A 144,179-nucleotide genomic window follows, 5' to 3' on the forward strand; every position below is an offset into this window, starting at 1 on the left:
ATTAGTATATAAAATCTCTTTCAACATCGTTTAAACACGACATTAATATTGCCAGACTTAGTCCTGGAATTCCTGTTTCCTCCTTTCTAAGAACCCAATAGCCTTGCAGGCACAGATAAAAGCTCCCAGGGATCTCTCAGGCCCAGCACTGAAGACTTCTGGGCTCATCCCTTTCTGGCTCCTCTATGTCAGCCCTCCGCCTCTGACACAGCATAACTATAGGAGCTTTTCTCCTTTTGTGTCTTCCAGGAATGAGTCATTCTCAGCTGTGTCACTGCAAAAAGAGAATTTACCAGACTCTCAACATGTACTTTTATACTTCCTTCATGTTTTCAGTAAGTGCCGAAACGTAAAGAGAAAATACGGTAACTAGGTAATCAGACCAGCTCTTAATTTTCTTTTTGAAAGGAAATTAAACCTTCTCAGGTGTCTCTTATCTTGCACAGTTTCCATTTATATGGGCTCTTCAGGGATTATGTCAACATTTGGCTGCCGAAGAAAGCAGGTTAACTATGCTTTCAGTCTGAATAAAGAAATGGAGTTGAACTTGATAATAGTGTGTTTAGCTGGTTAACCTATCACCTAATTAAGTCAATCAAGTACAGACTCCGTTGAGCTAAGCCTATGAAGGAATCAGTATGAAATGTGGGTGAAGATTGAACATGATAGATATGCATACTAACATAAGCCAAGTGATCAGCCATTTCATGGCTGACACATGACTTGTGTGAGCCTATCAGTAGCAAAGTCCTTAGAGCAATATTTTCTGTGTACTACACGGATATTTACTACTGACAGAAGACTCTAGCAGTAAACTAACATTAAATTCTATGCCCTCATCCAGCATGTCTCAACATTTTCACAGCCAATGCCAACTCCTCTTTCCTTCTTAGTTTGATAAACACCATTAATTGTTTTTGGGACTTAGGACTCAGACCCTAAGTAATATTGTTGTGGATATTATTTTAACTGGGCAAAGATGTTGTTTGTGTTTAATTGTATAAAAATGTGCTTCATTTGATTTGCCTTTCCTGTGTAATGCACCTGATTGGTCTAATGAAAAGCAGAAAGGCCAATAGATAGACAGGGAAAGGATAGACAGGTCTGGTAGGTAGAAAGAGTAAATAGGAAAAATCTAGGCTCAGTAAGAGGAAGAATTAAAGGAAAAGGAGGAGAGAACCAGGGACAAGCCTGGGCCAAGAAGGAAGTCAGAGATGAGAAGTAGGGAAAATAAGAAAGGTAATAAGCCCTTATACAAAAGGTGGATAAAGAGAAAACAGGTTAATTTAAGTCAAAAGTGCTAGTAAGAAATAAGCCTAAGCTAGGCCGAGCATTCAAAATTAATAATAAGACTCCATGTCATGATTTGGGAGCTGTTTGGAGGTTCAAAAGAAAAAACAGAGACTAGTGCCTTTAATAACTTAAATTTTATTCATGGCCAAAGTAAAATAAGCCTTGCTAAATAAGAAAGCTTCTTTATCACATTAAAATACTTTTACCTTGCTTCTTAATCCCATGAAAAGATAGTTCTTTGTGTTTCATTTAGTGTGACCCTCACTGAACAATGTCTAAAGTAAAGAAAAATAAGGGTGTGACTTTGTATAACACAATGAAATAGGAATGAGGAATTCTCAGTACTGGCTGTGTACAGAAAGCTTGGGGATTTGGGATGTGATCAGCAGTCATCCCTGACACCCTTAGGCCATTGCACTCCTTAGTTCAGAAAAGCTGAAAGGTTTTCCTGTGTAGCACAGATGTTAATCACTGTTGGCACTGAGAAGCATGCAGGAATTCTGGGCTGGACTTGTAATTCTCCAAGTCCCTCAGCCTGATGCAAGGCCACCAAGGGATAGTGACTCAAGAACATGATGAAGAGGTTGGCAGAACCGGATCACATTTAAGCCAGGGGTGAGAGGATCTAGGTGGGTGTGCCTGAAGATGAGGTAGGTGTATGCTGTGCTGAATGGGATGCAGATAGCTTGAGGGAGCAGAGCCAATGGGTCCCAGGAAACCTGAAGCATCAACCTGAGTCATGTACACACAGAAAGGAGGACAGCTAGGTCAGGAAGAATTCAACGGTGAGCCAGAGCTGCTTGGTAATAATAAGTATAAATTCATAACAGGAACGACAGCAGCATTTATCATACTTTCAGCATTTGGAAATGTTTGCTGTTAGCATGGATACTATAGCTCTGACTATGTGCATATGGCACACTAGTGTTGTTACTATAATTCCCAGAGCTCTGCCTTCTTTTTGTCATGTAATTAGAATATCCCCGGTTCTAATTTTTTAATGCTATGTAGGCCTTTACTCATAGGGACAAAATTGAAAATTGTTGCATTAAAAACTTTGTGTGCAGGGCAACACAGGTAGGAATACACAGAGAATTCTGACTTAAGAATTTAGACTCAGCAACCTGTAATATATATGTGACTAATGCCAACTGAGGGGCTAAAGTGATTTAGAGCACCTAAAAATTATTTTGGTTAGAGATGTTTAAAATTTGTAACACATCGTGTTGCTATGTAGTAAGTGAATTATCTCTAAGAAGGTCCCTTTAATTACCCTCAGTGAGCTTCTAACATGGTACAGTAGAGTTAGCATTGATCATGATGCTGTACCTCACTGGCTTTGAAGTTTGTGCATTTTAATCAAAATCTTCCTGTGTATCCCAGTTCTTTGCCTAGAGTAAAAATTATTCTTTGCTTATAAGATTGTGCCCCTTAGGGTGTGGTCCCTAGGGGGTTAACTACCTTCCAGTGGAATGCCATATATATCCAAGACACAAAACATCCAACATGTTTTGTTGTTGTTGGTTTTTTTTTTTTTTTTTTTTTTTTTTTTTTTTTGGATATACAGTGGAATGGGTAGGAATAGGGGAGTTGGTTCTGAGTTGAGTGAGTGAGTAAGTGAGGGCCAAATATGATCAAGATTCATTGTAAGAAAATTCTCAAAGAATTAATATATGAGAAAAAGTAAAATCTAAGATTCACACTGAAATACAATTTGTGATATATTCAACCTCTAGCTTATTTCACTTAACATCATGATTTCCATTTATATCCATCAAACACCGTGTTTTTCTTTATGGCTAAATAAAAATAAACTCCATTTTGACCTGTGTGTGTGTGGGGGGAATTGTACTTCTTAGTTAAATCACAGCAATTGGCTTATTCTCTTAAATCAGTATCTTTCAGGCTTATCCAGGACATTGAAAATGGTATTATGTCCTCTTGGTAAGGTCCAGAACTGTTACATTGTTATCAACCATACATGCAAAGGTATTCAAGTTATTTTTCTTGTGAGTAACATTGCAACAAACAAAAATATTGTTTATGTTTAACTCAAATTTAATTATTTTAACTGTCTAAAATATTAAATTGTATGCAATTAACCTGACTGTTCTCTCATTCAAACTATCTTGTCAACAACAGCATTTATACCCACTTAACAGGAGCCATGTGATGTTTTGATCCACATATTCATTATGTAAAATGTAAAACAGTTTAAACAGATATGACTTTTTAAAAATTAATTATTATTATGATGATGTCTCCATTTAGAACTTCTTCTTGTAACAGTGAAATATAGACTACTACTACTATTCGATAGCATGCCAAAATGTCTTGTTTGTTTTATCAACATTCCTTGTTAAAACTTTCTTTACTCCTATCCTCTTCATCCATTATTTATTCTATTCTCAGCGTCACTGTGATCAAGGTAAAAAGAAATAAAGTGGTCACATATCACTTCTATACATGTCTTATTTTACTTAGTGTAATTGTTTTGCAAATAACAGGACCTCCTCATTTGTGGTGAATAAAATTCTATTGTGAATGAGTACCATATTCCTTGTTTATCTGTCCATAGAGAATTTTTATTGTTTGTTTTCCTTAATTTTTAGAATAGTATTGGGAAGAACAGAAAGGTGCAGGTGGTAATTTCCTCTTAGGAGAAATATTTTAATTGGTTTGATCTATATACTCATTTGCTTGATTTTGTATATATATATATATATATATATATATATATATATATATGCAACTCACAAATGTACACAAATATTTTAACTATTTTTAAGGAGCTATATATAAAATAAATAGCTTAAATGAGTTTGGTTAAGAAGAGAAAAATGTAGAAGATTTTTATGCTGATTTCTATATTCTTCAGCTTTATTGAACATACTGATTAGTTCCAGTGTTTATCATGAGGTCTTTAGGCATTGACATGTGATATTGCATAATATATTAACATTAACTGGAATACTTTTACATTCTTTCTAATTTGGATGCATTCCATCTCTTACCTGATCTCTATTTTCCCCAGGGCTTACTAGAACTCTGTTGACATCTTTGCCCTTACTAGATTTTAGGAGAATATTTTCAGGCTTTTCACCCTTTGAAATTTAACAATGAAATTTCCAAACTGGCTTTTATGGGTTTGAATTTTTTTTCTCTAAATCTTTACTCAAAAAACACTGCTAAATTTTGTCAAATACAATTATGTAGGTTATCAATCTGCTAATATAGTGTATCTTGTTGACTGATTTGCTTTTGTATCCAAGGAAAATGCAAGTTGTTCATTATCTTCTGAATGTCTTAGCATTTTATTGGGAACCCTTGGTTATCATAGTTATTACTCTTGTGGTATCTCTATCTGGCTTTGGTATCGATTTTTTAGCTTCACAGAAGAGTTTGTAAAATCCTCCTTTCACTTCCTTTTACTATGTGCTATGTGTGAGGCAGAGTATGTGGTTTTATATACTATGTCCCAGTCTAAGATTTTGAAATGTTAACTTATTAAATCTCACCCCAATAGATCAGATTCCATGACTATCCACCTCTTAGAAATGAGCAAGCTGAAGACAGAATTATCAATTTTCCCAGTGTGACAAATCTAGTAAGCCATGGGTACAGGACTGGATTGAAAGCACTTTGATCAACATTTTCTGAAGTTTGCAAAAAAGATATTACATAAATGTCAATTCTAATAAGCTACACAAATCAGAACAATTTAGTGTGGCATAAGGGGCATTCATACTAACTTAATCATATAAATTACAAGGGATGTCTACAACAAAGGAGTTGAAACTTGATTGCTGAAGAGACTGAGATTTTGTAACAACCTCTAGCTAAACTCTTTTTCCCTTTTCTTGGATTACCAAAATTCTGCTATCTGCTAACAGACTGATTGTTTTGAACAAAGGTTATTGTTTGTAGTCTTTTTCATTATTTGGTTGGAACAACCTTGGCAGGCAGGCATTTGAGTCTAAATAAGCTCATCAAAAGCAGATTTGCTTCACAGGTTTAATTTGGTGATAGCTTATTTGAAGTTGTTGTAGTAATATAGTGTCTTCACAAAATCTAGCACAGGAAAAGGTATGGGTAGAATACTCTGCCAGTACAACTCTTATGGAAAAAGTTGTGCCAACTGAAGTCAGCATGATAAAAAAGAACTCAGGCAAACAAGCCTCAAAAATAATTAAAAAAAAAAAAAAAAAAAAAAACAACCAGAAAATATCTTCCTGGTAAAGGTTTTCTGAATACTGAAATGTGAAATGCCATAATAGACAGGCCAAGCTGAGGTCAGATTTTGATAATGGTGCCTAAACGTGTTGGAGACATTCTTTTTATTTATTTATTTATCTATTTATTTTCTTATTTTAGATATTGATCCAAGTGCCCTCTCCGTCCTTCCCTCCCTCTCTCCCTCAGCCCATGACCCCCACCCCCCCGACCATTGACCATGCTTCCATTCCATTCCTGCCCTCAACTCCACAGGGAGGGTGATGCCTTCCAGGAGGGGTCAACAAAATCTATCCAGTCATTTGGAGTAGGGACTAGGTCCTCCCTCCTGCCTATAGGTAAAGGAAATATCCCTTCATGTGCTCTCCAGTCCTTTTGTGCACCAGGGATACGTCCTGGTTCCACTGTCAGAGTTCCCTTAAACTGCCCAAGCCTTCTAACTGAGACCCATGTGCAGGGGGTCTGAGTCGGTCCAAAGCTGGTTTCCCAGCTATCAGTCTGGGGGACAGGTAGCTCCTCCTTGTTCAAGTCAGCAGTCTCTGGGGGTTCTATAGCCTGGACTTGTCCTCCCTCTGCATCTGGATTCCAGTTCATCTAACTGTTTAGCTGTGGGTGTCTGCTTTTGTTTCCATCAGCTATTAGATGAGGGCTCTATGATGGTGGATAAGATAGTTATCGATCTCATTATCAGGGAAGGGCATTTATGGTAGCCTTTCCACTGTTGCTCAAATTGTTAGTTGAGGTCAGACTTGTAGGCCTCTGGACATTTTTTAGAATCAGTTTTCTCTTCAAACTTATAATGGTTCTCTCTTTTTATGGAATCTATCCCTCTCTCTCTTTTTTCTCTCATCTATTCCTCCCCTGACTCAATCTTCTTAGTCCCACATGCTTTCCTCTCCTTCCCTTCTTTTTCTCTTAGTTATGTCTTCACTCACTGCCCCCCCCCCACTCCCAATATGTTCAGGAGATTCTGTTACTTTCCCCTTCTGTGAGGGACCTTGTGTGAATTTGTTAGAATTCTCCCTGTATCCTAGTTTCTCTGGCGGTGTGAATTATAGGCTAGTAATCCTTTACTCTATGTATAAAATCCATATATGAGTGAGTACACACCATGTTCTTCTTTTTGTGACTGGGTTACCTCATTCAGGATGGTTTCTTCAAGTGCAATCCATTTGCCTGTGAATTTTAAGATTCCATTTTCCCCCCCAGAGCAGTATTCCATTGTGTAAATGTGCCACATCTTCTTTATCCATTCTTCAGTTGAGGGAAATCTAGGTTGCTTCCAGGTTCTTGCTATTACAAATAATGCTGCTGTGAACATAGTTGAACAGATGTCTTTGATGCATGGATGTGGATCATTTGGGTATGTGCCTAAGAGGGGAATTGCTGGGTCCTGTGGTAGACTGATTTCCATTTTCCCAAGAAACCGCCATATTGATCTCCAAAATGGCTGTACAAGTTTGCATTCCCACCAGCAGTGTAGGAGTGTTCCCCTTTCTCCACATCCTCTCCAGCATAAGTTGTCATTAGTGTTCCTAATTTTAGCCATTCTGGCAGGAGCAAGATGTTATCTCAGAGTTGTTTTGATTTGCATTTCCCTGATAGGATGTTGAGCACTTTCTTAAGTGTCTTTCAGCCTTTTTAATTTTCTCTATTGAGAATTCTCTCTTCAGGTCTGTACCCCATTTTTTAATAAGGTTATTTGGTGTTTTGGTGCCTAGTTTCTTGAGTTCTTTGTATATTTTGAAGATCAGCCCTCTGTCAGATGCAGGGTTGGTGAAGATCGTTTCCCAGTCTTTTGGCTGCCATTTGGACTTGTCAACTTTGTCCTTTGCAATGCAGAAGCTTCTCAGTTTGAGGAGGCCCCATTTTTCAATTGTTGATCTCAGTGTCTGTGCTACTGGAGTTATGTTCAGGAAATGGTTTCCTGTATCAATTTCTTCAAGGGTACATCCCATTTTTTCTTCTAAGAAGTTCAGTGTGGCTGGATTTATGTTGAGGTCTTTGTTCCACTTGGGCTTGAGTTTTTACATGGTGATACACATGGGTCTATCTGCAATCTTCTATACACCATCATCCAATTGTGCCAGCACCATTTGTTGAAGATGCTCCTCCCCGCCCCATTGTATACTTTTAGCTGTTTTGTCAAAAATCAGGTGTTCGTAGTTGTATGGGTTAATATCAGGATTTTTGATTCCATTGGTCTACCTGTCTATTTTTGTGCCAATACCAAGCTATTTTCAGGACTATAGTTCTATAGAGCTTGAAATCAGGGATGGTGACACCTCCTGAAGTTCCTTTATTGTACAGGGTTATTTTGGCTATCCTGGGTCTTTTGTTTTTCCATATAAAACTGATTATTAACCTTTCAAAGTCAGTGAAGAAATGTGCTGGGATTTTAGTGGTGATTGCATTGAAATGTAGATTGCTTTTGGCAAGACTGCCATTTTTACTATGTTTATCTTACCTATCCAAGAGCATGGGATATTTTTCTATTTTCTGTTATCTCCTTTAATTTCTTTCTTTAAAGACACAAAGTTCTTGCTATATTTGTCTTTTACTTGTTTGATAAGTATTACCCCACGATACTTTGTGTTGTTTGTGGCTATGTAAAGGGTGATGTTTCTGTGATTTCTTTCTCAGCCCCTTTGTCCTCTGTTTATAGTAGGGCTACTGATTTTTGGAGTTTATCTTGTATCCTGCTAGTTTTCTGACGATGTTTATCAGCTGTAGGAGTTCCCTGGTAGGATTTTTTGGGCTGCTTATGTAAACTATCATATCATCTGCAAATAGTGAGTTTGACTTTTCCTTTTCTAATCTCCTTTTGTTGTCTTATTGATCTAGCTAGAACTTCAAGTACAATATTAAAGAGATATTTAGAGAGAGGGCAGCTTTGTCTTGTTACTGATTTTAGAGGAATCACTTTTAGCTTGTGGTGAAGACATTCTTGAAGCCTATATTCTTTCTATCTGGTACCAAAAGTGAAGCTCTTGCCAATATTTGGTCTGAGTGACTTCCATTCATCTAACAATAGAAAATTATTTGATTCTGGATGAGGAGAAATGCAAGGGTATTAGAACTTCATTAACATGACTGGAATGGGTGAAATAGATGAGGTAGGCTTGAATGTAGGGGTTTTCTGAAACTTGTTAAGAGGTTTTGGTACAATGTGTCCCTTGGACAGCACTGGAAGAGAGCCAGTGGAAGAGCTTAAATCCTAGGTGCCTGCCTCTAAGTTTTTGAGGGCAAGCACTTGTTAAAGGAACATTTTCCTCATATTATTTGTGTGTGTTTGAGTGCATGTGGCAAAAAAAAAAAAAAAAAAAAAAAAAAAAAAAACTTGGAGAATTTAGTTGTCTTCTTCTACCATGTTGGTTCTAGGAATTAAATTCCACCAGTCATGCTCTGGGCAAGAACATTTACCCACTGAGCCATCCTGCATGCCTGATAATTTTGATTAGTCTACATGATAAGGCTTATCCAGGGTCTGGGAAGAATGGCATGTTTTCTTTCCTATGCTTACTACTTCAATCATTGTTTGGCTACTACCTCTGCTCACTATTGTCACAGATCTTTATCGCTCTCCCATAGGGATATTAACCAAACCCTTCATATCAAGTTGTAAGATATCTAGGCACATCCTCTTATATCAAAGTTGGACAAGGCAACTTCTCAGGAGGCAAGAGTCCCAAAAGCAGGCAAAATAGCCAGAGATATCCCTGTTCCAACTGTTTGTAGTCCAACAGTAACACCACCCTACACAACCATAACATATATGCAGAGTTGATATTCCTGGGAGGCCTTCTTTTTTCTGAAGGGCAAGGGAGAAGAGTGGATCTGGGGGAGAGAAGATGTAGGGGGGAGACTGGGAAGAAGGGAGGGATGTGAATGTGTGGTGGGGATGTAATGTATGGGAGAATTATATAATACACACACACACATATGCATATATATATTGAGATATAATTACAAAAATTATGAAATAGTCTCCCATGGACAGGGTGTACCACCACCTGGCCTCCTTTGTGAAGGGGCATTTTCCCCTTGACTTCTGTGGCTATTTTATTCTAGCATTCCATTCAGTCTCAGTCAGAGTACTTCTTCTTCCAGCCCATCGTTAAAGTCTGTGCTCCTCAGATTTCTATTTAGACTACTTTATATTTTCACTGATTCTCATGCCTGGAGTAATTTCATTCAGATCTGTGGCTTTAATTACCTCTACCAAATGAGTCATGTGAACATGGTTGTTTCTCATTACTTTCCCCATCTCTACACCCTTCTCATCAAAGTTCTATATATACATTAAAAATATCAGCATTTCAAAGGACAAGCATATTCATTTCCAATCATGTTTACTTATACAATGGCTATGAAAGTGATTAACATATCAGCCTATTCATTTACACAAGGGTCTACTTTGAAATGTATCTCTATAAAGCTTAATTCAACTCCCTTGGTATTTTTTGAACAGAGTTTACCTCAATATCAGACTTCACTATAGTCGTTCAAATTGCTAGTATCTCATAACAAACTTGTTAAAACATCATTTAATTTTCTACATTAGAACATTTCTAAAATATTGTTCATGGTGTCAATCTCTTTTATAAAATGCTGTAATGGAGAAAGTGTGGTACATTTACACAATGGAGTACTACTCAGCAGAAAAAAAAAAAAACAATGGATTCTTGAAATTCGCAGGCAAATGGATGGAACTACAAGAAACCATCCTGAGTGAGGTAACCCAGTCACATAAAGACAAACATGTTATGTACTCACTCATATATGGATTATAGACATACCAAAGGATTACCAGCCTACAATTCACACTGCCAGAAAAGCTAGGAAACGAGGAAGACCCTAAGAGAGACATACATAGTCCCCTGGAGAAGGGGAAAGGGACAAGATCTCCCTGGCAAATGGGAGCATGTAGAGAGGGGAGAGAGAACTAGGAGAAAGAAACAGGGAGAAGAGGAGGGGAGAGGTAAGCATAGGGGAGCAGGAAGATTGAGTCAGGGAAAGAATAGTAGAGCAAGAAAAGAGATACCACAATAGAGAGAGACCCCTTATAGGTTTAAGGAGAAATCTAGCACTAGGGAAGTGCCCAGAGATCTACAAGGATGAACCCAACTGAAAATCTAAGCAATAGTGGAGAGGCTTTAATGCCCTTCCACAATAATGAGATTGACAATAACCTTATATGCCATCCTAGAGTCTTCATCCCGTAGCTGATGGAAGCAGATACCCACAACAAAACACTAGCTTACCTCCTGCAGAAAGGGAGAAGTGATAAGAAAAAGAGTCAAGACCATGGGGAAGAAACCCATAGAAATTGCTGACTTGAACAAGGGGGAGCTCATGTACCCCAGTCTGGTAGCTGGGAAACCAGCATAGGACAAACCCATACCCCCTGATTGTGGGTGTTAGTTAGTAGGGCTGGGCAGTCTTTGGGGCCTCTAGTAATGGATCAGTATTTATTTCTAGTATACCAATGGATTTTGGAAGCTCATCCCTCATAGAGGGATAGACACATAGGGGAGGGGCTAGGCTCTGCCCCAAATGATATGACAGACTTTGAAGAATCCCCATGGAAGGCCTCACCCTTCCTGGGGAGCAGAAAAGGGATGTGCTGGGGTTTGGTGGGGGTGATAGGGGAGAATGGGATGCTGAGGGAACTGGGATTGACATGTAAAACAACCTTGTTACAAATTTAAATTTTTAAAAAAAGGAAAAAAAGGAAAAAGAAAATCCTGTATGTCCATATTGCCCTCAGAAAGTCCAGTAGCCATTAGCTACTGCTTGAAGCCTTTGCCTTCTTACACAGTTTTCCTCTTGCCTGCCCAGCTCTGATCAGTCCCCAATTTGCCTTTAACACTACAATGCATGTGATTGGCTTGGCTGCTCTATCGCTCTTGCTCTGTCAATCTTCATATAATTTTAATTCTTCCTAGAACTGACCCTGATTTCATTTCATCCTAAACTATGCTTTCAAGGCAACTTTGTTTTTTCCTGTGTTTGCTCCCATAGGCTTCCATCCTGCCTTTGTTACAGGATGTACCAATGTATTGCTGTGTCCTCTTCCTTTGTTTCCATGCCCAGGAAATCAACAATACTTGGACTGATCTTCTTTACCACAGCGTAAGTGTAAGTGAAGGAATTGTTCACTTTCATCAAGAAAAACAAAACAAAACAAACAAACAAAAAACAAAACAAAACACAGGATTGGTAGTTGAATTAATGTGCTAAACTAATTATTTGTCCTGTCACACCTCCTAGGTATTTTCCTACTACTGCAGTTATATTAACTTCCTTTTATTTGAAAGAAAAAAAAAACTTAAATTTTTATCAAACAAAATTACTAAGTTGAGCCTCTGGGTAAAAATGGAAACAAAATAATTCTCACTCATAATTTACCTGATGGCTGGAATCAAATTTAATATAGCATTTTTTTTTCTATAGACCAGTGGAAAAAAATTAAAAGGCTAAGCTATAAAACCACCAAGGAGCAATATTATATAAATATCTTTTAAATGTAAAGTTAAAAGATTGGAATCAATAAATAAATATTTACCACAAATTCCCATAAGTTTAACAACCTGGTACTTTTGTTCATGTAAGGGAACACTTATTTGTATATACTTCTTACATTAAGAAATAAAAATAGTCTCTTTTCATTTCAGGTTGATATAGTTAATAATGACTGCTAAACCATACATGCATAGTTTTCTAAAGTATTTGTTAATGAATCATATTTAAGATATATAACACAATGTCACGGAGTCTGACAGATAGGAAGGAAGCCAGGCCTTGAATATCTTACATGGCTGCCATTTTGTTACTGGCAGGAGCAGCTAAATCTCAGAAAAAAATTCTTCATACAGCATGCACTGTAGTTCTCAGATTGCATATTATGCTCTAGATTTATCCATTTTATATGCCAATACTTTGCATTCTGTATTCCCATTTCCTCCTCTTCACACACAAGACAACCACTAGTGAAAAAAGTGGTTTAGAGCATAACATTGACAACTATTCACATGGATTATTTCCTATTTTGCTATAGACTACCATAGGTAAGGTATTTGTTGCTTCTCCAGAGTTTCTTTGGTCATATTTTTTTGAGACAGAGTTTCTTTGTGTAGTCCTGGCTGTCTTAGAACTTGCTTTGTAGACCAAGCTAGCCTTGAACTCAGAGAGATCCACATGCATCTGTCTCCTGAGTGCTAGGATTGAAGACCTGAGCTGCCACTGCCATAGCATGAAGACATTTTTTTTCTCATCCCACTTCCTAGTACTTTGCTTCCTAGAAAATATTATTATGTGTCTCTTATTTCTGCCATAGCAAATGAGATGAATTCAGACACAGTAAATACTCAATAAATATGCTTTGATTAATTGAGTACATTTGGAATCTCTCTTCTGTTTAATGTTTACAGTGTTAATCACCATCTGGGGCTCTGCTAAATTTTCTATAATTACATGCAAATCACGCATGCGTGTGAAGCCTTCAGATTAAGGGAGATGAGATTTTCTTCATGCTCTCTCCTGTCCTAGTACTCTCCTACTGACTTATACTATCATGGGGTGGTAAATAAAGGGGGCAAACTTTTATTTGATATAATAGTCTTACAACAAAGGTCCCTATGTCTTTTACCAACAACAGTGCTCTTCAGGAATTCTCTATGAGGTTTTAAAATGTTTATTCTTTCAGTATATTTTTAAAAAAGAACTTTTAAGGTATTATGCTTCAGAGATTATCTTATAGTAGGGATAAACATTTTATTAAAGGTTGGGAATGATGATACAGAAGGAATGTCTGTCTTAGATCTGTCTGGAGAAAGTGGGAAAGTGCAAGGAGACAATTAGTTTCTGCAGAAATAGCAGAAACTGGAGTCATCTAAAGTTTGGTTGTTCTATCATGTCTCAAATTATCTGCAGTATAATTCATAAAAAAAGAAAAACACATACAGCCCTTTATTATTTCTCACAACTCTTGTGTCATGACCCAAGTAACTATTTAGAGGTTGGTCAGCTACCCCTACCATGCTCCCAATTCTTATGTTGAAACCTTAAATCACAACATGATCTCACATAGAGATAAGGCTGTGGGGAAAGAATTAGAATAGTATGGAATCATAAGGACTGGAAGCTTGTCTGATGGAGTTAGTTAGTTGTTTGTGTGATTGCTTACTATCTGTCATATGAAGCCACCATGAGAAGGTAGTAGATTACTATAATTCAGGAAACAGTCCTCTCTATGTGGACAGAATGTGACAATGCTGACACCTTTGATGGGAGATGTCATTCTGTAAATATGTTTCTCTTATTGGTTAATGAATAAAGAACTGTTGGCCAATATGAAAGTAAGATAGGTGGGACTGGGAGACTAGGAGGAAAGAAGTAGTAGAGAGAGATTCAACATGGAGGACAGAGATTAGAACGCCAGGCTCTCTCTCCAGTAAGATAACACCACATGGAAATACTTAGATTAATAGAAATGGGTTAATATTTAAGACCGAGCTAGCAAATAAGAAATGCCAACAGTTTTGTATCTAATACAAAATCCCTGTGTTTAATTGGGGCTGGTGAGCCTGAGGGACCAGGCTGCTGGGAAAACTGCTCCTAACACACCTTGATCTCAGATCTCCAGCCTTTAGGACAGTGAATAAAGGCAGTTGTTTAACCATGCCTTCCAAAACATTTTATCATGTTTGCCAAGGAGTAGTGATGACTACTTTTAAAGCCTCCACAGGCACCTGTGGGGAGTCATCTGCATATGTTTGCATGGGATTAATTGGAAGAGGGGGTTAAAGAAGCTTATCTAATAAGAAAGAGGCAGAATTGCTGAATTACAGAGAGCATGAATGTTGTATTCCCTATGTCAACTGCTGCATTACCTGCGTCTGCTTGGCTCACTTCTTACCCTAGTATCAGGAAGAGTCCCTTTCAGCCATTTTGACCTTACTTTCTTGGGTTTGTGTTTGCTTCTTCTTAATGCATTGTAGATGTACACCTTCATCAGTGTACAACAAAGGCAAGATTCCCAACTTCTTTGAACTTTTGAGGAGCTCTTGTCCAATTCCTAGAAGATCAAAGTTATTGATGTATACATTCCCTGACCTCCTTCACCTTGTTCCATCAATGCAGCCAAATATGCTACCAGTCATTATAGAACTCTGTAGGTAAAAAGTCATCTGTCAAAACATTAGCACCAAGTTTTGCAGGGCCTGTAATTATCACTATTAATGTGTGGCTTTTCTTGTAAAAATTCTAGAATGGTTAGTTTTCTTATGGCTGTGACCAAATAAAGACAGAAACAATCAAAATGTAGAAAACATTTTCGGCTCATAGTTTCAGATATTTGGTCTGTAGATACTCTGGTAGAGCATCAGTGCAGTGGGCCAGTGAGCAGAAGATCTATTTTATATCTGTGTACTAGATGCATAAACAAAATGCCTAAGTTGTCTTATCTCTCCTTTCTCCATTTATATAGAGGGAGTACAACCCACCTAATCTCATCCTCTTAGGCAATACTCTCATAGACATACCCAGAGAAGTCCTTTCCTAATCACTTAGATGATTCCCAATCTAGCCAAGATCAAACATCATTGCTTGCTTCCATATTAAGTGTCCTAATGTGTACAAGATGCTAGGTGTCTAGGTGATCTTCATTTGAACTCCAGATGTCCTTGCTCTAGAGGGTAGCAACTTATAGACACAAGGTGTGCTGCTGGAGCCACCAATGTCAATTTTATATACTCAGTAGCCTGAAAATAAATTGTCTTTCAGTTTGTTTCTTCTCTGACTTTCATTTGTCTCCACTTACTAACAAAAGACAAAAGTCTTGCCTATTCTTGCAGATGATTAAAAGATACCAGGGGAACTTATTTGGTCATAGATTTCTAGGGATGTACAATGCTAATTACAATGTAAAGTGGAAGAGGTGGGGCCCTACATCTAATCATAGTATTTGGTAGCTAGAGGCAGAAAAATGGCTAGAACTTAGAGAGGCCATATTGGTCAACATAGTGAGTACCAAGTCAGGGTAATATAGTAAGATTCTGTATCAAAGGAAAAGGAGAGAGAGAGAGAGAGAGAGAGAGAGAGAGAGAGAGAGAGAGAGAGAGAGAGAGAGAGACTAGGACCCAAGTTTCATTTTATTCCTTATCCAAATAACTTCATGTTTATATATGTAGGGATGCCATGCCATCAATTGAAGGGTGTTTACAAAGTGATTTATATGAAATTCATATACATATGTTTAACTAGTGCTAGAATCTATGTATGTTGAATAAACTTGTCAAAATCAGAAGTCTGTTCATAAGAGAAAATAGCTTTTCTTTTTCTTTTTCCTTTCTCATTGCGTTAACCTTAGATTTTGTCTGCCATCTAGTGGAATGTTGGCAAATCAGATCCAATAATTAACAAAATCAAACCTTAGTGTCCCATAACTGTCTATACAGTATAGTAAGCTTTCATCTTACTTCAAACTTGTTACAGCATTTGTCTAGAAATGTATTAATTTCTTTTAGCTAACATATTTTATTAAGTACACATTTTTAAAACAGTATATAACTATCCTCTGCTCTTATCTCTACCTCTCCCCACCCAGTTCCTCCTCCTTCTTTTCCTTAGTTTAGTTCCTTGTCCATCTTACCCAATCTTTCACTTTTCTCCTCCTCATCCCCCACCTCTTCTTCCCTCTCCCGCCTCCTGCTTCTCTTTTACAGTTATTAAGTAATGTTTCCCAACTTCTCTTTGTCAATCAAGGGTCCTGCCTATGAGCAGAGTGATGACTCAAGAAAGCCAGGCTATATTAACACAAGTATTGCAAGATGGTGACTACAGTTGGCTACAGGGTCTAGAATTTAAAGAAATAATTGATTATTACAAACCATTTTGAGTTGTAAGAGAGAATTTCACAAAATTATGGCCAGAAAGTTAAGAAATATTTGGTGGTGATCTTCCAAATTGTAGCTTTGCAGTCAAGAAATGTGGCTTCTAGTATGAATGAAAACCAGGAAATCACTACTGGGAAGTTTGACAATAAGGAACCAATCAAAATTTCAGATACTAAATGCTTAATAGGGACTCATTTATATCCTAAGCATGCATCATTTAATCCTACACAAGTTAAATAACCACAATCTTTATATACATATTCTTTATTTATAATTTAGGGCATTTAAGGTAGCCTCTCCACTACTGCTTAGATTGTTAGTTGAGGTCATTCTTGTATGTCTCTGGATATTTCCCTAGTGTCAGATTTCTCGTTAAACCTATAATGGTTCTCTCTATTATGGTATCTCTTTTCTTGCTCTCCTCTATTCTTTCCCCGGACTCAATCTTCCTGCTCCTTTATGTTCTCCTCTCCCCTCCTCTTCATCATAAATCCCTCTTCCTTCACTGATCCCTCCCCTTCACCATCCCCCCACTCCCAATTAGATCAGGAGATTTTGTTCCTTTCCCCTTCTATGGGGGACCATAAATGTCTCTCTTAGTGTCCTACTTGTTTCCTAGCTTCTCTGGCAGTGTGAATTGTAGAATGGTAATCCTTTGTTTTATATCTACAATTCATATATGAGTGAGCACACACCATGTTTGTCTTTTGTGACTGGGTTACTTCACTCAGGATGGCTCTAGTTCCATCCATTTGCCAGTGAATTTAAGGATTTCATTGGGTTTTTTGTTGTTGTTGTTGTTTGTTTGTTTGTTTTTTGTTTTCCTGCTGATTTTGTACTCCATTGTGTAAATATACCACATTTTCTTTGTCCATTCTTCAGTTAAGGGACATCTAGGTTGCTTCCAGGTTCTTGCTACAAATAATGCTATGAACATAATTGAACAGACATCTTTGTTGCATTTCCAAAGTGGCTGTACAAGTCTGCACTCCCACCAGCAGTGGGGGGAGTGTACCCTTCTCTCCACATCCTCTCCAGCATAACCTGTCATTGATGTTTTTTATTTTAGCCATTTTGACAGGAGTAATTGGTATATATCAGAGTCGTTTTGATTTTAATTTCCCTATTGGCTAAGGATGTTGAGCACTTTTTAAAGCACCTTTTAGCCATTTTAAATTTCTTTATTGAGAATTCTCTATTTAGTTCTATACCCCTCTTTTTAATTGGATTATTTTGTGTTTTGGTGACTAGCTTCTTGAGTTCTTTGTTTATTTTGGAAATCAGCCCTCTGTCAGATGTGGGGTTGGTGAAGATCTTTTCCCTGTCTGTGGGCTGCCCTTTTGTCTTGTTGACTGTGCCATTTGTCTTATAAAAGCCTCTCAGTTTCAGGAGGTTCCATTTTTTAATTGTTGATCTCAGTGTCTGTGCTACTGGTGTCATGTTCAGGAAGTGGTCTCCTGTACCAGTTCATTCAAGGATACATCATACTTTCTCTTCTAAGAGTTTCAGTGTGGTTGGATTTATGTTGAGGTCTTTGACCTATTTGAGCTTAAGTTTTGTGCATGGCAGTAGATATAGATCTGTCTGCAGTCTTCTACATACCAGCAACCAGTTATGCCAGCACCATTTGTTGAAGATGCATTCTTTTATCCATTGTATAATTTTAGCTGCTTTGTCATAGGTGTTCATAGGTGTGTGGGTTAATATAGGGGTTTTCAATTCAATTCCATTGGTCTACTGTTTTGTTCACTTTCTTACCAGCCTGGTCTCATAGCTTAGTCAGTGCCAAATAATACACAGGGACAGTGTATTAATTATGAATCTGTTGGCTGGTTACCAGGGTTTCTAATTGAGTAGCTCTGTCTTAAATATTAACCCATTTCTATCAATCTAAGTATTTCCACATAGTCTTACCTTACCAGAAAGAAGATCAGTACCTGTTACTTCTCTCATGGACTACATTTCGATTTCTCTCTACTACATCTCCTCAAATCCTCCTAGTCCCACCTATCTTGCCTTTCTATTGGCCAACAGTGCTTTATTCATTAACCAATAAGAGAAACATATTTACAGAATGACATCTCCCATGAGTCTACCTGTCTGTTTTTGTGCCAATACTATGCTGTTTTCAGGAGTATAGTTCTATAGTAGAGATTAAAGTCAGGGATGGTGATACCTTGGGAAGTTCTTTTATTGTACAGGGTTGTTTTGGCTATCCTTGGTCTTTTGATTTTCTATATAAAGTTGAGTACTGTGCTTTCAAAGTCTGTTAAGAATTGTTGTGGGATTTTGATTGGGATTGTACTGAGTCTGTAGATTCCTTTTGGCAAGATTGACATTTTTACTATATTCATCCTACCTGTTCAAGAGCATGGGAGATCTTTCCATTTTCTGATATCTTCATTAATTTCTTTCTTTAAAGAAACGAAGTTCTTGCTATACAGGTCTTTCACTTGTTTGGTTAGTGTTACCTCAAAATACTTTATGTTGTTTGTGGCTATTGTAAAGGGTGATGTTTCTCTGATTTCTTTCTTCACACCTTTATCATCTGTAAATAGTATATGGTTTTTTTTTCTTTTTGGTGTATGTGTTAATCTTTTATCCTGCCACTTTGTATCAGACTCATTTTTACAGGCAGGAAGGTTATTGAACATAACTTGAGTGTTGTTGTCTCCTACTTCAAACTTTACTTCTAAGAGAAAGAGAAGGGGAGGAGAGGAAAGCATGTGGGACTAGAAAGATTGAGTCAGGGGAGGAATAGATGAGAGAGAGAGAGAGAGAGAGAGAGAGAGAGACCATAAAAGAGGGAGCCATTATAGGTTTGAAGATAAAACCGACCATGGAGAAATGTCCAGAGACCTATAAGGCTGACCCCAACTAACAATCTGAGCAACAGTGGAAAGGCTACCTTTAATGCCATTCCCTGATGAGATTGATGTGTAATTTATCTACCATCATAGAGCCCTCATCTATAATGAAACATTATAGATATCCCCGATGGAAACAGAAGCAGACACCCATAGCTAAACACTGAACTGAACTGGAATCTAGATGCAGAGAGGGAGGAGTGATAAGCAAAGAACTCAAGACCAGGCTACAGAAACACACAAAGACAGCTGGAACAAGGGGGAGCTCATGGACCCCCCCCCCCCAGACTGATAGCTGGGAAACCAGCATTGGACCGACCCAGACACCCTGAATGTGGGCCTGAGCAGTCTAATTCCCCATGGAGGGATACTCCCTTAATCTAGAGGCAGGAGGGAGGGCCTAGTCCCTACTCCAAATGACTTGACAGATTTTGTTGATCCCTCCTGGAAGGCATCACCGTCCCTGTGGAGTACGGTGTGTGTAGGATGGGAGGGTAGTCAGGGGGCATATGAGGGAGTCAAGGAGTGAGAGATGGGGGATGAAGGGAGGGTGAGGGAAGTGGGCTCGATATGTAAAATAAGAAACAAAACAAAACAAAACAAAACTTCTTCATCCCATAAGAGCACATTGGTTTCATCTTTCCACAGGCTGGGTAGTCAAAATACCTCTCAACTGAAGACCATGACCATAGAAAAATCATTGATAGTTAACATGAGATTTTAGCCCTGTTGTCTAAGATTATACAGCAAATCCCTTTTTAACTCTTTACTGAAGTTTTCAACTGGGAAGCCTACAGAAAAGCAAATGCCACACATAGTTCTGTGAACTCGGGGTGACTGGGTCTTGGCTTCATTTTTTCTATGAGTTTTCTAATGTTTGATGTTCTTTTCTTAGTACATCCAACATATTTCTGCTTTCAGAAAGCATTTTTGTTTAGTCTGCAAAATAGAGTATTTTGCTGTCCAGCTGCTGCATTTAGACTTTGCAATTCTTCTTCCAGTTATAAAGTTCACATAAAATATTTTTTTTGAATCTTGTTGTTAAGGACCTAGATGTTGATGTGTGCAGTTGATGTGTGGTTGGACACCAGTGAGGTGTGGTCAGTCTTTGTTTGTGGAGACAGGGTTTCTCTATGTTATCTTTGCTATCCTGGAACTCACTTTGTAGGTCAAGCTGGACTCAAACTCAGAGATCCATCTACCTCTGCCTCTGACTCTGGAGTTCTGGGATTATGGACTCAGGGGTGCACTGGCCACACTAGACCTTATCCTCTGAAATTGGGTTGTTTTTATTGATTTGGGCTATCCTTTTAAATTTTGTTTTATGTCTTTGGGAAGATTGAAAAGGCGGTGGGTGGAGGTAAGAGGACAGGGAGATGAGTAGGATCTGTGTGTATGATGTGAAATCTACAAAGAATCAATAAAAAATTAAGGAAACAATAACAGGTAAGACAATTTTACTAAGAGTAAAGTTTTTTACACTTTAAAAGATGTTACCTTGGAGCCACAAATCCCTGCCAAAAATACCCCAAACAAATGAAAAACAAAAACAAAAATACCCTGAAAAGCATAATCGTATATGAAAAGCATAATGACTATAACCCATTCTAAGGTCATTAGTATAGCCCATCCCACAATGTATGAATAATAACAGCAAATAAGATCAGAGGTAATTTATTCACTGAATGAGAAAATCATAATGGACAGCATTTCAGTTAAAAGAAGCAGGCCACAGAAGAATGGTATTAGTATCTCAAATACAAAGTACTTCATCCAGAAACCACAGATCTGGGCTTTGAACACTCCTAAAATGAAGTCTAGCCAGAAAGACTATGAAATAGCACTGTGATCACAAGTTCAAAGACAGGCAGCTGTTGTTCATGTGGTCATCTGAACCTAAGGAATCAGTATTTGTAGCAATGACTTTCCAGAGACAGACTGTGATTCTATTCTCCATGTACATGTGAGCAGCAATATGCAAGTAGACATTCTCAAAGGCTGCTGGTTTTCTGAGACCATTTGCAGATGGCATTGATTTTTAGACAACTTGTAAACAGCAGCTAAAGTTTATAAATAAACATATCAGATTTTGCTTACAAAGTGTTCTTGATTGAACAATAATGTTTTGTATGAAATATTATGAAAACATCATTTTGTATCAAATAAGACATAATTTGTAAACAAGCATAAATATACAAAAAGATTCTTTGAATACCACTCACTTTCACTAGGAAAAATAATTTAATATGTTCCATAAACTTTCTACCTACCAGTACAATAGACATGCATTATCAAGCATGGGATATTTAACTTTTTTGATTTAATTTATTGAGACAGTATCTCACTGTTACTACACACTGGCCTTGTACTTATGAATTTCCTACTTCTAACTACTGATTATTTAAAATACAGGGTTATTCCATTTGTTCCAAGCATATACAGATATTACAGAAAAATTCACATGTGTGTGAATATATGTGTACATGTGTATTACTGAACAGAACTATGGCTTGATTACATCTGCATTACCTTACTATGTTGTTTTTGATGGACAACTTAGAAAAATGTTAATAGAACTTGCTTTTTGACATTTAAAGGTAAGTGTACATGGTTTATTCTATGTTTGAACATTTTATATTTTATTGAAGATATATTTCACATTCAATATATCTATATTATTTCTGTTTCTTATGCTCTTCTCACTCCTTTCTCATCTACCATCCTCTCTTTGTTTCTTTTTCTTATTAGAAAAAAAAATTGGCTTCTAAGAGATGCCAACCCAACATGGCAAAATAAAATATACTAAGGTGAAGGAAAAACTATCATATCCAAGTTGTACATGGCACCCAAACAGGAAGAAAATAGTCCTGAGAGCTGCCACAGATAGGGGATGTCTTTCTGTATACATGTTTCTTATTGGTTGATGAATAAAACCCTGTTGGCCAATAAGGCAGGAAGATAGGCAGGACTAGGAGACAAGGAGAATTCTGGAAAAGGTAGGCAGAGAAAGCCTGCTAGAAGGAGTCTCCATGTAGGCCACCGAAGGAATAACAGGTTTGGGCATTTTTTCAGTAAGCCAAGACTACATGGAAATAAGTAGATTAGTAGTTATATGTTAATAATTAAGACAGAGCTAGCCAATAAGAAGCCCTAGCCACCAGGCAACAGTTTAATAATTAATATAGTGTCTCTGTGTGTTCATTTGCAACTGAAGGAACAGTACCTGGTGGGACAAGAAAATTGCCAGCAGCACTACCACAGGAGTCAGAGACCCACTCATTCTCAGTCAGGAGTCCTACAAAAACATTAAGCTAATAGCTACAATAAATTCACAGAGGACTTGGTACAGACACCTGTAGGCCTGTGCTTGCTGCTTCAGTCTCTGTGAGATCATATGTTCTCAGAGGGCCTTGTTCTCCTGGTGTCCTCTATCCCCTATGACCCTTACATTCTTTCCACATCTTCCTCAGGATTCCTTGAGCTCTGAGAGGAGGGACCTGATGGAGCCCTTTCATTTAGGGTCTCTCTCCATGTAATGTCTGGCTGTGGGTCTCTATCTATCTGTTTCCTGCAGAGAGGGTGCAGGAGGAAGTCTCTCTGCTGATGGCTGAAGAAGGCACTGATTTATGAGTACAACAGAATATCATTTGGAGTAATTTTCTTGATACTTCTTTTTTAGAATAGTAGTGTTTGATTTTACCTTAGGTCTCTGGGTTATCTAGTCTCTGGTTCTTGGGTACTCAAGCAGTGTCTGGTATGAGTTACTTCTCATGATATGGGCCTTAGTTAGGTCAAATCAGACATTGATAGACTATTTCCACAAGTTCTGTGCCACCATTGACTTAGCATATTTTGCAGGCAGGACAGATTGTAGGTGAAAGATTTTGTGGCTATGTCTGTGTCCATGTTTCTCTTTCTGTAGCCTGCAGAGTACATTCATATATCAAAGAAACTAGAAAGCAGTGGTGAGAGCACCATGTAGATACCAGGAGACTTCTCTATGTTCAAAGAGCTGTGTGGGCATTCTCAAAAATGGGGCCCACTGTCAGTTTTCAGAGAGTAAACATTTGTCTTAGAAACAACCTGGGTTGACTGCAGATTTCCATGGGACCTCCTTGGCCAAAAACTCAATTGAATATAATCTGGTGCTACCACTGGAAGTCTTGCCTGTCTACAAGGAAAAGTCAGTTGAGGCTCTGTATCTTCCATCACTAGATGTCCTCAGTAGGATAACCTTTATCAATTCTAGGAAGTTTCCACACCCCAGCTGTCCCCCAATTCCAGCCATCTCTCCTACCTTTAGTTCTTATCCTTCCCCAGTCTGTCTGTAAAAATCTACTGTATTTCAGCTTCCTCAGGAGAGTTCCTACATTTCCTCTAGATCCCTTCTCTTTAACTGAGCTTCTTGTGTCAGTGTGTTATAGCTTGGTTGTCATTAACTTGATGGCTAATAATCACTTACAAGTGAATATGTACCACTTTCTTGGTCTGGGTTATCTCACTCAGGATGATTTTCCCCCCTAGTTCTGTATATTTGCCTGTGAATTTAAAGATGTTATTATTTTTAAAAGCTAAGCAATACTCCATAGTGTAAATGTACCTCATTTTCATTATCCATTCTGCTGTTGAGGGACATCTAGGTTGTTTCCAGTTTCTGGCTTTAATGGATAAAGCTGAACATGGGGGAGCAAGTATTCTTGGGATCCACATGTAAAATAATAAATTAAATAAAAAAATGCTTTGACTCCAAAATTTAAGTTCAAGGACAAGTTACTGGGGAAAAGGATTTTTATTTTTGTTTCCACAGAAAATGAAAAGCTGTGGATTCCTTCCAGACTAATATGGTTTGATCAAGCCAGACTGCCTGAAACACAGTACCAGGTGATCCTACATTCAAAACAGCTGGAAAAGGCAGCCTTACAGACTACAGCCAGAATTTCTGTATCTTCTTAGAATCCCCCATGGCAGCGCCCCTTACCAGCAGGAAGTAGTTTGGAAAGAACAACGCCCAAATTCCCAAATATTGTCTATCATAAATGCCCTTCCAGGAGAGTGAGATCAACAACTAACTTATCCATGGAGCCCTCAACTAATGCCTGTTGGAAACAGGAGCAAACACCCATACATAAACACTGAGTCGAAGTAGAACTCAGATGCAGATGGAGAGGACAAGACCAGGCGGCAGAAACACATAGAGACAGCTTACCAGACTGACAGCTGGGAAGCCAGCATGGGACTGACTCAGGTCCCCCTGAATATGGAATACAGATTTTCAAAGTATGACCTGAAAATTGTCTGGATTTCCTCTTTGTCCATTGTTATGTTCCCCTTTTCATTTCTGATTTTGTTAATTTGCATGTTCCCTCTCTGCTTTTTCATTAATTTGGATAAAGGTTTGTCTATCTTGTTGATTTTCTCAAAAAACTAAATCTTTATTGCATTGATTTTTTGGTATTGTTTTCCTGGTGTCTATTTTGTTGATTTCAGCCCTCAAGTTGATTATTTCCTGGCGGCTACTCCTACGGGGTGAGTTCGCTTCTCTCTGTTCTAAGGCTTTCAGTTGCGCTGTTAATTCTCTTATGTGACTATCCTCTGTTTTCTTCATATGGGCACTTAGTGCAATGAACTTTTCTCCTAGCACTGCTTTCAAGGTGTTCCATAAGTTCGGGTATGTTGTGTCCTCATTCTCGTTGAATATTAGAAAGTCCTTAATTTCTTTCTTTATTTCTTCTTTGACCCAGGAGTGGTGCAATTGCACATTGTTCAGTTTCCATGAGTTTGCAGGTTTTCTGCTGTTTGTGTTGTTGTTGAATTCCAATTTTAAAGCATGGTGGTCTGATAAGATACAGGGGACTATTCCTATTCTCTTGTATCTGTTGAGGTTTGTTATGCCACCTAGTATGTGGTCGATTTTAGAGAAGGTTCCATGTGGAGAAGAGAAGAAAGTATATTCTTTTGTCTTTGGATGGAATGTTCTATAGATGTTTGTTAACCCCAGTTGAGACATAACTTCTGTTAGTTCTTTTGATTCTTTGTTGCGTTTCTGATTTGTGGTTGTGTATAGTGTTGAGAGTGGTGTATTGAAGTCTCCCACTATAAGTGTGTGAGGTTTTATATGAGCTTTGAGTTTTAGAAGTGTTTCTTTTACGAATGTGGGTGACTTTGTATTAGGGGCATAGATGTTCAGAACTGAGACTTTGTGTTGATGGATTTCTCCTGCAATGAATACGAAATGACCGTCTTCATTTCTTTTGATTAATTTTGCTTTGAAGTCTAACTTGTTAGATATTAGGATAGCCATGCCTGCTTGCTTCTTGGTTCCATTTGATTGGAAAATCTTTTCCCAACCCTTTACCCTGAGGTAATGTCTATCTTTGAAGCATATATGTGTTTCTTGTATGCAGCAGAAGGATGGATCCTGTCTCCGTATCCATTTTGTTAGCCTGTGTCTTTTTATAGGTGATTTAAGACCATTAATGTTGAGGGTGGGTATGGACCATTGATTGTTGATGGTTGTTTGATTTAGGTTTGTTGTTGGCAGTGGTGTTGTGAATATATTGGTTCTGCTTCACCCTTGGTTTCTGGTGTAGTTGGATTATTTGCTGCCTACATTTTTGTGGGCATAGTTACCTTCCTTGGGTTGGAGTTTTCCTTCCAATATTTTCTGTAGGGCTGGATTTGTAGATACGTATTGGGAAAATCTGGTTTTGTCATTAAATATCTTGTTTTCTCCATCTATAGTGATTGAGAGTTTTGCTGGATATAGTAGCCTAGGCTGGCATCCGTGTTCTCTTAATACTTGTAGAACATCTATCCAGGACCTTCTGGCCTTGAGGAGAAATCAGGTGTACTTTTGATAGGTCTGCCTTCATATGTTACCTGTCCTTTTTCCTTCGCTGCTCTTAATATTCTTTCTTTATTCTGTATGCTAGGTGTTTTGATTATTATATGTCGAGGGGTCTTTTTTCTTTGGTCCAGCTATTTGGGGTTCGGAATGCTTCTTGTACTTTCATGGGCATGTCCTTCTTCAGATTTGGAAAGTTTTCCTCGATTATTTTGTTGAATATGTTTTCAGCACCTTTGAGCTGGGCTTCCTCACCTTCCTCTATGCCTATTATTCTTAGGTTTGACCTTTTTCACGGTGTTTCACATTTCCTGGATGTTTTGTGTTAAGGATTTGTTGGATTTATGATTTTCTTTGGTCGATGAATCTATTTCTTCTAGTTTATCTTCTACGCCTGAGATTCTCTCTTCGATCTATTGGATTCTATTGGTTATGCTTGTGTCTGTAGTTGCCGATTTTTTGCCCAGTTTTTCTATTTCCAGTATTCCTTTGGTTTGTGTTGCCTTTATTTTCTCTATTTCAGTTTTCAATTCTTGAACCGTTTCCTTCACCTGCTTAATTGCTTTTTCTTGGCTTTCTGTACTTTCTTTGCTTTCCTTAAGGAATTTGTTCATTTCTTCCACTTTTTTGTTTGTTTTTTCCTCCGTTTTTTTAAGGGATTTTCTCACATCTTCTTTGAGGGCAACTATCATTTTTATGACAATAATTTTTAAGTCGTTCCCTTCTGCTTCCTCTGCTTTGTTGTTGTGTTTCGTTCTAGTTGGTGTAGATTCCCTAGATTCTGGTGGTGTCATGCTTGCCTTTCTGGTGTTAGGTGTTTTCTTGTATTGCCTTCCTCCCATAGCTTCTTCTAGTAGGTGTTGGTGGGGTTTCCCCTTCTCTCTATGGTACTTCCCCGGTGGGGGCTTATGTGGGTCAGAGATTCAATATCTGTAGCTCTGTGTGGTCCAAGCTCTCTAGGAGGTCTCTCTGCAGACAGGGACCCAAGGATGGGGTCAGGGCTGAGGACCCAGTAGAAAATGCCATTAGTAAAGGCTCTAGCCAATGGCTGGCGGAAGAGGACAAAGGCTGAGCTGGAACTTGGGAAGTTTCTGCAGGATAGTCTGATCTCACTGGGAACTGGGACTCTCCAGTGGAGGCCTCTTTCTTTAGCAGAGGCCCTGCTTTGGGGGTCAAGGATCTTGCAGGCGGGAACTCAGAGTGGACCCGCATAGATAGGCGGATCTCTGGGAGGGGCCCAGGACTCTAGCAGAGGACTGGAGATGGGATCAGAAACCAAGCAGGTGGAAATTACTAGTGGTCCTGCGTGGATAGGCAGGCCTCCTTTGTTCAGAGTTGCTCAGAGAAGTCTCCGAAGTAGGGTGGACTGTTGGCTCCACCCTCTGTCCCAGTGCTCAACCAGAGCAGTGGGACAGTGGGCAAGGTAGGGCACAGGGTGGGGGGGGCAGGCTTGTGGTTGGGATGGGTGGGGGTGTATCAGACTTCCAAGGGTGCTCTCGATGGGGACAGGACACAGGAGCAGTGGGATCAGGTGCCAACCCAGGGAGTTCGGGGAGGAGGGGAGAGGTTGTAGGGGAGAGGCTGCCCCAATTGGGCCCAGACTCACCTCTAGCCAATGGCTGGCAGAAGATGACAAAGGCTGAGCTGCCAGTGTATCTAGTTTTATGTTGAGGTTTTTGGTCCACTTGGATTTGTGCCAGGTGATGAGTATGAATTATTTGCATTATTTAAATGCAACCATTCAGTCACAGCAGCACCATTTTTTGAAAATGTCTTCTTTTCTAAGTGTACTTCTGGCTTCTTTATCAAAGACCAGGTCTCCATATGTGTGTGGATGTATTTCTGGGTCTTAAAGTGGGTTCCATTGATCAGTCTGTTTTATGCCCCTACATGCTGTTTTTATTACTACAGCTTTATACTGCAGTTTGAAATCTAATAAGTTTGAGGATGTTGTTATTCATTTTCAATTACTTTAGAAAGTATTTTATTCCTTTTTTAATTTTTTATTGTCACAAAATAGAAATTTTTCATTCAGAAGTGAATTTTTCAATTTCCTTGAGTATGGAAATTTTCTGTTGTATCTGTTGTTGATATCCAGCTTGCGTTTGAGGTGCTCTGATAGGATGCAGGTCTTTATTTCAATTTTCTTGTATCTTGTGAGACTTGCTTTGTGTCTGTGTATGTGGCCAATTTTGGAAAAGGTTTTTATGAGATCCTGGGAGCAATGTATATTCTTTTGTGTTTGGGTGTAATGTTCTGTAAATATCTGTTAGGCCCATTTGCTTCATAATAACAGGTCCAGCATTTCTCTGCTATGTTTTTGTCTGGATGGCCTTTCTATCTTCGACCATGGTATAATCTTCCACTACCAAATATATGATAGTAGTGATCAATATATAATGTAACCTATAGTAGTGTTCTTTTATAAACTTGAGAGCCCTAGTCCTGTGCATAGATGTTAAAAAGTGTGATGAGATGATCATTTCCTTTGATGAGAATGTAGTGTACCTTTTCATGTACCTTTTCATTAGTTTTGGTTTGAAGTCTACTGTGTCAGAGATTAAAATAGCTGCACAAAATTCTTCTTGGGTTTATTTACTTGAAATATCTTTTCCATCCTTGACCCTGAGTTGATGTCTATACTAGACGTTAAGGTGTGTTTTTCAGATGCAGCAAAAGGATGGGTCCTGTTTTTGTATACATTCTGTTAGTCTTTATTTTTTAATTGGGGAATTGAGGCTATGTATTTTGAGTGTCTGTCTGTGTGTGTGTGTGTGTGTGTGTGTGTGTGTGTGTGTGTGTGTGTGTGTTTTCCTTCCTTTGATTTGTTGGTCTGGAACTTTTTACTCCATATGTTCATTTACTTTGGTCTGATTAATCTCCCCATTTCTCTTTGTTGTTGTTTGAACATTTTTTAAATTAAATTTTTCATTTATTTTACCTCTGACAGAAGTACCTCCCCTCTTCTCCTCCCTCCAGCCTCCCAAATAGTCTCTCACCCACTCCTTCTCTGTGTTTATTCACGAAGAAACAGTTCTCCAATGGAACTCAACAAAGTATGGAGCATCAAGTTTAGTCAAGATCAAGCACCTCCTCCTGTATCAAGGCTGAGCTTCGCAACCCAGCATGGAGAATAGGTTACCAAAAGCCAGCTCAAGTGCCAGGGACAAGTCCTGGTCCCACTGCTAGGAGTCACACAAACAGACTAGGCAACACAATTGTTGGTTGATAGGATCCATGCTGGCTACCTAGCTGTTGGTCCAGAGTCCATAAGCTCCCAAAAGCTCACATGAGCTGTCTCTGTGACTCTGACCCCCCCGGGCTCATACAATTCCTCTCTTCAACAGGGTTCCAGAACCTCAGGCCAGTACTTGGCTGTGTACTAAATCTGCTTCCATCAGTTACTGGATGAAGGTTCTTTGATGACAATTAGAGTAGCCACCAATCTGATTACAGTAGATGGCCAAATCAGGCACTCTCTTCACCCAGAATCTAATCTGGGTTCATCCTTGCAGATTCCTGGGAGAGTCCATGGAACAAGGTTTATCCCTAACCCCAAAATGTCCCCCTATAAAGAAATTTCTTTCATTACTCTCCCCCTACCCATGTCCTTCCCCAAATTGGCCCAACCAAATCCCTATAGTTCCCATTCCCCCAAATCCTCCATCCCTTGCTCCTGTTTACTTAGGGGGTCTCTTCTATTTCCCCTCCTAGAGAAATCCATGTTTCCCTCTTTGGGCTGTCCTTGTTAACCTAGCTTCTCTGGGGATGTGGATTGTAGCACAGTTATCTTTTGCTCTTGGAGGGGTCTGTGTTCCTAGATCCAGTGTATCCTGATCTTCTGACTGGTATTTTCTGATGTGTCCTTCCAAATGGTGTGGGTTGTGCATGTGCCTATGGAATCTGCTACAATTTCAGAGATGGCTGGATAGGGGTAGGATAATTAATTGGATGGTGTTGGGCTATGAAATGGGTCTTAATGGAACAGAATCTGGCAGGTGGTGGCAGTGAGGTGCAGCCTGGAAGCAGGTCTCTCATCTCCTGGCCAGCTGTTGGGGACTGCATTAGAACAGCAGAGTTCCACAAGATTTTGAGGCTGTGGTTAACTATTTACGTTGGAGTTTTCCTTGTAGCAACTTCTCTAGGTCTAGATGTGTAGGTAACTGTTTGAATTTTGGATTTATCATGGAATGTTTTAATTTCGCATCTATTATAATAAAAAGTTTTGCTGAATATACTAGTCTGTTTTGGCATCTGTATTCTGAGTGTATAGAACATCTGTGCCCTTTTGGCTTTCAGAATCTTCACTGAGAAGTTATATGTTAGTCTAATAAGTTTGCCTTCATGTGCTACTTGATCCTTTTCCCTTGCTGCTTTTAATTTTCTTTGTTGTGTGCTGTGAGGAACTTCTTTTAAGGTCCAGTATTTTGGGTGTTCTTTATGCTTTTTTATGCCTTAAATAGACAAGTCCTTCTTTAGTATTAGATAAATTTTTCTCTACCATTTTGTTGAAAATATTTTTTGTGTCTTTTACTTTAGATTTTCTACCTTCTTTCATTCCTATTGTTCTTAATTTTGGTCTTTTTATAGTTTTCTAGACTTCTCTTCTTGGATGTTTTTTGCTAGGTGTTTATTAATTTAACTTTTTTTCTATTTTATCTTCAATTCCTGATCTCTTGCGCTCTCTCTCTCTCTCTCGCTCTCTCTCTCTCTCTCTCTCTCTCTCTCTCTGTGTGTGTGTGTGTGTGTGTGTGTGTGTGTGTGAGAGAGAGAGTGTGTGTGTGACTTGGCTTTGAAGTTCCTGTTTGAGTTTCTAAAATTTTCATTTGCATATTTTTCTCAGTTTGGGTTTCCCTTATTGATTCTATTTCTGCTTTCAGATCTTGAACTGTCCCCTTCAATTCCTTCCACTATTTACTTGGTTTTCACAGAGTTCTCTAAGGGATTAATTCACTTCTCATTAAAGACCTCTATTATATTCGTAAAGGCTAGTTTAAGGATTTTTTTGTGCCTCAGCTACGTTGCTATACTTAGGACCTTTTGTGGTAGGGTTGTTGGACTCCAGTGGAGAAATATTATCCTGGTTGTTACTGATTATGTTTTTGCATGATATCTAGGCATCTTGGCTTGGGGAGATTGTAATTCTAGGTGCAGCTATTTTGTCTTGTTCTTGTTGGATGCGTGCTTTATTTCTTGGTTTATGTTGCTCTCTCTGATTCTTAGAAAAACTTGATGGCTGTATATTGGTTGGTAGAAAATTTTTCTGGGATCCTGATGGGGCGATCTCTGGGGAGTCCATGTAAAATGTGTTTCTAGGTATTGGTAGCTGACACTTAGGATGGGGAATGACTACGAGGTTTGGCTTTGAGGGTGGCCACAAGTTGGAGCAAAACAGGGTGTCTAGTGCTCTCAGAATGAGGGCAGAAAGAGTTAACTAGAAGGCCTGTTACAGACTGAGGGATGGGACTGGGGATTGGACTTGAAGGAGTAAAGAAGAGGTGAAGATCTAAGGCTAGCCTGCCTGCTTCCCAGGCTTAAGGAGTTTAAAATGTATTATGGCACTCTTTCTTTCTTTCTTCCTTTCTTTTTTATTTATTTTACATATTGATCCCAGTTTCCTCTCCCTCTCTCCCTCCTCTCCGTCCCTCCCATGCCCCCCACCACCACCCTCCCTTCCCACCCCACTTCCCACCACTCCACAGGGTGTGTGATGCAGTCCTGAGAGGGATCAACAAAATCTGTCAGGTCATTTGGAGTAGGTACTAGGCCCTCTCTCCTGCCTCTAGGTTAAGGGAGTATCCCTCCATGGGGAATGTGCTCCCAAAGTCCTTTTGTGCACCAGGGATACATTCTGGCACCACTGTCAGAGGTCCTTTAGACTGCCTAGGACTTCTAACCCATGTTCAGGGGGTCTGAGTCAGTACAATTCTGGTTTCCTAGCTATCAGTCTGGGGGGTCCATGAGCTCCCCCTTGCTCAGGTAAGCTGTCTTTGTGGGTTTCTGTAGCCTGGTCTTGTCCTCCCTCTCTGTGTCTGGATTCCAGTTCAGCTCAGTGTTTAGCTGTGGGTGTCTGCTTCTGTTTGCATCAGCTACTAGATGAGAGCTCCATGATGGTGGTTAAGTTAGTCATTGATCTCATTATCAGAGAAGGGCATTTATGGTAACCTTTCCATGGTTGTTCAAATTGCTAGTTCGGGTCAGTCTTGTAGGTCTCTGGACATTTCTCTAGAGTCAGTTTTCTCTTCAAACCTATAATGGTTCCCTCTTTTATTCTCTCTCTCTTTCTCTTGTCTATTCCTCCCCTGACTCAGTCTTCCTAGTCCCACATGTTTTCCTCTTTCTTTAAGCAAGTGTACCATCCCTTTAATTCTCTCTCTCTTTTTAAAATTTAACTTAAACATCTATTTTGTTTTACCTTAAATAACTGCATTTCCTTTATGCCTTTTCATTATTATTGCTTTGATAATCAGATTATACAGTTTTTCACATATAAGTTTATAGATTCTGAGACTTTCCTCTGATACAAAATTTGTAGATGATCAAATCCCTTATATAAAATTGCATATCATCTGCCCATAACCTAGTAATCTCTTTTCATAGATTGTAAGGTACTTTCAGATTATTTATTATATAAGATATTGATATAATCAATAAGATATTGATTATATAAGATATTATATAAGATATATATAAGATATTGTATTGTTTAGGGTATAACAATAAAAATCTGCATAATTTCAATAGAAATACTAGGTTTCCTGTCATATTTTTGATTCACGGAAGTATAACCCTTTGGTGTATGAGTTTTATATTTTCTAATAACTTGTCACTGAAATTTTACAATTTTTTTAAGCCTTAGCACATCTCATCTTGATTTATTTTACTGAAAATTTTAATATTTTCTTTCTATTTTTCACCTCCAAGAATTTTACAATGTTGTTGTCATTTCAATCTCTAACAAATTTTGTCTATTCACATAGTTTTTTTTTGTACTGACTTCAATTGTTTCTCTACATTTTTTAATTATTACAACAGCTATAGGTCAGTTATTTTTAATTTTTAACAAGCCACTGTCCCCATCTTTCCACACTTGGCAATATTATGATTCCTACTAGTTTCAAGGTTATGGCCATACATAAATGTCTATATAGCCAAGGAAGCACTTTTTCTGTTATTTATAGACTACTTTTTATTAAAATGTTATTAAATGCTATCTCAAGAATCAGTGCCAGGTTGACTACCTATATTTGAGCTTCTTTGCCCAATTCAATGTTTTTAGATGGCCCAGGTCCATAAAACTGCAGAGAGGACCTTTGTGACCACTGATGAGTGCACACTGAAACATATCTAAATTTCACAGCTATGGAAATAACCCAATTCCTCAGTCTCTCCTGAAGCTAAAGCTATTGTAGTTTTATAGAATTGATACTGGCTGTAGATGAGTTCACCCTGATGGATTTAGGTGCCCGACTGGCCACTGATTATTCTTGGAGACTGTATCAGCTCAAGAACCCAGGAGTCAGGCAGGATTGTCCCAATGTTAGGATGTACAGAAAAGTCTAAAGCTTATGTTCTCTTATCCCCCAGACTAAAATTCTGCCTGTCCAGGCTGTAATCACTGAGTTTGAAGATAAAGCAATGTGGGTCCTATGAATTCTTCTTCCTTTTCTTTTCGATGCATCTTTTTTCTTTTTTTTTAATAAATCATTAACTTTTTACATCCTGTTTGTAGTTTCCTCTCCTTCCTAAACATCTCACCTCTTCCCACCCACCCCTGGTCCACTCCTCCTCCATTTCTGACACTCCATGAATCTCAACAAGGCATGGGATATCAAATTAAAGCAGGACTAAACACCTCCCCAAGTATTGAGGCTGGGGGAGGTGACCCAGTATGAGGAGTATGGGCCCAAAAACCAGTAAAAGAGTTGGACATAGACCCTGTTCCCATTGTTAAGAGTCCCATAAAAAGAGCAAGCTACACAACTGTAAAATATATACAGAATGCCTAGGTGAGTCCCATTCAGGTTCCCGAGTTTTCAGTTCAGTCTTTTTGAGCCCTATCAGCCCAGGTCGATTCTGTGAGTTTTCTTGTGGTGTCCTTGATACCCCTGGTTCCCACAATCCTTCCTCTCTCTTCTGTGTGATTCCTGGAGCATACCCTAATGTTTGACTATGGGTCTGCATGTTTCTGTCATTTGCAGGATGAAGCCTTTCTGAAGACAATTGGTCTAGCCACAAATCTGGTCACAGGAGATGGTCAGTTCAGGCTATGTATCTGCTTTTGCTAGGTGTCTTTGCTGGGTTCATCTTTGTAGATTCATGGGACAGTCCCTTGTACCAGGTTTTTAACTTGACCCTGGAATGATCCCATCTTTCCAGTATTCTTTTTCAGTACTCCCCCTCTCTGCTCCTCCCCCAATCTGATTGTTCATGTTCCCACCCCCATCTTCTCTCAGTCCACTCACAAAATCTCTTCTATTTCCCTTCCCAGAGAAATATGGGCATCACCCCATTAACCCTGCAGTTATGTGGCGTGATGTCGCATCTTGTTTCTGTACTCTCATGAAGGCCCTTCTGTCAATATCTTAAGATTGATTATTGTCATCCCAGATTAAAAAAAAAAGAGACACTAGACTTTGTGCTTTGAGTATCCTCAGATATCTGAAATACCCATCCTAGGTGGTGCTAACTTAACTTGAGGGTTTTGATAGAATTTTAAAAATTAAAATGAAATTTGCATCTAGATGTTTTATTTTAAAAACATCTTTATATTTTACCATTTATTTAAATTGTTTCTTTTATTTTTGATTTTATAGTATAATTACATCATTTCTCCATTTTTCCTTTCTCCCTTAAAATCCTCTCATGGCTCTTTTTCAAATCCATGTGTATGTGTATGCCTGAGTGTATATATGTTCACTATGTGCATGCAGGAGTTTGCAGAGGAGAGAAGAGAGCACTGCATCCACTGTAACAGGAGCTCTTTAAAGTTGTTAACAGACATGTGGGTGCTGGGAATTGAACCCAGGTCTTCTGGGGGAACATACTGTGCTTCTTAAGCACTGATGCAACACTGCTTCCCCAAGCTGTAGTGTTACTCTTGGTTATTTTTATATCTAGACAGAAAAGTTGCCTCTGTTCCTTTTATCTTTCAATACATAAAACAAACTGGATGTTTCTATTTTCTCTTCTATTTAGAGTTTGCTGGCACTAATTTTTTTTTTTTTACAACAGGCCATTATGCTAAAGAAAGCAGAATAACCTATTGATGTGTCTCCGACTGGAAAGGAATTAGCCTCTAATTTCTACCTTATATGCCACCCTAGAGCCCTCATCCAGTAGCTAATGGAAATAGAAGCAGACACCCATAGCTAAACACTGAGCTGAACTGGAATTCAGATGCAGAGAGTGATAAGAGTGATAAGCAAAGGAGTCAATACCAGGCTACAGAAACCCACAAAGAAGCTGGAACAAGGGGGAAATTCATGAACCCTAAGACTGATAGCTTGGAAACCAGCATTGGACCCACCCAGACACCCTGCATGTGGGTCTCAGTTAGAAGTCCTGGGCAGTCTAAGGGACATCTGACCGTGGAAACAGGATGTATTCCTGGTGCACGAAAGGACTTTGGGAGCACATTCCCCATGGAGGGATACTTCCCTAACCTAGAGGCAGGAGGGAGGGCCTAGGCCCTACCCCAAATTACATGACAGATTTTTTTGATGATCCCTCTTGGGAGGACTTACCTTCCCTGGGGAGTTGGTAGGGAATGGGATGGGAGGAATGTTGTGGGGGAGCATGGAAGAATGGGAGGGAGAGGGAACTGGGATCAATATGTAAAATAATAATAATAATTATTATAATAAAGAAATTATCCTCTAGTCTCACAGTATTGCTATAAAAACAAAACCAAAGTGTCTTTTCTAAGACATAGCAGAGTGGTAAAAAAATTCAGAAAGTTATATGGCTTCAGATAGAATACTTCCACAGAAAAATGACATTTTGTGATGATATAGGAACTATAAAGAACATTTATATATAAAGAGCAACATCTTTTAATATTAGAAACCAGTCATTTCTTTTGTAACTATGAAAGCAGAAGATATTACCACAAATACATTGTAGGTACATTCTAGTTTTTATAATATTCCTTAAAGTAATTCCTTTATTATCATTTACATCTCCATACTATAACAACTCTCTAAGGTTGCATTAGTTTAGCAGAGCAGAAAGAGGAAAACCTACTCAGTTTTTGAAAGAGCTATGCAGGACCTAATACGATAACTTTATTTAAGAAGAGCAAAAGTGTGCAAAAAAAGTGTACATTTTATGGCAAGAGACAAAATGTATGAGCTCAGTGTTAGGAAGTAAAAAAAAAAATCACTGTGATATCTGACCTAGTTGCACCAAGGACTCTAGCATGAAAGAGAAAAACAATATATTGTTAATGACTCATATGCCTGTTGTTCATTTTCCATTCTTAAATATCTTTCCAAATATTTCATGCTTATGATATATTTTATGTTGACAGTCCCAAGGTACATTTGCTGTATATGAAGGTGACACCCTCACCTCAAAAAAGGAAAAGAAAAATTGCTTAGAATGTACACTTTTGAAATTTGCCATCATGGAGTGCAACAATAAATCAGAACCAAACAAAAAATTGGTTTTATAGAAACTGAAGTCCACTCAGGGTTATAAATCATGGACTTTACAAAGTACTGGATTTTATGAAAAATATAGGCTATAGTGTCACATTAATCCTTTTGAAATATGCTTTGGCTTAGTGAATATATATATATATATATATATATACACTCATATAAATATATATATATAGGAAGAGAAGGAGCGAGAGAGAGAGCACGCACCATCATTTCTTTAACTAAAGATAGGTGTCTTTTGTAAAATCAAAGCATATATTAAGTATTCATTTGTAGATTGTCTTTTATCAAAAATCTTTATGTATCCGGTGCTTAAATGTAGTCTCATTTATTACCTGTAAACAAGAAGAAACATTACCAATCAGAAAGCATTGGGATAATGAATAGCTTTAATATTCTTCTCCTACATTTCCAAGATATGATGCTTTCAATTATACAAACCAAATCTCAAGCTAAAGAGAGAAACCCTCCAAGAGTTTCATCATTAAGGAGACACATATTCCCATTGAAGAATGATACATTGAAAGCTGAATTCTAACTCCCAGGAGCTGAGCATAATAAGACCAGGGAGGGCAGCTAATTAAATCAGCTGCTAAACATTGCAATATACTCAAGGCTGTCTTCCATAAACAGGTGCATATGTCACTACAATCAAACTGAGCTTGGTGCATTTACCTCATGATGTATGCAGTAAACCACATTCTGTTTAAAACTATACCCATTTCTATTTATACAACTGCCTCCGTTTAGGATTGTCTACAGATTTTGCCAGGCACATACTTTACAGAATGTTCCAAAATGATGATACCAGCAAATCTGGCCCTCACAATTCTATGCTTAGCACAGTCAAGTCACTGCAAAGGAAAGTCTTTTTTTTGTGGGGGGGAAATGCTTTCTTTATAACAGTGGAAAGTATTATTAATAAAACAGACACTTAGTGATGAAGACATTAAGAACTCTTAATTCTTTTTAAAATTAGTCATATATGAATCTAAGGAAACTTATATTCCAGGATCAGTAAGCAATGATGAAGTTATTTATGTAATTAAGGAAAATGATAACTGTATAGGTATGCTTTTGTACTTGAGCAGGGATTTGATCAATTTTAGTGGATAGTCTTTTTAAACTGTCATAGACATATGAATATACATCATGACTTGCTGTTGGGCTAATGGGAAATATTAAGGTATTTTGACTTCTAGTGGGGAGTATTTATTTTTCTCATGTTTTTTTTTTTGTTGAAAATAATGTTTTCAATAGATTAAGCTGCTTTTATTTCATGATTTCAATGAGTATTTTTCCTTCTTGTATATCTGTTCATTACCCCATGCAATGATTTTAGAGGCCAGGAGAGGGCAGTCACCTCCTGGAACTGGAGTTGCAGCCACCTTCTGGGACCTCTGGAAGAGCAATGATGTTCTTAAGTGCCCTGACACCTTCCTGCTCCTAATTTAACTATTACAATGTGGACATGTCAGGTTAGCATTTTAAATGCATGTTTTCAAATAAAATTTAGAAGGACTGGCAGAAATGATCCAGAACACAGTATTGAGTTGCTTTCTCCAATAAAAATACTTAATTTCCCATAAAATAAATATTGGTAACTAAGCTCCACATTAACTTTGAAAACACTAATATAGTTAACCTAAACTTCAACGTAGACAATTTGACCTTTTTAATAATATTTTAGAATGTCACCAGAAGATATATCACAGCGTTTAATGCAAGTTTTTGGAAACAAACACACACACACACACACACACACACAAATCAATTAGGAATAATGTGTTAATTCATGTTAAATGTCTAACATGATTATTATTTGTTCAATATCAGTTATTGAGATCAAAATCAGAATTTTTCTACATATGACAATTTACAGTCAATCTTTAGCTTAAGTAGAATAAAGTGATTTATTTGGAATTTCTGATCTTTAAAACCAAGCATTTTCTACTCATGTTACGTTTGGGAGGGGAGTGGTGGGCAGAGATTGGGAACTTTTCCTTCCGTCTTAGTTTACCTTTGGGCCAGGCTAATTTACTTGCACTTTCATTTTTATGTAGAAAACTTGGGCAATAAATTACATATCACAGTGCATTGAACACTATAATTTTGCCAAACTCTTTAAGTATCATCTACAATAACCTACTTTTTCTTTTAACTGGATTAATCAATTAACTGATTTTCTTGTAATTTTATATTTTAATTCTCACACAATAATTTTTATTATCAGGATGTCACGCTGTTAACCCATGAGTGGGAAAAGATATGGCTAATATGTATAGGCAGCCATCCAAGTTTTATGAAGCTATTTTGTTTACCTCTGTTTCATCAAAATCTATATATTCTTGTATCTTCATTTTTTATCTTGCTCTTACGAATTTCAATGTGTTAAAATTTTGTAATTGTAATTTTTAAAAATTAGTTATAATTTTCATAAAAATTGACACAAAGAAATTGGTATGTCTAAATTTAGAGAAAAGCTACATTTGCTCTTACTTTATAATGATCATGATTTAAATCATTATTTATTTAATTTACTAACATCAAAATTATGATATATATTAAGATATTGTAGTTGTCTAAAAATGTCTAGAAATATTTTTGCCCTAATTTACAACCATTTTCGGTAAGGTGAAAATAGTAAAAGAATATATACTTTGCTAGTGTACTTACTTATTTTCTATTCTTGGATCTGCAAGCACAGTATGAAATCATAAAAGCAACAAACATCACCACTCCAAGCCCAAGCAAGACCATTTCTACTAGACCAAGCATCTTTATTTTTCCAGTCACTTGATTTCTGAACATTTCTGCTTTCTCATCACCAATAGTTCCAGTCTGTAATCAAGTTAACAATTAATATTATTTGATTAAATTAATGAAACAAAATAACTTTGTTTAAACATATGCATAAGTATCAGCTACATCAGCTACTTTGGTTATGTGTATAGAACTCAGACGTGTACCAACATTCAGTAGATCTTTGGAATTCTTTGATATTTCACAATTTTCCAAATGTTCCCTGGTATCAGGGAGAAATTGCAAAGGTCAACAGTTGTACTTGCTTTGAGGGTTTATGCAATATTCTTTAATTCTGTAGTTAATCAGTTTACCAGTTTACATTAAAATAGTTTATCAGTCTATAGATTGCCAGTATATTCTAATATGTCCTGTTTAGGAATAATTGGCTTTTTAATACAACTGCTATATTCAATGAGTCTTGAACTCTGTGATGTTACATGTATACATGTCTCTTAGTTTAGTACTGTGACAAATAAAATCATTTGTATTGAAAACAAACAATAAAACTTAAATATTCCTATGTAATTTAGCTTTGTTTCTAGTAGAGATGTCAAAGTGTAAGATCATATTTATATCAAATATTAAAAAACATGTCATTTAAAAATACCAAAATCTTTAACATAAACTGTTAATAATGAATAATAAAATACTAACCTCATTAAGCCAAAGTATAGGTACAATATAATTTCTCTTCAGATTCTTTAATGCTCTATAATATACATAAAAATTAATTATTGGTATATTTCTACATATGTAAAAGACATTTAGAATAAACAAAATTTCAGAATTCAATTAATCTTGTGTATGGCTCAAGTTCTTTAATTTTGTTTTATTCAATGAATTAATTTTAACACATTTGTTTTTCAGATTCTCCATTCATATATCTAATGTATATTTCTAATTATATAATTGGTTTATAAGTATAAATTGAAATCTAGGAAAATATATGATATAGAAGTTATTGTAGTACTAATAATTTCATGAAATGCACATAAGAGGTGTCCCCAGCAACATTCAACTAACATTGTTAAAATATCTAAAAGCCATTTCAATAAGTACCATATCTGACTCTTTAAGTAAAAAGGTGTTATAAGCATTCAATAATTCTGTAATGACATAATGATGAAAAAACCATAATATATTCTTTCCGTTTTCACTAATCTACCCACATTATTTTAAGAAAATGTTACTACTGCATGAAAACAACAATGGTAAGGAGACTCACTCGATTTTTCTGGCTGGCTTGACCAGTATGTTGACCTGCAGTCGTTTTGCAAATTGTAGAGTGAATCCAGTTATCTAAAAAGAGCAAAGTTAAACAATTGTAAGTTTCTAAAACATTCTGTTGTAATAGTCAGGGTTTACCATTTGTGACACAAAGAGAGTTCTTTTGAATTTAAAAGGGAAGAATTCCTAAGGCTGGGAAATTAGAGTCTATTAACTTTGTGCATAAGTACATGTAATCAATCAGGTTCAACATGTATTTGTATACACACACTGATCTACATGCATAATATATATGTATGTATGTATGTATGTATGTATATATGTATGTATGGAATGACAGAATTTTCTTGTCCTAGCTAACATTGAAGTTTTCTTTAAATTGTGAAATCCCCATAATTTGGCTTAGAAGAAATCAACAACATTAGTAAAACAATATAAGAAAGGCAAATTCAGATAGTTAATTTAGTTCCTGAACTATTCGTCCAAATATTTATTTAATTACAGTTCACATATCAATAAAATGCTATGTTACTCTGACTTCCATTATTTTAGCAGAAATATGTCCCTCACAGTTCTTAGAAGATAAGAGGTAGTCTCAGAGCATGCACGTCAGGCCAATGTAAGACCACTGAGCTGCAACCAGTCTCCCTTCAAGGTTTCAAAAAGAACACCAAGATAATTTAAATGTTAATAGTAGTACTATAGCAACATTTGTCTTGTTATAGATTTTGAATGAAACTTATAATGTTTTGATCCATGAAAGCATAACAATGCCAGTTAAGTGTGATAATGATGATGATATGTATAAAATTGTAAGGTGATTACACTAACTTTTATCATTAGAATTCCTGGATCCATAGGCCAGTAAAAGCCTTATAAGATCTCATGTGTTGAAACCAAACTTGAATCTCATGCCATTTATACATTAGAAAAGGAAGAAATAAGTGCTAGCCTCATTGGCAGTTTTAGTGATATTAAGGATGTGATCCAAAATTATGATAAAATTGTTTTCATAAATTGTAGAAGAATATTAACCAAATCAGATCAATAAAACAATGGCTTACAGGCTCCACATCCAAGTACGTCCTGTGCTCTTCTTCATTTGGATTTAAGCCTTCAATAGGTTCTGAAATATCAGGACTTGCATGTAGGAAATGTGGAAGGGAAATGTACACAGGTTTTCCTGAAGACACATATTAAGAGACGATCAGAAATTAATTATTTACATTTCATATAATCATTTAAAATATTTGCTAGAGGATAAAGCTTTTGTAGATTAAAGTATAGATGTTTTTGAAATTGTAAGGCAAGAGCATTACATCTGCTTATTATTATACAGCCAGCTATACCATTTCTTCATATGCTAATTTCCACATTTCAAATATTTACCATTAAACACACATATTCTCAACATACATGTTCTCAAACTTTAAGTGTTGCTATGACAGCACTAAACGGCTCAGTAATTAGCATTTTCTTTGTTCTCACTGTACTATAAAGACTGTAAACAAGACAAGAATGAATTTAAGTTCTTTACTTTTCACTTCTTACTTTAGGGACATAATGAAAGCTTATTTAATTTTGTTCTCTGTTTTCTAAGGGCAAAAACTACAACCATGACAGATGGTTAGGAAACTCATTGTATCCTGGGAATTTTCTCTTTTCCCTGACCATCAAAAAACATGGCATACTACCAATGTGATTTTCCCAATAAGTCAATTTTGAAATACTGAACTACTCAAAAATAAATAAATAAAAACCCCATAAAACACCAAGGATTCACTGCCACCAAAGGTTACCTTCTATTACCATTGCTTTCTTTAAATTTTGAATGTTACTAGCCACCCTCATGTAAGCTTTCTTGTCACATGAATTCCATTACTATCTCTTTCCCACCTCATTCTTCCCTATTATGGTCCCCATTACAGTTTCAAAACTGCACACAAAGGAGAGGAGGAGATTGAACTCTACATCCTGAATATACGGGAAAGTTTGTGATATCTGTCCTTCTGAATATACTATATTTTTCAGAATACAATTTTTGCTAGCCCTATCTAAATCTATGTTACAAGTTAATTAAAAAAAACTCCTAAGTAGTATTAAATAAAAATATACATGAACTTTGGTAACAAGGATATCTACATACCCTCTTTGCATTTGCTGATGTCTAGCACACCATATGAAGTACAGTTATTCGAGATGACCTTTTCAGTGCAGAAACACTCATTCTCTGGATTCTGGAGTGGTGATGCAAAGGCCTTGGCTGGAAGAATAAATCTGTACACTGGGATTCCTTTAAGGTCAATATCAGATTCAAACACAGCGTAGATGGACCTACATGGATATTTGAAGAAAGAGCTTAACACTAGGAGCCTGAATCCTGCTCTGGAGATCCTCTTCATTTATTTAAATCTAGTTGTATTCCTGATTTAACTTAGAAAACAGCCAAATATTCCTGATAGAATTTTAAATTCTTAGGAAAAACCATTGATATTGTTGTTTTTTACAATTTACAGCATATCATGAATAAAAACATGAGTATGAAATATGAATTCTTTAGTTCTTACAATTCTTTTGAGGTCAAGTTTACATGTGTACTGTCATGTGAAATAAAAGTCACAGATGATTCTCATAGTTAAATTCTTCTGTACAAAAAATATTTATATAACTTATTCAAATTGTTTTTTTGTGCTCCATTTAAGTGAAATTTCTGTCTTTCAAAAAGGGCTTAAAGAAAGAGTCACTCTTCAGGTGGGGTGTGTGCATGGACCAGATCTTTACCATTTATCCCATGCCTTCCATGCCCAGTTCACTGTGTCACAGTTTTTTTTAATATTTTCTGTATATCTTGCTAATTCTACGTGACACAGTATTGTTAGCAGAAGTTTTATACATACGGCAATTATTCTGAGGTGTTTAAAGATTGCCTAGTCTCATTGCCTTCAGTGATAGGACTGAGGTTATGGAGTATCTGGTAGAGTTTGATACTCACAGGTATATTATAAAACCAACCAACTTAAATATTTGCCATGCAAATTCTAAGAAGGGCCCTTTCTGAAAGATGAGGAAGGGGAGATTAATACAATAAAGTTCTGCTCCCACATAAAAAAATAGTAAATGTAACTTAATAGCTTAGTAAATGGGAAAGGGGGAATCTATAAACTATAATACGTTATTTTATTTTTGTAAATTTTTAAGAAAAAAATAAATATCATGCTATGTCAAGCAGCAAAAAATAATAAAAAATTAAAAAATAAAAACAATTCTGTGTGAATCATTAGCACAGCTTTTTAACATATGTGTCTTCCTTTTAGACATCTTCAGAAAGATCAGGCATACTTTTGATTGCTGAATTTTGAAAGTTTAACAGCAGACATGATGAATAGTATTCAAAAAATGATTACAAAACTGGCTTGCACTAAAAATGTTCAGTTTCATAGGCTACTTTGGAAAAATAAAAAATGTTATTTCTATATTGCCACATTAATTTTTAAGAAAGCAAGAGAAATATTTGTCTAATTTTTGATAAGTTTTATTTAAATTTGAAACAAGCTTGTTTTACATATCATTCCCAGTTCTCTCACCCTCCCTCCACCTCTGTTCTTAACTCCTTTCTCTCTCTGCTCCACAGAGAGGGTGAGGCCTTCCATGGGGAGTCTTCAAAGTCTGTCATATCATTTGGAGCAGGGCCTAGGCCCTCCCCAATGTGTCTAGGCTGAGGGAATATCTCTCTATGTGGAATGGGTTCCTCATCTCCATTCATATACTAAGGGTAAATACTGATCCATTACCAGAGGCCTCATGGACTACCACATTTAAGGGTTCTGGGTCAGTTTTATGCTGGTTTCCCATCTATCAGACTGAGGTCCATGAGCTCCCCCTTGTTCAAGTCAGCTGTTTCTGTGGGTTTCTCCAGCCTGGTCTTGACTACTTTCCTCATCACTCCTCCCTCTCTGCAACTGGATTCCAGGAGTTTAGCTCAGTGTTTAGCTGTGAGTGTCTGTTTCTGCTTCTATCAGCTACTGAATAAAAGCTCTAGGATGGCATATAAGGCAGTCATCAATCTCATTATCAGGGAAGATCATTTAAGGTAGCCTTTCCATTATTGCTTAGATTGTTAGGATCATCCTTGTAGCTCTCTAGACATTTCCATAGTGCTAGATTTCTCTTAAAGCCTATAATGGCTCCCTCTATTATGGTATCTATTTTCTTGCTCTCCTCAATTCTTTCCCTGACTCAATTTTCCTGCTCCCTCATGCCAAAATATTGTAAATAATTAGGCTTTCTAATCTTTGTTTTAAGACATGAATGGAAAAAGGTCTAATGTTTACATTCCAGAAACTTACCTGCAAATATCAGAGGAAAAAAACCGCAATGTCCTAGACTTCTCAACAAAAGGTGGGAAAGAGGCTGCATCTGTTAAAGTTCAAGCCAGTGACAATGGTTATTGTGTAATGTAAACATGAGAAAAAAAATCTAGTAATCTATCTTTCCAGTGTAGTCAGTAAATAAAACATGAATTGTGTATATTATTTTAAATTTACCAGTAAAATAGTCACTTTTGGAAAATAAAAAAGTGGTATATTTCATGTATTCAAGTATATACAAGTTATTGTTTTCAACATATAATCAAATACTGTTCATTGTAAAATAAAGCATATTTCAATCATGATAGTTACCCTAGCTATCTTTATCAATTTGATGTAGCCTTGAATGACTTGAGAGGTAAATTTCATTGAAGAGTTGCCTAGATCTTATTGGCCCATGAGCATTTCAGTAGGGACTGTGATGTTTTGAGTAAGAATGGCCCCATACCTGGGTAATCATGGAACATGCCTTATATCCCAGCATTCACAGGCAGATCACGGTGAGTTCAAGGCTAGTCTGGTTTAAAGAGTGAGTTCTAGGACAGGCAAGGCTACACAGAAAAACCCTATTTCAAGCCAGCCAACAAGCAAGCAAACAAACAAACAAAAAAATAATAAAACAAACAAAGAAACAAAAAGGCCCCATTATGCTCACATTTGAATATCTAGTCATCAGGGAGTGGCTCTACTTAGGAGACAGGGCCTTGTTGGAGTAGTTGTGGCCTCATTGGATGAAGTATGTCACTGAGGGTAGGTTTTCAGGTTTCAAGAACACAAACCAGACCCCGGGTCTTATTCTTCCTGCTCCCTGTAGTTTAGGATGTATAATTCATATTTTTTCAGCACTGTGTATGCCAGCATGCACTCATGCTCCCCTTCCTGATAACACTGGACTAAACCTGTGAAACGTTTGGCCAGCCCTATCTAAATGTAAGACTTGCTATGGTCCTGGTTCTATTCACAGAAATAGAACAAACACTAAGACAGAAGTGGGTGTCAGGAAGTTGGTATTTCTTTGACACACCTGATGCTGCTGCTTTTTGGTGGAATGTGGACTTTGGGACTTTGGCCTAGAAAAGCAGTTGTATGCTTTAAGCAGGGCTTAACAGGTTAAGCAAGGAAGACCATGCAAAGGATGATTTGAACTGTAGAGCCTTCCTTGCTCAAGAGATTTTAGCAGAAAAGAATATTAGTAAGTGGCTTAGAGAAAACATAGGAAACATTTTTGTGATATTTTGGCAGAGGTCCATCTTCATTTTTGAACCACGGTGTCTCTTACTTGGCCCTGAAACTTACTGAATAGGCTGGGTAGGCCAGCCAATGAGTTCTAGGGATCTACCCATGTCAGCCTACATAGCTATAGAATTACAAATACACTTCACCATTGCCAGTGTTTTTGTTTGTTTGTTTGTTTCATCAAGGTTTCTGAGGATCTAACTCAGGTTCTTATATTTGGGTATCAAACTGTCTACTAAGCAAAGGATAATCCCATTTCTGCATTTACTTTGCTGGACAAAAGCATTCTCATGTGTATCCATCCTTTCAGCAGATGTGTTTCAAACTGCATGAAGATGCACCTTTAGATTATAATAGTCACATGCTGGCACCTTTGTTTCAGTGGCCATTTTCTCCATTCTGGTCACAGGAATATTTTCATATCTACTAACATCTACTTCTACTTATTTTTACTTCTTTAGTCTGCCTCTACATTCTCTGCTTCGTGGCTGATGTTCCTGTCATTGTCACTAATAAATTCCCAAAGCTGTGCCTTCTTTAGTTAAACCAAGTTTAACTTCAAACAGAATTCTTAATGATTTTTTCCTTATACACAAGGCATTCCTCACTGTTTAGAAACAGCATAGAACATTTCTCTTTGTCTAAGGATTACTAGGCTTATGTAACTATGAAAATGTTGAAATACTTGAAAATTTATTTGAAGACACACCCTTGGAAGACATTAATACCTTTGCTTGAGCTTTTCCACCCTATGAGACAGAAGAAAATTAAATAAACCTGCAAATCTTAATCATGCCTTTGAGAGGGTAAACAGCGCCCATGTGCTTCCCTTTCTATTTAACTTTCATTATCTTCATTATGTGCTTTCCGTATTGAGTATTTCCTCATCTACTTTGTAAACATTATACATATGCTTCTCAGTAATTTAAAGCTTATCTTTGACTTAAATTACTTCATGATGTTTGATTTCCATTGTGTTGTACAATCATAGTTTTTACACAGATGGGCAGTGTGCACTGTGATTTTCTTTGAGGATGATAACAGTCTCAAAGTAACCATGTCTTAAATCAAAGACTCCAGCTGTTTCTTTGCATCTCAGGACTAATTTAGAGAACATATTTAAGCATATATTTTTCACTGGTAGTAAACGTCTAATCTTATTTTATTTTTTGCTTTTCACCCATTCTGACCAACTTGTCCAAAATAAGTTGCTTCTGTTCTATAATCTCGCTGCCTCCATTTCTGCTCTTCATCTCACTTGGGGATAAGTTTTCCTATTTGAAACTATATCTTTTCACATCTAAGTTATCAATTTAATATTGAGAAAACATTGGCTGTTGGATATTTTCACAAAGCAGAACTTTTCTGTCAACAAAACAAGTCTGATCTTCTGTGGGTAATCTAAAAAGCCCTGCCACCTTAAGGTCCTACCTGGTCCTACCTGAAAATAAATATGCGCAATTATACCAACTGGTAAGCACAGCTCTTCAAACTTCAGAATCCCTTTTGCTAAGAAGTAGCTTGACTTGTGGGAAAAGGTGAGATTTTTCTCATTGTGGTTATTACAACAAATATTCTTACCTGTGCCATTAATCATGTCACAATAACTTGGCCAATAGGACAAATTCCTTAAGAATAAAAGAAATAAGATGAAACAAATACTCTTGTTTCAAGAACACCATATTCACATCATACTTTCTACTCAGAAACACTACTTTTATCAACATAATGAAGAATAGAGCTGATGACAGGTAGGATTTAATAAACAATCCACATCATCCAATCCATGGTTGTTTGATCCTCTAATCTTACTGCAATAAAGGAAGTACTGGGAACCTTAACAGGACAGATCATAAAACACAAGACACTAAATGCCAAGTTCATTAGAACCACTAGGATAGACACAGTTCTGGAAGAAAACGAGAGGAATGTAATTCTCTACTCAGGAATTTATTTCCTTGGCAGAAATGCATTGTGTGGTAGTTTGTTCAGTGTGCACACTGATAGAATGGAAATATTGAAGGAATTCCCGACATAATCTCACTCTGAGAGAAAAAAGGAAGAAAACAGAATAGCAGTGTTTGGATAGTTCAAAATATGTAAATATTTAATATTTACCTTTTCCCCATCGCACTTTTTGTAGGTTTTACATTTTCCCCATTTTAGCATTATCAGGTACTGGTATTAGAATGTGACAACTTACTTATCTTTTACTAACTAATCCTATTGATATATTTTTATATATAGACATGATAAATAATAGAATTAAATCATCATGTATCATCATCACCAGTTTTGAGTGAGAAAAAAACTAGTGTTTTCTACTGCTGAAGTACAGCTAGCATAGTCTGTCTCTCTCTTTCTCTCTTTCTCTTACACACACACACACACACACACACACACACACACACACACACAAACACACACAAGCACACATAACAAAAAACACGTAGTTACTTACTTTTTTCCTTTATAGGAATCAATTATGGCAACTTTGCTAATGTTATCCTTTCCATTGAAAACTTTATAAACTCCATCTACAGTATCATTGTACTGGAAAATATAAACAAAAAGTTACTCATATATCAAACCGTGTACTGTGTTATAACATGCAACTAACTTACTTTCACACTATTCAAATAGGGGCCATTCACAATCATTTTATATCATTCAGTATTTTAATGGTGTAAAAATTTGCTTGGAAATAGCTGCTAGCTGCTAAGACAAAACGTAAGAAAATCACTAACAGAGCATGGTGGCCACACCTTGAGCATGCTATGCATTAACCGGAGGCAATGTTCTTCACTGTTCCTATTGTGTTTAGGTGAGGACACACTGGTTTAAACTTATGAGGATAATAACAGATTTCTAAAGGTATTCTACATTTTCAAATTGTTAATAGCACTTACTAAAATAAAAGATATACAAACAAAACTAAAAATTCCTTTAGCCAAATAAAGAGTTATGATAATTTGGTTCAGATAAAGCTAACTATAATTCCTTCAGGCTTCCCAATTGTATATAACTATACAATCTGAAACACTAACAATATAGAGATGGAAAACATAAGTAATATTCCTATACAGGGTCCAATGTTATAAAAGTCAAAGCAGAGATTTGGTTTGGCCATTTCATCCCATCTGTAATTAAAATGTAGAGCTGTAACTATGTACAGCAGGAGTTCTACACCTTATTAATCACCAAACAGCTATTCTGTGAAATCAAATCACAACCCTCAGTAAGTGAAGCCTGCTGAGTATCTCAAGTAGAAATTCATGGTAGCTTTTTCATTCATACTTTAAAAATTTAATGGTCTAGAAAATGAGGATGGAGATGATCAGTATGTTTGATTTAAAAATATAACATTAAATTTGATTCTTTAAAATTAAAATTAAATACAATGTGCAAAGGACTTACAGATTTATAAATGAATTTTCAATTATCTATGAGAATCAAAATTTGATGAACTTTTAAATTAAGATGAGCTTAGTCAAATTCATTAAGTAATTTTTTTATTATCAAAATTTAGGGCATGTAAGATTCAGAATTTAAACATAATGAATTATATGTCCTTAGATTAACTAATAAGACTAATATGTAAAACTACAAATTTTTCCCAATGACATTTTATTTGCATAATTAAAATATAAAAATGTAGTAATTTATATTTGGTACTTACAGGGTAAAAGACACCAACTGTGGTAGAAATAGGGTATGGAACCAAACTCAAGAATGGATCCTTGTAACCCCACAACAGCTCTCTCAAGGTTCTTGTTTGGAACATTGAAGATTTGGACTTTTTGATAAGTGAATTGAGCACAACTTGAACAAAGGAGTTTGTGTATATATGTGGTGCAGCCTACAAAAAAAAAAAATTGCTATCTGAGAAAACAATGGATTAAAGATAACATTTGACTTTAATTAAAATCAAACTAAACCTTCAAATTCTGCCAAATACTGTCTTAATAAAATTGTAATTTGTGTCTTTTTTTCTAATCTCTTCCTGATTACATTTTTTTTTAGAATCATTTGTAGCTACAGGAAGACATTAAAATTAAGAGCTATGTATAGTGATGCTTGGGTCAATTGATTATCATGATTGTGTCATGTTTCTAGATGCCAAAGTAACATAAACACATCCTTTTCATAGGTGGTGAAGTAATTGAAGCCAAATGATGGGGGTAATTATGAGCTTAATTGTGAGAGGTTCTGAACTGTTCCACACAGAAGCTGTTATCTACTCACTGCCACAGCCAGATTGAGAACTGTGAAGGTGTCATTCTCCGTTCCAACAGACAGTGAAGGCTCAAAGATTGCTCCATTGGGCTGTACAAAAGAGACAGTGCTGTCCTCCACATCCTGAGTTATATTCTCCTTGGCTAGATAACGAACTCTGAAATAAAATGATGTCAACAAAATGAGGGGAAAATCAATGTCTTATATAACCATTAGATATCAAATGTCTCCATTCATTCAACAAACACTATTTCAACCCAGGGACATTCACAATTTACACTGACTTACAGAATTGCAATGGTAAATAACTAGCTATTGCTACATCTCTTACAGTCTAGTGAGAAATGGTCTCAGACCTGGGAATACAAAAGTGGAATAGGACTAAGAGAGTTAGGACAGATGCTGGGCTTGGATGTCAAAGTGGAACAGATTGAAGAATGATTTCAGTAGCAAGTCTACATGATGGTTCAAGTTAATAGAAATGTATTGAAGAAGGACCAAAAGTAGCAATTACATAATACTGAAGATAATGATGATGTGGTTTGAAAAATTCACATTTGTGTGTTGTTTAATTATAAAGGAAAACAGTTGATAGGAATAAAAGGCACAAAGTGAGATTTTTAAACATAAAAGGGCTGTATAATTACATAATGATCTTTATCTTTCAGTATGGAAGGTGAGAAAGTGTATTTTACCTGTTAGAAAGGCATCTCATAGTGTTTTGTCTATCTAGCATTCCTGATGTATGTTCATTAATAAAACCTATATTAAGCCACAGAGACTAATTTCCTATTTAAAGAGGTCCAGAGCTAACTCTATTCCTTCATTTTATCTCTTGAGTTCGTATTTTTAATCTTTTGGCTCAACACTTACAATACTTTTCATGAATCTGTTAAAAAATGATTGTTTTATTGGAAAACATTTTGTTGGTACAAGTTATTCATTGAAATGAAATAAGGTAAACGCCACTCATCACACTCTTCTATACCTGAATGACAAATATGACAAATATATGAGCTCAATTATAACTATTGTGCAGACCGAAAAAATCATGAGCCTACAAGTTTGATATGAAACATGAATCCCTGTGGAATACAGATTATTGATCCCTGTGCACATGATGAGTGTGTGGTATTTTCAGTATTTTCTTACTATTTTCATGTTTTAGTTCAGACTGGATTTGAATTATGTAGGCCACATTGGTCACAAACTTGCTATGTGCCAACCTCCCAAGTACTGTAATTACAAAGGTCGAGAACCACACCTGACTCTCACTTCTCCATGAATAAGCAAGTTAATGGTTATACTATTTCAAAACATGCTTTAAATAAAAACAGGAGCAAAATATTAATAGATGCTGCACAAAACTTTATTGTTTATTCCTGTTAAGTGAGATGATATCTAAGTAACCTAAGAAAATTTCAAACAATCTAAGACACTAAATTCCTAGTAATGCCTTTCTCATAAAGTATTTTAAAATTAAGGTACCTATTAATAGTTATGCAAGAAGGCTACAGCAATATCCAAAACTATGATGCAGTTATGAAGTGAAGCAAAAGCTAAATAATACAGATACATTTGTCCTTTAAATGGCACATACAACCTCAAACCAGTAGATGGCACCGAGTAAAAGAAATATCAATAAAACATGGTCTAGAAAATTGAAAGAAAGTAATCAATCACTATTTTTTTTCTTAAAGGAAGTTTGGAATGCATTGGTTAATAAGATCAAGGAAAATAAGTTACCATAGATGTCTACTTAATGCATTCATTAGTATTGTTGCCAAAGTAAAGGTAAAATTTAAATTTCTAGACAGACTATAGTAATTAGATTCATTGTTGGTTGGGATATAGTTATGATCTTAAATCAGGTAATTTTATTCTTTGATCATGTCTTATATTGTCAATCAATACTTCATCAACATCATTATAGCAGCCATTAACCAAATCAACCAGTGGTTCTGTTTTAGGAGGCATAATTTTCTACAGCCTCAATTTAAAATGGAATCAGAGAGTCAGCAATGGCCGGGCATGCTTTCACCTAACATAGAGAAAATCATCAAAATAGTAACCTTTAAAAAGGCAGTTGATTTTTCTCCATTTATTTAAAGATCCTAGGCAAACTAAAGAAATTTTAGTTTGGAATTTCAATAGACAAGATGACCCACACTTCATAAAGGCCAGTTTGAAATTGCCATACAAAGGATAAGTTGCTGTTTATAAATTTTACCTATAAATGCTGCTTCTTCCCAGCTTTCTCTGTTGCCTTGATAAGCAAAAGAGGACGTATCTAATTGATCTCCTTTAAGTTCTATATCTATATGGGCTATAGGTTGTAGGAATGAAATCTATAGGATACACACACACACACACACACAGTCTATAGGAGAGTGTAACTAGACTTAATTTCTAGGTTTATATTTCTTTGTAAACCCACAAATCCTTAAAGCTGAAAATCATTATTACTAAACAAACAAAAATAAAAATAAAATACCACCCCCAACAGAATCATTATTCTCAAACAACAAAGCAACAAAGACAAGAGAGTTTCTTAAATTCTTATAATTATTTCCTTTTCACACTTAGTCATCCTATTTAAGTTATACCTTTTAGGCATATATTTTCAACTTTATTTCTTGGGTCTGATAATGGATTACAGATTTCATAGATATAGACTATACTATCACATTTTTAAGGAATAAGATATTTAAAGAATATTTTGCTAATAGGTACTACAATATGAAAAATTATCATCCTTGAAGTTATAAAAGCTGTCTTCTTTGGCAAGATCCTGAATTGTTCTTGATATTTTCACTAAAGGGAAGACTATTAAAACATCATAGCTCCTAAATTGTTTGTTGGCATAGTATGCGTCACTTTTACAACAACTAGTGCTATTTCTTTATAATTTGGAATGTAAATGTTAATTCAGAAATTTGCTTTAAAGAGGATAAAAAAGTGAACAATCTTATGATATTCAAAACTCTAAGGAACTTCAATTATGGATTATAAAGATAATAAGGAATATAATAATGTGTGATATAAATTAATCATATTGCATAAGTAGTTGTGTTTCGCCTTGAAAACACAACACCCATAAGTTATTGAATAGGTTGAGTTATTTGATAGCTTTAAGTTAAAAATAAGTTATATACTTCTTTTCCATAAAATATCTGGTAACATTTGAATACCATGTATGTATAGCAACATGAAGAGTTATTAAATCTATAGATTCAGAGTCTCTACCAGTAAGCTGATGGCAACAAAAAAATGCATTTCAATACAATGAAATTCCTTGGGAGAAAACTCAAAAATTAGGAGAGGACACCACTCATTCTTAAGAACGTGCTCACCTGTATGTATAAGGACCCCTCTGTTTTACTTTGATTTTGCTACTGTTCTTCGCCACTTCATCTGGATTTTGCACATCAAAGATCCAAAACTGTCTGTACACAGTGGTACCTGTTTTAACCCAGTTTTTGAAAGCAATTGTTCCTTCTTCAAGGACTACTTCCTGTGAAAACAAAACAAGTTTGGGTTGTTTATTTTACAATGAACATGAACACATCTAAGACCTTGCTATATTTAGTGATAATAAAAGAAACAACTTGTGAGAACTTGTATAACTTTTCACACACTTGAAGCAGAAATGTTGTCCTCACAGAAGCACCAACTCTTGGATAAAGTTTCTGAAGAGAACCAGATCCTTTTTGCTTTTTAAATGAAGCTTTCAAATGAACCTTTCTTAGTTGACAAAACAGTAAGTCAGCTAATTCTAAAAGTTATCACACAAAAGATGTTTTTGCCCACTGTAATTGTCTCACTCTGAGAAGTTTTGTTGGTAAGGCAAAAGAAATAAGCTGAGAGAAAACTTAAGTTTCTTTAGGAGCTTGAAACAGCAGCAACAACAAAACCTTCATCTTCCAAAGTTAGGCAAGTCAAGGGATTGTGACTAACCTTTAGTAAATGAAGAATTTTCCTACTTGGAATCCCATTATAAAAGGACCTCTATATATCACAGGATGTTTTCTTGAATGCCTGATTCTATGTTTCCAAAAATAAACTGCTTAACTTGTCATCATACTACTAATTTTCAATGAAAAGAGCAAAATTAAGAAAGGTATGGTGTGTGTGTGTGTGTGTGTGTGTGTGTATTTGGTCTGTCAGTGTCCTGAGTGGTGTTAGAGATCATGTGTAACAATTGTGGTGAAAATACACAAGAAGGAAAATTTAATGCAACAGAACTGAAACACCTTCTATGAAGGACTACCTCCTGCTCCTGTTTGGAGTTTTGGAACCAAATAGAAAGCCACAAAACCCCTTAGGGTCCATTTCATAGATACCTGCCCAGCTGCTTTCCAGTACTTTCACTCTCTGAACAGGAAATCTGTGAAGTCATAGTAATCAGTAGAAACAAAGAGAGGTTGTACCTTGTAGAACTTCCAATTAAGTAATTTGGGAAGAATGCCCAGTGCCAACAGTGTTTAAGGAGAAGAGAAGGAATAACATAGCCCACTTTTCTTCACCTGGAAATACCAATTCACTGAATGATAGGGTCAGGAAAGGGCAAGAAGCAGTAGCCTGATTTTTTAGGTTGAGCACAGAGTCTCTAAGAAAGCCGTTGGCTGTTGTAAGTGCAGCCCAAGCAAGCAGTAGCATTGTAGTTAATGAAATCTGTTTCGTTGACCCTTACACTACTAGTCCTCTGTTGCTTCATATTGTTACTGAATTTCTTGTCTCACATACACCCTAGTCACCCTAAGTTCTTAGTTGGTAAATGTGAAATGAAGTTTCATGTTTTTGGGAATTGTATTGCTTAATGCAGAGGATGATGGAAGTCCTTGGTGAAGGGGGCAGCAGGCTAGGATGTGTTTGAAAATTCTCTAGTGGTGTAACCCACGTGCACCGGAACAAAAGCTGCTCATGTAACATTCAGATTTCTATCGCTTTTCTCTGAAGTATCCTTGAAAAAAGATATGCTGCCAGAATGTTTACTTCCATACTAGCCCAGTATTAGGGCAAAGTTCCAAAGCTAAGAAAATCCACTTTTCTTAAGATAAAGGTGTTTGTGAATGTTAAAGCTGAAATCTGTATTGACTTAACTGTGTCACAAGACTAAGAAAGAAGAACAACCCTCCCCACCCCAAACATGGACACACACACACAAGCATCTATGGGTCATAAAAATTTTAAGGCCCAAGACAATAGGCATTATTTATCTTGTATCACTCAAAGTAAAAATTTCAGTCCTTAGTGAAGATAAGTCAGTATACTCCTGGGGAATTAGAAATAGTTTCTGACCATACACATTGCTCTGTTCTTTGAACTGAGAAGCCTTTAGATGGTTGAGGTTGGGATGGAAAAGGAGCTATCATTCAAAGACAGAGATGTATACACTAACTTTCACAGTTATGCAGGTGAATGTTCTCTTTTAATGTAATGGCAAATCCAAGAGTGAACATGTCTCATTCACATAACTGTCAAAGCTAGTAATAATTAAGGCACACTTGTATTTTTTGTATTGGAGTAGGGGGAGCAAAAAAAAATTTTAAAAATTGCCTTATTCACCAAAGACCACATGAAAACCTAGAGTCAAGTATAGAATATTCAGTATACAGTGAAACTACATACTATAAATGCATGATTTGGACATATTATTTAATTTATTTATTTCTTAGTTTCCATGTAATGTAAAGATTAGATATTTTGGGCCATATCAATTTAGAACATTCAGAGGCAAAACATATTGATGACATTTTAATATTGTTTGTCTTTACCTCATGCATTATAGCAACTAAAAATATGAGTTCAAACAGTGTGAACACACAGAAACCACTCAGCAAGTGCTCACTGTTAGTATTTAGAATCAGACTCTTTATGTTGAGTAAAAACTCTACCATGATTTTCTTCCCACACTGCTTTGTTCAGGTATTAGCTGTCAACTACAGTCATATTATGGGAACTTACAATATTACATGACATTTCTTTTTCTGTTACTTAATCAGTTGTTATTTTTCTTTCTTCTGCATTAAGCACTTCCTTAAAAGGTAGACTTGTATCTTCCTCACCACACTTACAATTGAGCCTGTAATGGTTTAAGTAGGACAGTATGTGTGTTCAGAAGTACTATGACTACAGTTGGAATGGCCAGCCTCTTTCTACATAGACTTAAATCTTCACTCAACAGGAGGGAATTCTTTTTTGTTACAGGAAATATGGTCAAATGCCCATGGCTGTAGAAGTCTTAGGCACTAACACCTATATTTGTTTTGAGAATGGACTTGTGTCCTTCTAAATGCCTTCTTCATATTGACCTCCATGCCCATAAGCAAATTTCACATGGCTTTGTTCAGAGAATTTAATAAGTTATTGGTGGTAGTTTTGGTAAGTACAAATAGTTTAAAAACTATACTTTCAGGATTTATGTAGGAACCTAAAATGAGAGATTTTCATCTCAGTTGAGAAGTCAAGTACATGAAAAGACAGTCACATGGGTTAAACTCTGTTTCTAAATCATTGATTTATGAGGTATTTGTTATATACCTATTTGGAAATATGGAAGTATATGGGGTATGCATGTTGTTATTTTAACTTAGTTATATGATTGTTCCTTAATCTCATGTCATTATAGAGAAAAATTAATTGTACATATTTAGTGGATAAAGATACTTTTATTGTGCTTTTAAGTACTATGAAAAATTATGAATTATTTTAGGATTTCCAGAAATACTACAACAATGTATTCTCCAAATATAGACTCTTGTCCAAAGTTTGTCATTTTTAACAAATAATGGTTTCACCTGTTAAATATGACATCATTTTTGAAGGTACATAAGGAACATTTTTTTTTCTGAGAATGCTTAAAATTAACAATACCATGACTGAACTGTATAATCACTGGATATTAATCTTTTAATATGGCAAAATAAACTTTAATTCTATCTTTGTATATCATAAAGTAATGATTATTTATAGTAACCTATACTATAAAAGCTACCAAACATTTTGTCAGGGGCCACTAACAATTATAAATATCAAATGATCACTTGTAAATAGAATAGAGCTTTGACTCTGTGCAGCTATTTGACCAACAGCACATTCCTGGCAGCTCCTGATATTCTATGCTATCTGGCAAGCAAGTCTGAACATGTTGGTCTCATATAGACCTATGAAGACTATAGTTTTATCTACAAAAGAAATGTGGTCTCTAGAAAATATACCTTGGAAATAAGAATCAAAAATATATCTATGTTTATTTGGACTGCTTTAAACCATTGCAAATGAGAGTGGCATGCTGCCATCTTTTAGACCGAGTGTCATAATCCATAACTCTACGCTTTATAAATGAGAAATATTTTGAATCTTCAACATAATACTTCCCTATCTAAGCAATAGATTTCTGACTTTTCTATTATTAAATGAATTTCAACAATAAAAAAAGAGATCAGTATTCAAATTCCTATGATTGAAAAATATAATCACTTTGAATGTTCCTGGGTGAAAGGCAAGATACATAACAGAGATTGTAATTTTGTGGTGCAGTAAAAATAGTCATCTGAATCTTTTAAAAATTATGTTTATTTAGGCTAAGGTTCATGTGTGTGTCTGTGTTTCTATGTGTGCATGCGGGGGGGCCGCGCGCGGGTGTGTGTGTGTGTGTGTGTGTGTGTGTGTGTGTGTGTGTGTTGGTGTGCCGGTGGTGTTAGTGGATAACTTGGAAATGCCAGATCTCCTTATCCTTCATGGGCACTGAATTTAGGACTTCAGGTTTGCTGACATTTGCCTTAACACACTGAGCTACCTCACAGCCCCATCAGTATAATTTTGTAAATAGTGTCATAAACTAAAAGAAAAAATCTTTTAGAAATGTTCATTTTGTTCTTGGGCTCACGACTTATCTCTGGTATTATCCATGATAGCCATTCTGCTCACTGGTTTTACCCATGCTAACCATTGTCCTCATAGCCCAGCAGCTTCTACAAATGACTAAAATTGGCATAATATGACATAAGTCAAGTTTCACCTTATATGCCATTCAGATTCTGGTGTGAGATGTTTAGTCTCCACATGCACAGACAAAGTAGTGTGAAGTGTAAACTGTTATTTCACCTTCTGGTGGAACCCATCCATTCTCTCCTCCATTTTATGCTTCCTCCTTCTTGACCCTGGTTCTATATTGCCCCATTTCATTTTGTAAAAAACTACACATTTATCATTCATTTCAGAACAGTATACCCTTGTGTGTGGTATCCTGACATCAATCTCAATTATTATTCTTCAGGGTTCCCCCACTTCACAGTCCTATTTTACATAAGATTACTCATTGACATGGACCTCAGGGAAGGCTGGCTGGCCAAAAGTTCTCAGACATCTGTCTCTGTGTTTCCATTGTTGAGATTACAAGTACAAGCTATCATGGCAGACATTTTACAGAGTTCTGGGCATTGAGCTCATGTCTTCACATCTGCTTGGTTAAAATATCACTACCTGAGCGGTCTTTACAATCACAAACCACTGCTTATTTAATATTCATCAGCCAGGAAACAACTCATTTCATCTTCCCTTTATATCTGTTTTCCTCCTAACTTCTAAGAAGTTGTACTCTCCCTTCCAGTTTCTTCACAAAAACCTATATTATTTTTTCCTTTCCTGTTTATCCTTGCCTCTGACTATGCACAAATCTGTAGGAAGCAACCCTACTAGTCTGGATATTTAACCCCCAGCAGGAAGCTTGTTTGTTTAGCTTTATCTTTGGTCTCCCAGCAATCATCAAATCTATCTGAACTCTGACCTTTGAATACAGACTGATGTTAACATCAAGCCACTCACAAAACTTCTGTGTCTTTCACTTCTTTGGGTATATCAGCAAGCTAGCCAGATATCTTATGGTATGTCTCATTTAGTCCTCTCTCCCATATTTTAGTCTCTCTCTATATATACACTAATTCATCCAGGAATCCATCAGTTTTTCTAAAGCTCTGTCGTTTTTTCCTTTTGCTATATAATGGCCCTGTAAACAAAGATGTCCTACAAACATAATTATAACCTTTCTTCTATAAAGGTGCTATCCCACAATGCTAATTCTTTTGCAGATTTCCTGTCGTTAGTTCCCAACTCATCCATTTTAGGATCATAGTATTCAAGGTTATACCATTTAGTCTCAAATTTTTCCTATTGGTGGAATGTTGACTGTATATTTTTACATTACACAATGGATCAAATATTATTACATGTTTATTTATAAACATGTTTAATTACAATTTTTATGTGGGAAGCTCTGAATATTACCACTTTGAATGTGTGTTCCTTATATCTTATTGAAAACAATATAGCAACCCTTTTTAAATCAGCAATTACTTAGTCTTCTTCATAGTGTTTAAAACTCCTATCTAAGTACTCATTGCTTTATACCCATCTTTCTTATTATCCTAATAATCTTGTCAAGTTCTCTCTATTTTAATATTATATAATTAATTTGGATCATTTTCCTTTCCCCCATACAACTCGTCCCAAATCCTACCTTCCTATCCACCACCCTATCCACCCAACTTTATTCTCTATCTCTATTCTTTCTCTCTCTCTGTCTCTCTTTCTCTGTGTGTGTGTGTGTGTGTGTGTGTGTGTGTGTGTGTGTGTGTGTGTGAAAATTAAAACAAAGAAACAAAATAAAATCACTAAATCAAACAAAACAAAACAAAACAAAAAAACTAAACCAAATCAAACCAAAGAAAAAGTGCACAGTGAAACATGAAGTTCATTTTGTGTTGCCCAGCTCCTTGTCATGAGACCTATCCTGATGTGTAGTTTAAATACTCATTAACCTCCATTGGAGGAAAGTAGTCTTTATTTTCTTCCCTAACAGACATCAATTATAAGTAGCCTTTTTCATTAGGGGTGGGACTTTGTGTCTACTTCTCTTGTCTGAAGGTTTCCTGGGCTGAAGGTTTTGTGAAGTTTGAACTCTTGAGGGTCTTCTTGTGTTGTCATAGTCTTTGTGAATTCATATGTGCCTTTGCCCTGTTGTGTCTGAAGATGCTATTTCCTTGGAATCATCTACTACCTGATTTTACAATCTTTCTATCATTTCTTTCTTTCTTGAGCCTTTCCTTCCTCACTACATTTAGTTGCTTGCATCCTGTAGCCTTTCCCTTGCTGTCAGTTAGTTCTTTATGGTCTTCTCAAATTATATACTTCTTCAAAACAAACAAAATTTTACCGTGTCTTCCTGAATTTTCATGAATAATCTATTTTTCTTCCTACATAACATTTATTTTTCACATTATAGAACATTCAATCCTATGTTCTAACAAGTTTGACCATTTTATTCTACAAGATACACATATTTTCTGATATCTTACACTTATTGAGAAAATAATTTTCCTCCCAATTATTCATTTTACAAATTAGATAAAACTCTTATGAGTTCTCATTATGACTTCAGTGAAATATATTCAAATTTAATATAAAATGATATTAGCATTCACAAACCCCTCAGGAAAATTTAGATGAACAAATGTTGTTACATAAAAAAAAGGTAAACTGAGAAGCCCTCTGCATTTTTCATGTTAGTCTATAAAGCTGTATCCTGGAAGAGTGTGACTATTTGTTCAGAAGACAATATTAACAAAGATAATGCTCTGTGATGATCCAGGTGGAAACCACAAGTGACAAAACAAAAAGTGCTGGAACAATGGCTGTTACTTCTTCCACTGTTAAGCAAGCCTCCCCTTCCCCATCCACAACCTTCTCTGTAATTCTATATCAATAATGCTAAGAAGGGAAATTGGAAAACCCATTGAAGGGGCTATGCATCAATGAAAAGATTACATGTAATGTGTAAATAGCATGCATATTTTGATAGTTATATTGTACAATACAACATAGTTTTTCATTAACTGTAAAGGGTTGGAGAAATGTAATGTAAAAGATGATTATGTATTTATCAAACAACATAGTATGTTTGTATGTATGCATAGGAATTCTTACCTTTAATACATAGTAAAATAGCAGTAAAATAGCTCAGTGAGAAAGTATCTTTCCACTTAAAGAAGATTTAACATTTGTAATGAAAGAAATCAAAATCACAAAGTAATAATTTCTACTTCTGAATAACTATATTTGAAGTTAATGTTTATATTAATCCCATTAAGGCAATGTTTTAGTAAATGCAAATGGCATTTGCATATATCTCACAGAATGCCACATTGCCAAAAATTAAAGAATGGATGAGAGTCTGATGTCCTTGTCAATAATGGAAATTCGAGTACAAATTAATATGCCTAATCCATTTCTCTGGCTCTCCTCATTGCAGTACAGTTACTGTCTGTCTAGGTAGCTAGAATCAAAACCCATCTGGGAGCTGAGGCCAGTAGTCCTGTCTATAGCACTTGGCAACCATTAGTTGATAATTTCTTAACTGAACATGGGTGCCTCTGGTCAGGGCAGGAACTGTATCGTTCACAACAGTCCTTTCCTCAGCCTGCACATTATTCTGGACTGCTTTATTTCATTTGTGACCTCCATTTCCAAACTGTTGAAACCACTTGAATTTCCCAGCTATCCCAGAGGGCAACAGTAGACAGGCTTTTCCACAATGTATCTTCAATTCATTAAAATTTCTTTGAATGTGAAGCTAATTAAAATGAACTAGGGTGAGAGATGATTGTGAGCATATCCACTATCGTAAATCACTCCAATTTGTGTTAAAGCTCCAATTTATTGATATGTGCCAAGATGTGTCCTATATTACATTTTCCCCTAAATTTAGAGAGAGGCAAATCCTAAGCTGAGAGAACACTGACTATGTATTAGTGATGACTATTACACCTATTTCGAAGAGGCATTTTCCAGAGGTGCTCATTCAATAATAACACTTTTTCACATGTACACCCACATAGATATATGCTATTTTCTCATTGTTAATGTGAATGAAATTCCTTTTATAAAAAATCTCATAAAATACAATATTACTATTCAAAAGCATGTCAGTGTACTTTCCAAACTTTAAGATAATTAGTATAATTAGTTTTACTCAACTACATAACTATAATCTGAATTTTTATAAAATTTGATCTATTTAAGATTCATGTCTAGTTTATATTACACTCCTAAGAGTATCTGTGGGTTCATTTTGCATTAGACTGTGTTGCTTCACCCAGGCTCACATCACCATATGGGGCTGCAGTAATTCACAGTCCCTTCGAAGCACAAAGTTACCAGGTAACAGAAAGCAAGCATCTAGAGCAACAACCACAAGAGACATGATGGAATAAATAAATGCACAGTAGGTTTTCTCTGTTGCCTTACCTTTTTGATTGTCTTCTCAATAAGCATGTCTCCAACTGGCATGAGAATACCCCCAAACAGAGCCAGGACTGCACCAATTACAGCTCCAGCAATGAGCCCACAGTTCCGATCACAGCCCATTTTCTTTGTGCAGGAGAAGAATCAACCTGTAGCACTTGTCTCTTACCACGTTCCAGGTATGATTACAGTGTTTCTTTATGTGGCTTGTTTCTGCCATTAGAAAGAAGTCATAAAACAGAAGCTTAATATCACTACAAAAGATCAAAGTACAAAGAAAACATGCCACTGAAACAGATGATATTTCCCAGCTAATAATAAAGAAATGTTTTTTGTTTGGCTCATCAAGCTAGTTCTCTATGTCTTTCTCCCTCAAGTTGTTTCTACAAACCAGCCAGAAGCAGAAAATACCAGAAAGACAACTTTTTCCTCTTTTAATTCTTCTGTTTTGAATTTTCCTCCCTGAGCGACTAGCATATTATAATCTTATCTAAGTAGAACCATATATATGCTTTCTTATTCTTAACTCATTATCAAAGTGTGGGGTGCTCCTTTACTCTCTTGCTCCCTATCTGTCTTCTCCACCTAAACAGAACTATAAATGCTTTGTCAGGAATTTTCCTGCAAACCAAATGTGGCTGGGCTAATGTTCCCTTTCTTCTAAACTATAGCAATGGCCACATACCTTATTCATGAACAAATGGCAATCAGTTTTGCAAGCAATAGTCTGGTGAGGCTCAGAAAGAATCAATACTTCAAATCATTTGTAATCCACCTGTCAAAACAAGAAAACATAGGAACAAAAAATTAATTAATACAAGTATTTTTATTTAATGTAATTGTAAGTATTAAAAATAAATCTTTTTCTTTTCTAGTGTTTAAGTTTGTGAAAATATTCAATAAAGTTTTAAAAGTGTATATGGTTAATTATTTTGTCACTAATGATATTTGATAGAATATATGCTAAGGAATTTGAGGATTACACAAATATATATTTTATAAGTATATAGATTTGCAATTAGGCTTTCTGTTTCCTATTCTTTAAGACTCTTTTACAAAACCAACTGTAGTACCATTTCTTTTTTCTTATGTAGGGATTCATATAAATTCTTTTAAAGAAGGTATTATTGCTAATATGTACATCACACAATCAATTTAATTTGTGATACCATATATATGTGGTTATTATGTAACACTGGAAGAAAATAATTTACAGAATCACTGGATCCAGCTGGAACAAAATTAATAGTGTGTCGCTTTTTACTCAATATCCAAAGTGGAAGCTGTGTTTCAGTGACAGTTTTATGATGATCTTTCACCTTTCTTAGTGTGCTGTCTCCTGTGGTTTGTACCTCATAACAGTTTTGTTTCACATCAAAATGCCCATGGCCAAAAGAAACAGATGTCAATAGAGCTGAGAAAAGATGAGGCCCAGAGAGGACATTTTGACAACACTCTATATACAGCCATATTTCAGAAAGATGAAGGAGTACAAATTGCACAGAATCTTTCTTGGCAACTTTACTCCCTCTGTAACCCCTGGGGCTTCCCCTTACACTTAGCCCCACTCCCTTCATATAATGTCAAAGTCTGAGGCTTTTTTTGAAACATTGTCTTTCAAACAACCAAAGAACTTGTAAGGAGACTATATCATGCTGGAGCACCTGCTGTTAAACCAAGAATCCTATCTGTGAGGCAGCAGCCACAGCAGAGGGACCCAGCTGGTTCAGCAGAGGCAAGAATCTAGAGATTAAATAAATGTGATCTTTTACTCTCCTTCCAGGTAACAATGAAGAAAAGATTCTGCTCTCTATATCTTGACTATTCTAATATTTCAAATAAGATCTGAGTGAAAGCAGCAGTCCTATATAAGTAGCAGAAGTGATCCTTCACCCATTTTTGTTCGTTTTCCAGTTGTCTTCTGGGAGACTAAAAGGTACAGAGACTATGATTACATAGCAGTGTGATAAACCAGAGACCTTTGCTCCTGACACACTCCGTATCTGCCTACAATTCTTAGAAATGTTTAAGAGGGTTTCTTTACGAAAGTGTGCTTCTACTGGTGCGACCCATAATCATAGCACTGGGACAGGTAATCCTGTGTGCTAAAGAAGTTTGTGTGCTAAATAATATGTATATATATTATATCTAAGTAAAACATATAGAGAGTTATTGTTTTTAGAATGTTATTTAATGTCCCAAATGAACATCATTAAATTATTCATTAGGGGCAGTGAGATGGCTCAGTGTGTAAGCATGCTAGTTGCCAAATTTATAATCTAATCCTTGGCACCTACAAAGTACAGAGAATGGACCCTTGCAAATTTTACACACACATACACACACACACACACACACACACACAGAGGCTTTAGTAAATGAATGATAGAAATTATTCAGTAAAATCATTTCCAATTCTGACAAGTAGAATGTTAAATGACATTAAAATTATGATATTACTGCTTATGAGCTAAAGGTATACATAATAACCCCCTATTTAAATACATTTCTGAATATTTATTTTCAGAATCAGTCTTCCTTATTGAGTATCATAATGCAAGACAGGAAAGAGATGGAAAACTATACAGAATCTACCACAGCGTCCAAGAAACAATGCCTAGTCTACAATGCATAGGAATCAATTTTGGACATCTACTTCAGTATATTAGGTAATAGACAGATGTGGGTGTATGGTTTACTGTTCTGTCTGCTTCAAACTGAAGTGAGAAAGTGCTCTCATCTCACTGATGTACAGTCAGAATTCTTAGAAAACAGATATATCTTGTTGGATGATAGTTAAATCTTAATGTAGTTATTTATCTAACATGCCTTCAAACATGTGCTGATATATTTCACAAAGTGGAAGAGATTAGCGTGGGCACCAGTTCATGTTTTTAATGAGTGATTTATTATCATTTCACTATGTGATAATAAAGTTTCTGCATTTGCCCTAAAATAAGAAAGGTACATGTTACTTGGGTTCACTAATTACCACTTAGTGTTATTATGTTTTGAGTAATGAGGAATTCATAATGCAATCATACAGTTTTCTTATAGTACATGAAATAAAACAGAATGTGTTTCATGAATGCTCAGGCAAGCACATGGCAGCCAGCAGCTTGACCATCCATATTTATCTTCAGAGAAAAGCATAGTCTTTGTGTAACAACTTTTTGCCAACTTACCTATTAAAGTATACAAAATTTGGGTCTGATGAATTTACATTTTTTTCAAAATCATAGCTGCTCATATTTTACAATATGAGCATTCATTTCATTTTCAATCTTGGATGAATTTTACTAAAATTCATTCTTTTTTCTTTAAATGAAAAACAATCTTTTATATCAATCCTAGTTCCCTCTCCCTCCCGTTATCCCATAACCCCCCACTGACTCCCATTCCATCCCTCTTCTGCTCCATAGAATGGGCGAGGCCTTCTATGGGGGATCATCAATGCCTGACACATCATTAGAGAAGATATTATTTGCAATACATTATAGCTTAATGTACTGAAATTCAGAAGGCAAAGAATAACCCAGAACAGATAAGCCTTTAGACTAATCTAAAGGATGATGGGCAATAGGATACAGGCTTTAAAATGTTACTAGTTACATACCTGTCTTGATGCTAGCATGAATCAGCTGCTATCTCATATATGGTGTATAAAATATATACAGGATTATTTTCCTGGATGCGTGAGTGGATTCTAGAGTTTTCAATGTCTTTAAAAGAAACGAGGAAATGGTCTTTTTTTCCTCTTCCTGTTGTCAGATTGACAAAATGCTTCTGTCATGAACTTTGAAGCATAAGACCATTCCACTATATGGGCAAGCTAGTAGAAACTGAGAGACTGAGCAAAGCCTGAGGTAGGGTGAGCTATAAGCAGCATCCCTGGCAAATAGACCAAACAGTAGAGCAAATTCCCTTTAGAATCTGTAATTATTCCCATGTGTGATTCAAGCTGTGTTCTCTCGGAAACTCCACCCACAAAAGGCATGACCCAGAGGTAACACTTTCTGAGATGTGGACAGTGAAATGTGAAAATGTTTCAGAGTCAGACTGGGACAAAGGATTTTATCATTTTCATCATCTATTAACATAAAAATTTCCATTCCATGTACTGCTCCTTCCAGTTTTTTAATATAAGAAACTATGCCACACAACTTTACAAAATCTTCCCAACCCAAGAAAAGAACAGCACCTATCCATGAAAACCTAATGTAAAAATACCACAAGGGGTGATTTATTTAATAACAGGTTGAATATGAGTACAGGAGTTTTCAAATTTTTTTATATCCTTTTCACACATACACCCTCTGTCATGTCTACTGGAATATGCTAAGCCATGATTCTGTAAACCCAGCATATATACTCAAATCCAAACTAATACAAAATGCTTCAGTTATCTGGTAATACTTAATCGCGCTGAAACAGAAGACCTAAGGCTAGTCTTTATAAACTTACATGTAGAAATAGAACTCTCCAGTTAAACTGTACATGTGTTTTGCTATTAAACAAAAGCTTAGAGAAGAACTAAATAGTAGAAGAATGGTAAAACTATGGCCATGCATTCAGGCATGCCTCTAAGGAGGTCTAATCCATGACTGCAGAACTCAAGGGTTTTGCAGACAATTTATAAATATCTTGATAAGATGATCTTCAATATCTTGTCTCACTGAAGTCACCAGAATCTTTTGTCTTTCTCCTATGCTCTTATATCCTAGTAGACTATACACAGGCAAACATTTCAGCAAACAAATAAACAAACAGGAATTTATAATGTTAATGAATCAATTCTTTTAAACTCATCAGATTACAATAAAAACTTGTCTTAAGAAAATAATAAAGAGATTTCACTATACACATGATAGCCCAAATCTTGCAAGAAGTAAGCCTGTCTTTTAGAGGCATAACCAGGGAGTACTACAGGCTTCAAGTGATTACTTTAGACACATTGGCTTAACATTAATAACAGAAAGATTTCTTCAATGAGTAACAAATTCCAAGAATGTGCAGTGGAGGATCCAGGAGTATTACCTGGTTTCTTAAGCCTGGAAAACTCTTTATGACTTCTGTAACCAGAGTCCCTAAATTGTTAACAATAGATAGACCTAACAGTGCCCTGTACTCTGCTTTAACATGGAAATGAAATGAGACTGTGAATAGAAGCCATTGGTAAAAAGAGTTTTAATAATGTAACAGTAGGTAAGAATGTTAATCTTGTTTCTTTCTCTACCCCAAATTCTACTATAATTAGAATATTAATACAAGGCATTCAGGGTTTAAAATTTGAAATATGGAAATACTTATTCAGTTCTGGACCTTCATAAATTAGTTTGTGACTCTGTTTTCTCTGAGTTTGTAATAGATTAAGCATGATTGCAAGTGTTCAATAAAATCCACCATAATAATTCCACCATAAGAAGTTAAGTTTTATACATATTAAGTTTGGAGTGTTATGCAATATTATTTTAAGGAACTATAATATAGCAATAGCTGTTATTTCATGCTGCCTAATTACATGATTTAGAAAATTCCTCTAGAGTCAGTGGAGTTGGAGGTGGGATGGGAGGGGGGGTCGGGAGCATGGGAGGGAGGGAGAGAGAACTGGTATCAATATATAAAATAAGAAAAAAGTATATATATATGTACATATATATATACATATATACATATATATGTGTGTGTGTGTATAAAAAAGGAAATTCTACTAAATGTGATTATATAAAATGGCATAAATATTTTCAAACTTCAAAATGCATATGTAGACTAGTCACTCCCTCAGAAAGTTTTAGCAAGTTAACTGTAAAATCTTGAATTATATCACAAAATAGTAACATAATTGGTTTCTCCAGGAAATCAAGAGCAAAATGAGTAAAAAATTACATATTTATTCAAATTGATTGAAAATAAATAACCACATTTCATTAAGGGTAAGAGTAACAACTATTACTTTCAAAATGAATTCCAATGTTTCCAGTACACACTGTACAAATACCACGCCCATTGTTAACTTTAACATTTTTTCCCATGCCACCCTTTTATCTGATAATCTATATTTGGTTGATTGTTCTGTTTTAATAATGATTTTAGTAGAAAGTGTTTTTACATTATTGTTCATTTATAGACTCTAAAAGATCCCTGGAAAATCAGCTAGTAAAATATGTTGAAATTGTATTCTTACTTATTCCTAATACAACATATACAGCAATTATTTTTGCATTTTAAAGTACATTACCAAGTTAAAATAATTTAAGAAAGGACTGAAAAGTCTTAGGATCCTTACATTTTCAAAAAAGTTCAAATTTATTATAAAGAATTTATGCCATTTATAGTTATTTATAAGATTAATTTAATTAGATAGTTAACTTATCTAGAATCTGTTATCTATTCTTTAAACTCAGAATTATGACTTAGGGAAATAACATGTTAATATTTGAAACAATTTTTTTGAATCTTCAAAGGCATTAATATTTTTAGTTTTACATTAATAACTTGCTAATATTTGAAACAATTATTTTGAATTTTCAAAGGTATTAATTATACTTTTTAGTTTTACATTTAACACTAAGTTATATACTAATATACACTCATTAAACTTTAAGTCATTGTTTGAAGTAACCCAGTCCTACTAGCAAATAAAATATCTTTGTTCACTAAAGAAAAGTACTTGGTAAATATATATTTAGTACATGTACTGTTCCTAATCATGTAGAGAAAAACCAAGTTCACCAAAAAATTGTTCACTGAAAATTAAACAACAAGTAGTTACACTGAAAAGTAACAAATAGTTAACAAACTGCATACAAGACACGTTGTTGGTATAAGATATACAAGTCATTTATAGAAATCAATCTCACTGTATTGGTGCACATTAAAAATGTTCTTCATCATAATTTAAAGGAAATATATTTTAAAGAATTTTGAATAAAACTCAAATTGGATTATTAATAATCATATCACACGATATCAAGAATCATAAATTAAAATGTCATTGCCCACTAAACACAATTTTACTACTGTTAAGGAAAGCATGTAGGAAGATTGGTATACACCACAATCACTTTGAAAGAAAGCCTAGAAATTTCTAAGGTAGCACTGACTTTACTTAGCCCTTTTTACTTTTTTGGTATAAAAGTTGCTTTTAAATACTATCATTTCCTATTACTTAAAAGGCAGAAAACTTTTTATCTTTTTTTTTTTATTTCAAGAAAACAAATCCATCTGACTTACCTTTGGAAGGTGAAGGAACCATGCACCAATTGCTCCAGTCATTTCTGAAAGCAGCTGGAAAGAAGTGAAGGTCTTCAGCAGATGAGCCCTAGCCCCAACTCCTCCTTGCTTATGTGTGTGAGAGTTGAAATGAGTTTTAGAACAACTCAATGTCAGATCCCAGTTTGTTGTTTGTTGCCAGTGGAATTGAAAAAAAAAAAAATTACACAGCTAGTGAAGCTCATATGGGTCTATTTTTGGTGAAGACCCATCACCTATATCTTTCTTTTTTTTCTTTTTTTGGCCATGTTCCCATTCAAGTAAGTCAGAGGCCAGAGAACCAAAAGGAACTGATTAAGACAGAGAACCACTCCCTCTTTACTTTGTTTTCAAATGTAATCATTATTCCAGATGCTGGACTGAAACAGAATAGAAAGTAAATTAGGGAACTCACTGGCCTGCCACAACTAAGCTAGCAAATCTCAGCTCATAAAATGCAAAGAAGAGTACTTATCTATACTACAAAACAGGAACTTGAAGTCTGTTCAAACTAATAATTTAAAAAACAATTGGAAACTGTCAATCAACACGTATGACAAACAGACTTGTAAAAAGGAAATAGCCCATTGTTCTATCTGGAAGTTCATAACTATCATTTTTTTTGTTGTTAATTTTGCTGAAATTCTTGCGGACAATGAAATGAGTCTCAAAAAAAAAAAAAACCCAAAAAAACAAACAAAAAAAACAAGCAAACAAACAAATAAAAACCCCAAATATCTTTATCCAAAATAGAACTGGCAAGAAGCAAGAAACACACAGATCCAATTACTACCGAGCATGGTGTCTCAGTTCAAAAAGTACATGTACCTCAGTCACCTTCAGTGGACCTTATCATATTTGTGCATAACCAAATGGAAGACCTTGCACTTTAGAAAAATCAAGACCCTCAAAATAAAGATGACTATCATGAGATCCCAGGATTAGACAGGGAACACCTTCAGAAGGTTACTCTGGTGTTGAGCTGGGAAGTTTGCTAGAAAACCATCTCCAAGTCACTCCTGAAGTTAAGCTACACAAGAAGCACTGTCACGGATATATTTAGCTCACAGGCTAGTGTCTAAGCCAGTCCTTGGCCTTAGATTCTGCCCTCTGTCTCCTGTGGGTGTGCCACACTTACTGGAGTGAAATATCACTGGAGTAAAACCTCAAATTCTTTCTTCACATTAAGCTTTGCTAAGTTTTCCAGGGTGACTGTATCGATACACTGGTATACTTATTTAACTATTAATTTTATGTATTAACTTCATTGATTGGTAGAGATTATTGAATAAGTAAGATCATTTTGCAAAGAAACACTGCTTTCCAGAAGTGACTACAGCTTTGCTGTCTTTTTATTCACCTGGAGAATTCTAAGTGCCGGTTATCCTCCAGTCCTAGGGATTCAACATCTTTGAATTCAAAATTCAATCAACCTTAAGTGGAAAATATTTTTAAGGACACATGATATATATATCTGATGTATTTATTTTAAAAAAAGAGGCCATTGAAAGACCTCATGTTTGTTGGGATTTTCACTTTGACTTCAGACCACTTACTTGGGGAGAAAGCTGAAATTGTCTTGTGTAATGTCAGTATAAATTAATTGTCTTTTTCATTTTCAAAGAGTTACTTAGAGATTCCAGGAAAAGAAACTGTAGGCAGTCCTCTTATAACTGTGACCATTTATCTCCATTTCATGATATGAAAAGAGGGGATTAAAAAAAGCTCAATATTTAAATATTTTGATTGAGACTACATATTTTTGAAATATAGACTTCATTTTTTTTGATATGAACACTTTTTCCCTCAAATTTAATTCTCTTGGATATAAATACCAACATGACAGTTTAGAAGTAGCTTTTCAATATAAAGGCAGATAATGTCAGCCTTAAAGAGAATACTGAACAGTAAAAGAATATCAACAGTAACAAAATAAGGTACTTCTTGAAAATCAATGCTTAACTGAACACTGCATTCACTTGGATTGTTTCTAAATTACCAGTTTAATATCATCCACATCTTCTGGTTGTCTCTGGAGAGCAAATTGTCACAATTCCATTCAACATGCTAAAGAATCAAATTTATACCCTGAAGAGGCCACTGGTGAATGCTCAGCCCCATAGCCAACAGCTCTCAAGGAACTTGCTATTTAATACTCAAAAAACATACAATGAATTCAAAATCACAACATGAATGTCAAGAAAATACAACTAGAGCAATAAGTCACTTAAAAGTATGTATAAGGAGATGGGAGATGGAGAGTGGTCAGAATTGTGATGGAGAATCCCACAGAGATAACTAACATTAGCTTGAAGAAGCTCATGGACTCTGGACTAATAGCTAGGGAGCCACAATGGGGCTGACCCAGGCCCTCTGCATCTGGATGACAATTGTGTGGCTTAATCTTTTGTGAGGCCCCTAGCAGTGGGACCAGGACCTGTCTCTGATGCATAAATTGGTTCTTTGGAATCTATTCTCTATTATGGAATGCCTTGTTCAGTCTTGATGTAGAAGGGAAGAACTTGGTCCTGCCTCAGCTTGATGTGCCATGCTTTGTTGATTCCCATGCTAAATGGAGCTGGAGACTGAGTGGACGGGGGTATGGTAAGGGGGAGTGGGAGAAGAGGAGGGAGAGCAAACTGTGGCTGTTATGTAAAATAAATAAAAATGATTGATGAAAACAACCCAAAACAGTGTGTATGTTAATTTAAAAGTGAAGACTTTGGTTGTTTTTATGGGTCTGTATATTTATAGAAAAGAGGATATGTACATACATGGGTGTTTATATATGCAAATGATCATAGCTATACAGTTATATGTTCATATATATGCAAATGTATGCAGAGGTTGGAGGATAACCCAGGGTATTATTCCTCCTTAGGTGCTGTTTATTTATGTTTTTGTTTGCTTGTTTGATTCTTTTATTTTTTCTTTTTCTTCTTTTAATAAATATGTGCTGTTTTAAAATGAGAAGAGTATATACTGTATCTTTAAGTAATGCATTTTACTCTCTGGGTTTTCTTTCCATTTCTCCTTATTTAAAGTGCATTAATTAAGAAATAATGAACCACTTCTTTATCATTATTATTCAAATAATTACAATGAAAAACACTGAACCGCTACCATTAGTACTGCAGTTTAGCAGATTAACTCAACATCCTGCTCTATTTAATACTGTTCAGCGGAAGAAAATAACTCATTTCAATTTCAAACAAACTCATGAAGACAGAAAAGGAAAAAGAACAATGTCACCATGGGCTTTTGACAAAGGAGGCTCATGGTTTGCATCTGAGTGTGTGGGAGGAACATGGGTTTGGGAATCCAGGAGGTTAGGGCTGGGAGCTGAAGGCAGACCTGCCTGGAAGGAGGGGCAAGAGGCACTCCTCCTCCCAAGTCTGTCAGAAGCAGTGGCCCTGGGGATAGGGTGGGGAGGGGAGATTCTGGCAGGATCTGTTCCAAATCAAAGCACAAGTAGGAATCCAATCCCAGCATGAGGGGGAGTCCTTGAAGGAAGAAGCCCACTAGGCTTCTCTCTGGAGAGTCCACTCTGAAATGTCAATCATTTAATCAAAACCCCAAACTCAGAGGATGGTAGCAAAGTCCATTCTGTTGATTCTGACCCCCTGAGGCACTGCCCCTTGGGAAGACAGTGTTGGTTTCTTGTTTGATTCTTAAGACAAGGTCATTCATTGGCATTAGGGGACTCCATGACTATGCTTGATGACTGGACATAAATCCCCAAGTACCTGTCTGCCTGCCTCTATTCCCCCAGCATTGGGAATAGAAATATGCCTGGCTTTTTGTTTGTTTGTTTTTTGAGACAGTGTTTCTCTGTATTGCTTTGGAGTCTGTCCTGGAACTAACTCTGTAGACCAGGTGGGTCTTGAACTCACAGAGATCCACCTGCCTCTGCCACCTGAGTACTGAGATTAAAGGCATGTGCCAGAAACGCCCAGCCAAGGCCTGGCTTCTTCCTTGGATTCTGGGAATGGGACTGAGATCCTCAAGCACTTTACTAGCTGAGCTATCTCATCAGGCCTAGGATTTCTTTATTAAAGATCACTTAAAAATATTTGTAGCTAATGTATTCTCTATGAAATACACTTAGCCTTATAGATATCCACTACAGCAATAAATAAACAGATATGACTGGCAGAATAGAAACATCAATGGATGCAAGTGATCAGACAGAGGCTCAATTCCTTGAGAAGTCTTATTGTTAAGAGAACCCAGTCAGACATGTTTGCATCTTGTTCTTGCTGGATAAGAATTAACTTGAGTGTGCATCAAGCATTAAATAACGATCACTATGTTCCATTTCTGTTTGTTCTATGCTGCAGTTTTGTCAAGTTATACATGAAAACCAAAATCTATATATAGTAGGGAAGCAGAAAATCTTTTGACACTTGAGATTAACTGAAAAGGTTAACCTCTAAAGATATTTCTTCAAACTATAGAATTTAGTGTTTTATTCATTAACTTCCTATCATTTTCTCTTAAAGGTTGTCATAGCTGCAATGCTTCTCTCTCTTTGCCTTAAGATTATGAAAGGAATATGCTTTCCTGGCAGTCTATGATTTTTTAAACCTCTTTCATGGCAGGGCTGATAGGTGATTCATGCACTTCAACTCTTGTGAGAAGAGGAAGTGCACCAAGTTGAGTAGCACAAATATTAGGACATATGTGAGAGGCAGATGACAGAGGCATTACAAGAATTCTAAAAGAGGGGTCACATGACTCACGCCTGAGTCCCACTTCACTCACATTAGGATCTGAAACCAAACAGGACACATTCATTGTATCACTGAATGTGAAAGAGGAAGCTCATACAACCTACACCCTCAAGCTGAATGAAAATCATATAGTGGATATAATCTTTAAAATATATGTTTCTATAAAAATTGAGGTTGTTGGCAATTCACAACAGTTGACAAGTCTTTAGGGAATCTGAGTTGTTTTCTCGGACACTTCGGCAAGTGGAAGGTGGCATTTCTGTATAAATTGGATTATAATTTTACATTGTAAAAGTAGCAAAATTTTTTAATATTAAGATAGTTATACACTGATAGTGTTAACACACTTGGCATTTACTATCTCCTAGACTTTGGTGACCTTACTTGTATTCCTTCAGTTGTCCACATTGCTATCTTACTAGATTATTCAGAAAAAATCTAAGGTCTCCAGGGTAATGTTTTCAAAACTAGGATTAAATTTGTTTTCAGGGGAAGAAATGATGAATGGTCCAGCTAAATGGCATATGGATAAAAACACATACAATGATATGGGAGTTTAAATCCCCGAAAATCATGGTGGAAGTTGGAAACAAACAGCCCCAAATCACTATCTGACCTTCAAATGTGAGCCATTACACACATGTGCTTCATTCCTGTCATACACAATGATAATGCATTGAATAAAATAAATGATAAATGTTATTAATATCTGTCTTTATATATTCTATTCAAATTACATGTTTAGAAATAGAATAAAATCAAAATGATCTGATATTATATTAGTAGGAAAATTATTTATGCACATTATAAACAATGAACAGGTATTAAGAATCAAGTAACATAATTTAGATTGTTATTATTACTTGCAAAAGGAAAATTCCATGGATTCCTCTCAAATATAAAATGCAGAATACTAAAGAAAGCTGTAGACTTACATCATATGATCCACATGTATCAAAAGAGAGTATTACAGAACATCCCACATCAAAAATACAAAATAACCTTACTTACATGCCTAAGAGAAGCCACAGTAGGAGCTGTGCATAAACAAGAAAGAATGAACAAATAACACCTCTGCATTTGGAGAAACTTCTCATGTGGGCATGGCTAGGCCAATATGCAAATTTCATGAAGCAATGGAGAGTATTGGCAGACCCGGTTCTTACGTGAACAGTTTGCTAATATGACTTAACTCTCTAAGGAGAGAAAAATGAAAGGCAATGTTTAAGTTACGGGGAAAAAAATCTAACAAAATGTTAATTTCAGCATAATTTGTCAGGATGCCATATTTGTTCACATGCTACATGGTAGATCAAAAGGAGAAAAGGAAAAAAATATCCAGGTAAAACAACTGTTTCAAAGCACAGTGTTTTAAAATAGCAGGACTCAGCACCAATTAATAGCTAAAGTATTGAGTATGTAATGAATCAAAAACAAGAAAAATTTCACTCAATTAGATAACTTGAAGGTTTACATGGTAGAAAGTCAAGATACTTATTCTAATTGAGGACAAACAAATTTACATGCTGAGGAATTTTGTAGCAGACCCAGGCTACTGAGTTCCTAGTTTGGTGTGTTAAGAAGGAAGTTAAAAAAAATGCATTAGAAAAAAAATTAACAGTTTCCTCTCCACTGGCCCTTGTGCTATACAAAACAACATGCTTTTTGGTTCCAAAATAACATCACAATTTTTATGCTGTTTAAATAGTAATAGACTTGAATCATGTGATAAATGCATTCAAACGGAAAGATCTGTAGTTTTGAGTAAACATCATACTTGGTGACTTTTTTTCCATTTGTTAAGTATCCTTAATGAGACTTACCAGTCTGTGTTAAAAAAGAAAACAAAAATCCATAAATGACATAGATACTTGTGTCTTATATTTAATGACTCAGGAACAGCATTTGGTTTCTGAAAGAGTTAAATACATATACAGGCACACAAACGGAATCACTAACTGTTCCCAAGGCCATGGATGGAAACTTAATTAGATTTCCTTGTAAAACCAAGGGAGATGTATTCCAAGAAGTATCTGACATAACAATAGTTTAATTCACATTTTTTTCACAACATAGAAAATAACATGTCTTTGAGGCTTTTTGTTGTTGAATAATATGTGTGATCCTCCTGCCCTGACATTCAAAGAACACTGCCTCTAAGTGACACAGCAGCTTTGGGTAGTTTAAGTGTGTGTGTGTGTGTGTGTGTGTGTGTGTGTGTGTGTGTGTGTGTGTGTGTGTGTGTGTATGACAGTGTAATAAAGCCTCACTTTCCCAGGTTGACTCTTGAAAATCTATTCTTGGAAAAACCAGTTTCTTACATCTTTCAGGAAACTGCTACTTTTCAAATCAACCCCAGAGATCTTAAAATATTATGCTTAGGGGACTAAGGAGTTGATTCAACAGTTGAGAACACTTATCATTCTTGCATAGGATCCAGGTTTTACCATCCAAACTTCTAGTTTCAAGAGATCTGATACCTTCTTCTAACTTCTGTGTGCACCAGGCACACGTGTGGTGCAATACATATATGCAAGCAAAACAGTCAAACACACAATAAATCTTAGGAATCCTAAATAAATCTTAGGAAAAATGTGTTTAGGAGTTTTAACCATGCATCACATTAAAAGTAGGAACATCTTATACTCCAAGGATTTTCTCAGTACCAACAAAGTATAATCATATACTTTGCAACTTTATAGACATTTATATTATGTTGATGTAATATTGTTGTGCAAACATATAAAACCCATAGAATGCTTATCATATATGTCATAAATCACCAGCAGAAGGAAATGTTTTTCTTGGATTGCTATAAATAATTTAGATATCTTTATTTTATATTTTTATAAATACACCCTAGAAAACACTAGATACTAGAAGACTCATAAGTGGCAGGCTACCAATATGATAGTGATTTGGGCATTTCACCTTGTGGGCTACAGAGAATCATCTTTCTGTCTGTTCGGGGTAGTCATTCTGAACCCTGACTTTACACCAGTGTCTGTCAGTCTCATTCTGATTCTTCCCTCCATACTCCTACATGTAACTTTTCTCTTGTTTTTTTCATGGCTATAACTTAAGTAAACAGTACTAGGCTGTGGAACTGTGGCTGTGAGATGTCACCTTCAAATGACTCTTCTAGTGAGCAAATTCTGTCACTTTTGTACTACTTGAGGAGAACAAAGTTCATGTTAGACATTCAGGACACAGCTCTGTTTTCTGGCTCTGGAATCCTGCAATCTGTTAGTTGGAGTTAGCATACCACCCTAATAACTATTGTATTCTCGAATCCCTCCAGCCTGTGGGTGAAAGTAAAAGTTAAGTTGCTCATAGAATCAGAATATATGTTAGTGCTCTATGATATTGTCTTTCTTAGCAATATAGTGCTTTTCTGTTCAAAATGGATATGTTAAGATGTGAAATGTGTTCCCAAGCCCTATGTATGAGGGTTGCAGCACTATCCTCCATGTGTTCTAAGAACTAAAAATATTTTCTGGATGAGATCCAAGATCACTGCTAGGCCTGTTTTTCCTCTCATTTTCAATAACTCCTTGGGGGAAATTTGATAATAACATTAGTTGGAGGGAAAAGGATGAGAGTAAGTGAAAATTTCAAGTGAAATAAATCAGTAAAAACATTATAATCACATTTTATGCAAATCTATTAAAAGCCTTGCAGAAGAGCATCCCAGAAGACAGATTCCCCAGACAGTTCCCAGAAGGGCCCTAGCTCCTTCTTGTCTTTCTCCCCTTAGCTGCCTTACATTCACTGTGTTCCTGTTTATTTCTGTCTATTTGCTATCTTGTTTTGCATTGAATTTTTTTTAAATGACATCTGCTCTTAAGTATGTGAACTTGTGGTTGAATCCAAAACAATATATTATAGTTCCACACACGAGCACAGTTCTTAAGTGAGAGGAAACTGTAAGTTCCTGTAGTCCTTGACTCCTATTATAGACATTCTCATGTTATTCACTTAACAGATGTTTCTGTTTTACTGGTTCCAGCTTCCAGTGGCAGACCATCACATCTAAACAGTGTGAAACATGTCTTATCCAAAACTGAAGCTTATTTTTGTTATGCTCTCTCTTGAGCTCATACATGTCCCTCTATTCTAAAAAAGCATGGAATTATTCAAATGACCAAAATTAAATATTGAATATGGAATTAAATTTGTATTATTTGCTGATCATTCTCTGGCTTGTCTGCTATGTCCTTTGGGTGAAGGGAAACCACTGTGGCAATATTTTTTAGGTGTATATTGGTGCAAATTAATGAATAGAAAAACTTTTCTTTCTGTTTATAAAACGAGTGTCCATGACTAGATTACATATTCCACTTTCATCTAACCCTATGTAAATATAGTTAAAATGAAATAATGGCATATTATCTACTTTAGAAAATCTAGTACATGAATGTATTCTGGATAATTTGCTTTAATATATAAAGATGAAGTTTAATCAATACATTTCACCAAGTTAATCCATCATAATTCACCAAGTCATGACCTTCAATATTTTATGATTTTTCTAGATAAAAGATAACATTTTTCCAGATTACTATCCTCAGATCTTTCATAAATTAGTGTGAACTTTGTGTTCTGGAAGTCATCTTGCAGAGATGACCTTTGACACTGTGTGGAGAAGCAATGTGAAAAGTTTATTGTCTTCTGGAGTGGTACGTGCCTTTAACGTTTACTCAGGAGGCAGAGGCAGGCAGATTTCTGTATGTTCAAGGCCAGTATGATCTACAAAGCTAGTTCCAGGTCAGCTAGTGCTACACAGCGAATTGCTGTCTCAGAAAACCAACAAAACAAAACACATTGCTTTTCAAAAAGTATGCACTTGTATATGTGCATGTGTGCATGCAAGCTCCCCGTCATGTGATAGTAAGCCAGAGGCTAACGTTGCATCCTCATCTATTGACCTTCACATCATCTTTTGGGGGAAAGGCTCTCATTGAACCTGGAACTCTTGGATTTTGCTAGTCTGGCTGCAGAACACTGAAAGGCTCTGCCTATCTCTTATCCTCTAATGTTGGAATTGTAAATGTGAACTATTGCTCTGGCTTTTGCATGGATGCTGGGAATCTGAACTGCAGTCCTCATGCTTGCACAGAGAACTTTCTTAGCTTGATCAATTGTACTTAAACAACAGCAACACCTAAAAATACTCTATTTTAAATAATCATTTAATTCCCCTAGTTTGGCCAAGAATCCTGTTTGGAATAATGGCTTTCTTTTATAGGAACAGAAAAAAAAAAAAGAAAATATTTATATATAAAATAAATTATGTAATATATACAATCTATAGGCACCAGTATACAGTAAGATAACTATATTTCAAAATTTTGTATATTTTCAGAATACTTTAGTGACCCTGTCACAGAAATTTACATCCCCATGTTAAATTTATGAGTATCAAGGTAGAAGGCCACACAAGTTCCTTCAACATATTCACTGGTAATCACTTTTCTAATTTTATTATATATCCCAGTGATTCAAACAGTAATCAGGACATAATTTTGCCCAAGCATATACACTGAATGGATGCTAAATAGCCTAAGAATCGAGTATGAATTTTAAAAAGGCATGATTATGATAAATACTTACCTTTATAGGTAACTGATATAAAATTTTTTTAAAAAATGGTATTTTAGTAAATATAAAGTTTTTAGTTTAATGGACATTAAGTATGAAATGTGACCAATAAAATGTATACTTTGTATTAAACAAAAACTGAATGTGTTAAATATATATCATATAATTACTCCATGTTAGGAAAAATTTATATGCATAGCTTAAATTATTTCATTAAATAAGATTTTTTTTAAATAATTACAATGCACAAGTGATGACATACTCCTGTAAAATATGCTTTCCCTAAATACTTGAAATTATCCTGTGTGAAAATTCTGTTTATGTATCAATCATCATATCTTGACTAAGATTATTTTCTAAAATTTGTTAAAGTAATTAAATGTGGAACCTTAAATAAGTAAGCTGTTGTATGTGTTGCTTTATTTTGGCCTATTGTAAGTTCTTTGTTTCCTAAATGGCCTGATTCTACAAGTTAATCTCCTGTCTCCATATAGACTGGCATACACATGTGTGACCTGATTATGATTTTGTGAGAAACAATGAGACATTAGCTACCAAACAATTCTCTACAAAGGGAAGGCATCAACACAGCCTGTTCTTTAAGAAAAAAATGTTGATTCTTGTATTTGTTATAGACAGTTTGTACATTCAGTACACTCCCCAAAAACTAGTATATGAAAGAAGGCTTCAAAATGACGGGAGTGAAAATGAGTCACAAGATGTCAAGCAGAAACAAACATGGCCATCACATAGTCTTCTGAAATCTTTGTTTGCAAGCCAAAGGTGGCAGATGTATCAGCTCTTTGAACTTACTGTAAAATGTTAACCATCTAACTATCTAAACATAAACTGCCAAAGGAATGGGAGGGAAGTTTGAAGAGTATGGTAAAGGAAAATTATAATCAGGATACATCATATGAGTTGTAACAAAAAAGGAATCTTTTATTTTATTTGGTTATTTTCTTGTGATTTTCAAGACAGGAATTTTCTCTCTAGCCCTTGCTGTCCTGGAACTTACTCAGTGGTTTACCTGCCTCTGCCTCCCAAGTGCTGGAATTAAATGTGTGACCCACCACTGCCCAGCTATGAAATTATTTTAATAAAAGGAAAAAAAATATTTATGTAATGCATGATCTACATAATGAATGGTCATTGGAATTTTTAAGAGTCCTGGGTAAGGTTTTCAAAGGACACTTAACTCCAGGAAAACATCCCAAAGTTCTATGTTTACACTTGTCTTCATCTGTGAGTTGAGGCTTATTAACATCTTCAGAGACACCTTCTACCTGAGGTAACACCCTAAGCGATTCACAGATGTTGGCCATTTGAGGAGTCAGGAATACAGAAAAAGTACAAAAAATAGCAAATGTATTAATTCTGGCATTTTCTGTGAAAACCTGACTCAAACTGCTGTTTCTTCTCTCAAGAGAAATATTAACACGAGGAAATCTTAAATATCAAAACAAAATGCATAAATGATAATGCCCAGGAGAAAAGAACAGTAAATAGAGCCTTGTGGTGTCTTGTCTCAGGAGAGACTCTGCCTCTGCCTATGCTATTGATAGTGATAAACACAAATTTGGAATTAATCCAGAGATAAGAGAAGCACCGCACTCACATGAGGAGAGGTTAAGAGAGAGCATAGCTTCTGTATGGTATAAATGAGGAGAACAGGAAAGCTACTGCTAAAATCTAACAGCAGAGATGGCCACAGAAATACACGTCAGGAGCTACACAAACTAAAACGTACTGCCTTGAGGAAACACACATAGTAAAAGTGGAAGTCTCCCTAGTGCCTTTGCAATGACCTCCAAAATGTGCACTTCAAATTAATTTGATTTCTAGTAAAGCATATTATATAGTTATTTAACTAAAATCTTAAGGAGAAATTATATAGCAATATACATATGTATGGTCTTCAAATGAGTTCATAATATAAAATAAAAATAACAGTAAGTAATACTATATTTGTAGAATATTTAAGTAGAATTATTAATATTCAAATTTATAAAACTCTAGATATAGCATCTAAATTATATATTGTCCCTACTTTGCTTTCTCACAGTTTTAGTGCATCATACCCATAGCTATGTTATCATCTTCCTTCTATCTACATCTATCTATGCTTATTATCTCTCTCTTTATCTATGTATGGAGAGAGAAGACAGAAATTTGAAATAAAACACAGGATTAAAAGTCAAAATCAATTCCATGTAGGCATAATCTATTATAAACAGTTATTTTCATATTTGAGAATCAAAATATCATTTATTCTGCTCGCATAAATAATGAAAATACTGAGATTACATAAGGAGTATCTGAATGTTCTTACCTGCAGATATGGGGACATAACAGAATGCTAGCTAAGTTTGCATTCACTGATAACTTGAGTTGCCATAGCAAGCCCATAGTCACTGAGTTTCTAAGCAACCTAAGGCTCTGCAGACTGCATATACTTGGAACTCCACTATGCTTTCATCATCCTTATAGAACAAATACCAAGGTTATGCTCCCAAATTCAGTAGATTCCTTGACTATCCAGCAGAGCAGTGACCCTGGATAGCCTGGAAGTTTATGGAACAGTATTTGCCCTGAGAATTCTTTGAATATCTACAGCGTTAGTTGCACAAAATTAAGTATAGTATGTACCGGGCAGGCAAGTAGTAATAATCCAACAAACAAGATGAAACACAGCATCAAGCTCTTCAGAGACACTCATTTGCATAATGCTGGGATTAATGATTTATAGTCATTTAATAAAAGTTTGTTTTGTAGCATTACTATACATTATCACATTTCAATTTGTATTCAATAATTATAGCTTTAGATAAGCTGGATCATATAAAGTACAAATTATCTGAGATTGTGCACTCTTTAAGTATAGCTTGTCTACAATATGTAAGTAAAGCATGAGTTGCCCAAGAGAAAAGCTATGCTTAACACTGGAAATACTCAAAGACTTAGATGCAATCCAAGGTAAGATTTTTGGAAGGTGATAGTGTTTTTTCTCTTCCAGTTTACAAACATATTCAGCCTTACATTCCCACAGTGCCCACTGAGGCTAATTATTCCTGCTGCCCTGTATTCTAATTCCCTAGGCCACATTGCCAACCATTTAATATAACCACAGTAAAGCTGTGCAAATATTATGATAGAGCATTGCATCACAATGTAAGTCATAACATAAAGCATTGTTGGTGAAATGATTATATGTGATCAATAATGCAAGTGTGCCTACAATTTTGCCTAATTCCAAAACTTGATTTGATTTAGTATTTTTCTACTATCAGCAAATTATTACCATGAAAACACATTAGTAGTGATTTGCATATAGAAAAATACTTTTTAATTTAAGCTTAATATTTTAGTGTTACTTATGTACTCTGTTTACCATTTCATTCATGTTTCAACTGCTTATTTTAGATGAATTGTGATGAAACATCTAACTTGAGAAGATAACAAAGTTGCAAAATCACTTCTCAAATAGTTCATAGAGATGACCTGTTGACTTGTACCATGGCAGGAAAGCCAGCAGTGGAGAGACTGCCTGTGACCTCTGTTTATTATTATCAGCCACCAGAAACAGAGAAGAACATATTTTTCTTTATGAAAGACCCCAAAGCTAATCACTCTTCTGTGAAACCTTAATAGGCAAAAGCCTCAGTTATTACATTTATTATGATTCTAACTTTACAAAGAAAAGAACCATCTGAAATTTATCTTCTTAGGATAGATGAGTGGATAGGAGATAGATAGACAGACAGATAGATAAATAGATGATTGAGAGGTGTACAAAAATTTGCCACTTTAACTCCATTATGATATCCCTCTAATGAAGCATATATGTATACATATATATTAAAGGGCATGAATAATGTTAAATATTTTAAATAATTTTAAATCATCTTTTCTCTTTAAGTAACAGACATCTGGCAAGATTACTGTAAAAACAGAACTGACCAAGAATCTACTGTCTTTCTTAAAGAAAAGTATAAGCAGGATGCTTGGATTAATATAATACTACCCATTATTTCCTTCTCTTTTAGTAGAGAAAACACAATTATACTCTAGACTGTATAAGAACAAAGAAAACAATCCAATCAAAGCAAGAGATTTTAGTTTTGCAGGCAAAAGTTCTGACCATGAAATCTTTAGGCTAGGAAATTTTCAGTCATAACACAAAAGTAATTACCAGTTAGAAGTCTGATGATAAGAGTACAAGGCCACAAGTAGGACTGTCAAAATCAAGTTGCAAGGTTACAGTGTCACAAGGATAACTCCGGTCCTGTTTGCACAAGTGCCTGGTCAAATCACTGCTGCTTGCCATATAGCCCCACCTCCAAGAATCCAAGAATGGCTGGAGAATTTTGATTGACACTTAGTGAGGCAGTGAAGCTTATAAACCAAAGAAAGCATGACATCCAGAGTTTGTTAACCTCTCCAGCTTGAAAATGAGCTTCTCTTTAAAATGCATTAAAGGAAGGAAGAAAGGAAAAAAGGAAAGAAAGAGAGAGAAAGAAAAAAAAAGAAGAAAGGAAAGTTACTCTATGATGTTTTAAAGAGCAGAATAGCAGGTCCCTCTGCAGGAAAAACCACACTTACAACCTCACAGCAATTCCCTCGATAGCATGCTGTGTCTTAGCCATCTTTATCTTAAAAAATGACATGTGCACTTATCTTTGAGATGAAGAACACTGTATTCATGGGTAGTATTGGTTGTGAGGACAGCATTAGAGAAAGCCCTGAAAAGTGACCAAGCTCAGATGAAAATAATTTTGATCCTCTTCTGTCAATATGACACTGAAGGTGGTTTTATTTGGTGAGTTTTATCTGCATGCATATATATGTATCAAATAGCATATTTGATATATATCAAATAAATATGAAAAATAAAGATACTCTAAAACATGAGATCATTATGGTATATGCTGTATAAGACCAAGTATTTGTGAATTCTTCCCCTAAGTATTTAAGGCTCTGAATCTCCAAGGATCAATGTTGATGATATTCTTATTGGGTTAATTTGTTATGCTAGTCCTTGTTTCTCATAATACTACCACAAAGGGGAAGAAAGCAGATACCTACTTCAAGCTTCTCTGTAATAACTGTCACTACACTTCTCCCCAAACAATAAGAGGATCCAGTCTGACCACACGACATTCACATTGTCTTTTGCTTAGTTCAGGCAGTCTGGAACTAGTTAACCAGAATTTAACACATCACAGCTTAGTTATCTTCATCTCTTCACAAGATTGATATTATATAGAGCATGAAAATTTCACTGAAGAAAGGATTTCAAATTTTTATTAATTGAATAGAAATAGTAATCATTCGCACCCTCACTTAACGGGATTGTCAAAAGCCAGGCCAGGGTTCTGCTTGCTATCAGTTGTTGATTTTATGGCAGTTATGGCTGCCTGTGATCAGAAGATCAGACATCCATTGTTAGCACATTAAGCACATGTCTTGGATAAACTTCCTTTTTTTGAATCTGCTAACACAGCCAAACCAATGTATTAATAGTTTCTGTGAAAACTTGCTGTGCTTAGAAAGTTCAGTGGTTCACTTTCTACGATGACTCTTATGCTTATAAGACCTTGTTCCTAAAGATTTGATGAATATGGGGCCAGTGGATGAGGCTCAGTAGGTTGACACATAGCTTGACACATAGCATGACATAAAATGGGCATGGTGGTGCATGTCTGTAGATGAAGTACAGTGGAAATGGAGGAAGGAAAGGTGATCAGAATCAGAAGCTCGAGGTAATTCGTGGCCATATAGTGAAGTTAGTGACAGTATGGTTATGGACAATCCTGTCTTTTTTTTTATTTAATTTTATATAACAAAGTCCAATTAAATGAAAACAAACGTTTTATACACAATATTTGGGAATTTGGGCGTCGTTCTTTCCAAACTACTTCCTGCTGGTAAGGGCGCTGTCTTGGAGGATTCAAAGAAGATTCAGATATCCTAGCTGTAGTCTGTAGGGCTGTTTGGACAATCCTGTCTTAAAACAAATGAAAAACCTTTGGCAAAATGAAGAACATGAAGTATTAAAGAATATGAGGTGTCTTGATTGTCAAGAAATCCACATTTCCACAGACATGAATACTTATTATTCTATTTCCCAGCCTTTCTCATAGACTCTACCTGTGATGCATTTCTTCTTTTCCCATTCTCATTCCACTATCTTCGTATTACAGGAGGTGATAAAGGTGGGGGAACACATTGTCTACTCCTGAGCATTTATCAAAGCAGTCTTCAGAGGTCCAAGGATTAAGAAACACTTTGAAGTCACCTATGGATGCTGAAATCCCACAAGCAGAGTTGTTGCCATGTTCCTATGGTGCCTTGTTTTCTTCTTGTTCTCTGTCATCAACTTGTATTCAAGTTTCTGCCCCAACCTTTAATAAAGCATTGTTCTCATTTTCTGTGCATGCTACTATTTCACTTTGGTGACGAAAAGTCACTTGTTTTGTATCTGCAGGGTAATTTACCTCTCTTTGGGATTTCTATGCATTGCCAGTGTATTCTCTGTTGCTAGCGGGGCATTACTTTGCTTAAACTTTCTCATTTCAGTGTTTTTTTATATTTTAATTTTGAAATTAATCTGCTTCACTTGATATATCTTGTTTCATTCCACTTATATGAGACAACTGGAATACTAGAACACTTAGGAAAGACAGCACACAGTGCAGAGCAGGGTGCTTGCTTCCTTTCATAAAAAAAAGCTGGGGTCAGCTAGTTGTCATCTGCCAGTGTAGAGGGATAGAGGAAGACAGCATTTCACCATCTCTAGAGGGATTTAGAAATTGCTTGCAGAAGTTCAGAAGTTCCTAAGAAGGAAAACATTTTTTTTTTTTTTTGGACTTCAAAAAACTGAGAGGCTGGTTATTCTAAGTTATCTGAGCACCCAATACATATGCTACTAGATATTTCACCTTAGAATTTAAAAGAAAGTAATATTGAACTGCTAAAGATTCTAACTTCCTACAAAAATACTTGTCTCAAAATTCAAAATAAAGGATAGAGAACCCACTTAATGCATTTACAAGCCTTTTGATATTTGGTTTCTTGAGAAACTAAAGAAAATCTACTTGAATTTAGAAAGTGAGGGGAAATATGTCATATTGCACCTTTTTAGGCAACACAATATTTATAAAGATCTTAGCATATTTCTATACACCTCACTGTAGATAAAATGATATCATCTCACAGCAAAGGCAAAGGAATGGAAAACCAAATTCATGACTAGGCCTATGGAAACAAACAAACAAAACAACAAAGATAAATGAAAACAAATAAAACAGATGATAATTATTATATTAATATTGAAAAAAATTGAATGCCTTAGAAGACTTTTTGGAAATACTTGAAATCTCAGAAGGAAAATATTATTAAAAAAAAGTTATTATTCTCCTGTTTTTCTCTGACTCCACTCCTAATTTGAGGGTAGCCTATGTACTAGATCTGTGCAATGTTAGTTTTCTAGAAAAGTTCTAACATATTCTCCTAGTTTCTTTCCTCCTTTCCTTTCAACACCTTTTTGGTCCCCACAGTTTCCTCATTTCTAAATTACCCAGACACACCAAATGAACAGAAGCTCTTTTGGTATCAGACATTCATATGATCAAGTGACCTTCCCAGGAGTCAGGCTAGTATGGGGCAGTGTGAGGACAGAATATTTTCTCATGTGGAAACCACTTCCTGGCCTTTGTCCGAAGTTTGTCCTGGAGTCTCTCCTGCTATTGCCCAACTCAGTTGGGCAATAGGAAACAGCAGGTGGCTCACCCAGTCATAAAAGGGATGCTGATCATTCCTGCACAAGGACCGGGCTCCTTTACCCTGAGCTTAATTGAGTTGTATCTATGCCAATTGTCAAATATTTAGATATCTGAGTACAATTTCAGAATAAGACAGCTAGGCAAATAACATTGTAAATAAAACAGTAAATTATACCTAAACATTGTGTTGTAGCCTTCCTTTCCAGTGTCTCAGGAAAATTAAAGCTATTGTCATGAGTGTTTTAAAAGTCTCTGTGCACAGGAACAGAGAGAATCTCACTGGAAAGTGTGTGGCATTCTCGTGTGCATTGACTGACATGTCAGATAATTACAGCAGTCTTATCCCTCCATGCCTAACTAACTTGCAAAATATTACTAATCCTTTCAGATGCACCTTTATTAAGAGACCTGAGTTGTGTCATGTTATAGTAATAGTTAGCCAAGAGAGAGCTTTTCCCACATTAGAGAGTATTCCAGAAAGAAATGTGTCACATAAATAATCTTGCTGTCAGTTCTGGGAGGTAGTACTATTATCCCAATAATACAAGTGGCAAAAGTGATACTCTGAGGTTGAGAAACTTATTAAAGTCTCCGAAGAGTTGAATGACAAGTTGAATGCCTGGTGTTTGGTTCAGACTGTCTCCCTACATCACAGTTACCTAATACTGTCAACCTGAACCTGAAACAACACAGAAAAACAAAGGAAATCAGTCTTTCACTTTGTATGTCTCCTTACAGAATTCATGGAAAGGTGCTATGCATGATAAAAAAAATATCATTCTTATTTGCAATAGGAAAATAAAATGCTGTCTAAGTTGAGGTCATTTTTGTATGATTTAATACATTTCCAAGCCTTTGCATTTGTGTTCTCCAAGACATAATGTTGCTCTGAAGAAAATAATTGTGATAAAATTTTGAAATGAAATGAAAATTCAAAAAAGGAATTAATTCCATGTTCCTCTTACATAGAGAAACAGACTAGTCCTCCTGAGCAGTAGAATGTGGAACAGCAAGTTACTTTTAGGACCAAAGGAGAGCTCTAGTGGATGCAGAAAATGCCCTTATTGTTTGTGGCAGGAAAGAATTGTCAAAGACATTTGTGATGTCTCTATGACATTTAAACAGAAAGAAGCTTCAGAGTAATAAGTTCACATCTACAATAAGATGAACTTATATTCTTCTGCATTTCATTTTTAATCCACACCTCAACTCTGTTTAATGCAGGGAATTTTCTTTTATCAGTGATAAGAAATTTGAAAATATTGAAAGTTTTAGTCATTTTACCTTTAAAACTCAAGCTCTATTGTGCTCAATAAGTATTACATTGAAAAAGATCAGGAGACAGAGTATACCTTTTCTAAATCTTGTGTTATTGTATTTCTTTGTCTTCATGACAGGTACTTTGTAAATGATTGACATTTTTCCTTGGCTTAATTACACCTTTCTAGGATATTGAACACATTTTGAGATCCAGAAGTTCTTTGATTTAGCATCTAGAATAGATGCAAGCATTCTTTAACAAGCCAAGGACACTGCAATGTTTGGCACTCTCTGAGAAATACTTCTGCTTTGAGATCCCCACAGCTATTCACTGTATGTGCATGGTAAGGGCATGGGGAATTAGTCTTTAGGTAGGATTATACTAGTTTTCACTTTTTAAAATTGAACAGTCGCATAAGGTCAGTTCCTTGCCTCTCCTCCCACATCCTTTCCTCAATTTTGAGATTCATATGTATGTAGTCCAAAAAGGGAATGAAGAGTAGGAGAAACCAATTTTTCAATTAATACCACACAATAGCACATTTGAAATTTCAGGAAGTAGGCATGTGATTTAGAAGTTAGCTAAGAGATCAACAAAAACTATAATCTGATTAATACGTTCAAGAATTATTAAAGCCTTAGTCTCTCCTAGAAGATTAGTTGGACCCAAGGATAAGTAAATAAAATTCTGAGTAAATAAAGGTAAGTGCTTAAATAAGACCTTATGTGATTATATTAGCATAGCAGTTGATGGGATAGGAAAAAACAGGTGAACTTCTGAAACCTTGCTTAACTTAAAAGCCCATTCCACATAGAGAGATACTCTCTCAGCCTAGACACATGGGGGGAGGGCCTGGGCCCTGCTCCAAATGATATGACAGACTTTTAATACTCCCTGTGGAAGGCCTTACCCTCCCTAGGGAGCAGAAAGGGATTGGTGGGGAGAACAGGGGAGGACAGGAAGGTGAAGGAACTTGGATTGATATGTAAAACAAGCTTGTTTCAAATATATATATATATATATATATATATATATATATATATATATATCATATCTATTTGTACTGAGAAACATACTGAGATCAATTCACACATATGGGTATAGGAAAATGGGGGGGGGAAATCACAGCATAAACAAATGTACTGCATCTTAAATTCATATTCCACTCAACATTCCTCACCTAGAGATGATGACTCACATGTCATTCCTCTATTCGCTCTGGGAAGTTAACTTATGAGTGAATCAGTTCTGTCTTTTTCTAAAGACATCTTTCTACTCAAGGCCTTACTGAGAGGTAGCTCTTGCAATCTTTTTCTTCCTTATTCTTTTAAATGTTCCCTAAGCTTTGGGGAATTAAGGTGTGATACATATATCTCATTTGTGGCTCAGCATTCTTCAAGTTGATGCTATTTTTATTTTTAGTGGAGGTATGACAGAAGAAAAGGCAGGAGAAATGACTGGTACCTCATCAGATAATATTACATTACAGAGTACTATCCAAGGGGATAAATACAAACCTGTTTGTACTTGGAACATCCAATAGCTACATTAGAAATTAAAAATAAACAGTTCATATTAATAATAATATGTGACTTAAGCAAATATAAAGATTATATCACTTCAATATATATTCAATATAAAATTAATCAATAGATAATTAAAGTTTTTGATGCAATATTTTGGAAAAGCAGTGCTTACTTTTATAACATTTCAAAGATCAGTTTATTAGCATTTTGAATTCTGTGCTGTCATGTGTGTATAATGACTACTGTATTGGTCTTCACATTACGAAACAAAGTAAAGACCCATACTTGTTTCCTACAAAATTAAATATATAAAGACAAAAGCATCAGTAACCTGACAAAAATGTGTTATATGTAAGATACAGTTTAAAAGCAAATAACAAATAAGGCTTAAAATAAGGATATTTTAAACAACAAAATATTTGATGTTGTATGCCTTCAGAAAAATAAATAACAGCAACAAAAAAAGAACCAAAACCACACATTATAGTCATAGAATTGGTGAAACATAAAGCTATGACACCATAAAATATACAAATAAATTTAGTGATTGTGAAATTAATAAAGCAGAGATCAACTGAAATCTTGGGATAGCAGTAGGGTAGCAGAGGAAAACCATGTTTACAGGATAGGATTTTATTGGCAAGGTGCAGAAGGGGATTTCAGACTGTGCAGACCATGAAGGCAGACAGCACTGGGGTTTTTATAAAGTTAGCCAGAAACTTAGACTCTGATTCCTGTGATTCCCCAAGTGTTTGGTTTATCATGCTGTCTAGGATTCTCTGATTGTTTGTCTGTTTTGCTGTTGTTGTTTTTGTTTGTTGTTGCTAGTTATTGGTTTTCTGCTCCTGGATGGGATTTTTTGAGCCTGACACTTTTGGATCTATTGAACTGTCCACATTATCTCATCTATTTTCTAAATTATCTGTATCTTTAAATCTAATGTGTCTTTATGTTTTGTATATTCTACAGAGAAATTAGCATATAATCCAATGATGTGTTCTAAAATTAAGAAATAGAAAAGGACAAATTGCAAGAAGCCCTCAGTTACTGCTCTACATATTGCAAGGCTTCTTACATGATCAAACTACCCATCTTTAGAACATTCAAGATGATTAAGAATAACCAAAAGCCATGCATGAAGACATATAATTCTCTTACTGAGGAGGGGCTGAGGCAAGAAAATCAGAGTTACACATCATCCTATAGAGGGATACTATATCCTAAGTTAAATGACTAAAAAGTATATCTTAAAAGCTTCCAGTAGATTAAAAGCAAAATTATGTGTGACTCAGAAAGAATATACCACATATAGCAATAATGGGCCTCTAGGAGTAAAATGAACAAAGTCCCAATTGTTATTCACTGTGCAAGCTATACATTAAGACTACAAGAAAATAAATTCAAAATCCTAGGATATAAACTACTTCAACCCAAGACTTTTATATCCAAATACATCAGAGAAAATAACAAGTGATAGCAAGAAGATAAAAGGAAATTTCAAAGTGAGAATTATATAAAAAGCCAAGAAGCAAAATTTTCTGAGGATATAAGAATCCCATTATTGCCATAAGGAAAAAAGAAAACGCAGCATTATACAAAAACAGAAGGAATTATTACACTTCTGGGCTCTGCTAGAAAAGTATTATAGCAGCAATATAACAGTAGCAAAACAAACAAACAAAAAGTAATCATCATCAACAACAGATGCTTTTAAGTTATTTAGTTAAAAAAGAAATTTATTTATGAAGAGGTGGTGAGGATCTGACATATCATTGACTGTGATGATGTAAGCAAAAACATCTCAATAATTGAATTTTAGATGAATACTTAAAGCAAAACAAGAGAACTCAATATATGTATGTCCAACAGGAGTTCAAAGTAATTCCTCTCAGAGACAAGAATAGTTAAGGTTTGGGAGAAATAGGGTAGTTGTCTGTTTTTATTTTAAAATACTAACAGATTTATTATTATATTTTCATTTTTTAAAACAATTTTCATATTCTAATGTATTTTAATCATATTCTTTTCCTCTCCCAAAGTCCCGCCAGATTCTCTCCCTCTCCCTACTGGCCCAACTTTAAGTTTTCTCAAAAAAGAAACAAGAATTCAATATATCACCCTGAAAAACCAGGAAAACAAAACAATCATATAGCCGAAAGAAAAAGAGAGAAACAAGAAAGAAAACTAACAGTAACCAAATAAAGCACACACACACACACACACACACACACCAACAACAACAACAAAAACAAAAACAAAAAACCCAGAGTCCTTTTAGTCCTTTTAATGTTGATCGATTGACTACATCTGAACATGAAATCTGTCCTGGATGGATTGTTTGATATACCCAGTGTCATTCCATTTGATAAAACTGGTTTTTCCTCTCTCAGCAGGTATAAGTGACAGTTGAGTTGTTAACTTTTAAACTAGTGGCTAGGTTTTCATTCATTCATTCATTCATTCATTCACTCATTCCATATTTAAAGTATACAACAAGATAAAACATAGTAAAAGAGAAGCTATCATATCAAAGTTGGGTAAGACAAGCTTACAGAAGAAGAGCCCAAGAGCAGACCTGTGCTCATCCTATGCATGCTGTTTGGTATTTGTGAGTTCATATGGACTTCCTTATGATGATTTGGAGGGCCTTGTTCTCCTGGTGTTCTCCATCCCCCTTTCTTTCTCCACTTCTATAGAGTACCCTGATGCCTGATGGGCTGAGTGTTCCAAGGTCTTTCACTCTCTGAGTAATTTTTGACTGTAGGCCTCCATATTTGTTCTCTTCTGTTACTGGAGAAAGCTTCTCTGATGATGGCTGACCAAGACTATGATCAAAGTATAGCAGAATGTCATTACAAGTCATTTTATCACTATAGTTTTCAGACCAGTATTATTTGATTTACCCTAGATCGCTGGGTTATCAAGTCTCAGGTTTTTGGTTGTCCAAGCAGCATTGGGTATGGGTTCCATTTCATGAAGTGTGCCTTAAGTCAAATCAAGTATTAATTGTTTACTCCCAGAAGCTTGTGGCACCTTTGTCCTAGCATATCTTGCAGGCAGTACAACATTGTGTATCAAGGTTTTGTACCTGGCTTTGTGTTTATGTTTCTCTTTTGAGAGGTACAGAGTGATTCCTGTACTGAAGAGGCTGGAACACAGTGTGAAGGCTCTATATATAGGCAACTTCATGGCATATCATTTTTTAAAAAGAGTTGTGTAGGTATTGTCTTCAACAATGGGGACTTGTCAGCCTGTGGAGAGCTATTTATTATTTTTTGAGAATGTAATTTTCACTCCACTCTCCTCTACTCCAATTCCGTCCATAGATGCCCCCATGCTCAACTTGATGACATCTCTAATTATGATTGTTTTACACACACATACACTCACACATACGTATATATATATATATATATATATATATATATGTATGTGTGTATATGTGTGTGTCTATGTATATATATGTGTGTGTCACTACACCCTACTGAATTAATTTAATCTTGCTACTATGCACATGACTTTTTCAATAAAAACCTTCCTTTGATGAACACATTTTTACATAAGATTGTGTTTGAATTGAGCAACAGATGACAGCACTTGAGCAGTCTTTCAGTTACCCCCTATTTGTAATCCTTACCACCACTCTAGTGATTCTTTCTTGACTTCTCCATTTCTGAAGGATTCCTCTGAAAGACAACTTTGCCATGATACATCTTTATTTTCTATTTTAGCAAAAAGTGTGAGTTGATTTTGTATTGGTTATTAACATCTCGACAGCAATCTTCCAGCCACTCAGTTCCCTGCTTCTTCTTAAGACATGACTGAAAACAAAGATACATCTTTTCCCAAGTTCAACTTCTTCCACTGAGATTCTGGGCACTGTGATGGCTTTTGTCCAGGCTTTTTCTTGAGTCTACCCTCCAATGATTTTAGCTATTCATGGTCATATTTTATTATGATGAATTTTGATGAATATTTGCAGTGTATAGAATGCATTTCTATGCCTCATCAGTTTATGAAATGTAAATGAAGATATAAACTGGCTTCTACTTTGACAGAAAACATAGAGTACAAGTATGCAGTAGCTGGGGAAACTTCCTGGCAGCCACAAAAGAGGCTATACTGCATGTGTATATTCCATCAATAGTTCACCTTTAGTAACTTCCTGTAAGGACAAAATTGAGTAAATTTGCCACATAGTATTAAAGTTAAATTGTTCTACAATGTCACAATATAAGATTACCCAGAAATATATTTTAGAAAACTAATTTTCTAAACCTTAGCAGATAAATTGTCTGATAAAATGTTTGCCAAGTAATACATATTACATGGATAGAAGTTTCCCACACAAGCATTGCTTTCTCTGTAACAAAGATTATAAACTATTGATCTTGATAATGACTATGATGTCAATGATATTATCTGATAATATTCTCTTAAGGAGACTGTGTACAAATTCCCTTTTATACCCTGTTTGAAACTCAACTCTTTTCCTCTAGCAACATATTTCAGTATAATTTTTACACATTAGAGAATAAAATCTTCTTAGTCACAAAAAGAGTATGAAATAATGACGCTCTTAACAGATAAAAGTTTTAACATTAGAAAGTTTAACCATTAGAAAACTAAAAGTTGAAGAAGAGGAAGTATGAGATTTATTGTTTTCAGATGAGTATCAATACATAAACAGCTTTATGCTGTATTAATTCTAAGACACAAGAATGGCAGAGACATGTGTCTCCTTGTACTGGCAACATTTCTACAATATTGTAAGACTGAACAAGGTTCTAGATAATCAGGAGGAAGAAATAATATGCCCTGTGGCTTTGGAATTCCTAACTATGTGTTTTTAAAATTAATGTACAAGATAACTTTTGTCTTGAGTTTAGTGGTTACAAATATCTTATATATTATTCTTCTGTATTTCTAATGGTCATTAGAAAATAAATATGATTAAAAGCTCTATATTAGTATTATATTATCAATAAAAATTCACTGAAGTCTTTACATATAATTTCTATATTATTCTATATAAATAAAATAAATAAAAATTATTTTTGTTTTGTATATTTTTCAATATTTCATAATTTTCAACTTTATAAGCTGAGGCAATTTTCTCCTCTTAAAATTATATTTGTCAATATCAATAAAAACAAAATTAGTGCTGATATATTGTTGCCTCACAGTGCTTAGAGAACACCACAGAAGACGATGTAAAATGAATTGAAGAGCTCAATTAAAAGGAGGGCTGTGAATGTGACAGAACCTTCATATACATAAACTCACAGTAGCAGTGGTTATTTGCACAATATTAAGGCAATTAAAAAAATCTAGCATGTGGCAATGGCTGGCTTCAGCAGACCAATTCCTAGTTAAAGAACTACTGACTGTTGATGACTTTTCTTTTCCTAATTACTCTAGATTGTTTCAAGGTGACATATAGCTGACAAAAATGAATTTCCTTACATGGTAGCCATTGGTAGGTTTTGTGTGCTCAAGTAGATGATACCACTTTCATGTAAAAAACAGTGGATCTAATTGGAATAACTGTATTGTATTATTAATTAAACCAAAAAGGGGACATGAAGTTATAAGAGAGATGTTTTAGAATTTTGCAAATTCTATTTTGGCTTGGATTCCTCTGCTTCAATCAGTGTGTTTTTATGTTTTATTTTTTGTATGGGTGCTCATATAAAACCTCACACACTCATAGTGGGAGACATCAACACCCCACTCTTACCACTAGACAGGACCATAAAAAACTAACAGAAGCTATGTATCAATTGGGTTTAACAGACATCTATAGAACATTCTATCCAAACACAAAAGAATCTACCTTCTTCTCTGCTCCACATGGAACCTTCTCTAAAATCATCCACATACTAGGCGAAATAACAAACCTCACCAGATATTACAAAGATTGGAATAGTCCCCTGTACATTATCAGACCACCATGCTTTAAAGTTGGAATTCAACAACAAGCAAATTGCAGAAACCCCACAAACTCATCAAAACTGAACAATGCACAATTCACCACACCTGGGTCAAAGAAGAAATAAAGAAAAAATTAAGGACTTCCTAGAATTCAATGAGAAAGAGGACATAATATACCTGGGTTTATGGGACACCTTGAAAGCAGTGCTACGAGGGAAGTTCATTGCACTAAATGCCCATATGAAGAAAACGGAGGATAGTCACATTAGAGAATTAACAGCATAACTGAAAGCCTTAGAACAAAAAGAAGCAAACTCACTCCAGAGGAGTAGATGCCGGGAATTAATCAATTTTGGGGCTAAAATCAATAAAGTAGAAACCAGGAAAAAAATACACACACACACAAACTAATGAAACAAAGAGTTGTTTTTTTTGTTTTTGTTTTTGTTTTTTTTTTTTTTTGAGAAAATCAACAAAGATAGACAAACCTTTATTCAAACTAATGAAAAAGCAGAGAGAGAGAGAGAGAGGAAGAGAGAGAGAGAGAGAGAGAGAGAGAGAGAGAGAGAGAGCATGCAAATTAACAAAATCAGTAACAAAGAGGGGGCCATAACAACGGACACAGAGGAAATTCAGACAATTTTCAAGTCCTACTCTGTAAACCTGTTCTCCACAAAATTAGAAATTTCAAAGGAAATGAACAAATTTCTGGGTAACTATCACTTAGCAAAATTAAATCAAGAACAGATAAACAACTTAAATCCATCTATAAACTCTAGTGAAATACAAGCAGTCATCAAAAAGCCTCCCCAACCAAAAAAGGCCCAGGGCCAAATTGTTTCAGTGCAGGATTCTACCAGACATTCAAGGAAGGGCTAATACCAATACTCCTCAAATTGTTCCACATAACACATAATAGAAGCAGAAGGTTCATTACCAAACTGTTTTACGAGGCCACAATCACTTTGATACCCAAGCCACACAAAGATACAACTAAGAAAGTAAACGACAGACCAATATCCCTCATGAACATTGGTGAAAAAATATGTAATAAAATACTGACAAATCTAATCCAAGAATACATCAGAGAAATCATCCACCATGACAAAGTAGGCTTCATCCCTGGGTTGCAAGGATGGTTCAACATATGAAAATCTATCAACATGATCCACCATATAAATACTCTGAACAAGAAAATCCACATGATCATCTCACTAGATGCTGGAAAAGGCTTTGACAAAATTTAACACCCTTTCATGATAAAGGCCTTGGAGAGGTCAGGGATAAGAGGAACATACCTAAGCATAATAAAAGCAATATACAATAAACCAAAAGCCAATATCAAACTGAATGGAAAGAAGCTAATGTGATACCTCTAAAATCAAGAACAAGACAAGGCTGCCATCTCTCTCCATATTTCTTCAATATTGTACTTGAAGTTCTAGCTAAAGTAATAAGACAACAAAAGGAGATCAAGGGGATACAAATTGGAAAGGAAGATGTCAAACTTTCACTATTTGCAAAGGATATGATAGTTTACATAAGCGACCCAAAAAACTCTATCAGGGAACCTGTACAACTGATAAACACCTCTAGCAAACTAGTAGCATACAAGATAAACACAAAAAAAATCAATACCCCTACAATATACAGACAACAAAGGGCCTGAGAAAGGAATCAGTGAAATATCACCCTTTACAATAGCCACAAACAACTTAAGTATCTTGGGGTAATGTTTACCAAACAAGTGAAAGACCTATATAATAAGAACTTTGTGTCTTTAAAGAAAGAAATTAAAGAAGATACCAGGAATTGGAAAGATCTCCCATACTCTTTGATAGGTAGGATAAGCATAGTAAAAATGGAAATCTTGCCAAAAGCAATCTACAGATTCAATGCAATCCCCATTGAAATCTTTGCACAATTCATCATTGTCCTTGGAAGAATAATAATCAACTTTATATGGAAAAAAAATACTCAGGATAGTGAAAACAACCCTGTACAATAAAGGAAGTTCAGGAGGCATCACCATTTCCGTTTAAGCTCTACTACAGAGCTATAGTCCTGAAAACAGCCTGGTATTGGCACAATACATAGGAGATGAATGGAATTGAATCGAAAATCCTGACATTAACCCACACACCTACAAACACCTGATTTTTGACAAAACAGCTAAAAGTATACAAGTGGAGTAGGAAAGCATCTTCAACAAATGGTTCTGACACAATTGGAAATGGTGGGTAGAAGACTGCAGATAGACCCATGTCTATCTGCTTACACAAAACTCAAGTCCAAATGGATCAAAGACCTCAATATAAATCCAGCTACATTGAAACTATTAGAAGAGAAAGTGGGAGGTACCCTTGAACAACTTGGTACAGGAGACCACTTTCTGAATGTAAATCTAATAGCACAGACACTGAGATCGACAATTAATAAATGGGGCCTCCTCAAACTGAGAAGGTCTTGTAAGGCAAGGACACAGTTAACAAGCTCAAACAGCAGCCCATAAACTGGGAAAAGATCTTTACCAATCCTACATCAGACAGAGGGCTGATCTCCAAAATAAACAAAGAACTCAAGAAGCTAGTCACCAAAACACCAAATAACCCTATTAAAAATGGGGTACAGCCCTCATCTAATACCTGTTGGAAACAGGAGCAAACACCCATACATAAACACTGAGTCGAACTAGAACCCAGATGAAGATGGAAAGGACAAGACCAAGCGGCAGAAACACATAGAGACAGCTTAACTGAACAAGGAGGAACTAACAGGCCACCAGACTGGTAGCTGGGAAGCCAGCATGGGACTGACTCAGGCCCCCCTGAATACAGGTCTCAGCCAAAAACACTGAGCAGTCTAAGGGACCTTAGACAGTGGAGCCAGGATGTATCCCTGGTGCACAAAAGGACCTTGCGAACACATCCCCATGGAGGGATAACTGCCTTAACCTAGAGACAGGAGAGAAACCCCAATCCCTATTTCACATGACCTGTCAGATCTACATGACCCCAACTGGATAGCATTGCCCTTCATATGGAATTGGGGTGGGGGGATGGGAGGGGAGGGTGGTTAGAGTGCATATGAGAGGGCAGAGAAGGTAAAAGGGAGGTAGGGAGGAAGGGAGAGGGAACTGGGATCAACATGTAAAATAATAAATTAAATAAAAAAATGCTTTGACTCCAAATTTTAAGTTGAAGGACAAATTACTGCGGAAAAGGATCTCTATTTTTGTTTCCACAGAAAATGAAAAGCTGTGGTTTCCTTCCAGACTATTGTGCTCTGATCAAGCCAGACCCCCTGAAACAGAGTAACAGGTGATCCTACATTCAAAACAGCTGGACAAAGCAGCCTTGCAGCCAGGATTTCTGCATCTTCTTGGAATCCCCCATGACAGTACTCCTTACCAGCAGGAAGTAATTTGGATTGAACAACACCCAAATTCCCAAATATTGTCTATAAATGTTTGTTTTCATTTAAATGGTCTTGGTTATATAAAATAAATAAATAATAAATAAATAAATAAATTATTACCCCCCCCCAAAAATGGGGCACAGAACTGAATAGAGAATTCTCAATAGAGGAAATCATAAAGGCTGAAAGATGCTTAAGAGAGTGCTTAACATCCTTAGCTATCAGGAAAATGCAAATCAAAACAAGTTTGAGATACCATCTTACTCCTGCCAGATTGGCTAAAATTAAAAACACCAATGACAACATATGCTGGAGAGGATGAGGAGAAAGGTGGACACTCCTCCAGTGCCAGTGGGAGTGCAAACTTGTACTGCCATTGTGGAGATCAGCATGGCATTTCCTCAGGAAAATGGGAATCAGTCTACCACAGGATCCAGCAATCACACTCATTTGGCATACACCCAAATGATACACATCAATGCAACAAAGACATGTGTTCAACTATGTTCGTAGTAGCATTACTAGTGATATCAAGATCCTGGAAGCAACTTAGATGCCCATCAACTAAAGAATGGATAAAGAAGATGTGGCACATTTACACAATAGAATACTACTCTGCGTAAAACACACACACACACACACACAATAAAATCTTGAAATTCTTAGGCAAATGGATGGAACTTGAAGAAACCAGGCTGAATGAGGTAATGCAGTCACAAAAAGAGGAACATGGTATGTACTCACACATTTATGGATTTTAGACATAGAGCAAAGGATCTCCAGACTATAATTCACATCACCAGAGGAACTAGGATACAAGGAGGATTCTAAGAGATTCCTATTAGGTCTCACGGAAGGGGAAAGGGACAAGATCTCCTGAGCATATTAGGAGTGGGGGGGCAGTGAGTAGAGAGGGAGCTAGGAGAAAGGGAAGGGGAGGAGAAAAAGCACATGGGACTATGAAGATTGAGTCGGGGGGAGGAATGGATGAGAGAGAGTGAGAGAGTGTGTGTGAGAGAGAGAGAGATCATAAAAGTGGGAGCCAAAGGTTTGAAGAGAAAACTGAGCCTATAGAAATGTCGAGAGACCTACAAGACTGCCCCAACTAACAATTTGAAAATCAGTGAAAGGCTACCATAAATACTCTTCCCTGATAATGAGACTGATGACTAACTTATCCTCACAGAGCCCTCATCTAGTAGCTGATGGAAACTGAAGCAGACACCTACAGCTAAACACTGAGCCAAACTGGAATCCAGATGCAGAGAGGGAGGACAAGACCATGCTACAGAAACACATAGAGACAGCTGACCTGAACAAGGAGGAGCTAATGCCCCCCCCAGACTGATAGCTGGGAATCCAGCATAGGACTGATTTAGATCCCCTGAACACGGGTCTCAGTTAGAAGGCCTGGGCAGTAAAGGGACTTCTGACAGTGGAACCAGGAGGTATCCTTTGTGCACAAAAGGACTTTGGGAGCACATTTTCCATGGAGGTATACTCCATTAACCCAGAGGCAGAGAAGGCCTAGTTCCTATTCCAAATGACTTGACAGATTTAGATGACCCCTCCTGGAAGGCATCATCCTATATGTGGAGTGGGGCAGGAGATTGGAGGGGAGGGTGGTTGGGGGATTGGGAGGGTGGGAGAGAGGGAAAAAGGGAGAGAGGGAGAGGGAACTGGGATCGATGTGTAAAATAAAAATAAATTATAGGACACAAGGGAAAACAAAAGGAAAAGAAAAGAGTAACATGTCTGTTCATGGGTGTTTCCAATGTCACTGACTGAAGACAGTGGCAATTATATGGAACCTAAGAATTCTTGATCCCAAGTATACTGATACAAATGGAAGTATAAGCTCTGTGAACTTTCAAACATTCTAAGTGGACTTTTAAAGAAGGAGAATGACAAGGAAAAACACGGAGCAAAGAAAAAATGCAGAGTCAGAAGTCCTAAGAAGAGAGCTTACCCTGGGGCCATGCAGCTCCATGGAGCTTTGCCATGGTTATGTTACCAAAGAAAGGTCCACACCCACAAGTCCATATCAGCAGGACATCATCAAGGAGACAAAGCCTAGCCACAATGTTAAAATTATTCTTTCATTGTTATACAAGAATACATCAGAGAAGTATAATGAGATTTTAAAACTAAGGATCATTCAAGCTAAAAACTAGTAAAATCATAATGGATGAATTTTGAATACCATTTTAGGAAGAAACCGACAGATTCTATTTAGAAGAAATTAAAATGTTAAATAACAAGTCATAGTAAATACAGGCATATATTTATGTTTAAAAAATAAGAACAATAATTCACAAGGATATGGATGGAACTGAAGTAAACCATCCTGAGTGAGAACCATAATCCAGCAGGTGATGGAAGCAGAAGCAGACACCCACAGCTAAACACTGAGCTGAATTCCTGGAATCCAGTTGCAGAGAAGGAGGAGTGATGAGCAAATGTGCCAAGACCAGGCTGGAGAAACTCAGAAACTGCTGACCTGAAAAAGAGGGTGCTCATGGACCCCATCTGATAGCTGAGAAACCAGCATAGTACCAACCCAGACCCCCTGAATGTGGGTCTCAATTAGAAGGCCTTGGCAGTCTACAGGACCTGTAGTATTGGATCTGTATTTATCCCTAGTATACAAATGGACTTTGTGGACCCATTCCACAATGAGTGATACTCTCTCAGCCTAGACACATGTGGGAATGGCCTAGGTCCTGCTCCAAATGATGTGACAGACTTTGAAGATTCCCCCATAGAAGGCCTCACCCTTCCTAGGGAGCAGAAAGGGGATGAGATAACAGATTGGGGGGTCAAGGGGGAGGGGAGGGACAGGGAACTCAGATTGACATGTAAAACAAGCTTGTTTCAAATTGAAATTTAAAAAAGGGAAAATAAGAACAATACTTATTACAATATTAATATAATATTTTTAAGTGGGCATCAGAATACCAAGTTCTACCCTCAAATGTTAACTGATTTCTGACAAGTACTATACCAAGCCTAGCCTGGTTTAATCCACTGTTAAACCAAGCTGTGTACTCTCACTGCCTAGTTTCTTATGCTTGGTTTCCAATATTTCATTTTTTGGAGCATGTTAATTCAGACTCTGAGCATAGCTCTCCCTGTGGGGTTCATGTCCTTCCCTAATCTTATCTTGCCCTCAACCCTTTGCCTACATAGCAAGCACCTGCTGGCCATGCCTGCAACCCAAACCAAATTCCGATATGTGTCCCTTCTGTTAATCTCCCTAGAAGATTAACACAAAGCACACAGGCAAATTCCATTTCAAACTTTTTAATCTTATTTTTATTTTCTGATTCTGAGGCTTTTATATTCTATTCCAATTATTTCTTGTTTATTATATTGGCAAAATACATGTGAATTTACTCTCCTACCATATACTTCACTTTTTATATTTTTAATATTATCTATTTATTTAGTATTTTATGTGAATGAGGGTTTTGCCCATATGTATGACAGTGCACTATGTGTGTGCATGGTGCCACACAGATGAGAAGAGTACATTGGGATTGGAGTAACAGATACTTGTGAACCACCATGGAGATGCTGGCAAAGCAACAAGTCCTCTCCAACCTTTTTAAAAAAGATATAGTCTCATTCTGTAGTTTACACTCAAACTACATAACAATCTGCCTATCGAAACCTTCCTAGTGCTGGGATTACATATGTGTGAGAATGTTCAGGTGACTTTGACTTTTAAATTGGATACAAGTTACCACAACACTGGTATCTGCCTCAAGTAGATCACAGGTAATTAGGAGGGCAATGTCTTAAACCACTACTTGTACTACAATGTGACAGCAACTCTCAGGTGTTGAGATTGATTGTCAGAAAGGAAGGAGATGTTGGTGGAAGAAGCCAAATGTACTTGAGGACTATAGAAAGCAAGTCCAGGTATAGGTTGCTGCAGATTTGGGAAGGAGGCAAAGATGATTTTCAGAAAGGTGCATAAAAAATATATTGTGAGACTATATAGCAGGAAAAACAGGTTTTTGTGTGGTACATGAGTTTGAGAAGAGTAAATCACTAAGAAAGTGGGAATAAAAGTTATCTTAAGCCTTACAATAGCATACAATACAGCAAATCCCTTCAATTAACAGGTATTCATTCTCTAGTATTTAAGTTAAAGGAACAGAACAGCCATTCGGGGGAAGCAGTTGGAGGTAAGGCAAGAGGAAACTACTAAAGAATGTAAGAAGGAAAAGCATAGCTGACTTAGCCAGTGGGCAAGGGAAGAAGACAGTGAGAAAGATTTCAAAAATCTGGACAAGTCATTGGACACCAAGACTTAAATAGACAGCTGTGCCATGGCAGGTCATTAGCTATCTGGGGGAACTACCAAGAATGAGCCCCAGATTTAGGACTGAGTAAAAAAAAATGAATGCAGGTACCACTGACATAGAAAGGAAAAACTGGGAGAGAGCTTGAGTTAGTACCAAGGTTAAGATGAACACTGCAAACTACTGGGTCAGTCTCTCAATCTCTCTGTTTAGTCATTTAAAATAGCAGTAGTACATAGTACTTTTAAATCAGTTTGAAAATGTATACTTAGGCTATTAAAATAACTTACTACATGAAAGTCATATGCATAAGCATATTACATATATTAATTAACTTACAAATTTTCTAGAACTACCCTATGAAACATGTACATGTATTGCCTAAATTTTACTGTAGAGAAGAATAGACAAGAAGGGTTTTACTAACTCACCTACAATCACAGACTTGGGACTCTGGAAGATCTCAGCTTAAATATGTATATTGATTAAGGGTACCTTAATCAATAACTCATAATGATTTCTATTCAGTAATAAATGTTTGAAAAATTGTTATCAAGGTCCTATGTGATTATCCAGTGTGGGAAAATAAACATGTTTTACCTGTTTATTTATAATAAAAGAATTTAAAGAATACAATTTATATGTAGATATTTTACTGACACCTAGGACAGATTTAAGCAAAATAAGGCACACATACACATATTGGGGGGGTGGTCCTCTTGTGGTTTTTAGTGGTAGAATGGTCTCTATGAAATAGCAGAGTGGCAAGCATATATGCTTTTAAGTTTTAAGTCAATGTGTAGCATGTTAGCATGTGTAACTAGAACACTAGACACAGAGACACGAGTCAACATAAGATTAGAGCTACCAGATATAGATCAAACAATGAGCTTGGATAAGGTTCCTTAGTTGATGGGTTGGTATGGAGGTGTGTAGACCCAGATAAACTGAATATTGGAAAGAGAATGGTACTCTCGCCTCAAAAAGTCTATAAAATAATTTTAAATGTCTATTAGTCTCAGTCCTTTGCAAAAGTCAGTAGACCTTGATTTAAAATTCTTTGAAGAACCATTCTCATTCTAATTTTTGATGGTTTTTCAGGAAAATAAAATGTGAACATTAGGGGAATAGCCAAAAATAGTTTTCTATCAGTAAATATCAGAAAATAAGCTCAGATTCATTGCTGTGCCATGGAAAATAACCACTAAGCACACTTCTCTTTTAATGAAAGGCCATTCAAATTGATTCAATTGCTTTTGTTTACTCTACAGAACTTCTCCTCAGAAATGTTCTCCCCCCCATTCCCCGTTACTATGTACAGAAGCTGTACATGGCAGAATTGAGAAGGCAAGGTGACATCCTGGATGCTCAAGAGGAATATTAATGGGTTGGAGAAGATAATGGGATAATTATGGTCAACCATTTCTTGTTTTCCTCCAAAGATTTTCTTTTCCCTTACTTATGCTTTTCTTTCCTGGTGTTTTTGTTAAAACAGAAATTTTTTTATTACATTGTCATAAGCTACAGGGCATAGAAGACCGTAGAGGTAAAGTTTCTGTTCTCTTTCAAAAGAGTGACAAGGAAACCAAGAAAGGAAATAATAAATAGGTGATGACTGGAGCTCTTTAATTAGCCAGCCATACCCACTATACTCAGAAAAGTGTGAAGAAAATATGGCAAAGCCAGAGAGAATTTACTGTACGATGTGGTCACTCAAAATAAAAGCAAGAAAAATTACAACCAGGTAGGAGGATTGTTGATAAATCCAAGAAGATCTTTTGACTAACAGTGGGAAATACTGTGCTCAGTGTTTCCATTGATTTTATCCAGAGCAAAGTACGTATAGCAAAAGGACTGTAGGAAACTGAACATGGAAGACCTCCAATGTCTTAGCACAGGTAGAAAAAAAAGGGTCAGACATCATTACTGGGCAAAATGAATAAGGTTCGTGGACTGAGTCACTGGAGCAACTTCAGTAACTGAGTTTCTAAAAAGAATCACAGAACAATGTAGAACATTCTTCTAGTATATCTTTAATTTTGTGAGTAGCAAAATTGAAAGCAAATTAATAAACAACAACAAAAGAAACCACCAAATTAGAAAAACAAAAACAAAAATCTGTGGCTAATGGTACTGACTTAAGTTGTAATAGTCTTTAATAACATCTAACCCCATATTTTATTAAAAATATTTCACAGATCTTTCTCTGTGTTTTATAGATGACATGCATGAATATTTTTCAAATGGTTGTGAAGCATGAGATGAAAGAACCTAATTCTTAAATTATTCAAACAATCACTTTATGAACATAGTCCTTAGTGAACATTTAAGATTAGAAAATTTTTTGTTATAATATTTTTAAATAGTTATGAATCTTTTTAGTGAGTGCTTGCTATTGAAACATTGTTGTTTCTTACAAGTGAGGATGTAGAGGACATTGTCTTTACTGTCTTTTTATCTCAGCTACAAGCCCTACTCTGAGCAATACTCCACATCTTTGTATGTGGGTGCATGCATTTCTCAAGCACAAAGAAGTGACCAGGGCCCAGTGGATACATTCTTAGTCTATGTTGTCTTTCTTTCCATGCTCCCCAAAGTTGACTTTCATAATAAGGCTTATTATGTACATCTGAACAAGCAGGGAGGCAAATGACTTTGTCTCCGCCCCCTCCTTTTGTTACTCTCCGAACCTAGTGACTGTCCCTAGTACCTGTTTTGATCCATTTTTTCCTTCAGCAAACTGCTCCACCCTCTATAGGAGCCATAGAAAAGAAATCCTTCCAAATTCTTCCTATGTTTTTATTATTAATGCTTTTTGTTTATTAATCACATTAGAAGGTTTTGTTCTAATTTAACATAACTGAGAACTTCTAAAAAGATACCTCTTCCTTATAAGGGGTCAACAAAGTCTAGCAGACTTCCCTGCTGTCTAGAACAGACACTTAGTAAATACTCAGTTAATGACTAGGTCAATCTAGAAGGCAACGAGATTCCACCATGTATTGCTGTTTTGTGCTTCACTGTGAAGTCATGTCTTACCAAGGCTGTTTTACTCACTTAATGCTTGGAGTTTATGCCATGTAACTACTGTACCAAATAAGCTGATTTTATTAGTCATTTCACAACTTCCCTGGATGAGATGAAGCAAGTGTTCTTTATGATGGCATCCACTGTGTTCCCCAGGGTTGTACTAACTTTCCAGAAGACATAATTAAATCACATCTTAAACATGAAAAGATGATTGTTTTGTGATGGTGGTAACTTTTTCTCGTTCAGACACTTTCACTGGGTATCCTAGAATACTCCTGCCCCACCCTCCTGATGGGAGTGTAAAGAACAACTTGTCCACTATGCCCCAATATCTTTTTGAATTTGCTACAAAAATTTAACAGGAGCATAAAATTTACATTTGGCATATTTGAAGAAAAGACATCCCAAGAATAGAAATAATAATAGTTAAAGCTTGTCCTTACTCCATTTTTAAACTTTAGAAGCACTGAAGGGCAAAGCAGTCTTTTCCTAGTAGATCATACTCTGCTCTTTGGTGAATGTAGCCAAGTTGTCTCATATGTCCCTTCCTTCATCTTGGCCAATTTCCTGTCATTTCTTCTTTCAGATGCCAGCACTTCTATGTCAAGGTCTCTGGGCACATCACACAACATCTTTCACTATTTAGGAGAGAATTACAAAGGATCTAACTAAAAAAATGCTACCTATTTTTTCACGTGTTCCATCCTATAAAAAACAAAAAAAAAAAATAATTTACCCTATTCTCTTTTTTTTAAAAGAAATTATTGGATCTGAGGCTCCCTTGGTAGAGTGATTACTTAGCATTCATCCAAGAAGCTCTTGTTTTGATTACCAGCATCACATAAAAGGGCTTGGAAGCACATACATGTAGTTCCAACAGTGGGGAGACAGAGAAGGAGGACCATAAGTTCAAGGACATCCTACCCTATATACATAATGTTTTTTAAGCCAGCCTTGGATATTTGAGACACTGTCTTAAAACAAACAGATGACTGAAATCTGTAGCAGACTGCTAACCCCCCTTACATGCTCTCAGTGTCTCAACTGCTTTCTGTAATCTGTCCAAAACAAATGAAAAAGTAGAACTATTTACTGAGTTTTAATTCCTTCTGCATTCCCTGTACACTTAGAGTTTTAATCTGTTTCCTGTTTTCTCTAACTGCTTCTTGTAAGAGAAAGCATTTCAAGGATTAAACAGTGTTTAGGCTACCTGGGTATAAAGAGTAATGCACATTACAACTTCCTTCCAAACAATGCTCCTCATGAAAAACACAGAAACCAACAACACATTTTTCTATTTCCACTTACTGAAATTCTTTTTTCTTAAAATTTTTCCTGTTACAAAATATATTTTTTCTTCACATTTCCCACTTATATTCTTCCCTATTTCTTCTTACTTCTCCCCCTCATCAAGATCCATCCCTTACTGTTGTTCACTAGAAAATAAACAGAATTCTAAGGAATTTTATTTAAAATATCATATACTTTCTAAATTATAACAAAAGGATAAAACAAAAAGTAACGCACGATAATTGGACAAAACCAACAGAAGGAGAGGAGTCAAGGAGAAGTTACAAGAAACAGAGATCACCTATGAAGGTCCTCAATTTTCATGAATTCTTAATTTTTAATTTTTGTAACCTTTTCTGGCAAACAGATATAACTATGAAGGTAAACTTACTAATGGTAGGAATCTGATTATATTTCTAATCATTGTTTTTGTAAAGAATTGGTTACAGAGGCACAGTACCACGGTTACATCATCAACCCTGTGATAGTAGTTGTTTTGCTGTCACTCCTGGAATGACCTTTAACACTGATTCTCAGCACCTAGAATACTGTTCCCTCTGACAACCATCTTCTGAGTCCTAGAGCCTGTCATTCTGTTTCGCCCAGGTGTGATTGTTCCACTCTCCTCAGGTACTTGATTTCTTTCCTAAACTCTCAGATCACTCCATTGTAAAGCTGTCCTTGTCTTTGTGAGTGGATTCAGTTCCACATAATTAGTGCTTATGTAGTACATCATTTGGAAATATATCTCTTTCCTCTTGTCAGGCTCACAGAGGACTCACTGATCCACAAATCCACTTTTATTATTTAGGTACACCTGAGAAGAAGGCAGGTGGTCAGTTTATATTCATTTGATCCAGATTCCTTCCTAGTTTTGAGTTCTTTGTCTCAAAGAGGGACAAAGAAGTCTACACCTTTGTAAGAATCAGCCAGAATTCCTTAGACAGAAATAAGCCTCATCCCAAACAGCCATTTCCAGAGACAAGTCAGTAATATTTCTCAGTAAAGACACTCACCTAATTCAGTCTTAAGCTTTTCAAAATAGACCAGAAAGTCAGAATTACCATTTCCGTATTAGCAGTTACTTTAATCAGTAAGAACATTGTTAAGTTTACTTTGTGAAAAGTTGCTACTCTATAAGTATTTGCATCACTATATATGAATCACACCTTTAGAAAAATATCTGCTATGTGATAAACCTTCCACTGATCCACAAAGAATGTATATGAGGGACACTGGTCCATCTAAGATTTGTGATCACTTTAGTGTGTAGAGAAACATATTTCCTATTCTCCTGGGAGTTAACCACCTGAGACTGTGGGTCTTTCCCATTATGTTTTGTGCCTTAAGTCAATAGTGCCTGGAAGCCAGAAAACATTTTCAGAGCCTGTCCATGAAGTTCATTCAGCCTCCATTCTGAGTTTTAAAATGTATTTTTGTAATCTTGAAGCAAAAAACTCTAATTCATGGTTTTATAGTGATGTCACCAAAAGACTAATTTTCTAAACTACCTAAAATATAAACAATAAGGTATGGAATAAGATTTAGGCACAAATTATAAAAATTTAAAATATACAGAAACAATAATTTCAACTAAAATTTGGTGAGACCTTTATTCCCTCGTATAACCAAAAAACAAAAATGAAATACAAAATTCAGAATGGGAAGTCTGATAGAATGAATTGGGAGATTAGACAATCTAATATTTAAGGCTTCAAAATAAAATATGCTTATCTTCTTAACTGCAAGCAAATAAACTTCTTAGCAGAAGAATTACATGTTGAATTATTATACCAGATAACACAAGTCTTCTCAGAGTTCACATAATAGATTCATAGATAACAGCAATCATCTAAAAGACACAGACAATTTTACTCATAAATAAAAATATTTCTGCTCACCAACTTCTAGAAGAGCTTGCTTGCCCAGTCACAAGATTTTAAGATTGGTTTCAGGGAGACCGTTGGCAGAGACACAGAAAGTAAACATACCAATTCCACAGTCCAGCAGCTGAGAACTCTGGGAGGAGACACAGGGTCTCAGACATTCATTTATCTTCTAGGCTGCCCTGACATCTGACAGCCCTTGACATCCTGAGCATTCCAGCACTTCAGACCCATGCCTAAGAGGAGATAAATATAGACTCTGACACCTGAGCCAAATGAAATGGAAGCTAATGTGAAAAATCACCCTCATTTTTGCCTCAGTTGAGGTAAATAAAACCCTTAATCCTCTTCCAGCTGAAACCTTGTTATGTTCCTTAAGAAATAGTTGCTGTGTTTATGAAACACAGAAATTTAAAATACTCCATGATTACTTGTCAATTCGCTTCTCGTTATTATCATTTACTCTTGTAGAGATGATCTTGGGTTGCTTTCACTACAATTTAATCAACAAACAGGGTAAAGGTCCAACCCATTTTTGAAGCTATTCCTTATCAGTCCCCAAAATGTGAATGTCTACGTGGTAAGCTTTCTCAGTATGTTTCCCCTTGTTTTTAGTTATACTTTGGTCATTCTTGTTTAATTTAATTAATGAATCATCATGTACCACACATGACTGTAGAGTTCAGGTTTAAATTACTGTAATTTAAAATCTTTAGAAGGTTTGTTTTTGGTGGATGGTTTAGAGTGAATTTTGCTTAACAATACTTGTAGGTACATGAATAAAGTATGACTCTCAATCTGAATAAATCCTGTGATTAAAATTAAACTCTGATAATATAGTAGCCTGCTTTTTATCAACACATCACTAGTTTAATAAATAATCCACGTGTATTAAGAATTTCTTGCTAGTTAAACAGAGAGGCCAAGAAAGACCAACAAAGTCAGGCAATATACTGCTGCTTCCTTTTTTGATGATATTTTCATTTAATTACTTTATTCTAGAAAAGTAGTAAGGGGAAAGACGGGATAGAATCCCATGTTTTATGTGAAACTCTTCTGTAACTAATAGTATCTACCTTTAACTTTGTCAAAGAATCAATATCAGTATACTCCATAATATTTTACTTACAGATCTCATGCACCTGGCACTTGGCTCTGTGTGGATATAATTATTTTGGTTCCTTATCCAAAAATGAGTTTTTCCAATTGTTAGAAAAAAATATAAACTTAAAAAATATGTAAATATTGACAGGACTAAAAAGGGGTCCATCTGAGTTCCTAATATATGCAGTTTTGACTATATCATAGTTACAGGTTAACCATTAATTTCATCTGCCCTTCACTTGTATCAAATTAGCCATCCTAGAGTAATACCAAGGTTTAAATATTTGTATTTGTTTATCTAATTATCTACTTGTTTATGTTTAGGCTAAGTTAGGGAAAGTATAAACTTGTCCCCCAGGGAGAATTGCTCAGCTTCCAGAAATCTCCACAAGCATTGTGTCTGAACACACACAAAAAAGGCAGACTGTAATCCCCACCTGTAGTGGGTCTCTGTCATTCTTCATTTGTCTGTCATTCCTCCTCACAGCTTGTATAGGACTCTGACGTAGGACCTAGAGTAGCAGTTCTGGGTACAGCACACCAAGTACAATCTGAACTCTGATAGGGGAGAGATGGGGAAGGGTTAACCAAGTGGTGATGATTGTAGGGGCTCACTTTCTTACTCAATAGCAGGAAGAAACTTCTGTGTGAACTTTGAAACATATATTCCCAAATAATGCAATATGGCTCTTTTATTGCTGTAGTAAACATGATTTGGGATGTAACATGCTTACCATTTAGATTTAAAACTACTCCACTCTTTTTTTTTTAATTGAAGAAGATAGTTGGGAATAATCTAAAGAGACTAGCAGCAATTCATAATAGCAGCTAGGCTTCAAGCTTAAAGTTGAATGAATGACCACCGTGCTAATAGCAGCTGTTGAGAAAACACACCTCATGAGACATCATTATGTAGTTTTCATTCCTGCCTGAAAATCATACTCCTAAGAAGCATCACAATTCATATCATCTCTAAATATCACTCCAACTTTGAAATTGCAGTAGCATTTATGTCTTCTTCCCTACTCCCAAGTGACTTCCTTTTATTTAGATGGATTCTTTTTCCACTAGGCCAGCATCTTTAATGAAATTCACTTGTTCAGTAATCCGTATATCAGACTAGATGTTTATAACATATAAGCGAATAACACAATCATTTTCAAAATCATTTCATATATACCAAATTTTAAAATTATCAGAATCCTTCTTTGTATTTCCTTGTCCACCATTGTTTGAGAGTTCATAAAGAACAGTTCAAATCCTTGGATCACTAATGTACCAGAGAAGGAACAGCTTCAGGCCTTCTAGAGAAAAATTGGCATAAACTTCTTGACCCACTTGAAAACAATGAGTAATTGTCAGTGAACCAGTTAAACATTAACCTTGCTAACTTACGTTTCTGGAAAACATTTTTGAGAAACATCATTGCACAACTATAAGCTTGACCATAGGGTCAGAAAGACATTTGATGGCTAATTTATAACTAAGTAAATCAGCAAATTCTTACTGGGATTTTCAGTAATTTTATTTTCCATGTTAAAATGAAATAAATGTTGTTATTCAAATCCATCCTTCTTAAGGAACACTATCTTTTTTTTTTTTTTTTTAAATCAAGTGAACATTTAATAAAATAAAGGCATTTCAATGTCAGGCCTGGGAAATATTGTTCCAACTATGGAGAGTATAACATTGCTCTAGGTTCATATGTAGTCCTGATGTGTCAACATCACGCAGAAGAGACTTATAGGGTTCACAGTACTGACTCTCCATGGGAAAGGCTCCTACACAAAGCTAAGATCTGCTGATCTGTGGTGGTCACAATGAGGCAGCAGCAAGAGTTCGCCCATCTTTTCTACAGAGATACTAGCCACACACAGGCTTTTCAGGAACCCTACCTTAGAGGAAAATCATTATAAATATTTTTGCATTGCATTACTCTGCTTAACTTGTTATGAAATTAAAGAAAATGCTTTGTCATGACTCTTTCCAAACTTAATTCTTTCTTGGTAGTGGAGCATTACAATTTGGGAATAGTATCTCACATTATAACTCACATTGGCCCAAAATTCTCTAGGTACATTTCATTATTCTTGACAACAATGGGCTGTAAGGATCACATGGGATATTAGTATCATGGACATTTAAAGATTATAGTAATATGTTGCTGAACCATTGGATTTAGAGGAAATCCATACTATTAAAATAAATTTCTATTGAGTTCTCCTAAATATTTCCCCAAAGCTTAAAAGTGTCAATAACCTTCCTATCCCATTTATCCTCCCTTCCTTTATCCTCTTCACTAACTACAAGACCTCATCAACAATTAGAATATCATACCAAATCCCAAAGAAAAAATTTTCCTGTTTTAAGTAAGTGGCTATTTATTCATTGTCTCAGTCGCAAACTATTTTAAGATTCTGTACTCCTGAACTTATTATTTTATGTGATAAATCAGGTGCCAAAGTTTGTGCATCTGTTTATTATTTAGTGAATGTACATCTATATATGGAAATTTGTATTTGTGTACACAGGAATTAAATGAACTGAAGTATAAAAATAAATAGGTATAAATGAGCAAATAATTTGGAAAATATTTAAATGCAGGGGCAGTGCTAGCTACAGTGAACCATGGAGGGAAGCAAGTATGACTGATGTGAACAACGACAAGCAGAAAGGAAAATTAGGATGTGAGAGAACAGAAAGAAGTAAGAAGAGAAGGCCCAGGGATCTGTAGGGGTTATTCCTACACTATTAGAAGAATAAGCCTTTGAAAGTAATTTAGACATTTGAAGTACTCTGATACATGCATAAGGAAATCTTAGTTGCATTGATAATATCTGTAAATGGTTGGAAATAAGCCATAAGAGCAGCTGTTGATGAATGGAAGGGTAACTTGGCCAAAAGTATGTTCAAGAACAACAGGAAACACATATGGATTTTTTTTTTAAAAAAAAATCTATTTTGAAGGTAAAATAGGTTTTTTATTGTGCATTGGTTTGAGGAAAAGTTTGAGGTTAATTTAAAAGGTCTTATATGGAATTGTATATGTTCCTTCCTTTGGGTAACCATGAACATATATTCAGCTATGGTGGCTGTCACAGACAAGTTTTGAAACACTATTTTATGGGAAAAATGAGAATAAATGAACAAGCAAGTAAGATGAATTGAGTCTTATGGGGACACAAGTGAACAGTGATGTTCATGATGTTTCCTATTTTCCAATTGTTGACTGAATCAACACCACCTAAAAAACATTGACATAAAAATTGAATCTGTATTGGAAATATAAAGATATTTTCTAGTCATTATGTTTAAGTAATGCAGGAGCTTATATCTTATTTATATTAGAGTAAATATTATAAGTAATCTAAAGATAATCTAAGGTGTATGAAAGGATGCTTGTAGCCTCTAAGCAAATATTATAAGCACAGGTTCTCAGTTATTGAATACTTAGTCATCGTGTGTGTGTGTGTGTGTGTGTGTGTGTGTGTGTGACTGTGGAACCCTTTACCTTGGTTCTCATAGGAAGCCTTCACAATATACAACAAGCTAAAGGACACCTTTAAAGACAGCTCCAAGCAGATAATTCTTACAGACCAAGAACCACAGGGAAGTCAAGAAACACCGTACTTGAAAAACATCAAGAATGATTTAAAGAAATGTTGCAAGAGTTTCACACTCATTTGGCTATGTGTATGGAGCTTGTTATCTAACGGAAACTTAGGTCCCCCTGGACCAAGAGCAAATAATATCCACAGGACATAAGGTCCCTCTTTTAGCAGAACAAAACAATGGGCTAGAAGCCAATTATGGTAGCAGCTAAGCAGATGTCCCACTGGTTTTTTAAATCAAACACAGAGTCCAGGTTTTTAAGATGATTGCTTTTATTCTGTAAGCATTTTATGTTTATAAAATTGTCTTTCTGTGTTCAGGTAATTTATCAGCAACAATAACAATCATCCACATCTGATATATTTATTTGGTGAGAAATAATACAATACACCACCCCCTTCTCTTGGAGAAACACAGGGGAAGTGAAGGCTTAAGGCCCACAGCAAATTTATAGAATTGAGATGTCCAGCTGTTACAGTATATTTCATATATTGTTCTTCTGCTTCCTGTAAAGTTTATTCCTATTTGTTGCCTGTCCTTTCTCGGTTCCCCTGTTAATTGGGGTTTGCTCTATGTGCATTCTAAATGTAGAAGTCTACTACTTTCTAGGCTTACATTTTCATTTTTCTTCCTATATGTACTCTTCTTTAATAGTCTCTCTTTTTTTCTCTCTCTCTCAGATTGTTTCTGTTTCTGAGTTGATCAAAAATTTATTTCTTGGTCTACAAATTCTATTCAGATGTGGGGTTGGTGAAGATTTTTCCCCACTCTGTGGGCTGCCTTTTTGTCTTGTTGACTGTGTCCTTTGCCTTAAAGAAGCCTCTCATTTCAGGAGGTCCCATTTATTAATTGTTCATCTCAGTGTCTGTGCTACTGGTGTTATGTTCAGAAAGCAGTCTCCTGTAGTAATTTGTTCAAGGGTACCTCCCAGTTTCTCTTCTAAGAGTTTCAGTGTGGCTGGATTTATGTTGAGGTCTTTGATCCATTTGGACTTAAGTTTTGTGCATGGTGATAGACATGGATCCATCTGCAGTCTTCTACACACCAGCATCCAGTTATCCCAGCACCATTTGTTGAAGATGCTTTTCTCTATCCATTGTATAATTTTAGCTGTTGTGTTAAAAATCAGGTTTTCGTAGGTGTGTGGATTAATATCGGGATTTTCAATTCGATTCCATTGGTCTACCTGTCTATTTTTGTGCCAATAGCAAACTGATTTCAGGACAAAAGCTCTATAGTTGAGTTTGACATCAGGGATAATGATGCCTTGTGAAATTCCTTTATTATACAGGGTTGTTTTGGCTATCCTGGGTCTTTTGTTGTTCCATGTAAAGTTAAGTATTGTTCTTTCAAGGTCTGTGAAGAATTGTGCTGGGATTTTGTTGGAGATTGCATTGACTCTGTAGCGGATGGAAACAGAAGCAAACACCCACAGCTAAACTCTGAGCTGAATTCCTGGAATCCAGTTGAAGAGAGGGAGAAGTGATAAGCAAAGGGGTCAAGCCCAGACTGCACAAACCCACAGAGAGAGCTGGCCAGAACAACGAGGAGCTCATGGATGCCAGACTGATACCTGGGAAATCAGCATAGCACCAAGCCAGATGCCCTGAATGTGGATGTTGGTTAGAAGACCTGGGCAGTCTATCAGCTTTCCGACAGTGTAACCAGGATGTATTCCTGGTGCACAAAGGACTTCGGGAGCACATTCCTCATCAAGAGATTCTCCCCTAGACTAGAGATATGAGGGAGGGCCTAGGCCCTACCCCAAATGACTTAACAGATTTTGATGATCCCTCCTGGAAGGCCTCACCCTCCCTGGGGAGTGAATGGGGAATGTGATCGGAAGTGGGTTGGGGTGATGGGAGGATAGGAGGGATAAATATGTAAAATAAGAAAAAAAATAATAAAAGAAATGTGTCATAATTATTTTCTACTATATACATGTATGCAATATACATGTAGTTATATATTAAATATGACTGTTATCCTGTTGTTTCGTGTAGTAGGGATCAAGTCATTAATGTTTACCCCCACACTTACTAGGTCCTCTGCATATGTGTTACAGTTGTTAGCTTGCCGTTCTTGGTTCCTAATGGTTTTGACAATGTCGGTGACTCTTTTGCCTGCTCTTGGAACTCTTTTCCTCCTGCTGGGTTGCTATTCCCAGTCCTAATATGAGGATTTGTATATTTTTGTTGTTGTTGTTGTTTTGTTTTATTTTGTTTTCGAGACAGGGTTTCTCTGTATTGCTTTGGTGCCTGTCCTGGAACTTGCTTTGTATATTAGGCTGGCCTGGAACTCAGAGAAATCTGCCTGCTTCTGCTTCCTAAGTGCTGAGATTAAAGGCGTGTGCCACCAATGTCTAGCTGTACTTAGTCTGATGGTACCTTGTTATATTGTGTTCAGTTGATATTCCTGGGAGGCCTGCTTTTTTTTAGGGAAATGGAGGAGGAGTGGATCTTGGGGGGGGGAGGGAGTGGAACTGAGGGGAGTAGAGGAAGGGAAACTGTGGTCAGGATGTATTGCATGAGAGAAGAATACAAAAGAAAAAGATTCAGTAAAAGCACCCCTCTCTGTTGTCTTCCAAAATCCAGCAAAAATTACTTTGGGAATAATTTTGCAATAATTAAAACATGGTCTATGTTTTTCTACAATTCTACATCCTTCTTTTGTAAAATTTAGCATATATCTTTAATATCACTAGAAGAGTGAAGAGTGAACATTTATTCGTATTAATTTACTCTACAGTCAGAGTCTATTAAATGATTGTTTACTTGATTTGGAGACATGGTTTCTCTATTTGTCCTTGGTTGTTCTGGAATTCTCTCAATAGTTCAGAATGTCCTGGAGATCAGTTCCATGTCTTGAGTGCAGACATTAAGTATGTGTGCAACTTTTTAAGTGCATACTTAAAAATTTTCTTAAATATTACGCTTAATATAAGTAACCATTAAAAATGGATCCTATTATATTAGATGCGGTAGTTTTGACCTTTTTTTATTATATCTATATCAGAATGCACTTAAACGATTGTATAGAACACAAAAATAACTGGGAATTAAACAAATGGCACAGAAAATGAATGAGAACTAAAGGAATAGGTATCTTCAATTACTTAGCTAAGGTCTGTTGATTCACTTGAGGCCTTCCTTGCATCCTGGAAGCCAGAACCACAAGGGAGCTGCTATTGTTTAAAACTTTTGTCAGATTAAAGGATAGGAACAGTCATGGAGATTGTAAGCCTCTAGTCACTAACACATAGAGAATCAATCTGATTCTTCTTCATCAGAGACATACCTTAAAGGTAAAATGAGTTCAGTACAACAAAAGTAGATCTTCAACTGCTCAGAGTGGATGGCCCCTGCCTTGTTCTGCCTCTACAGAGGCTCACACCATGTTTCATGGTTTTCTAGCTTCCTGGAGAATGCTAGGCTACATTCTGTCCCTGGCCTCTTCTGGCAATTCTCACCTCTGAGAACTTCCTCATATGCTTACTTCCTAGTTTTACTCCACATCTTATTCAGAATCTCAGATAAAACATCATATCTCCAGGAACCACTGTATACTATGGCAATCTCACAGCACTCTGTCCTCTTGATTCCTATAACCACATAACAGCATGATGTTACATAGCTGTAATCCTTGAGCTTTGGAAGTATAAGGAGGATCAGAAACTAAAGTTCATCCTCGGTTAAGTGAGTTAGAGGCTAGTCTCGGACCCCAAGGTCTTGTCTCAAAACAATAGCAAACAAACAAACAAAAAAACATGTGTGTGTGTGTGTGTGTGTGTGTGTTTGTATACATTCATAAAATGGATGACTAACTCTTTACTAGAGAAAAGTAATGACAAATATCAAATGATACTTGTAAATGGAGCAATTAATCCTGGACAAATGAAAAATATATACAGTGACACTGAAAGATAAACCTACTTCCCGGATGTTAGTGTGAATTCTTCTCTTTGAAAATAGATCTTCCTCTCCAAAACTTTTCAACACAGATTGTAGGTACATGTGTATCACATGCAGGTTAAAGTTGCACTAAACAGAGCATGACAGAATATATGAAGTCACTAGCACACAGCTAAGCTTGTTAGAAATATTATTGCATTTATATTACAACAAATATGATCTAGCACTAAGCATTTGTGTGCCTAATGATTATTTGATTAAAAGGTTTTATTTCTACACATCTAACAACTTGTAGATTTTGGAATTAGTATTCAAACTGTTTTTGCTTTGCCATTAATTCTCCAACAAATCTGTTTTGCCAATCAGCTCTCTTACTTCATATATTTATAGATCCACTTTTAATTTATTTATGCTTCTGTGTCCATGTGAGTGTTTTCCCCACATGGCGGATTTCACATGAAGGCCAGAAGAAAGCTTGCATTCACCTGCAGCTGGAGTTTTGGGAAGTTGTAAGCTACTTGGTGTGAATTTTGGGAACTTAACTCAGGGCATCAGCAAGACCAGTAGGTACTCTAAATTGCTGAGCCATCTCTCCAGCTTCCTACCTCATGTATTTTAGATCTGTTTATTTATAAAAATACATATAGACTGTAGAGTTCTGAGTGACTGAAAAGCATTCATTAAATTGGTTGTTTTTATGTATCAACTAACATTTTTCTCAACATTTTTATTTGTTTTTCATTTCTTAAAGTTACACGTATACCCTCTAGTGTTTAAAAGAGTATTGAGGGCATGGGAAGGTCGATCCATTGATAAGAGCACTTGTTGTGCAAGCATGAGGACCTGAGTTCACATCTCCATTATACATATAAAAGCTTGCTGAAACCTTGCATACTTATAACCCAGGGCAGAAGTGGATGGAGACAGGAGGGTGACTGGAAATTGCTGGCTAGCCAGCCTAGTTGACAAATAACCTGTGTCCAGGGAACACGATGGAGAATACTGGATGTCTGATTTCCTTCTCTAGTCTCTACAGCCATGCACATGAGGGCAGCACATGAATCCATGTGTACATGACACACATATATACTCATTCAAAGATCCCCAACACCAAATAAACAAATAATGCAAACAAAAATGGTATTCTTCTTGAATATTATGAAATGTGTTTAATTAATTAATAATTATACATATAATAGTCTAAATTTGTTTTTTATCCAAAAGGAATTTACTTTTAAATAATTAGACAATAAAATGGTAAAATATTTTTGTTAGAGTATATACTAAAATTTTAGTCATCATATAACTAAATGTATACTAAAAATAAACAGAAATTGAGCATTTGATGTTAGCTACAAGCAAATATCCTTAATTGCTATTTACCTTTTGTTTCATACTTAAAATGTATTATATCATTTTTGTGTTCATATTTTTATTGTGAATTAAGAAAACATATTGAAGTCCATGAAATATAAAATGCATTATTTGTTCCAATTAGCTATGGTTGTTTGCGCCAATAAATGCAAGTTCCACCAGAGTTAATAGTACATTTTGATTACTGGGTTGGAATGGCTAATGATGACTCTTTATACTGTATTGGGAAGCTGATAAGCTGAAGCCAGAGTTCAAATCAGACAACTATTATACTGTTGCCAGTCTATAAGTGCCAGTCAATACATGGATACCTGATGGAAGTGTTCTGTCTTCCCATGTATTCTTCAACAGGCTTTTACTCCAGTGTTTTAAATCTATGGTGCATGAGAACATTTTTAGAACAGAATGATGAGCATATAAAATCAAGTCACATTGAAAGCTCTTCTGACTGAGTAGTGATCATTTGGGAGACACTGAGATCAGGAAGTTATGCTTTTGTTCAGTGTGAAGCAGATTCATTTAGAACTATAACATTGTTAAACCATGGACATTAGAGACCAGTACTGATAAATGTTCCTTCCCAATAGTTTATATATGATCAGATACATAAAGTTGCAATTATAGTACTCTAAGGTATGTTTATATAGTCTGATCAGAAATGTCTGGGAAAAATTAGTTAATGCTCAAGAGAGATATATAATTGGTTAGCAATGCTGCTAAAGGCATAGGGAATAGGAGACAAAATAGATCATTATTTGGACACACATCAAAAGTCTGGAAAATGGGTGCAAACACCATAGGCAACTAAATATGCACAAAACATTTTGCTATCTCACTAGTTAGTGTCTTAATTCTGTGACTATACAGAAAGCTTTTCTTTGGCTAGTCATGTATAATATATATATATATATATATATATATATATATATATGTTATACATATTTGGCCAATGACTTAGGCTTATTACTGGCTAGCTCTCTGTTTTATAAATTAACACATTTCTACAAATCTGTCCTCCTTCTCTCTGTCTCTTTGTTTGGATTTCCTGCGTAGCTATATGCTGCCTGTCCATTGGCCAAAACAGTTTTCATTCATCAACCAATAAATGCAGAATGTGGCTGCAGCAATCAGAAGGGCATCCCACATCATCTGACTGTTCAGTCAAGAGTGTACTTGACATCCACATTGCATTTAGTGGTAACATGGTTAGTGTACATCAATATGGCCATTGGTAGTAAGTACAGTGTGCTGCCACCTACGACTGTGTTGATTTCCATGAACCAGGCTGCCATGAGCAAGAATATTGGTGTCTATGGCCCTTGTTGCTCCAGAAAATTTGCTGACATCTTGGTCTGTGCTTCTAATAAGGGTTAAGATGCTCAATCACTCATGCTTCACCAGAGGGCCTTGTTGATGTCCCTGGTATCTCTAAACACTAGAGACCATGGTGAGGTCTGTGGCATGTGCTGACCCCAGTTAGCATGTGGATGTCCACAGTGCATGCTACTGCTGATATCCCTACAGACTCACAGTTGAGAAAGAGAAACATAGAAGACTTCTGTGAAAACCTGTATCCCCATTTCCATCTCACAAAAAGTAATAACCTAGACAGAAAGCCATAGAAGAGATCTCTGAAAAAAATTTTGATAAGGATGCTGAAGTCTCCACAGTTAATGACTTTTTGTGTAGGTATGGGTAGGGAAGGATATATTTTTCTCTAAGGGCTGGCCTCTGGTTGTTTCCAGTGAGTATATGGGTAACACAAATTAAAATTCTTCTTCTTCTTCTTCTTCTTCTTCTTCTTCTTCTTCTTCTTCTTCTTCTTCTTCTTCTTCTTCTTCTTCTTCGTCTTCTACTCCTCCTCCATATCTTCCCCTTTCTCCTCTCCTTCTTGGTCTTCTTTTTAAAGAAGTCACAGGATGGGAGGCATACCTGGGAGACTGAAGGATGAAGTGAGTGTGGTTGGTGTGAATGATGTATAATTCCCAAATAATCAATAAAAATATTATGTTGGAAGATGTTCATTGACATGGGTCAATAGTAAGGGTTTAACTCCAACTTCCTCACATTACTTTTTGGTTCTCATTTGATTCTGAGATATAATTTGGTTTTGGAAAATTAACATTTCTCTAATCGTGTCAACATCTGTCAATAATGAAAATAAGTGATAGGTGACGTCCTAATATATATTTTTCGGTGGTGTATGATGTCTTTAGTGTATTGTTATTAATCCACCAGCAAGCAGACACTAAGAAATTATTGAATATGCAGTTGCATAATATCTTCCTTTTGGTTATAGCTCAAATACTATATATAGTGTCTGTGTGTTGCAGAATTAAGTTGAAGGGTCAGAGACCAAAACTGAAAGCATTTGCTGTTTTTTATTTCAACAGGAAGGAAAGGGAACATTTCTAAATCACTTTATCTAATTAGACAGAGATTTCATTTAAAAATATGATAGAGTCAGTCTGTATCTGCTGGCTTCTGAACTCTATCTCTTGGATAAAACAGCTTAGAAACAGACTGCTTGCTCATTTCTAATCTATGTTCCACACATTTCTGACTGTGTATGTGCTTGTGGCACAGTTTCCTAAACAAGGTCATGAATTTGAAAGACAGGGAGGAGTGGTATATGGGAGGGTCTAGAGTAAGGAAAGAGAAGACAGAGAAGAAGTGATCACATTGTATTCACAAAACTAAAAATAATATCTAAAAATAAAATGAATAATAATGTTTTTAATGATTTTGTTTTTCCCTTCAAGTGTAAATGATGAAAATGCTAATGCTGTCTAATGATATTAAGCCTTAGATAAAATCAGTAATAGTTTAAAGATAATTTTATTTTTTTTATTTAAATATTCAAATAAGTCATGGTAATAATTTCATCTAAAATTGAAACATTTTTCCATGGATTATTTTCGATTGTGATTACTTTCAAGAGTTCTTTCTATTTTTTTCCTTAGCCTCATCTGGCATAGTCATACATTGTGCTTCATTTTTTCCCCTTTCTTGTCCACACTTAGAGCTTCCTTCCTTCTTGCGATAAGGAAGTCCCAAGTCTCTAGCTCAAGGTTTAGATGCAATAATGTCCCTCAAAGAAGACATTGTTTGATATGAACCAGGAGAGGACAAAATGGATGTGCACAAGAAACTGTCACTTATTCTAAAGGAAACATCTGGTTTCTCACATAAGTGATATGAAATTTAAGCTAATAATGGCTACAATATACAAATGATAGAATGGGCAGTAAAGATTTCAAGGTCCTGCCTCAATTAAGGTTTATCTGACGTTGCTTCTTTCAGGAAACTCGTAACTCACCGGATTTTCTCTTTCATACAAACACTGAAAATGCATTCAGAATTCATGCATGTGTTTAAAGGGGTAGAGGAAGCAGTTAGGTTTGTTCAGTCCTCCAGAGAACATATTTTTCTTCCTGTAAAGTTAAAGCCAATGTTATCTGTAGTTTTTTGTTTAAAAAAATCAGTTAAAGGACAATGGCTTTTTATCTAGTATCAAACAACATTTTTTTTTTAAAGTCTGGAGCTTACATCATCAGTATTTATCAGCATTTTTCCATGGGCACATCAAGTCACTTTTAGATTACTACAAAAGACCTTCAAGAGTAAGGGAACATGAGTTTCACAGAAAGCAATCAGCAGATATGTGAAAACACAAGCTGGGAACTTAATCAGAGATTATATTGTAATTGCAATGAATAAGGTGGAGAGACACTGAGAAAAATTCCTTGTATTGAATGTGTTTCTTGCAGGCGTCCCAATTCATCACCTAGAAGCCCGGAGGTATAGTGTTAAAGTATTCAGGAGATCATGTTTGAAATCACTGAGTTCAAAAACAAGTCTGTAACAGCAGCTCAAATTTATTTATTGCTTCTGAAATGTTGACTTCGAATTTGCTGATCACTTTTCAGTTAGTTTGATAAACCCTTGTTTGTAACAAATATCAAAGTATTTTAAGTCTCCGTTTGGATGAATTATTTCAGTAGTCAGCAAGAATGACAATCAAGAGACAGGTTTGTTACAAATGGGGCATAGAGTCATCCAGTATAATAATGCTCTGATGACTTCATCTCCTTTTGTCTTTTCAAATAACAAGTCATGTTACTACCTGCCTAGATACTGACCCCTTTATTAAAGTTTCCTTATCTCTTTCTCCACAATGAACAACCCTTAGATACATACAGCCTTGAAGAAAATCCCATTTCCAAGACTGAGAACATGATCATGCAAAATGGCCCCCAAAAAAATGTTTCCCACCTGAGTGATCTAGTGAGAATGAAATATTTTTTCCTCTCTAGAGAAATCCTGCTTGAAAAACAAAATGAGGTCATATCCTACATTCTTCATCATTCAGATGTCTTTTATACATGTCACTCCTAGTGTTTGTTTTCATTACTGACACTGTGTGAAAAGCTGATTATGCTGAAGTTTAAGGAAACAGAATTCAAACAAGAAGATTAAAAATATTGCTAATCTTGGTGCTCTTTTATAAGAAACAATTAGCTACTGGTACCTATGTTTGCCTTTCTATCCTCAGCTCTTTGATTGTATATAAAAATAAAGTATACTGATCACTCATTCTTTTTCAAAAATATGCAAAGAAACTTGATTAGTCTTGAAGATAATCAACACCATAAAGTCTAAACTCAAAATATAAATAATAGCAGGCAAACCATCTTTTTATAATAAAATTTAAAAATAAGTGATATATCATGTTGCATGAAATACAATTTTAAGACTATTATCAATTCTCTGCAGTTATTCTGAAGAAAACCTGGAATAAATATTAAATAACACACAACACACACAACAATAGGATCTAAACCAAAGGCCTCAATGCAATTCTATACATCCCAGATCCTGTAGTACATCCTCAGTTCATATGCTACTTGTTCTGGGATGTGACGAACACACTCTCTTCAATGTGAATTAAGTGATCTAAACATTTCACACAATCTCTAAGAGTATTCTTTTCTTATAAATAACTTATAAATAAAGTCTTTATATCCCTATAATTGTTCAAAAGCTACCGATGTCTTCTGTTTCTGGCTTAACATGCCTTTCTCCTTTTCCCCTTCACTCTGTCCTATTCCTTTGGATTCTTCTGCTTCCTTTGTTCCTTGCCAAAGTATATTCTAACATAATGGGGACACTTACAAAATCTGCTGGCATACTTCCTGCTTTGATAACATCTTGCTTTAGGGCAGGAATTGTCATAGGACTCTCACAGGGACAAACTGCAAGAGAGTTTTAGGAACTAAGGGAAAGAACAGAAAAATGGAGAATGATACAGTGGTTGCCTCCGTGAAGAAGAAATGTGTTCAAAGGTAAAGAACATGTTGTGTTAATACTGTGTTTCTAATGTGTACATTGCAGTTATAGTCAACAAGGCACAGCGAAGGAATGTAGATGTTTGTTTTCCTCCTGGGAAATAAAAGGGGTCTCTTTGCTTCTCTTGCCAACAGATGGAGAGCAGAGGGGAGCAGATAGGAGTTTTGTTGTAAAAAAAAAATCAGTGAACTACTTTGTTATATTTCCATATCTTCATATATCAGTGAAGTTAAATACAGTAGTTTATGTGTTTATTATTCTATCCATGAATTTTCAAGAATCTCTAGATCCAAGTTTTTGTGCTGATTTTTTTTCATATATTTTGAACATGACTTTTCATCTTCCCCAAATCCTTACAGATTTTGACCTCCTACCTACCAAGCTTTGTGTTCTCTCTCTCTCTCTCTTTCAAGAAAACACCCAGAAATGAAAAATAAGAAGAAACAATTAGATAAATTTGTACAAATATTTAATAATAAGAATGTACAAAGTTCCTCTTATATCTGCTTAAAAAATAGATCTTCTAGGCTGATTTCTCTATGACTGAAATTTTCACTCTATAACGAACACCCCACCATCTACGTTCAAGTCCTGGTAACAACACAGGAAATCGTGCAGCATTTGTCTGTCTTTGCTTGGATAATTTTGCTTACATAATATCCTCACTCATGGTATTACAAATGAAAATATTTTCTTCATATTTCAGTTGCTAGGAAGTGCCAGAAAGTCCCAAGACCAATCTTTCTGAGCCTTAGGTTTTCTTTCTTTTTTTAAAAATTTTAATGTTTTTAATTTAAATAGAATTGTATTAACTTCTTTTCTCCCTTAACCCTCTAGCCCTTTTCTCCCTCTAGCCCCTCTCAGCTGCTCTTCTTTGAATTCCTCCCAAGCTCTTTACCTCAAGTGATATGTGTGTAATAAATAATAATCAAAATTCAAATGATATTCTGTCTTTATATGGAAATATAAATGTTCATCCACTGATTTTTATAATAGAGGCATTTGCTACAGCCAGTTATTCATTCTCATGGAATTCCTCTTAGAATCACTTTTCTCATTGTGAAAAGCTCATTACTTTACCTTCTTTTTGACAATCTATAATTTTGCTGTTCACTTAATTATCATAGGTAAAAATGATTCAGAATTGCTAAGACTATTTTAAGGCTTGATTGAATCAGAGAAAACTTCATTTTTGTTTAATTATTAAAACTCTGTTTAAAATGAGTACAGAGTTGTCAATCAAAACAAAACAAGGACTAAGAGGGCCCCATGGAGAGAGATGGGACAGTGACCTCTGAGGCAGAGCTGGACGTATAGACAGGGGAGCTGGCTATGCAGAAGACAAAATGTCACCCAGATTCTGCAACTAAGCCTTCTTAGGTTCCTTAATGTGCAAAGCCTGAGGCTGTCCAGTGGTAAACTCGGTACACCACTTTTGTAAAGTTCTATATTAGCAAGGGCCAAAGGACAACTTAAAATTATGTGTTTGCCTCAGTTTCCATGAGGACATAAAAATGTGCTGTATGAAGGGTCTAAAATATCTGTTCCTAGTTAAAATTTGACTCAGTTTATTTTCTGCCAATCATCAGATTTATACTTCATTTAAGAATTACATGTGCCTCCTGTGAAATAAAATCCTTGCGCTCCCAAGATCCATGAATTTCGGGATGCTTTACTTTTAATGGGCCCTGGTTGCTTTAAGATGTCAGGTGCTTTTCCTGGGCTATTGGATAATTTTTCCACATATTTTACAGAAATTGAAAGCTATTCTTTTATATATGGATTTGTTTACCTAAAGTTAACAAAAATTTCTTTAATTGAAATTACTTGGTGAGGCTTTTACAGTCTTTAAAATAGTAAGTAAATAAGTAGTATTTAAGTTGGAATTTTAAAGGTGGTTAAGTGAGGGTTGTGAATGCAACTACTAATTATAACACATTCTATGTACTTAAACTGTATATAACATCATTCAATAGTCACGATGCATCTTCTGCAAGTCTATGGGACTCTACATACAATACTGCCTTAAAATTAGGAAACAACAATATGAGGCTCTATAGAGTCTTAAAACTTTTGCAACTGCATAAAATAAAAGCTTTCCTCCTGGCCAAGAATCATAGACAATTATTTGGTAAAATGATCAATATAATCACATACCAGAGTAATAATCGCTTTTTTTTTCATATTCCCTAATTGTCATGGGGGAATGATAGAATTTCAGTCTGTTACTAAAACTTGCCATAAAGAGATAATATTATTTATCTAAACTAGCATAGTAGGTAAGAGACAGATCCATAATTTTGGAGAAATGAGGATATAAATATAGTTTCCAGGAATACAGGAGACCAGCTTTTAGGAAGTAACAGTTGAGTTGTGCTACAAATTATATGTAGCACAAGGCTAAGGAACAAAACACTTCTATACACATTGAAGTATTGTTTACATGGGGAAAAAATTAGCAAACGTATTTCCACTCTGACTTGCAACATTTATGCTGTTAACCTCGGCTCTCATTATACAATAAATATTCATTGATACTATGTCCACTGAACCATTTTAGAGGATATCTACAACATCCTAAACTATAGCTGTTAAAACATAAACAATTTTTGGAAAGATGAAAACGTGGGATAAGTCAATCAAATATTAAAACTTAGCCATAAGTATCTGAAGCACATACTTCTTAAATGTTCAGGATATTTGAAACAAGAACATATCAGAAAATCAATGAAATGTGTGTGTCTTCAAAGCAGCTTAAATTTAAACTCTGATGTTTTCTTTGTTTCCATAAATTACAGAATTGTGAATCAATCAGTTCCATCTATGCTATTTGTGTTATTGATACCTGTATGTGTTATATGTCACCAAATGAACTTTTTTTCTGGCTTCAAGAATAGCAGTTTTTGACTGCTGTAGAGTGTTTATATTCTGTTTTGCTAATACAAATTTTTCATCATTCAAAGTTTATACATACTCCATATTTTGTAATAAGCTAATTCAAATTGCAGATTACTTCTCTGTACTGCCATTCATATGAAAAAGGACTGAACCTAGTCCTCTACAATGCCACAAAAAATGTATATGCTAAAATTAGTTTTTGTAAATACTATATATTTATCAGCAATAACAATTATTATAAAAGGGCTAGCCTAAGTGTAGTGACATGAATCAAGGCTGTCCATAGGTATACAGTTATATGAAACTTCCAAAATCTAATATTTTGATGAAGGAAAGTCCCTGAGTTGCCTGTTCTGATTGGTAAAGAAAACATTTCATGGAAATTGTTATCAGAAGTGTAGTTTCTATTAATTACACATGTACTTCCCTTTTCTGTCATGTGCTTCTCATTAAATGAAAAGAAAAAAAAAAACATATTCTCCTGAAATCCAGATGCGTTTTCTTGTAAGCTAAATCAATCCTTCAACTAGAATAAAAACATTCATAGCTTCCAAGTGATTTTCTCCAATGACTATATTGTTCCCTGGGATCCTGAACAACATGATTGGGAGATATTTTTAGGGAAACTCTTAACTCATTAGGTGTTAAATCACTTGCTTGACACTGACTTAGCCAAGGTTGTACATCTGTCTTAGGGAGCCTGGACTTTGAAGATCAGGTAGAAATAACCTACTTAATATCAGGAATTTAAGTAATTAGATCCATAATTGTATCACAAATCCCTGAAAGAACACAAATACTCACTTGGAATAAACTAAAGTCCTTGGCTTTATTTTGTTCAACCTGTATCCTGAGTGACAGCTGTGTATATTCCTGTGCACATTTACACATCTTATCGGGTATGTGCAAACCATGCTGGTGATTGCATGGATTACTCCTTTATAACATAAATTCAATATAATTAATATTATTCCCCACATGTATTTTTACTGACAGTTGTTGACAGGGAAATTATTACATGTACATAAAAGGATCAATGTAGAAACTGATTCTTACCAGTAAGCTCTAGACTGAGACTCCCAAATCCATTATTACTTAGAGAAATAATGTGTGACAAAATTTGGATTCTGAACATCACTCAATGGTTACCATAAAGCACAAAGGAGAGGTGCATAAACCAAAAGAAGGGACACATGAGTGCCAGTGAAGAGGAATAGAACTTTATGTCATGTCTAGAAGTCCCCCTTCTGGATCTTCCTCATGGTAGGATTTTGAACTTCTGTAACACTGTGTCATAAACTTTTAAGAAGCCAGCCAGGACTAAGACCACACAAGAAACAACAACAACAAAATAGACACTCATCCTTGGATGCAACAGAAGCCTTCCTGGGCAGCAGTTTAGATTCATAAGAAGACTAAATAGATCATATAACAAAAATATAATAAATGCATAAACCATAAACTTAATTGGATGGGGGACACACATCAGATTACAGGTTAATCCATTGTATTTCTGAAAAACAGTGAGACTTGAAGTGTTAAGGGAACATGACTAGAAAGGGAGGGAGATTATTCTGGTTTAGAATATATATAGAAATAATTGAATGAAAGGCTTTCTGTCTGATTATAAACTATACTTAATCAATACCAGTATTATAAATTATTCAAAAATCATCATAGTAGTACATTTTTAATTTAAATTTTCTTTCAGTGACTTTTAAGTTGGGAAGTATTAAGTACAGCTAATAGCCCACACATTGCTAAAATACCATTTTAAAGTATATTTGCAGACCTCAATTTTATTTTATTTTAAAAGTCTTTTTTTCTATTTTACATATCAATTACAGTTCCCCCCCCCCCCGCTCCTCCTGATCCCCCACCTTCCCCCACCCCACCCCCATCCACTTTTCAGAGAGGGTTAGGCCTCCTATGGGGAATCAACAAAGTCTGTCATATCACTTTGAAGCAGGACCAAGGTCTTTTCCCCCCAAATCTAGGCTAAGCAAGGTATCCCTTCATAGGGAATAGGCTCAAAAAAGCCTGTTCATGTACTAGGGATAAATTTTGGTGGCCCTGCCTATGGCCCCACAAACTGCCCAAGCAACACAACTGCCACCCACATTCAGAGGGTCTACTTAGGTCCTACACAAGTACCCTAGCTGTCAGTCCAGAGTCAGTAAGCTCCTGCTTGCTCACATCAGCTGTGCTTGTGGGTTTCCCCATCATGGTTTTGACCCCTTTGTTTTTATTATCGCTCCTCCCTTTCAATGACTGGACTCCAGGAATTTAGCCCAGTGCTTGGCCACAGCATCTGCTTTCATCAATTACAGGATGTTGGTTCTATGATGACAATTAGGATAGTCACCAATCTGATTACAGAGGATGGGCAGCTCAGGAACCCTCTCCACTATTGCAGACCTCATTTTTAAAGTGTCTATCCTCATCTTTTATATTTTAGGTGTGGAAATGGGAGATGCACTAGATCACTTTGTGGTAGGCAAACTGATAAATGGTGAATACAGGATTTGATCTAGCACTTTACTGCTCTCAGATTGCATTTTAACTACCCCATTATTCCAGTTCATGAAAGTGATTATTTGATATTCGTATCTAGAAAGAGCTACAAAAGATTATGTGACAGGGATTGCAGTAGACTAAAGAGTCTACTTTTTTTTTTTTTTTTTCCTTAGGGGCTTCACATTTTCTTTTAAAATTTTTTTACACTTCTTTTTTTTTTTTTATTTAATTTATCAATTTACATGTCGGTCTCAGTTCCCTCCTCCTTCCCTCCCTCCCTCACTTTTACCTTCTCTGCCCTCTCACATGCACCCTAACCACCCTCCCCTCCCATCCCCCCACCCCAATTTCATATGTAGGGGAATGCCATCCAGTTGGGATCACAGAGATCTGACAGGTCATTTGAAGTAGGGACTAGGGCTTCTCTCCTGTCTCTAGGTTAAGGCAGTTATCCCTCCATGAGGGATGTGTTCACAAGGTCTTTTGTGCACCAGGGATGCATCCTGGTTCCACTGTTGGAGGTCTCTTAGACTGCTCAGTCCTTCTGGCTGAGACCCATATTCAGGGGGGCCTGAGTCAGTCCCATGCTGGCTTCCCAGCTATCAGTCTGCGGCCCGTTAGCTCCTGTTTGTTCAGGTAAGCTGTCTATATGTGTTTCTGCAGACTGGTCTTGTCCTCTCCATCTGCATCTGTGTTCTAGTTCGACTCAGTGTTTATGTATGGGTGTTAACTCCTGTTTCCAACAGGTATTAGATGAGGGCTCCATGGATAAGTTAGTTGTTGATCTCACTATCCAGGAAGGGCATTTATGGTAGCCTTTCTACAGATGCTCAAATTGTTAGTTGGCTGCAGTCTTGTAGTTCTCTAGACCTTTCTTTGTGTTCAATTTTATCTTCAAACCAATATTGGCTCCTTCGTTTTATGTCTCTCTCTCTCTCTCTCTCTCTCTCTCTCTCTCTCTCTCTCTCTCTCTCTCTCTCTCTCCTGTTCCTAACCGGGCTCAGTCTTCCTGGTCGCACGCGTTTTTTCTCCTACTTCTCTCTCCATTCACTGCCCTGCCCCCACATATCTGTAGCTCTGGGTGGTCCAAGCACTGTAGGAGGTCTTTCAGCAAACAGGGACCCAGGGATGCCGTCAGGGATGAGGATCCAGTAGAAGATGCCTGCAGAAACTCAGAGTGGTCCCACAGAGATAGGCGGGTCTCTGGGTGGGGCCCGGGACTCCAGCAGAGGACTGGAGGTGGGAGGTCAGAGATGAAGCAGGTGGGAATTACAGGTGGTCCCACAGCATGGATAGGCAGGTCTCCTGTGTTCAGATTCTCTCAGCGAAGTTCCTGAAGTAGTGTGGACTCTAGCCAATGGCTCTAGCCAATGGCTGGCAAAAGAGGACAATGGCTGGGATGAGACTAGGGAAGTTTCTACACAGATAGTCAGAGGATCTCACTGGGAACTGGCACTCTCCAGCTGAGGCCTCTTTCTTTAGCAGAGGCCCTGCTTTGGGGGTCAAGGATCTTGCCTGTGGGAACTCAGAGTGGACCTGCAGAGATAGGCGGATCTCTGGGTGGGGCCTGGGACTCCAGCAGAGGATTGAGGTGGGGGTCAGAGACCAAGCAGGTGGAAATTACAGGTGGTTCCGCATGGATAGGCAGGTCTCCTTTGTTCAGAGTTGCTCCCAGAAGTCCCTGAAATAGGGTGGACTGTTGGCTCCACCCTCTGTCCCAGTGCTCAACCAGAACTGCGGGGCAGTGGGCAGGGTAGGGTCTTTTAAATTTTTTTAATTTAGTTTTTGTAATCTAATTTTTAAACAATTAAAACATCACCTAAATTTAAGCATGCACTTAAAATTTAACAAAAGACTTAAAACCAAGAAATAAAAATTGTTAAATAATAGCAGTAAATGGATTTTTTTTTTCAGGTTTTACTAGCACAGAGCATATTGGAGTGTTTGTTTCTTCAGCATTGCTGTTATAAGACCATGAAGGTTAACTATTTAACTTTACTTTTTAAAATGTAGAATTTATTCTCCATATGTTAATAGACATGATTTAACAGATATGATTTGAAACATTAAAGTTTCTATGCCAATGCCATTAATCACAAGTATGTCAAGGATGAAAACTTCAGTCCTAAATAAATGAAGCAAAAATTACAGAATTGACACAATTCAAACTAATATAATATTTCTATATATTTTTTTCCTGTCTTTACTTTGATTCTAAGAACATAACCGAAGAGAATCGTCCATTATGTAACATAGTTAACACTAGGGATAAATAGTCTTACTGTATAGAAGACTTAGAGCTTCAGGAAAAGAGAATGAGATTACATAATAGGAAAGATAATTATCTATATTTAAACAAGTATTACACATTTAGGACCCATTCCATCCTCACATTATGTGTTTTATTAGAGTTAGTAAAGAGTGGTAAATACAATCAAAATTGAACATTAAAAGTTATTGATTACAAAAGATAAAATTAACTCTAACATCTTGAAGAAAGCAATCAAAGCTCAGGTGTGATATTTAATATATATAAATAAACACAAATAATGAAAACTTCTCAATAGATTAAATTTAATACTGAGCTAGCCGATGAATTGTCCATGTTCATCTGAACAGGGAAATCACAGTGTGTGAGGATTGAAACAAGGAAAAAAATGCCAACAACAAAAAAAATGGGAAATCAGGCTCAGGAATTTACTTTCTTTTTTATTATTATTTTTATTATTTCTAGGGGAATACAGGACTAATGGAAAAGACACATTACAAAATTTACTTGAAATATTTCATGAAACAAAAATCTGTTTAACAGTCCTTCAACAATCAGACATAGTGATTTGGAACCTGTTTCCAGTTTTCTATACTCTTGTCTTCATGTGTATGTGAATGAATGTATGTGATGGAGGTGCATGTTATGCAGGTGTGTATATGGGGTGGTACATATTGCTCAGTTATGTATGTAGGGACAGTACATGTTGTTCAGGAGTATATGTGGAAGTGGTGCATGTTGTTCACTTGTGAGTACATTTGTAGACAAGGAAGATTTTGGGTGTTTAAATTTGTAACTCTTAATCTTATTCCTTTGAGGAAGGATATCTCACTGAACTTGAAGCCTGGCAAAGATCCTGCAAGACACAGAAATTCTCATCTTGTCTCCATCCTGAAAATCACTGGAGTTACAGGTAGAGGTCATGGCTGGGCTTTTATGTATATGCTGGGGTCAAACTCAGGGCCTCATGTTTCTAGATGTACACTGAGCCATCTTCCCAACTTTAAAAAGGTGGGTTTTAATTTCCATATTCCTAATTATAGGGGCCCAATCTGCTTATCTGAGTATTAGAAGTAACTATATAAGAAGAAGCCCTGAACTGAACAGTGTGTGTGTACTGTACTTGTGTGTATGTGTTCGTGTGTGTGAACCATTTCCCCAAAAAAGTCGTATATTCATTTATTTACCAAAAACTGCAAAAAGAGAAACATAGTCACATCTTCCCAAACATGCAAGATGAAAAGTTAGCACAATCAGAGAAGATGTAAATTCAAACATGGGTCTCTAACTACAGTGTGGGTTACCCTAGACCAACAATAAAAGGATCATGGAGTTCTACTCTACATCCCAATTCTATGGTAGTTTCTTTGATCACAAAATAAGAAATCGGGATGTTATAGCTAGTGCAACCTTGATATTTGTTCCTTGATCGGTGTACTATGAACCATTATGATATAATATTAAAACAAGTGAGTTATTTTATTTTAATTTAAATACATCACCACACATCTGTCACTTCATATATATCTATCTATTAATCTATATGATACAATTTTCAACCTCTGTTAATAAAGTCATCCTAAAACCCAGTCTGAATATAAATAGGAACTGCAATAATTATTAGCTTTTTGCATTTGTTACAACACAGTTCACAGGGTATTTGGCTATCATCACATTCTGATTAATGTCTTCTAGTTTAAGAGCAAAAGAAAATATAACATTATGCAAATTAGATTAGAGGAGTTACAAAGCCTAAGAGTTCTAATACACAGACACTGTGACATGACTTGTAGTAAGTAAATATTGGATCTTTGGTAATACCACTTGTACGGCAGTCCTACAATTATTTGAATTTCTTATTTATTTTAGTTTTTGAAAATATAGTTTTTCTTAGGATATATTCCTGTTTCTTATTCTCTCCTGTATTATACATCCCAACCATAGTTTCTCCTCATTCCTTTCATCCAAGCTCCACCCCTATCCATTCCTCCTCTTCTGTCTCCCTTGGTGAATAGAGCAGATCTCCCAGTGACATTAACTAAACATGGCATATCAAGTTGCAATAAGACTAGGTACCTCCCATCATATTATGGCTGTGGGCAACCCAATATGAGAAATACGGTCCCCTGAACTGGCAAAAGTGTCAGAGACAGCCCTTCCCCACACAATTTGGGTTCCTCAAGAATATCAAGGTATACAACCATAAAATATATGTAGAAGGCCTAGACCAAACCCATGTAGCCTTCCTGATTGTTGGTTCTGTCTCTATAAGGCCTTATGAACCAAGTTAGTTGGTCCTGTAGGTTTTCTTTTGGTTTCCTTGGCTCCTACAACACTTCTTCCCCTTCTGCAGAATTCACAGAGCCCTTCTTGAAGCATGTAGGGACAGGAACAAGAGGAATTGGATGACAGGGGAGGAGGGTGGTGGAGGAAGAGAACATTGGGAAAAGATAACTGGAATTGGGGGGGGGCTTTTCCAGGGAAAGATAGAAACTTAGTGTTTGGAAACTCCCAGGAAACTATGAGGGTGATCCAACTAAGAATCCAAGAACCTAAATCATGTAACCATGAAAGACTTCCAATGGAGGTATTAAAACACCTTTGACCTAGCCACAAAACCTTTGACCTACAATTTGAACTGCCTGAAAGATGTGCTTTGGTGAGGATGACACAGAGATTATGAAAGTGGCCAAGCAATGACTGGTCCAGCTTGAGACCCATGGCATGAGAAGAAACCCACTACCAATACTGCCTAGAGGGTCAGGAACCATAGTCAGGATATCCCAGAGAGCTAAGAAAGAATTAAACACACCAAGAAAAATTAGAGTGCCCTGAACCAACCTTATGACATAGAGAACCTCTAAAGTTCCCATTGAATTCCTTTTGTATTGGTCATTTATCACTGGGCATGGACCCACATTTAAGAATGGTTCATTTCCCCATGCAACTTACTTGGGGAAAAATAACTTTTTATTTGCAGAGGCTATCAACTTGAGGTAGATTTTGGGTTAGGAATGGAGATATTTGTTCACTTCTTTTTAAGGTAGTAAAATTGATAAGAGTGAAAGGACACTACTACAGCGTGCTTAAAAGGGTACCTGAATTCATGTTGAGACAGCTGTTGGAAAACACATAGGTTATCAGAGCATAAAGATATTGCAGAGATAACCACATATGATCACTGGGTTAAAACTTTCAACCCAAACATAGCTATTGTCTAACAGTCAGCAGCCTAAGCAACCTCACCTAATTAATGAAGCCTCTATAAACACACAAAAGTATGCATACCTAGAAAGCCTCTGGATTGATGAGTGTCCTAGTTTTTTTTTTCTCTTGTTGCAGTAATACCATGAACAACCCTAACTTTATGAAGAAACAGATTCACTTCATCTTGCAGATTATAATCCATCAGTGAGGAACTCCAAAACAGAAAGTGCAGGAGCTTGAAACAGAAACCTGGAACATTGCTTACATGCTTTCTTGTTCTCTTGATCTCTCATCTAGCTTTCTAATGCATCCCAGACTACCTGTCCAGGGACAGAATGCCCAAAGAAGGTGGGGACCTCCTACATTAATTAAAATCAATGCAATGTGCCCCCAAAGTCCACATTCCTGTTTGAGGATAGGTGTTTTCCTTTCCCAGATCGTGCTGGTATGTGTTAAGTTGAAACTACTAACCATCATCTTGAGACAGAATATATTCACATATCAGTAAGTTGTGGCACACAGAGATTGGAGAGTGCAAATGTGCCTGGGCTTTAAACTTTTATGGTTTTGCCCTATGAGCCTTTCTGCTTGGCTATAAATCATGCCCAGATGTTCCTGTCCTTTGCAGCATCCTTTGTGTTAACCAGTATTATAATAAGGGAACAATTCTGTGAATACTGAGAGACATTTAAGTAAGCCATTGAATTCAACAACATTCATTGGACCCTCTATACTATAGCCAGTCAGCCAGAGGTAAAAATGACATCCTGGACTATAGTTAGCCTGTGAAGTGGTGGCAAGCCTATGGGATTGAACTGGAAGCCTTGATGTCTGATACTAAATAGTGTCAGAACTGAGTTAAACTTTTGGGTGGCAAGGGAACTCTCCCTACTCTGCCCCAGTGGAGAATTGCTGGGAGTAAGAATAAATGGAAAACGACCCTGCACACATGGAGTCACAAGTGCAGTGTTGGAGGATCCTTAGGACTCAGCTTCACCTTGGAACAGGTTGAATTTCACTTAAAGAAACATTTGAATGGAGACGGAGATTTATTGTCAGTGCTAGCAGGAAAGTTGCCTGGGCCTGGAATGTCTCGGGAGTTCAATGCACACACCCTGAAAGGAAAAGGACGAGTTACTGGACCTTGAATTTGCTACACTTAAGGAACCGCTGCTCCACTTGGATTGGTAAGCAGCCTTATATTTTATAATACTCTTGGAAATCTGTCAATAACATAGAAACTTGTAAGCTTTAATACAGAACAGACCAAAGGAAGAATTCTGAAGAATCTCAATGTTGAGACCAAAAATCACCTGCTGAGGATAGCAGACCAGAGTCTTCTTGAGAAGTCCAGTCTATGACCCCAAACCAATATGACAGTGGAGAAAAATAATTTGCATTTCATAATTTATATAATGAGATATGTGTGATCTGTATAATATTATTCTGTGTTCCTATAGTTCAAGTAATATAATGCCATTAAGTATCAGAACCCTTTTTCTTATAAAAACACAGCGAGTGAGAATGTAATTTAGTTCAAATATATACACAGAGATCAAAATGCATTGGCATATCTCTCCATCTTTAATATAGCACAAAACAGGAAAATGTTACAAGTGAACTAAAGAAAATTATTAGTTTTCATTAATTAGATGTTGAAATAAATATATAATTTGATAATTAAGAAAACATGTTCAGGGCCATGTTCAGGGTATTGAGACTCTAGTCAACAGCATTTGGGGAGGCAGAGGCAAACTGTTTGAGGATAACCAGGGTCACATAGTGACAAACCTGTTGCATTACCCACACACCAAAAAGTGTACAGACTGAACTCAAATGCATATGGTTTCAAGTTTTGTACTAACACCGCATGACTTTACATTACATACATTTTTCCCTGAAGACATAATATATATGTTTTTTTCAAGTTTATGGAACCATTTTATTTTTAATCAGAAGGTTATGTAGTGCCTAGCTGTCACTTAATTTAAAGCTTAATTCGGCTAGTATAAGTTACTGCAGTTATCACCACTTGCTTGAAGGCACATGTGCACAAAACATGTTACAATACATCTTCATATATACATACATATGCATATTTGAATTCATATGTTTACATATGCACATGTGTGCATGCTAAACCATTTTAATACTAAATGTACAACTGAAAAGGAGATGCTATTTGAATACTATGTGGGATTACATTACATTTGCACTTTCATCCATTTAACAAATCAGTGTGAAATGTATCTTCCAGGTTAACTTCTGAACTACAGGTAGTCAAAGAAGTCTGCATTATATGTCACAGCAATGGAGGAACACCTACAACTAACAAAATCCCCCCAAAACTCATCTTTTACTATGTATATTGCTTTTTTCTGTTTTACATCCCAGAGGATGCTACAAATTTGTACAACAGAGATAGGTTGAGCCCTGTTACTGAATAACCATTTCATTCTTTGCTTAGTTTTTGTATGGAATATGCTGGCCAGCATGTCACCTGGGACAATTTCCATACCCTCTTTCATGGGCAAAGACTGAATAGCAAATTGGTCTTGACAAATATTGTTGAGCCTACTTTCTGTGATATAGAAATTAAAACAGTCATACACCCTAAATAAAATCTTGAATGTTATCAAGTATACCAAATATTCCATGCCAGATACAAAGAAACACACTCTAGTAATCAAAGTAATCCAAATAAATGGATATCTTTAACCAAAGTTCTTTAATACATCTCAAATAGAGTCAATCTACAATTCTACACATTGAGGTTACAAATTCTTTTGTACTATTCTTTCTTTTAATATCAGCATTACAATACTGCTATTTAATTATTGACTATGCAATTCATATTTATTAATTATTTAGGAAAGTAAGTTGGAAAAGATGAAGGATGTGTGAAGATATGTGAGATTCTTAACAATTTATTCTCAAAAGAGACACTGGAAATTTAATCCAGTCATTTAATAAACAAGGAAGAGAGCCCCTCATAAAACTCAACACTAACTCTAAATGTGATTATTTCTCATTAATGTATTCCCAGTTAGTATGTCATTCCATCACTAGCATTATTTATATGATGGTACCAGTTTACCAATTAAACTTAATTTAAATTTAAATTAAAATGTTGACTGACTTTTTTTTCTATCACTATTCCTACAACCCAAGTCTCCAACTGTGATAAAAAACAAAGACTCTGCCAATGGGCTACTGCTTTGTGACTCTTGTTGTTGTGTCACAGGATAAATTTTAAAAGCCACACACTGGAATTTGACAAGAATCTGAATTAAAAGGTGTTAGTTTTATTGAAAGTAAACAACAGATGTTTATGTTATTTTTGTAGAGTGTAAGAACTCTAACTTTTGAGGAATTTACATGTAGATTTTTTATATAGCATTAACGTCTCTGTGGTGTTATTTCAATGAATAATATAAATCAGTATGCCTCATCTATTACACTAAGGCCAGTACTTAGTATTTATACACAATATGGTCTTCATCCCATAGTTAAACTAGATTAATTCTGGGATTTCTTCTGTTACTCTGGAACTCATTCACTTAGTGACATCTTTGAATAAGCCAAAATCTATTTATACCTTAGAAGGAAACTGAGATTTACTTAGTATTTTTATAAAATACTGATTAATATATTTGTCTTTTATTACAAAATTTTAGATATCATTTTTATTTTTCAGTAAATAATATTTACAACTAGAAAAACTGAAGAAGATTTGACTATGTATCTAGGTATAGTCTATACAGCATGAGATTAAACTCAAAATGACATTTAATTTATAAGTTCTTCCCAGGTCTACAAATGTTTATCAGGGTAATAATCATCAATAATAATCTATTTATAAAGAATAATTATCTGAGATGGTAAAAATTAAACTGATTAAAGGTGAATTCACACAGTTTTAGGAATACAATTTACAAAAGTGAATAAAGGCCATCAAATACTTTGAAATACTAAATGTATCAAATCAGTATATTTGTGTCCCGTGGAATGAGTCTCAACATAATCATGGTGTAAACAAGTATTCACATTTTAACCCACATGGAAAGGCTCCAGGACCCTTCAGTGTTACTGCCATGGGTGTGTCTCTGTTGCTTAAGGTCCAGGCTTCCTGTTGTAGATACAGTGATGACCTTTACCTTCCATCTGTCAGGTAGGAAGTGCTAATTGTTTCTCCAGGACATTCCTTGGATGCTACACTTAACACTTCACCTACTTCCCATTGGCTGTAATTTGCAGTTTCTTCTGTCTAGAAGAAACTACTAGATACATTCTTCCCCCCCACCCTCCTCCCCAGGTAGCACTGTACTTCTTTAACACTAAAAGATAATTGAGTGGAAAAAATGTGGATTGAAGGACAGTCTGAATTCATTTAACAGTTTCAAATCAAGCCCATTGCCTTTCTTCATGAACAGTTTCTCTTCTTTTCACCATGACCTATAACATCACACTATTCTTCATTCACTACTAGTAAAGTTTCTCTACTCTCAAGAAAACTGAGGAAGGTTTAAGGAAAAAATTAGAGGTCATGGAGACAAAAAAAAAAATGCACCTAGAATGTTATCTTCTATTTGCAAGGTTTTCTAATGAATAAATATTTTCTAATGCCTCCATTATACATTTTTTTCTCTTTTATTAATAGACCAAATAATGTTATTTGTCCAAGGTTTATAAGTATTGCATGAAAGAATTAAGTTCTCAGTAGTTTTGCACTTTAAGTATTGGCTTTACCCTTGTGATCCATAGAATGTCTGTTGTCATATCTATTACAGTTTTCTTTTATATGTCCTGTTCATTGATTTACATTGTTTAGACTGGTGAAACCATTTTTTCAGCCTTCATAATGTACTTCTACACTCCAACTCTCCTATTTATGACAACAAATCCCTCCAAAAAGACACGTAGTTGTCACAGATATGTCACCTATAGAAAAAGGTCAAAGATGTCACATGAAATAAGATAGAGAGGGAACATGCCATTTTACAGAGAAAGTTCTTTTCTGGCCCCTTTATTCATGCTTGTAATTGAACTCCTCTTCAAATGATCCAGATACCAAGATCATCAGCTGATCCTGATATCTCAATCCTACTAAATGCTTTCATTCTTAATGCTCTGTTTCTGGTATTAAATTAATTTGAACTGGATAGTTACCCGTAGTTTATACCACCAAAGTCCAGTTTTTAATAAGGATGTCAAAATTTTAAAAATAATTAAACATAAGAAATTGGGAATATATTCACTGTGACTATTGGTCTATTAGAGTTACAATGTGATTTGTTCCTCAAGTTTAAATAACTCTCTACTCAAGTTTTATGTTTATCATACTTTGTTCTTTTCTACTCAATGCTAAATTTTTTACCTCTGGTTCTGTGGTAACTAGTTCATATATCTAAATATACTGATGATTTCAACTTATAAGATTGTATGAACTACATATTTGTAGTAAATTCTGACTAACCTATACAATATAAAATAATATTGATGAAGGCCTTGTGTCAGATATCATAAGAACTTCTATATTTAGTTGAGTTTCAAAAAGAAACTTACATAGCACTCATTGCCTACATATAGAACTTATGACAGAAGAATTGGTGAAAATAAAAAGATTAAACAGGCAACAGCAAAGCAAAGTAAAACACCATAGGGAATGTTTTCCAGCTTCAGTACCTGGTGAAATATTTATAAGAAAATGAAATATTTCAATCACTTATTAACTATTTCCTAGTAAGCCAATCACATTTTAGCAGTTCAGGTAGATTCTGCCAGCCTGAAATCTGAATCTGTGTGAAACCAAAAAGTCTTTATGTCTAAACTCCATAGATACATAGAACATATGTTTGATATATGCATCTCATGTCAAATTGACTCATAAGTAAATTGAAAGTCATAAAATTGGTGAATTGAATACAATTAAAGGTCTTTATTTAATATGTTACTACTGGATAAATCGAAGAGTTATGAATACATGTGGAAATGAACATGTAGGTAAAAAATCATGGTTCTTGTTTCTTTATTTACTTATTCTTTGGCTGGCATTAGGGATTGAACCCAGAGCCTCAGGCATGCCAAGCAAGTGCTCAACCTGTGAATAACATTCTTTATATAAATAATGAGTGGAAAAATATGTTTGGTCTGAAATTAAAAATTATTACTAGCCAGTGAACTCCACGAGATTGAATTGTAGATTTTTATCATGGGTGATATTTCTAAGTCAGTTCTCTAAAATTTGAATTTAAAAATCAGTATTGTCATCTTGAACAAATAATTTTGATTCCATAAATTTGTCTCATGTTAGCCAGGCTACATAAGCTTGACACTAGAACATGCAGAAAAAAACAAATATTGACTCATGGAGCTGTTTTCATTGGTGGTTCTCTTTTATGTTATGGATATAGAATGTGAGCCTAGAAATTATTTAATACATGGTCCTACTCATATTACTGATTTTAGAATTGGCAATTGAGGAAAAGTAGTGTAAATTGTTCCTATTTTCTTAGAATTTGGGTCTCCTCCAAAGGAAAAACCTGTAGTATGCTTACCTATAATATTTCAATTTTCTATGTTGATATTGACGTTTAACTTTGGGTCCACAGTGACCTATAAAATTTTCTAACATCAATCTTTGATGTCTCCAGAGAGAAGCTGGGGCCCCACAAAATTGATTCTACTCGATTCAACTTGATGTCTTTGAACTAGTATAGATCACTCAGGGATCGGTTTGGGACTAAAACTCCTCTAGGCAATTCCAGATTATCTAGTTGAGATGGTGCAACTTCTTATGACACTACCAGAGCTTCAGATAAAAACTTCAGACAAGCCTCACCTGCTACTCAGAAACCAGCTACAAATGTTACAGTTAGTCCTCTTGAGATTTAACCATTGCTTTAGTTTGTTTTCCTACATGATTCCACAGAGTCACCTAGT

General features: G+C 35.9%; 1 protein-coding gene across 1 annotated transcript; it reads right to left on the minus strand.

Moving 5' to 3' along the window:
• Positions 1-36,166: 36,166 nt before the first annotated feature.
• Positions 36,167-63,155, minus strand: Cd36 (CD36 molecule). The gene is made up of 13 exons (XM_051174804.1): positions 62,977-63,155; positions 54,024-54,184; positions 50,680-50,827; positions 50,114-50,293; positions 48,896-48,987; positions 48,016-48,062; positions 45,178-45,247; positions 42,978-43,165; positions 41,896-42,014; positions 40,830-40,903; positions 40,259-40,313; positions 39,476-39,640; positions 36,167-37,134 (listed from the first exon to the last, which is right to left on the minus strand). Exons 1-12 carry the CDS (start codon positions 63,094-63,096, stop codon positions 39,476-39,478), a joined length of 1,419 nt encoding a protein of 472 aa, XP_051030761.1. The 5' UTR covers positions 63,097-63,155; the 3' UTR covers positions 36,167-37,134.
• Between the last annotated feature and the right edge of the window lie 81,024 nt (positions 63,156-144,179).

This window comes from Phodopus roborovskii, unplaced genomic scaffold, assembly GCF_943737965.1.
Source record: "Phodopus roborovskii unplaced genomic scaffold, PHOROB, whole genome shotgun sequence".
Taxonomy (NCBI): domain Eukaryota; kingdom Metazoa; phylum Chordata; class Mammalia; order Rodentia; family Cricetidae; genus Phodopus; species Phodopus roborovskii.

Bases quoted from the DNA above. Each gene is read 5' to 3' on its own strand.
- Cd36 (XM_051174804.1), bottom strand. From the start codon at position 63,096: ATGGGCTGTGATCGGAACTGTGGGCTCATTGCTGGAGCTGTAATTGGT. The intron at 50,294-50,679 runs GTGAGTAGATAA...TTTTTTTTGTAG, and splicing joins TTCTCAATCTGGCTGTGGCA to GCTGCACCACATATATACAC. The intron at 40,904-41,895 runs GTAAGCCATTGT...TGCTCTTTTTAG, and splicing joins CGTACTTGGATGTGGAGCCT to ATAACTGGATTCACTCTACA.